This window comes from Meleagris gallopavo, chromosome Z (genome assembly GCF_905368555.1).
Source record: "Meleagris gallopavo chromosome Z, MGAL_WU_HG_1.1, whole genome shotgun sequence".
In the NCBI taxonomy this organism is placed as follows: domain Eukaryota; kingdom Metazoa; phylum Chordata; class Aves; order Galliformes; family Phasianidae; genus Meleagris; species Meleagris gallopavo.
The window spans coordinates 70,737,907-70,853,119 of NC_139435.1; the positions used below are offsets into that span (position 1 = coordinate 70,737,907).

Sequence of the window (115,213 nt, forward strand, 5' to 3'; positions counted from 1 at the left end):
TGGAGCACCTCTCCTATGAGGAAAGGTTGAGGGAAATGGGATTGTTTAGCTTGGAGAAGAGAAGAGCTGGGGAGACTTCATTGTGGTCTTCCAGTACTTGTAGGGAGCATGTAAACAGGAGGGGGAACGGCTGTTTACATGGGCTGATAGTGATAGGACAAGGGGGAATGGTTTTAAACTGAGACAGGGGAGGTTTAGGTTAGATATTAGGAGGAAGTTTTTCACTCAGAGGGTGGTGACGCGCTGGAACAGGTTGCCCAAGGAGGTTGTGGATGCCTCATCCCTGGATGTGGCTCTGGGCAGCCTGGTCTGGTGGTTGGCAACCCTGCACATACCAGGGGGTTGGAACTAGATGAGTACTGTGGTCCTTTTCAACTCAGGTCACTCTAGGATTCTGTGATTCTATGACTCATGGCATGAGCATGGCACAGGAGTGTGCTAGGTGTGGGATGTTAGCACGAGCACTCAAGATCTTTCTCCTGCATTGCTTTTGAGTGCATTTGTACAAGTGTGTCTGATTGAGAAATGAAAAACACCACACTGTACAAGAGTTTCTCTTCTGCTGAATTTAAATAAATATGAACAAGAGAATTGAAATGAAGCCCAGTCCGTCTTTTTGGTACAGACAAGGACACATATTGGTTATGAGATCTCAGACATGCCACCTTAGCTTTCCACGTGTGAATTACAGAGTTGAACAGGGTGTTGAAAACAGTCTGGCAAACATACCCTTTTTGTGAGTTGTTTGGTAAGAGATCACAAATTTACAAAATAATGGGCAGTCCAAATCATATGATGAATATTGGTGTAATAAACGTGCCTGCCAATCATAGAATCATAGAATGGCCTGGGTTGAAAAGGACCCATGAGCACTTCCAGCTTTTTTTGCAATTGTCAGTTATATGTCATATTACCCTACATGCCATGACACACCTTCACTGAATGGCTTCAGCACTCTTACTATGAGCACCTGAAAAAAACTGTGGAGCTCAGAGATACTCAGACAAGGGGTGGCAAGATTGGAGCATGCATCAAGCGTTGCCGTAAGTGCCAGGTGCTGCAGAAATACATATCCTCTGGCTGCTTTAATGGTCAACAGCGTCCCACAGGTATGTGCCTATCTGTATGGGACAGAAAAGACACTTATAAAGTTACGTGGTACCTGAACCCTAAGGAGATGATACAAGAATTGAATGATTCAAGGAACATAGGAAGAACATCTCTCATTTTTCCACCTCACTTACCAAGCAAGAACATGGGGAGCTTCTTTACTTTCTAAGTAAGGTGCAACAGTGCAGTACAGGAAATCCTTCTGCTCAAGCAGCTACATAGGAGCATGTTTGCCACAAAGATGGCAAAGTGGTCCTGCTCTTTGTGGCGTGTCCTAAAAATAATATGTCCAGATAGGAGCAGTGTCCATGGGAGATCCAGCTTTGACCTATGCCACTCCAATGGATTCTTCTTCAGACCCACTATCACACCATGTGTATAGCCATTCTCAGTGGCTCCCTCCTAGCCCCTTAGAGCCACTAAATGTTAAGGACATCTGGCACATAAGAGAAAGCCAGGCAGGGAAGAATCCATGCAGAAACGAAGATGACTGAGCAGAGGTCTTGGAAATCACCAACAAAGTACAAAGATGGCCACTGAGATTCTCAGGATGGGATTTGTCAGCCTCTCCAATCCAGAAGTGCTGCCTTCATGACCTCTAATATTAATAAAAATTTTTTCTTGAGAGTGACGACGGCCATGTTTTTGCTATTGGCATGTTGGGTTGTTAGAGACAGGATGTAACTACAGTGCAAAGGAAAATAATCACTGAAGCCCTTCCTTCTGGTAAGACCATGAGTTACAAGAGAACATGCCCCAGAAAGCCCCGTATGAAAGAAAAGCTGTGTTTATGCTACTGATCTCTTTAGCCCACACAGCCTACTGTTTCCAGCTTCGGTGAACCTTTGAAAAGGATTTACAGCTTTAGCACAAGATAATCAATTCAAATAAGAAAGCACAACTCTGAATCTATCCAAACAGAAAAAAAGCTGACAGTTACAAAGAGAAAACATGTGTTCCAAAGTTGAACTAGACATAGTACTACCAGACACAGAGCTAAAATGTACAGGCAGAAGAGAGTCTACTAATCACATCGAAGAAGGAGATAAAAGTTGGAAGATGGCAGGCTGTTCGGTCACAGTTTCAGTGACTGAAGGCTGGGCAGATGTAACAGACTGATATTTTTATGTTACTTCACATTTGTGTATGAAAAACCTGAAGACCAAGCTAGGATAAAAAAGACAAAAACAACCACCACCAAAAATCAACACCCTTACGTAGCTGGAAATATAATACAGTAGTAGATATTCCTCTTTCTTTACATTTATTGGGTTTTGGTAACACTGTTAGAGCATTTCATACTCAGTTTATGCCAATTTACATAAAACATTCTGAAAAGGATAATCTAAAAATCCACAACGTTTTCTGAGGAGGTTTAATGAAGAAAGTATGCTTTAAAGTTTAATACAGATAAGCTTTTTAGAGCAAGACTTATGATTCCAAATGCCTTCAAAAGGGTCTTTCAGGATTCTAAATGGAAAGTATCCACTAGATACTGGAGTAATTTGACTTCAGTGACAGAATAAAGACCTTCATGTATTAAATACAAAATGTTTTATGAATCTCAAATAAAATATTTTAGATTCATTTACAACTGTCTTTACACTGCTGCAAAGCATTGGCTGCATTTTTATAGTTTGCTGCTCCTGGAGGGCTTCTATTTCTTGAAGGGCATTCTAAACTGTAGTTAAGAAGATAATCTTACCGTTGATAAATTTAAAAAGAAGAGAGTGAAAGCTGTCTTTTAACATAAAAAATGCAAAATACATCAACGGAAATAAATGAATAACCCCTGCTGCTCTGTACAGCAATTAAATCAACTGCAGAAGAAAATGCAGATAGTGAGAGAAGATTCACAATTGCGTTAGGAAGATCGTTGGCAATGTTTAATCAATCAGAACAAGATTTGTTTGAGTATGAAATTTTAAACATACAAAATTAACACCTAGGCTACGGGCTTATATAAAACATAGAATTTAGAGATAAATGCTATCTTGGTCAATGACAGAAGCCCTCAGTTGTTATGGGCTGCAAAATGGCATAAGCAGTACAGACAAAGCATGATGGGGCAATAGATCACAGTAATAACATTTGCAATAAACAATAACAGAACAAAGCAGACATCCATAAAAATCCCATGAGGAATTTGCCTTATCCATAATTTTCCTTTACATTTGAGAAACCATGTCAGGAAAGGCCATTACAGCCAATGGCACCAATTAATTTCTGCAACTTTTAATGACATCTTTCCGGGTAGAAACCTCAGATAATACCCCAAGCACATGATTGAAAGAAGCCTGTGTTTGATTTGTACCAGACTGTTGATTTTTTTAGTATATTTAAAGAGTCCCAGCGCAGCCAATCAAGCTATCAACATGAAATACTCAGATATTCCTTGTAAAGTAGAGGAAAACAGAAAGACAATGGGACTTTCTTAGTAGAGTTGACAGACTGCTGGTGATTTTATTTCAGTAGCTCTCTGAGTGATGGATTACATGAATTTTTATTCCAAAAGAAAATGCTATCTTGAAAGAAATCTGATTTTCATTCCATTCTGGATGTTATTTTATCCTTAAAAGGAGTGTTGAAATGCAGAGGAAATAAAAATAATTGATTCTGAGGGGTGAAACACGTAACGATATACTGACTTGTGTTTGCTTTTCTGGTTGCCAGTTAACCAACAGAATTCAAGCAGATGATAAAAATTCTGTCTGGAATTTCCTCATAGATAAATCTTAGGAAAATTTAGAAGACGCACACACGATTCCTTGTTTCCTTGCAAAAGAGTTCTCTTATTATCTTGGATCAATTGAAGAATTAAACAACACCTGAAAGAAGACATACTAGCTCTTCTTTGATTAGTGAGTTTTCTGTACCCAGCAGAATGAATTTAGTGATTACCATCTCTGTAGTAATTATGACATATGGAACCACAGTGACAATAACATCATTGTGCGTCCCTCCCTGAAGCTGGGCCAAATCTTATACCAGGGGGTTAATCCCACTGTGTGACCGTCCACATGGGAGCTGTGTGCATGCATGTTTCTGCCTCTGTGTCTGTAGGGGTTGTGAGCTGATAGTTGATAGATGGTTAGGTAGTTGGTTAGGCTGCAGTTGGACTTGATGATCTTAAAGGTCTTTTCCAACCTGAGCAATTCAGTGATTCTGCATATCCTTCTAATTGCTGCTGAAAAAATGTGTGCCCTCATGGAAAATACAACACAGCTTAGCATTTTGTATGACCTAACAAGAACTTCTGTTTTCATGAACTTGGATTCCAATTTCTGGGATCTGTGGCTTCCACCTTGATGATTGTTAACAGTATACTAGTAGGAAATAGGACAATGAATCTCATAGACGAATTACCTTGAGGATTTCCAATAACACGGATATACCCAATTTCTTTGGAGTATTTTCTGAATACTGAAGAGCCTTGTAGTATAAGAAGTATATCGTCACAATTTGATCTTCTAACGAGCAGCAAATAACAGTTCATGGTAATGATCCTCCATGCACTGTATGCACATCCAAATTAGTACTGCTGCCTGTGAGGTAAAAGCAGATTTTAGCCCCCTCCAGGTGCTTGTGAAGAACCTGGCCTGTTATTGCAAATGGCAATAAACTGTTTAGCTAAATGTTCTGATCTGGATTGCCAACAAGGACTGTAGCAGCTGATGGGAATGGGCCAATCCCAGCCAGTAGAGTGAATAGTTCAGAACTGTAAAATCTATAAAGCCAATGTATTTCATTCCCTCTAAGTTTTGTCTGTGCAGTATTAGTATTACTCCTATTTCAGAGACCTTTCTGCTGCATGACATTGGATTTAATCATTAGTCCAAAGCTCTTGTGAATGAAAACACCTCTCCTCAAAACCTGATTTGCATTTACTGTCCCAGTGCATTAAAACAAACAAACAAGACACACAACAAAACTTCTCCATAGGTCTACTTTTGTCCTAAAATAAAAGTAAGAGTCATCCCTCTCTTTGCAAACAGGCAAATATTTCCCTTTGAAAAAGAATTTTCCATGAGAGTTTCCATGAGAGTATTCTTCCTTCCAGAAAATCATTGTCATATCAGCCACTCTAACATTGACTCCTATATAATTACCATATACCTATGACTACACCAGAGGTTAAAATTTTATTCTCATAATATATGTTCTGGAAGGATATTTTCACCTCAAGCATTGCCCCTCTTAGTCCCATACTGCCATCTCTTCAAAGATGAATTATCTATCATAGAAAAAGAACTATCTGCTGTGTATATCAGATAAGACAAACACAAGGACTAAAAGTATTAAAAATAATTATGTTTACTTTTATTGGCAGAGCTGCTCAAAGGAATAGCTCAGTAGCTGCAGCACAGATATTAATTATTGTGTAATGATCAGGAAACAGACTGTAAAAATGCTGCCAGATTTTTGTTACAAGCACCCTTTTTCTCTCTCCTGCTACCTTTGTTAACTACTGCAAATACTCAAACTAAAAGGTGAATTGTGTCATGGATGACCAAGTAAGCATGTGCTTGTTTTGCAAAAAGACGGGTGTTTCATCCCAGAGCCTAATTTACTAGATTTATCTGCTACAATTACAGCACTTTGATCACTCCAGAATAGGTGGTGTAATGCGTGGTGTAGCTGTCCTTTTGCAATTCACTCTCCTTATCAGGATACATGTCTGTTGATTTGTGGGAAGCTGGCTGTTTTTCGTTCCTGACAAACTCCAGTGATTAAAATGTAGTGGCTTGCTCTTGTTCCCCTGATAAAGGTGACAGCTGCAGAGTTTCCAGTGTTAGTGGATATGGTCCATGCAGATTGCTTTTTAATGAAAGCAATATATTATCTTACCTAGAGACCCCGCAGCCTTACCTTGTTAATGTATTCTGGCTTGGCACCACATTCATCTATAAATTAGTTGTATTAAACATGCTTCTTACTATTTATCCAGTCTCTAAAGAAGTAGTTTTTTTTTTAAGTTTATTTGTTTTATAACTTCGCTTCACACCTTCTCCAGCAGCAACATGATGTGCAAAGTGAACAATGGTGTGGATTTCTCATAAAAATATCTAGCATTATATAACATAGTCACAGAAACCTCCACACTCAATGACTTGATAATCCTTTCCATTTAGCCATTAAAATACACACTGAGGGATGTGGAGTCAACAGCACTTGATTATACAAGTCATATCTGCAAAGGTTTTCCCTTCCACCGCACTTCTGCTATCGAAATGATGTAAGTTAATAAAATAAAACTAAACCAGGATTAAGTTAAATTGTCCAAGATGTACTTCACTTTTTCATAGCCACGTCGTTTAAATTGTCTGTAACAAAGCAGATTTAAAATTCCAGTTGCACTTGTATCCTTTAACAAAAGTGTGCAGGTCTCTGGAACGCTCAAATGTCAAATTCATTATCACTATGAATGGTCTGTTCTTCAGATATAAGCAGCACACTCACTGTCAATAATTTATATTATTTCTACCAGCCTTCAGAAAAGGACTGAAATATCATTTAGAAGCCAACTTCTGCTCTTCCACCAGAGATATTTTTCAAGCATAAGCTAAATATTTTAACTCAGTGTCTCTCATAAAAAAGACATGAAAAAAATATGAAAGTTTAATTACACACCTATTACTTACTTCTAAACAACAATGCCCAGTATATTAGTATAATTCAAAGGTGGTCATTAAGTGATCGTTAAAGACCTCCCATGTGTAGTGTAGTGAAAAAAAGAAACATTTCAATAATGCAAAAAGGTGCATGTAAGAGCTACTCATCGCTGTGAGGATGCTTTATAAAACTCAGAAATCAAATATGCAGTGGTGGTATGAGGACTTTTTCAGTGTGGGTTATTCTGCATTTTGGACTTGCAATATTGGAATTTAACTCCCTTAGAGCGCCTGCACGTCTCTGCACCAGTTCTATCTTTGTTAACAACACATGTACAGTAGGAGAGATAAGTAAGGGATTAGCAGTGGGTTAAAGGAAAGCCTTTGGTTTATATACACTGCATACATCGCCCCTGCAGTTAATTTTTTGCATTTTTACGTTTTGTCAGAAAGATAACAAAATACCACATTTGCTTATTTCCTCCATCTGAACTAGCACCCTGTACGTCTTCTAATTGCCTTGGAAAAGGCTGTGTCTAGACATACAACTAGAGAAAAGTTGAGAATACTTCTGAATTTCTCTGAACAGCATCTTCAAAGCCAAGGAATTATGTTACTTCATTTCCCATCTTGCTTTTACTTGCTTTATACATTTTAAGCCAACCAGACTTGTGAAGTTTTCTTGTCTCGAGGAAAAAGATTGTCTTCTTTTGGTCAAACACCAACTATCCTGTGGGTCTGTAAGTGCAGAGATAAAGGTAGAGAAAAAACCTTAGAGCTGCAGTCCTGCTCAGGGACTGCACATGGATCTCTTCACCCGGAAATACCAATTCACAGCTTATGTGGGAACTGCACTTTCTCATGCTCCCTTTTCTCTGCAAAGTTTGTTTCTAAAAATAGGTTTGCTTTTTATCCTTGACAAAAACATGAGACACGTTAAAGGAATAAACAATATTGCACTAAATAGGCTGCCATTCAAAGCTCTTTCAAAGGAGCCAGTTGGATTTGATAATCTTTAAGGTCTTTTCCAACCTGAGCAATTCTATGATTCTATGATTCTATAAGCAGACTCCAGCTTCTTGAGTTATTTCAGCGGCATATATTTGCCTCGTTGTACTTTTGCTTTCCCTTTCTTTTCTTTATAGTCACATGAAGTCCTGATTCCATCATGCTGACATCTGCATCATATCTATGGTAAATACCAGAGGTCCAAACTAGAGATTTAGGGCTACAGATGTCAGTTTGATTTTTGCTGTTGCCAGAAACAGGCCTGTGAATTTGGGAGGTACAGAACTGAGCTGCACAGTGTGTGTATGCCTCTGTAGTGGTGTAAGAAGGATGCCAGCATGTACTGTGCACTGTACCACACAAAAGCTGGGGACTGTGCTTGCTTGTCTGGATAGGCAGTAGTCTCAGTAGAATTGGTTCCAACAAAATGGAAATAATTCAACTTGAAGTTGTCTTTGAGTACATGGTATCCTTTTGAGATTGTTCTCTCTACTTTGTGCAATACTGCTGGCACTCTTGTCATGGCATTTTGTGGGGAGCTCTGGGTAAATGATGTGTTTTTTGTTTCATTTCAGTAAGAGCCAACTTTTGATGGTTTTCCAAAATAAAAACATCACTGAAAGAAGAAACATCAGTAGAAGAGCTTGTAAAGGAGTGTACAACAGAATTATAAATCTGAGAGACCTGTAGGAAGAGATCAAATGGAACACCGGCTTTCTTATCTCATTAGAAGGTATTAAGGACCACGATAAACTTGTTTTCTCTACATCTAGCTTTTGTATGCAGACTGCCCTGAGCATCTGGCACATGTGCCGTCTTCTTCTCTTCCACCTTAGACGTCCAAAGCAGCCAAGTCCCAGACAAAGCTCCTCATTACTCCAGCCTGTAGCTGTAGTCTACAAATGGGGAAAGGTGACAACCAAACCAGATCCGTCCCTAGGCTTTGTCCCAGTAAGGCCAGGAAGGTGAATGAAGCAGCAAAGACAGAGGATAGAACTTCACCATCAGGAGAGAGAAAGGAAAGGTACAAAAGCTCAAAAGGGAAAAAAAGCATTTTCATTTTGTGTTCATTAATCATTTAGACAACTGTACAGATACACAAAATTTATGCAAACAAATCCACAGAGTGCTGATTGCAGCATTTGTTCTTTACATATTGCCAACCTTTGCTTCCAAATTGGTTCCTCTGATACATTTCTCCATCAATAATCTGTTTAAAGCACATATTAGATACACTCTATGAGTTGTTCTCTGCTATCTTTTTTTTTAATTTTTGTATATCACTGTTGCACAAATTGTGATTGACAAAAATAGCATGCTGATATAAAATAAACAGAAATTCCACCTCATAAATCACAACAGAAAGAAAAGAGATTATCAAACAACTAAATAATGCAATCTACAGCAAAACATACCGGTAAATCATACAAACCAGGGTAAATTAGATAATGCTGTCCATATACAATTACACTGGTTGGCTCCCATGACAGTCTTTAAATGTGACGTGTTATTTGACATGTATGCAATTAGGGCTTAAAATCAATTTTTTTCTATTCCATTTAAAATAAAAAATGTACTGTTTCCAAACCAAACACTACCTTTTTAGTCAAGATGGACAAGAAGTAGTATCAGGTTAGCAGCTTGTCAGCACTACAGTACAAGCCTGTAAGGAATGGTTTTCTGAGTTAATGTGAAAGATCAGATCTCAGCAAACAGTCATTACTGCACACTGTTCATGCTCAATTATTGCTCCTATATTATTATTTTCATAGGACCTACTGTAAAACCAGGCCCTAGTGAGAAGCAAGAAATCTGATGCACAAAGCTATAGATGATACAGTAAACACCAGGGCAGACATCTCTTTCCAGCACAGCACCTCTTGCACATGGTGCCCTGGGTTTGTGGGGAGGGAGAGCCTCACACTGTGTTGGGAGAAGAGATGCTGCTGGTGCCACGCTTTGGGGAGAGGAGTCACCACTCTGCTGCTGTTCTCTCAGCAAGAAACCAGTATGACAGTACTCCCTCATCTTGCTCAGAGAAGAGCTAGGAGATAGGGCTCCATCAAAAGAGGGCTGGCGAGCAGGGACAGGGAGGTGATTGTCACCATCTACTCTGCCCTCGTGAGGCCCCATCTGCAGTACCATGTCCAGGTCTGGAGCCCCCTGTACAAGAAAGACAGGGAGCTGTTGGAGAGGGTCCAGAGGAGATCCACGGAGGTGATCAGGGGACTGGAGCACCTCCCCTACGAAGACAGGCTGAGGGAGCTGGGCTTGTTCAGCCTGGAGAAAAGAAGGCTGTGGGTGACCTCACTGCGGCCTTTCAGTACCTAAAGGGAGCCTTCAGGGGGGAGGGGAATCAACTCTTTGAAAGGGTAGATAACTGCAGGACAAGGGGAAATGGTTTGAAGTTGAAGGAGGGAAGATTTAGGTTGCCTGTTAGGGGGAAGTTCTTTACAGAGAGAGTGGTGAAGCGCTGGAACAGGCTGCCCAGAGAGGTTGTGGATGCCTTGTCCCTGGAGGTGTTCAAGGCCAGGTTGGATGGGGCCCTGGGCAGCCTGGTCTGGTATTAAATGTGGAGATTGGTGGCCCTGCATGTGGCAGGGGGGTTGGAGATGCATGATCCTTGAGGTACCTTCCAACCTGGGCCATTCTGTGATTGTTTTGGTGAAAACTCTCAGAAGGTCATTTGGTGATAACAGCTTGTTAACAGTCAGGTTGCCAAGCTGCCAGAGGCTCCAGGCACTGATTTCCATACAGCTTGTGTTCCTTATTTTGGGGACCTGCATAGCCTATATCCATGCTATGTGAGGGCAGCAGACTGGTGCTCCAGCTGGGACGAAGCAAGCTCAGCCTGATGGTGCTTTGTGATGCCTTTTCAGAGACAGACCTGCTGCACTGCTGTGGTAGGATGGGCTGCTTTATCTCAAATTCTCTATTTGTCCCACAGTTCTACTCACTTTTCTTCCTGACTATTTAAAAAGGCTGAAAAAAGAGAATGATCTCCTTTAAGCATAAAAACTCTGAACAAGTATTAAGATTGGAATATGTAATCTGGTGCTTTTATCCCCTTTTTCCTCTTGCTGACTATCCTGTTTTCAAGACACTTTTAAAAAAACCTTTACCATTTCTTCAAAAACTAATTTCCAGACCATCATGAAAATTCTTCTCCATTTCACAGAATGACAGAATCACAGAATTGTAGGGGTTGGAAGGGACCTCTAGAGATCATCGAGACCAACCCCCCTGCCAAAGCAGGTTCCCTACACCACGTCGCACAGGCAGGCGTCCAGGCGAGACTTGAATATCTCCAGAGAAGGAGACTCCACAACCTCCCTGGGCAGCCTGTTCCAGTGCTCCGTCACCCTCACCGTGAAGAAGTTCTTACGCACATTCGTGCGAAACTTCCTATGCTGCAGCTGATGTCCGTTTCCCCTCGTCCTGTCTCCACGTACCACTGAAAAGAGACTGGCCTCACCGCTATGGCCGCCACACCTCAGGTATTTATAAACTATTTATAAACCTGGATCAGGTCCCCTCTCAGTCGTCTTTTCTCAAGGCTAAACAGACCCAGTTCACTTAGCCTTTCTTCATAGGGGAGATGCTCCAGGCCCTTCACCATCTTTGTGGCCCTCCGCTGGACTCTTTCCAAGAGATCCCTGTCTTTTTTGTACTGGGGAGCCCAGAACTGGACACAGTACTCCAGATGAGGCCTTACCAGGGCAGAGTAGAGGGGGAGGATCACCTCCCTCGACCTGCTGGACACGCTCTTCTTAATGCACCCCAGAATGCCATTGGCCTTTTTGGCCACGAGGGCACACTGCTGGCTCATGGCCAACCTGTCGTCCACCAGGACCCCCAGGTCCCTCTCTGCAGAGCTCCTCTCCAGCAGCTCATCCCCCAGCCTGTATTGGTGCAGGCAATTATTCCTCCCTAGGTGTAAGACCCTACACTTGCTTTTGTTGAACTCATCTGGTTTCTTACTGCCCAGCTCTCCAGCCTGTCCAGGACTCGCTGAATGGCAGCACAGCCTTCAGGCGTGTCAGCCAATCCTCCCAACTTCGTATCATCAGCAAACTTGCTGAGGGTGGCCACTATCCCCTCATCAAGGTCATTGATGAAGATAATTGAGGAACCAAAGAACGTTTCTATTTCTTCCATAAGATCTCCATGGACAAGCTGTTGAAGTGTGGACTGAGGGAGCAGTGATATGAAAACTGGCTGAGTGGCTGGCCCAGGGCATGGTGATCAGCGACACAAAGTCTGCCTGGAACCAATAAATAATGGGGTCAGTACTGGTTACAGTCCTGTTTAACATCTTCATTAATTACTTGGAAGATGGGTCAGGGTGTCCCCTTAGCAATTTTGCTGATAACATGGAACTGGGAGGAGTGGCTGATACGTCAGAGGGCAATGCTGCCATCCTAAAGGACTGCAGCAGGCTGAAGAAATGGGCTGAAAGGAACCTGGTGAAGATCAACAAGGAGGAGTGCAAAGTCCTGTACCTGGAAAGTAACTCCAGGCACCAGAAAATGCTGAGGAACAAATGCGAATTACACGTGATAACACTTCACTCCTTTTCTTGTAGAGAATACGAAACTTCAGGAAATTAGTAAATAATAAAACAAATCTCTCTGTAGTGATAGCTTCTATTCTGGTTATACTTTTTGAAGACAGGGTCTCACAAACAGGTTCCATCATGTGTGATATTTCATTGTCATCAGTGCTGCGTTGCAGTCACTGGTGTGAAGATATGATGAATTCTGATGAGTGCTACATCAGTTCTTGACAACCTATACTTTAATCTACATGTGATTAAAAAAATGCAGCCTTCTAAGTGAAAACTTTTTTTGTACTTCTTACCAGTTTCATGCAAGACACTTGATAAGGAAAATATGTTGGAAAATTCTCACTGTGCAGGACCAACCTGTATTTCCTTAAAGGAACTGTAAAAATGAGGCATGATGGGGATAAGCGTTTTCTTAGCATCATAGAATCATAAACTGTCTTGGTTTGGAAGGGACCTCAGGGATTATATAGAATCCTAGAATGGCCTGGGTTGGAAAGGACCACAGTACTCATCTAGTTTCAACTCTGCTATGTGCAGGGTTGCCAACCACCAGACCAGGCTGCCCAGAGCCACATCTAGCCTGGCCTTGAATGCCTGCAGGGATGGGGCAAACACAGCCTCCTTGGGCAACCTGTTCCAGTGTGTCACCACCAGGCTGCCTCCAATCTTAATGTCTTTCACAATCATTGCACTGGTGAGCTCCAGTTCCAGTAACTCTTTAACTTTGGTCGACCTGTCCAATATATGAAAGTTATCATCAGTGGACTCAAGGAGTCTCCTGGATCCCTCGCGGCTCGCCGTCTTGTTTTCCCAGCAAGTATTCTGAGGATTGAAATCCCCCATCAGGATGAGAGCCTGTGTATCTGACACTTCTTGCAGCTTCCTGAGGCCTCCGCGTGAAGCTGTAGCCGTGAGCAGTCCCGCAAAGTCCCTTCTGGTCGCGCTCCGCGAGGCACGAGCGCCCTCTGCTGCTTCCTCCGGGAACTGAGAGGCCGCGGGACAGCGGGGCTCCTCGCCGGGGCCGGGGCTGCTGCGGCTTTGGGGAAATTACTGAAGGCCAGCCCCGTCCCTGCGGGAAGGACGTCGAAGGAAAGCTCGGTCTGCCCTCCCTTCGGAGTGGCTTATGTGAGAAGGGGCACCTGTCACCCTTGTGGTTACTGTGGTGGGTCCCTGAAAAGAACAGACAGCAGAAAAGCAAATGTATCTATCCCCAGCAGGGGCCAGTGGATATTCCAAAATAAATCCAGCTCTCGGAATGTGTGCTGAATGCTGCTTCAGAAGCTGCTGTGGGCTCATGTCTGGAAGCAGCGCTGCCCACACAAAGTGTGGGTGTCTGCAAGTCGTGCCACCCAACAGCAAGCACACTTTCACAGTCCTCTCTGCAGGTTTGCTTCTTTTCCTGCAGTTTTGCTTTGCACTTTCTCTTCTAACACTTCTAACTGTTTTGTATTTGTCAGTGCACAAATAGAACTAGGACTGTAAAAATATTCTGCTTGGCAGCCGGGCTTGGCTGTTCCAATCAATTTAGGACCATTAGTCACGATGGGATGGAGAAGACAGCCCAGGCCCGAGGCGTACAAATGTTCTCAGGGACCAAAAATTCCCTTGGCAGCCCCAGGCAATTCAGTCTGCTTAAATTACTCTGTTTTCCAATGTTCCTGTGCTGATATGGTGTGGTTTGCCTCATAAGGGTGAGTGAGACCTCAAGAACACTTTCTGTGACACTGTCAAGGCATGTAGATATCTCAGGACACAAGGATCAGAAAGGCAAGCAGCAAGGCAAGAGTTTTTCACAGTGTTCTGCTGATATCTTCTACCTCTTGAGTAAGTTACAATTACAATAGCCTTCTCGCTGTTTACTTGCATGCTTACCACAGCTTCAGCCACCAGGAAGGAGGTATTGCCAGCAGTTGTCTGTCCACCCACCTCTGGGCAGCATGCATTGCAGCCCTGTGCTGTGTTAGTCCAGCTCACTTGTCACACGGTGTGCAGGGAGAGACCTGTGCTGAAAATAGCTGTGCTGCCTGGCAGCTGTCAGCGCCTTGGTTTCGCTTGGAAGCAGATGCAATGCATGGAACACAGGTTAGGTTTCTCCCAGGTAAGTCACCTGACTAGAGAACAGCTCTACCACCCAGCCTTCAGAAACACCTCAGGGCACAGCGGAACGCACTAGCGATTGAGGCAAGGGCTGAACACCTCAAAGTTGTCAGGCAGCTCAGTGCAGGGTGTAGCACTGAGTGTCACATACACTAGGGCCAATGAGAAAATGAAAGCATCCATTGTCTCAGCTCTGCTTGCATCGCAGCCAACACAGACTGCACTGGGCATGCAGGTCTGCCATGCTACATGTGCATCCTGGGAGCTCGTCCTTGCTCACAGATCTCAAAAACCCATGTTGAGAGAGCTATCTGCTGGAAACAGCATGGCAGATTGGTGCTAGCCTGGATGCTTCACTGATGCTTCACTGAGCTGTTGGCTTAATACCCATCTTGGAGTCAGGTAGGGTTGGGTCTTGGTCTTGGCAGGTTGGCACAGTCACGTCCTGATCCTTGCTTTATTCCTTAGTCTGGTCACGGCAGGAAGGCATTTTCTTTTTTCCTGTACAATCCTAGAGTTTCCATGTTGTAAGAAGACTAAGATCAAAATTTTATCATGGGATCCAGACAAGTGACTCTGGTCACTTGTTGAATTAATCTGAATGGGATCCATCCTCGTGCTTGCTAACTGCAGGCTCCTGTATAAGCATCTTCTGCAGAGATTTGCAACAGATTTATTTGCTGGATCCAGATACTTTCCCAGTTCCGCTTCATGCCAAAAACATGCTTTAAATAAATATTTCTCTGTCTGGCACTGTGAGATCTGTTTGACTTACTCTTTCTTTTTTTCTCATGACAAGGGATTCTATTTTGTGCTCCTGCACTATGAACATTCATGTTCTATTTTAGCTCCTGCTTAAGCTTCACTAAACCCTGGATTGCTTACTTGCCCAACAAATATATGGTCTCATTTACCTTTTCCAGTAACCAAAACTGAAATTATTGATTACCTGTTTCCTCCAGGATAAATTGTTAAACTGCTTCACTTCCAAACCAGAGAAACTGCAGAGCAGAAAATTCCCCTGAAAATGTAAAAGGTCAGTGGTGCATTTGATGACATGAGTGCTTATGAAGCCACATAATTCACCATTTGTTACTACAGAACTTGTTCCTAGGGGGATTAGCATTGCCAATAAATATACCATATGCTGGATTCTGCATGGAGATTTTTTAAGCTACCTTACTAAGTCATTAGGATCTCCCATGACAACTGTGACTAGAATGGGCCAAACCCACCAGGGTTCCCTAGACCAGTGAAGCATGCAGGTTAAAGGATGAAGTCATGTCTCACTCATGTACCAATTCTTCAGTGAGACATATACAACTGGATAGTTTGCCTGTGACTTGTCTTTTGGGAAGAGCTATTGCTCCTCGATGAGGACATGAGCTTAACCCTTCCTTCCCTCCAGAAAGGGAGAAGAGGGGGAAGCATAGAGGAAGGCACAGCAGAGTTTGAGCAGCAATTTGTGACCACAGCAGCTCAGGCTCCAGCAGGAGTCATGGAGGGAGATTATTAACTGTTTCTTATTGCTAACAAAATGGAGCTTAGTTTTTAGATCAAAAGGCTAAATAAATCGAAGAGAACTGATTCTTGGAAGCTGGCCTCTCACAGGAAGAGCTCTTGTGAGCATTTTCGTGCTGCCTGTGGCTTTTCCTCAGCAAAGTTGCTTGAAACTCCAGAGACAGAAAAGCCTTACCAGAGCAGGAAGCTGTGTGACAGACACGCACACACACGGGGCAGACTACACCGACCTGCTGAGAGAATGGTATTGCAGATGATGAGAAAGCATTAAGCTGCTTTAGATCTCAGTTATTTTCCAGACTCACAACCCCAAGCAGCCATGTGCCTCCGTCAGCTCCAGCCAGCTGCCAGCAAACAAAGCTCTGCCAAGCACAGCGCCTGTGTGTGTGTGAGCACGGACCCCAGCTCCTGCAAAAGCAGTGTTTGCCTTGACATAAAAACATGGTATATACACACATTTGATGCTGCAGGGGCTGAGCAAAAGCCTGGAGCACACAACTGGAAACAAACTCTTGGAGGGACCAGGAACACCAAGGGGAGGTCTGCATTGTGTGTGAAGTGTAGGATGTTACTTAATTGTAGAACATGAGGAAAAATTCCCAATATAGGTGAAAACAAAAGACAAAATTCCTGTAGACTTCATTGGAAAGAGTATTTGGCTCATAAGACATGGCACAGATGGCTAAATTTTATCAGGATGGATGCAGCGTAAATTACTGAATAAAGGAGTAAAACAGCAAAGGAGACAATGAATTGAAAGCAATTGTATGTTTCTTAAAGCAATTCTAGAATGGTTGCTCAGAAGAAATATACGTTGGGCTTTTGTCCTCAGAAGCAACGTAATTTGCTGTTTGCACTAACACAGATATTTCCTAAAGCAAATTAAGCTAACTAGCACACAAAAATCCAGCTCACATTACACCAGGATGAAAACATGTACTTTCTGCAAACACTTTACCCACCACGTAAAAACTAGCAGAAACCTAGCAAATCTGAGGGGAAATGGAGGAACAGAAGGCCAGTATGTGCCTTCTTGTCTGTATAAGCTTATTCTTAAATGTGAAATACTTTTGAGAAAGTCAAATCCAAACAATTAACAACGAGGTAATCCTGTTGGCCAGAACGATTCACAAATGGCATTTACTTCAATGCTGAAAAATAAATGGTTCATAAAACTGCCATATGGAGTGGCTTTTTCCAAACTGAAATTAAAACAGTTGCAATAGCCAAAATGAATCAAGACCAGAGCCATACACATAAGCTCTTTTCTGAACAGAACAGAATTCCTCATTAAATGACTTTAGTTACCTTAGAGAACAATTCCATGTTTTGAAAGCTTTCTCCCTCCCCCTTACCCCCCCCCCCTCCCGCCGATATTTTAAAGATCTTTTTATATCATGGTGTTTGAATAGCTGAAAATGGTACTGTATCTGCTAAAGTGAGTGTTAAGCACTCTATTCCTCCCATAATGTGGATATGTACTTACAAGAAATGACAGATTTCCTGCATGTGTTTTGTATTACAGGGTACTTTGTTGCCCACGTTATGCTGGCCATTAAAGGCTGGTTCTGCTCTGAGATGTATCAGGGTACTCGCACTAAGGGAGAGTGCAGTGAAAAACAGTGTCTGACAGCCCAGCTATTTGCAAATCAATAATTGCCAATTTCTTCTTTCCTTTCAATAAGGTAAGATGGAAACCAGAACAGAGATATTTAACCATGTAGGCAGCTAGCAAATCCTGATTCTAGAAAGCAGAGGGTATTAATTAGCCTTGGTCAGCCAGATAATCTTGATGCTTTTGAGATCTGCAGATCAGTTGCCAGGAGCAATACCGTGTTTCTTATTTGGCAGATTTATTTATTTATTTATTTATTTATTTATTTATTTATTTATTTATTTATTCCCAGAAGTAATTGACACTCTAGATCGCTAAATCATTGTTTTGGTTAATGAAGCAGGGAAGGTTTGAGTTCCTCATCCACAACCTGACCTCACCTCCTGTCAGGTGTTGGGCCCTGGAACCTGGGCAGAGGTGATCTTCCTGTTTGAGAAAAACATTATCTTCCTAATGACAAGAATCATGGTTACTAAAAAAGGATGTGTTTTCCCCTGGTTCTCTGTCCATCAAAATTGACATACTTATTAGTTTAAAAGCATCGAAACAAATAATAATGTAGATGCACCAGTTGTACTATCAGCAGCTTCCTCTCATTCGAGAAAAAGTCTCTGACATCCTCTGAGTTATCTATCAGAAGGCTGCACTCCAACTGTGTGTGTACCTGCAAACTGAGAAGTTTAGTCAAACTGTGTTGTTTATGAAAGTATTGTATTAACACTTTATTAAAAAATAAAAAAAGATGACTCCTGATTCCTGCTTGGGAACTTCCCCTCAGCTGACCTGCAGCTACTCTCATTTCTCCCTCCACTGCCCAGAAGCAAACAGAGATCAGCACCCATCTCCCATCATCTCCCAGAACTCATCTCTCAGCACCCATCTCCCAGCCCCAGTCTCCCATCTCCCAGCCCCAGTCTCCCATCTCCCAGTCCTAGTGATGCTTTAGTACCCATGGCCACCACCTGTGGCTGTGACATTCATCTCCAACCAAGTGGAAGAAAAAGAGGTTATCAGGAGTAGTCATCATGGATTCAACCAGGGAAAATCATGCTCAAGCGGCCTCATAGCCTTCTATGATGTTGTGGCTGACTGGGTAGATGGAAGGAGAGCAGTGGGTGTTGTTTACCATGACTTCAGCAAGGCTTCTGACACTTGCTCCCACGGCTTACTCATAGGCCAGTTAGTAAGTGTAGAATGGATGAATGAACAGTAAGGTGGGTTGAGAACTGGCTGACTGGCAGAGCTCAGAGGGTTGTGATCAGTAGCACAGAGTCTAGCTGGAGGCCTGTAGCTAATGGAGTTCCTTCCAATCTCTACAATTCTTCTGAAGAGCAGATGTAAAGAAGGTCCACCTTCTTGCCCATGACTTTTTGGCATCTCAGTCCCTGCAGTAGTAGTTTGTCAACCATTTACTGAAATAGGCTCCTATCATTCTTTCCTGCAAGAAGCTGGGCCACACTGCAAAGCTGTACTTTAAAGGCTGGAGCTGGCTGCTGACCTGAAGCTAATACTATAGGGATAGTTGCAGATGGGTCATACTATTGACATGACTTTGCAGTTACAGGGTTCCAAATAAAGCTTAAATCCACACAGTTTGAATCTAACTTTTAAAAAGAGTTTTTCTTTCCAAATTTGTATTGATTCAAATTTTAATTATATCATTAGGAAAATTTTGGATCCTAAGAAAACTGTTTCCTGAGATATCTCTTATGCAGCTCACTAGCGTCTTGCCCTGCATACTTTCACACTCTGAAGCTACAATTTTTCTGAATGTGCAGTGTATGATTGTCTACACAATTTGCTACAGAAATGCATACAAAGAGCACAGTATACCAGACAACACCTGCTAGTTTAATAGGCTGTATCTTTTACCTGTGCAGCATCTTAAATTCTTTTTATATAGAAGAATGCCTACCTACTGGTAGAGGTGTAAAAATCAGCCTCTGTTAGAAGTGGAGTTCCATTGTTTCTGGATACCTGTGCTCTCACCACTCTCAAAATAAATTCATTCAGTTCCCATGTCTGACTTCCCTCATCACCCAGGAGTTGGTGACCTTTGACAGCTTTAAAACATGCTGTTACAGGACGAACATGTCGCTTGAGTATCATGCACTGGAAAACTCCAAGTGATTTACCTATTTTTGTTTTAATCAACACCAAACTCTGTTCTTCTCAGCTGCCATTGGATATGGCCTAGGCCTATTTAAACACTGTTCTGAGCAAATAACATATCTGTTAAACAAACATATCTTCTGCCCTAGAAGTCTTATGTTGAAGTAGAAATCACGCTCCTATTGAAAAGGGCAGGAAAGGGATGAACAACACCTTGTTAAAGATGACAATATTTTTTTCTCTAAGATGGAGCAAAGGTCTGTACCCCCCAAATTAAAAAAAATTGGAGATCAATAGCATTACTAATTTTCTACTAATGAACTTTTATAAATAAATCTCCAAATTACACTGGAACACATAAACACTGATCCCCATATGGATGTTTTGTCTATTTAATGCTGCCAGAAACATGCAGTTTTTACAGTTGTTTTAAAAGTATAATAAAATGCAAAGAGGGACAGTGCTTGTATTTTATTGCTACAGCATGAAAATGGTTTTCCTCCTGTTTCTTTTACTGTGGCTTCTTGCTGTGCTTACTTATCTTTGTTCATGGAAACACAGTGTAAATTTCCAGAATAAAATCCAGTGTTGATACCTAAGCTGGAATTTGTGAATTTCTTTGTATGTGGTGTCTTTTAACACCTTAATGTATGTTTTAACTATCTGCATTCAGTACTGTTACGTATGTAAGAATATAATAGAGTTCCACAGAAAAATGGTGAAAACAATTTCCAGTGCTGCCACTGGACACTGGATGTCACTGGAAGGCAATTTTCTTTCGCAGAATTAGAATTAGAATTGCCCTTAAATACACTGGTTTGTCTCCTATCTGTCTCATAGTAGAGAGGGAAAATGGCTTCAGAGAAGAAGCTGCAAAGAGGATGCCAAGGAACAAGCTAGTCAGATGCATTCAAGAGAGCAAGACTTCCAAGTGTCTTTAGTTGAAAACAGTCCTCACTGAAAATGCTTTCTCATGAATTTTTCACCTGAAAAATTATAGGCAAAGTATTGAGAGGAGATTTCTTCCTACTGTTAAGATGTTATGTATTTCAAGTACAATTATGAGCTGTAGCATCATATAAAACAGTGGGCTAAAGGTATTCTCATTATCAAGCACCTGAAGAAGTAATGCATTGAACCACAGCTGCCACAAGCTTTGTGCTGGGGTGCAGCTCTTTTCTCTCAGATGTAGCTCATTGCCTCTCATAGGGAATGGCCAGCTTCACCCTCCAGAAGACAGAGCAATGTCCCTGGTCTGCTTGGTGCTGCCCAGGTACATACAGGACCTGGAGGTAGCCAGCAACCTTTTGCACAATGCCACACGTGGTCTGCCTGAGCAATATCAGCAAGCCAGGCCCCAACTCCAATAGCAGACAGAGAAGTGCAGCTCACACCATCAGACAAGGTCGCAAGAGCACTGGCATAGCAGACTTACCCAATTGCTTTCTACAAACTCTTCCCTTGAAAAATCAGGAGCACTAACAGCTTCTTTGACGCACACGCTTCCACAATGCAGCTCTTGCTTTGTGCACTGGCTGTGTTCCCACCTCCAGAAAAGCAGGCAGCTGGCAAGAAACCAGCCTAACAAGGGCACGATGCTGCTTGTTGCTGCCTTGTGGATGTTCAGGCAGTGTTGCAGAGGCAAAGGCAGGAATGCCTTGGGAAGCACCTGTTGTTGATGCAATTCAGTGGTCCTCTTCTCCCGGAAGCTAAAGCAAGTCTGGCTTGCAAGAGTCCTTTGCCAATGCACCCCTTTCCACGCCAAGAACTCAACCTTTCCCCATGCTGCTGAGAGTAGTAGTATTTATTTAATTGATATTTGTGTCTTGATTCTTTATGTAAACCTCCAGCAAAGGAAATATAGAATCCTCATTTCAGCAACAAGGATAAGAAATGAGGGAAATGGGCTAGATACAGGACCAGGATCACCACCAGGTCTGGCACTCTGCCATCCCACATTTGCTCCTGTTGCCAGTGGCAGCTCTTCTTCATCAAAATGGGCAACTTCAGGTGCTGCTGGAGGCACTTCCTTATCACTCAGTTTGCACCACTCTCAGTGAGTGATCACTCTCTTCATTTCTCCTGCTCTACTACCATGTGTACAGTGAAAACAGGATCCTGGACAAAAACATTCTCTTATGGCTTACAAGGCTGGCATCCGGTGAAAACTGGCCTTGCCCTTAGGAAAAGGAACCTACCTGTTTTTTGTTGTTGTTGTTTTGTTTTGTTTTTTTTTTTTGTTTTGTTTTTTGCTTTTTTTTGATAGTCCAGAAACCTGTTTTAGAAGCTGTCATAATTCAGGCAGACATTTTCAAGGAAAGCTAAATTTATAACACTATTAGATTTCTTAGCAAACCCATATGTGGGCATTATTTGATCAGTGTTCTCAGATAATAAATGCCATATCATAAACCTCTGGCAGAATACTGGTTCTCTTGACAGTGTTACAAAAGGCATGAATTGCAAAGACTCAATGGTTTTCTCCTCTCTTATGCTGATTCTACCACTGTTTAATCACAGACCCATTAAAAGAGAGCAGCCTGAGAGGGATCTCAGGAGGTCAGCTGAGTTCATCTGCCTGCCCCATGACATTTCTCATGGCTGTCTCTGGCATGTCACTTATGACAGTTGTTTCTCCCACCTGTTCTTCAGGTCCTCCAATTACAACTCTCCCACATCTTCCCCCTCAGGCTATTGATTCTGGTGCTATCATTACTTGCAGAAAGTTTTGCTAACACGTAACCTCCATCCCCTTTGTTCTATATTCACTGCTGCTTGTTTTACACATGGTAGACAATGCATAGAGCAACACAGAAAGGCAATTTACTCCCAGCTTACTATTTAGTTGTACACTGGGAGGAATTTATTTATGTTAGTTTATTTCCTCCAGTAAATAACTTGTTTTCATTATATCCTTATGTTTTAACATGTGCAGTTTTGTGCTTCTTTGTTAAATATATCCCTCAAAGTTTGCTGTCTGTACCCACAGATTAAAAGTAAAATACAAAGATCATCTTATTCTACTCATAGTACTTTGAAATAGCTGTCTAATCTCTTTGCATGCGTGCACAGACACATAAGCATGGTACAGACAGTTTTCTGCATTGCCAAACACGTGATATAGCTCCTACTCTGCAGGTTTTTGAGGTTTAACAGCAATCTCTATGCATCTACATGTAAAGTTGTATTCTCAACTGTATGTTCAGGCCTCTTCCCTTTCAGACCCATATGATTTTATTTTGTCTTATCTTGGAGCAGTATTACTGACTGACGAGAGTTACTTAAAAGCTAGCTCAGTGTTCTAATGGCCTCTGGATTTCTTATCTGCTTCCCAAATATACCCAGAATAAATCTTTTCCTTCCTGCTGCATGCTGTTTGGTGGTAAGCATATTACCAGAACACCTAGTATTTAGAGTGGGAAAGGAAGTGGCTGCACAGATGTCAAAGACAAAGAGCAACCTTCTACTCAGGAAACAGATGTCTTGAGCTGGTATTTATAGGAGTCCATATATGTTACACAAAAAGAGCACAAGTTACAAAAGCTGGGGTATCTGGGAAGATGGAAATGCATTATTAAATGTATACAAGGGAGATAGATGGTGGATGCTGCATATGTCTCATGTTATTTTTATTTGGAAGAGGTTATGTGGCACATTAAGAACCTGTGCTATTTGTCCTGACTGCAGTCTCTGATACCTGGGTCAAAGTTATGCATTTACTGATCAATATAATGAAGAAATAATGGGTAAAGGAAGGCAATATGTTTGGTATATGCAAGAAAATGATATGACAGTGATACATATCTGTGACACAGAGGCAGAGGATGAACTGTAGGTCAGCCAATGCTGTGACTCTTTTTACTTTTGCAATTAATACTCAATAAATTTTTATGTTTGACAGTCATTTTGGTCAGAGGGCATGTGCTATTTGTGTTATTTCTCATGCACAGTTACCTACTTACTTAAGACTTAGTCTTTGAACCCCAAAATGCACTTATGAAATGAAAAAGGATTATACAAAAGCTAGTATGTAAGAGGGTATACTTGGGCTGACGTACAGTTAGAAAGATATTTCTGATGTTTCAATAGGAAATGTCCTATAATTTGAGAAAATGTTTTATCATTGAGGAACCACTTCATGACAGACAATTAAACCTGACACTTCGATGCTATGAATGCAGAAACTACATTTTTCATATCCTTTCTGTCTAATTTTCATCAAGTAGGCTTTTAAAAGGTAAAAAATAATTTCTGTGGTACGAGCTGAATCCTACTCTACCAGCAGAGAAAAGTTGTCCCACCACAAGATCCATCCACCAATCTGTAATTCCTGCCTGCCACAGGATATATTCTGACATTGCTGTAATAGCAGGTGATAAAACACTCAATGAATTACCTCTCAGCAGAATCTGAGACAGTTACCATTTTGTTATAAGTAAGAGGATTTGGGATGTGTTTTTGTTTTTGTTTTTCTGCTGTCATTTATATTTTGTTATGCCATTAATCTTGTGTCAGTCTGATGTTACAAGATTTCTGAATGATTGTTTCATTCATTCACTAAATCTGATCTTTCCTATCTTGTTTCTACCTTGTCCATATACCAGCTACATCACATGTAGTTATTTTATTCATCTGCAATCTAGTACACTGGTGCATTTGCCCCTGGAGACTGGAGGGCAAATGAGATATTACTAAAATGCTACTTTAGTAAAGCAGAACAAAGCACAGTCCAGTGCTCCACTGATGAAATAAAGTGCCATGCTTGCAGTCATCATACTGTATCCAGATGCTGTCCGTCCCGAACACCTGCAACAAACAAACCAATCAGCCTATCACAAAAACAAGGCTCTTAGCAAATGATTTTCATTCATTTTGGATAATGATTTCATTCTTCAGAAACATTGAGAGCCGTGCAGTGTGAAACTGAAATTAACTACTGCTCTCATATACTGCTCTCAGTTGCTCAGGGACATGATTTAGCAGAGGGTTGCTAGTTAGGGTAGTATGGTTAGGTTGTAGTTGGACTCGATGATCTTTAACGTCTTTTCCAACCTGAGTGATTCTATGATTCTATGATATGCCCTATTCATCGTCTACAGGATTTACACACAGAGGTCTTGTTCTGCAATCGCTGTGGGTGAGTGAATATGAAGACCAGCCCTTGCTGCCCACAAATACAGCATTACTGTGATGCACAGTGGTCACTTGCAAGTGACTTCACTGTCTCCTTTTGACTGGAAATTTCCCAAGGGGCAGGGGAAAGCCTTTTTGACAAGGAATGTAATCAAACAGGCTTTGTGCTGCTGTTGAAAGCTGTGGTGAACTGATTATTTTTTGAAGATGTTTGCTGAAAAACCCCTGATCAACTCTGTAAATGTTAATGCTCTGTTGATAGAAGCCTGACTTCAACTGACTTCAACTGCTATGGGATCTGCCTGGAGGTTTATAGACCAAACAGGAGTCACGGCACCTGGATTCTATAGCTACTCAGGATACAAATATAAAAACAGCACACACTTTAGCCAGCTGAAGATCACAGAATCAGCATTTCTCTGATAGGAATGACATCACAGTGTACCACGTGTAGGCTTTGAGGCCTTAGATAGGAGACAATCTACAAATTAGGAACAGTAAAAAGAGCAGTTTATACATGAGTTCTCCTTCTCCTGGGATAATACATTGCAGGCACTGTTTTTCACGCTGCATCAAGTCAGCAACAGCTTTGCAGCCAAGTGCGCTCAGAGCAGAGGGGAGGAAGGAAAGCAGCATGTGAAGCTCTCACTCCAAACACCCAAGCCCTTCCAGCTGTACTGAGCTATCTGGGACTCAGCAGTGGCTACCTTACAGATATTTCTAACCAGGAACACTCAGTGTCTTTTGGCGCCTTGATCCTATCTCATTTACAATTCTTCTGTTGACCTACAGTACTGGTGTAACTTAATTCACTGCCTGCTGTATATCAGGACCCTCCATAGAAAGAAGCCCAGCAGTGTAGGTGAATCTTAAACTCCCACTGGTCACATCCAGCCAATTCTTTCTTCCAGGATTTGACAGCATTGATGGTATTTACACCTTAGTCTGTTTCAAATCCTTTCACAGTTCAGATTTATCCCCTGCTACAACTAGACATTAAATAGCTACAGTGGCCTTTACTGATCTCCAGTGGCTCAAGATCACTAACCATGCTTTTACATTTCATTCAGCACAGAGTTCTTTAGGATTGAAAACTGTCCTTGAAGCCTTTGCCCACTGCTGGACAAAAAGATTCAGGTGATTAATTTTAAAGACGATTGCTAAGGTTTAAGACCTTTCAAACATGTGGTGTGCTTGCTTTTTTAAGATGCATGTTTCTCCCTCAGAAATCGTTGTTTAACCCACACTTCTGCCATTGCATCACCACAGTCAGTGCTCATCACATTCTCAAAGGCACAGATTACCAACCTGTCCTGAGCTCATCCACCAGATATAGGATTTCTTTCCCTTAAGCTCTCTTTCAGCACACAGGCAATTGCAGCATATGTCTCTTCTCACTGCATATAGATTTCTTATACACACACAGATGATGGGAGGCCTGGTTACAGGCATTGCTGTTCCCGGCTGACAGATATTTTTGGAGGTTTGGTTATTTCTTTAAACAACACAGTTCAGGTCAGCTGGAGTGCTAGGTTTATTACTTTAGCTCAAAAACCAAAGTGCTGCCAAGTCACAGATAAGAACTGTGGAAAGAAACTTGGAATTTCATTTTGTAAGGGGATGCTCTTGTTATTTCAAGTCGTATTTTTTTCTGATCTCTCAGTTCTGTCCAATAGTAGTCTGTGCTTGTCCAAAAGCTGAAAGTAATGTGTTTGGGGCATTTGGTCATCTTAGTGTATGGTAGCTGCATTGCCAACCATGACATCACTCTGAAGAGTGACTAAAGAGAGACCTGCCTATCATTTAACTACAGGTATCCAACCTCTAAGTAACTCTTCCAATAGCTCTGCTAACTCCACTTCCCCTGCAATAGGAAGGATAGGACTGGCAAACCTATAAATGAGGTATCTAAAATAGGTGGGATGAATCACACTCAGGAAGCCTCTATGTATTCTCATCAACTAGAAAGGAAACCTAAAGTTAAAAGCGCAGTGAAAAACAGACAGAAGAAATTGCAAAGAAGTAACTCCGTTGTTCTTCATAAAAATCCTCTTAGCTGTCCATATTAGTTACCTAATAGCTATGTAATTGCAGGAATTTAATTGGCATTATTTCAGCACGTGGTACATCTTTTTTCATGAAAAGACTTTATTTGGCAGACTTCCTTCAACTTCCCAGCCACGAAAATAAATTCTCAGATATGTAGATCTTCCTCATCAAACCACACTAGTCTTCAAATGGCTCAATATAATCATAATAAAGCAAATGATATATATTAATGCTTCAGCTGAAGGCTGCTTCTTAGCCTGCTTTTGATGTAGCACTGCATTTGACACAACCACAGGATGTACTGATAACTTACAAGAAACAAAATGAATTCAATAAGATGTTGAATAGTTACTTTCTCCAAAAGGTTCCAAGTGAATTCAATAAAAGGATTGTGACAGCTTTGAAAGAGCGTGGTCATGGTCATTTGGTGAGCCAAGCATATTGCCAGTGTTTGGCAAGCAACAATAAACGGTAATTTAAAATTGCATTTATGCTTTTTTAAATTGCTTTTTTTAAGTCTGAAAGAGGACTACTAAATAAACATTCAGATGAATGCCTGTATTGAAATTCTGATGCTGGATATTGCCTCACTATCAAATGTATCTGGAAAAGACAAATAACACCTGAAGCTTAAAAGAGTGAAGTATAAGAAATATTTAAACTTAGCGTTTTCTATTTAACAGTGTCTTTATTTCCTTTTTACAAAAAGTAGAAATAAAAACAAACAAAACTTACTTGAATCAATGCTTTTGCCTCTGTCTCATTAAAGAGCTGAGCAGGCAGAGTCCTGGCTGAAACTTTGACAGCATATTTCATTGACAAAGGGAACAAAAGATATATGACAACATATCCATGCAAGAGACAAAGTACAAAATGTGTCCTGTGGCTCAACATTTTGGAGGTTGCCTGTGTCACAGCAATTCTCAAATTGTTGCTTTTGCTCACCCATGCCTTTACATAGTACAGTTTACAAACAAGTTACATATACACATATATCATAAAAAAAGTTTTGAATATGGTCTAACTGCTACGAATTAAGGCATCCTAACAGTTGCTGTTTTGCTGGTGAGGGATCTGTCTCGTATTAGTGTTTCAAAAGGATTTATTTCTGGCATTTCAAACAAAGTGAGACATCACAAGATATGGTTTAGAGGAAGAATTCCTGCAGCTCTGTCTCTTCTGAACTCTTCTGACTGTAAGACTTCTGGCTTTTCCAACTGATGTTATCATGCCTGGAGAGAAAAAAGAAGAAAATTACTCATGGTGACACCAACAATATAGAAGGATTTGCCTTGTGCTTGTTTTCCCTATTTTATCTAATTTGCAAATACTGAACTCTAAGTTACTTTTTTTTTTTTTTTTAACTTATTTATCTAGACAGGTACTACACACATTAGTTCTTAATACTATAGATTATTACTGACTTTCATGTAGCTCCTATTCTGCACTCAAAGATGGAAAGCAATAGAAAGATGAGGAGCTTTTTAAGCCAGAACACTAATTAGTATGCTGCCAAATATTCTGGAAATAATGGACAGAATGTCTAAAACCTCTTGTATTTTTCAGGCAGTAGCAATACAGAGACGAAAGGATCCACTGAAACAAACAGAACCTGTGTTGTGTTTGTTCCTTACACTACATGGAAGGAAGTCTACAGAAGGTAGCTCGCTGGAATTACTTTATGTGTCTGCTTCAAGAAGTAGTGAAAACATGCCTCTTTTTAATACTGGGACTACATCACATTTAACAATATAATTAGGTAATAGTTGAAACAATTATGAGTTTTATTACATACACAGAAAATAATTATTTATCTACAATATATCTCATTTCCACCATATGTAACTTTAATTAAAAATAGTTAATTTTAGAATCTATCTATTGTGTACATATTATTATTCCAGTTAAGGCAGGAAAACCAAATGCTGTTTCTTCAGTTCCTTTCCACATGCCTTCTTCCGAGACCCCAGCCTATTCTCCTTCTCTTCAATTAACCTTTCAGATGAAGGATTTTGGACCAAGTGTCCAGCCCAAGGCAACTTTCAATGAAGTTATGTCTCCTTTTCAGAAAATATTGCATTTAAGCTCCTACAATGCAACCATGACAAGCTGGTTAGTGGTTGCAAAGGACAAACCCTGATGGTTAAAAACCTGTACCAAATAGCAAGGTTGTGTACAAAACATTTGTTTTAAACATAGAAATTTGTGAGCCTGATTCTTGCAAACTAGAATATTGCCTTAATTTATTCTAGTCTACAATCACCACTAGAACTGAGTTAAAGGAGGTAGGGCTGAGTTAAGGATGTCAAATAAGAGCACTTAACCTATTGCCATAACAACTTTCAGGCAATTAGCATGCATTGCTCTTGTCAACCATATGTTTAGTATTAAGAATGGAGCCTTATGAAGGGATGATTTCTAGGGCTAAGATAATTTGTACCAATTAACTGTTGCATTAAATGAGGTTTGTAGTGCTGAAAGACTGGCATCAGGCATTCAAGAGACCTCATTTTGCTGTCCTTACAGTTGCACTGTGATCTCAATGAGAGTTTCTTTAAGCTAGTTCTACTGCCTTCAGGCAACCATGATGAACAAATATGCCTTCTACAACTTCACCCGCTGTCCTGAGGGAAATATATTACCAATACTACTAATTACTGACCAAATTTCTAGTACCTTCTGGTGCCTGTAGGAACAGAAATACCCAGCATACTCTCATGCAACAGACACCAGTACACACTCATAATGACTCAGAAAGGAACATCAGTAAATCCTGTGGGCCAAGACTTAAATTATTTTTACAGTGATTTTACACTGTACTAGTCTGAATCACAACTAGTTTTTTTAGATGTAGAGATAAACATCTCTTTCCTAGAACTCACAGTTGGGATGAAGATGGAATTTTTTCAGCACTAGAAGTGGCAGTGAGAAATTTTTAAGGTTAGATCCACTTGCTATTTTAGAGGCATGCCCAGCATACTGTCTGATAGAAACCCAACAGTAGATTCAGCTGATTGATCCTGATGTATGAGGCAATTTTAGCTACTGATAGCTGCAGCTAATAAGAGGCTTTGTATTGATATGGTGAGTTACTGATATGATGCAGATCTTCCAGTAGTTTAAGAGTGAGAAAAAAACAGTTTATTGGCATACATGAAAGATGGAAAAAACTACAAGCATTTGCTTGGCATCGTAATATATAAGCAACCAGCCATTCCTTCTGAAAGGGGAAAATATGTCATAAGATGTTTCATACATCTCAAATTTACTCTAGAACCTTAAGAAAAATAGAGTGTCTGAATTTTCAAAAGGACTCTAGAAAATCTGATATTATTCCCTCCTATTTATTGTAACCAACTTGAATAAAATAAGCTACACAGCCTGGATGTACCTGGGTACATCCTGAAACAATAAAACAAATTAAATAACAGAAGCTGAAGAAAAAGAACCTGATAATAGGTGGACAAGAACATCATTTGATTCTAGGCAGATTTTGCACAACAATTTCAGATTTCAGAAGATACTAATAAAATCCCAAACACAAGTGTTAAAACAATTTCAGGACTGTGTCCAGTAATAAAGCCCCTGAATATAACTATCTGCACAGGTTTTAAACACCAAAAACTGCACTGTTTTCCAGAATGGTTGTTTTTAAAAAAACATTTCTAAAATGGCAATTATACAGACTTCCCAACACACCCTAGGACTGGCACTACACCTGAGGGTGATGATTTTTCAGTACTTAAGTTTCACTGGGTAGAGGGCAGCATGCAGCAGCCTAAAGAAGAGTACCACAAAGGCTGGCTCGGAAATTCTGAGAGGCCTGCATTCTGATTTATGAGAAGAGCAAAAGGTTCTTACATGAACTTTAGAAATCTTGTGCCACTTAATCTGGCACACAATCTACCCGTTTCTGTCCTAATCTCTGGGTACAATAACTGCACCTTGAAGCTGAGTTCTAAGTGCACACTCCTTGTTTCCTACTCTGATTTTCCATAGCTCCATTGCCATGGGAGCATAGAGAAGTAGAGCAGCTCCAGGGCAAGGTGTGTGGATCAGAGTGCCTTGTGGATGGCAACACGTGGGGGGCCAGCTGCAGCCAATCTGTACTCTCTCTTACTGCGCTAGGGGAATTGGCACTCTGCTCACATAAGAGTTTACATAAAGCAACAGCAAATTACAGCAGCTGGCAAAATCTATGGGATGGCTCCAACAAAAGGACAAGATTATGGCTGTGTATGGGCCTGGACACACTGTGGGTACTGGAGGCTGTTCACTGATGCTACCTCAAACTGCTGCTCTGCAGGCAGCTTTCTAAGCTGGAATTTGTTTTCACAGCACAATTAAAGTTCTAGGAAACTTAACAGTTCTGCTTCTGGATTCACATAAATTTTGCTGCTGATTTCAGAACTTCCCTTCCTTTGCTTTATGGAAATTAAGTTTTTAAATGTGGGAAGCTCTTGAGAGTAGGACAAAGAAGTGAACAAAAAAAATGTATTAGATCTTTAGAAAAAAAGTGTGGAATTGAGGAATTGTGAGGAATTTAAGCTTCTGAACTGCAGCATGATTAGCTTTTAATCTTCTCAGAAGTTTTTCCAAATGGATAATTTTGGAGAGAAATTTCCAGGTCTAATGAAAGAATTTATATCTCAGCTTAACAACAACAAAAAAAATCATCCAATTAATTTAGAACTGAACAGTTGAAAAATGACGACAGCTTATTTTTACAAATCATTTGCTTATAAAACAAACATATATTTTGTCAAATATTTTCTCCAGCATGTGTTTATGTACCTTGAGGGACTGGTCTCCATCTGCCTGATTAGCCCTCATGGAACACATTAAGGAGTAAAATGCAGTCAAACTTTTCAAAAGCAGATTTAACTTCAAAGTCTGAGGGAGAGTAAGAAAAATCTATAAAAACAGGAGAGCACTGGACTTAAAGTACAGCATCCAGCCTCATGTTCTCTACATTCTCCATTTAGAGAAGAACTGTGGTGTTTCCGTTTGCCTCATGAGAGGAAATTTAGTTTCCATTGTCATCTGGTACTTCACTTCATTCAATAGAGGCTGAACACTAAGCCAAAGTGAGCTATTCTCTAGTGGATTTATGAGTGTGACTATTTTTTATGCCTGCTGGGAATTGAAATCTTCTACCCAGCTCAATGGTGACATCAGCAAAAATCCATCATAAATTTCTGCTCTTCTAGGAATTGAGATGTTCTTCTACTCATCTATTTTCCTTCTTGTGCATCAATCAATTCTGTTATTTCAGTTATGAAGTTAGCAAACACATGCAATCTGAGAAGACAAAGCAACAGAGATGATAAATATCTCCATGCACATACCAAGCATAGTTACACAGATGTTCTTCATTCAGTGTGCTAGAGGAAAGACTGGTGTGGCTGAAGCAAGGCCCCTAAAGAAGTACAATATCAGATCAGTTAGAAACATGCATTGAGCTTCCCACATGCATAACTAGGAAATGTATCAAAACATGCAATCATATGGCCACAGCAGCATGTTAACGGATTTCTTTTTAAGTTAGTTAATCAGGCTGAATCTGTTACTTCTTGGAGGTAAATGCTGTGGTCCTTTAGGTAGGTATGAAATTGTATTCCTTCTATAATTCTGATGTTCATAACAACAACATGCAAACACAGAGTTTTCACAAGTGATATGCATTTCACAGTGCAAGTGACAATACAGTTAGAATTATCTCACTTAACTCTTTTAACTTGTTTGGGATCTATGAAAAACACCCATGAGATTGCACTCCATCAGAATGCTTTTGAAGAGAGACTCTTTATCACCACAAAATTGGAACCATCCTTTTGAAAAATAAATTGCCGCTGGGTTAAGAAAAGACTTCTATGGCAATTCAGTTGACTGGTATGTAAATTAGCAGTTCATATCACAACTTCAAGTGAACTTTAATAAATACACTTCCACTTCAATTTAGCCTATTAGACCTCCTCTGAAATTTTCAATTCATTTCACATTCTGATATCATGTGCTTTTAGTAGTACCCATTAATATGGATTTGTTACTATTTCCGAGTTGTCTTTTTCAGATGTCCCTTTTCCATACTCATGTCCCTTACTCTGTGCCTAAGATTTTCTTATGTTTTTCTCCCATTACCTCATCATACTTTTTGCAGTATAAAATTCACTATTCCTCTTCCTACATCTAGTCTGCCTTACATTCTTTTTTTTTTTTCATCTTGAATTTATTCTCTTGCCTCATGTCTTTCCATTCACCCCCCCTTCCACATAGTCTTTCAGAGAGGATTAAAGTATCTGCCATTCCCTTTCACTCATTTCCTTATTAGATTTCCAGATACCTGAACTTCTCTCTGCTCCACAAACACACTGTGCTCACAGTATTTCCTACCTCCAACTCTCTCATTCAGTAACTTTTCCTTTATTTTGAAAGATACATTTATTCAAGTTATTTTCTCCCTTCTTTTGAATAGGAGAGCTAGACTTATAACTGGAGACATCCCTCATTCTGATCCCCAAAAGCACACTGCCCACTGCAGAGAGGGGACTCAGTCCATTTTGCTATAGACCAACCATACACTCTGCTAAGGGAAGGTGGTGTGTTCTGGGGAGGGTATTGCAAAGGAGGTTGGGTACTGACAGCTTAGATACTCAGGGGATGACTATAGCTTGCATAGAAGCAGGGAGAACCTCTTCTGCTGTTTTTACTTTCAGCCACTAATTTTCATCCTGGTGGCTTCATTATGTGTATAGGGCATGGTTGGTCTAGTCCTTCAGGCATTTTTTCTGATTTGCAGAAAATCCCATGCATTTGAACATGGCATTCTGTTTTTATGACCTGTCACTCAGAGCAACATCTAATATCATTTCCAGATGAATCATGTATGTGTGGAGAGCTTTCAATACAGAATATGTGCACCATGTGCAATGAAAGTATGAACTATGTACTTTGGTACTGTACCAAAGCCTGCTACTCCTCAAAAAAGCCTTCTAAAATTAAAACAGTGGATTGGTTTTCTATTTCTCAAATACAGTAAATTACTTGTGTATATTCTTTTGCTATAGAAAGGTAGGAAGAAGAAGCTGTCAAGCATTCATTACTTAAAAAGAAGAAAAAAAAAGGCCCTTCCTCTTTTCAGTGCACTCACTGGCTTGTTTCTTCCTTTTGTCAGAGCTGCTGGGTTTCCCTTGCTGTCTGCTGTCTTTCTTCCTAATGATGAAAAAGGCAGTGTCGATGAGGTTTTGATCAGGTTTGCCATTTGACAGTTGTTGTTGTTATTTTGGTTACCACTCAGTGTCTCCATTATGGATCTAAAGGTTCCAAAAGGCCTTTTTAGCTGGTCCCCCAATGGTTCCCCAGTGCTGGGTGGAGCCCGCGAAAGTGCTTTGCCCCGTTCTTTATCCTTTTCCTCATTTAGCTCTGCCTCAGCTAGCTCCACCTGCACCACAGGCTCCTCGAAAGTCACTCTGAGTTTCAAATTTTGTGAGGTTCTGCGTTTTGAAGATGGAGACTTAAGTGCACTCTTAGGGCTTGTGGCAACCTTTTGAGCAGAGGCACTGTCTGTGCTGGAAGGAGAGCTGTCTCCACAAAACTGGCTCTGAGGTACAGTACCAGATTGATACTGGGCCTCGTTATCTGGATCACTGCTCTCTGAAGTAGGGGAAGGACTGTGGCCATCCACTGACTTAGAAGCTCTGGTACCAAAAGGGAAGCGGCGCCCTGCTGCTGAAGTGTGCTTCTTAATCATCAGGTGCAAACTCTCTGTGCTCTCAACACTTTCCACTATGGGTTGAGGCCTTAGTTTGTCAGTTCTTTTCACAGGGGTGTTCTTATGGTCCTCAGAATTAGCTGAGTCTGTGTCAGACTCACTGAGAGACCTCTGCATAAGCTGCCTCAGTCTGGCTAACTTCAGCTCCCTTTTCTCTGGCAAAATCTTCTTCACGTTCTTGGAGGATGCATGAGCATCCTGAAATTCCAAGGTCAGCTTTTCCTGCATACAGACATTTTCAGAGATTTCCTTTCCCAGCAACTGGCGCAAGATTTTATCCGAGTCCTCATCTTTTATCTTGGCTCGAGTGCGACTAGAAGTTCCCAAGCTGCCAAGAATCTGAATCCCATCTTGGGCGTTCAATTTACTTTTCGGTGGAGACAATTCATCTGCTTCAGATGGTTTCCACTGGGGTTTGCCAGAGGCAGGGGATGATGGTGAGCTTAAAGAAAAGAAGAGGAGGAAATACCACAGCCAAATTAATGCACATATAAAAAGCAAAACTGTCATTTCCCGTTTACAAGTCTGTCTCAGCTTATTGTTACTTATCCCCTTTCTCACTACTCACGTGGAATTCATTACTATGATGCTACAGTGAAGATTACAGAGAGAAGGATGTAACCCTGCTTCCATTCATAATTAGAACTTAAGTCTCTTCACTTTCTTTTACGAAGGAAAATCTTAAAAGAAAAATAAAGAATGATGTCAATGCCAAGGATTTGTTTATCAGAGAAACTTCTGTAAAACTACCATCGCCTTTTTGTGGAAATGACATAGATTAGAAGATGAAAAAAAAAGACAAAAGGGCAAATGCCTACTATTCAAGTCACCCCACAAAATCAAAGTGACTTATTTTAAATACTGCTAAGTATCAGCTCTATATAGAGCAATGATTTCATAAATATAAGCTTCATCTGGCAACAGCCAAATAAAACTTCATAAAAATTCATGTATGTTCACACTCAAACCTTTTCAGACATGAAATACTGAAAAGCAGGTGAATAGTGACATTAATTTATTTCAGTATTATTAGATCAATAAATTAAATTTAGCACTGCAAATATATATAGTAAGGAAGTGAAAATGGAAATAGAAATAGAAATTACACAGAAATTACATTTCTTTTCCCATGATACATACCAGAATTTTGATGCTCCACATTCTTATTTTAAGCCAATTTTTATTTAAACAAGGGTAAGTGGAAAAATTAAGGTTGATGTGAAGCAGTGAATCCATAAATCTCTTTTTTTTTTCTTTTTTTTTCTTTTTTTTTTCTCTTATCTGTTTTTCTTCCCTGCCAAGTCCATAAACTGTGTACAAAATTCACATGAATATAGTATCCACTTCACCTTCAGCCCATTTTGAGTTATCCTTGTGGGAAAATGGGCAAACCAAAATAAATACTCAAGAATTTACATGCATATAAAATAGATAATCTCATCAGGTTGGTTAGATTCTCGTAATTAGTTTCTGTCTATGATGTCTATAAGATGACAATATCCAAAAGTCAGTTCTAAGTAGAAGAAAAAGTAGTAGCGAGCCATGAAAACAAATTTAAAATAATAGGTTGCCATTTTCAAACTCACTTACTTAACTACAATCATGTTGAAACCTGTTCTCTTACAGAAAAAATGAATGATGCTCTTATTTGTGTTGTCTGATACTGAAAATGAAACAGTCTTGGTGCTCACAAATACTCGCATGAAAGACCACTTGGAAGGTCCAGTCAGCAAAAATCACAGAAACCAAATGAGCTGGAACACAGTGTTTGGTCCCATTGTCCCTGCTAGGCTGGCAGACATGAAGACCATGAATCTATTAAGAAAAAGGACAAAAAGACTCTTCCCAGTGTGGTTTTCTGCTTCAGCAGGAATTTGGATTTTTAATCCCTTTTGTAGCCAAAGTTCCTTTAAAAAAGTGCACTGCCAATCCCTATGTTTTTATTACCTATTTTGTAACTACTTGCACTTGTCTGAAATACTGACAGATGAACTTCAGAGTCATGATGTACTTGTTCAAAGCAATGCATAAGATTCTGTAAGATTGAACAGAAAACAGTCACTGCTCCTACAAGTTCACACATGACATCCCAGAGTTCAGGCCACCAATGTCAGTGGAAGAAGTTTTAATTAAGCTGGATTTCTATTTTTAACATATATTTAACTTCTTCGCAATTCTGTGAAACAAGGGAAAACACTGTGTGTACCTTCTGTAGAGGAAACTGAATTAGAAGATAATGATAAACTAAGCCCTATTTGCACCTGAATTACTTTATTTCTTTCAGTGTCATCTTGAGAGAGAAGTTGTGTACTTACTTGATTCCCATGCACCACACTGGAAATCTATGGCAGAAGTTAAGAGATAGATCATGAGACCCTAAGCTATGTGTCTGCTGGAAGAGTCTCTTTCTTCCTCTTTAAGGTTGTGTCTACTTCTGGGACTTGCGTGGACAGAGAATAAATAATATGTAAAATTTCTAGAGTTTTGGTCTTTTGTAAGAGCTACTGCAGGCAAAAGATTTAATGAGGTTAAGGATCTTATTACTCTGACAGCATGTTTTGATTGTAACTGGCTTTACGAGTAACAGCTGGCAGCATGGTATGGTGAACCAGCACAAAGTTAGACTTTTGTATTATGTTTGTAGGGGCTTCTAGGATTCTCTGCTATTAATCTAATACAAGATACAATCTATTCCACTGTAAATCTGATTTTAACTCTGGGGAAAAACTGAAACTATTAATTCCATAATCAATATGTCCAATATTTATATAACATTACACACTTTCAAATTCTCAGCTTCAAGCCCACAGGGTAAAAGAAGCACATTTACTTTGACAGAACATATCTACTATTTAGACAGATCACAACTTCTCATGATAACTGTGCAAAACCATGCTACAGTGAAATTCCAGTCACATTACCTTGTGGATGTGGGCAGAGACTTGCCCTCTGATCGCTGGGCTTCTAAAAGCTGTTGGAGTTGGTTCTGCAATGTCACACGTTCTACTGTCTGCCTGCAAGACAATTTGAGACTCTTTATCTTGAATTTTGTAACTGGCAGTGTTAGTAATCTACAGGATAAATTGTTCAACACTGCATTTCAAAGAGAAGCCTTCTTCACCGACAAGTAAGATTAGTGGATAAAGACACGAGTTTATAAATAATAGCATGAGCAGAGTTTCTGTACTTCAGCAAGTCACCTCTAAAATCCTGAAGGCATTTTGTGATCACTGTACAATACCAATATAGAGATGCTTGTTTGAGATTACTTATTATACTTTGTACAAGGAAAATGTGGGATCATAAATAGCTCACGGGAACTAAGTAGCTCACATGAAAATAAAATTCCAGAAATGAACGTATTTCAGAGCAACATCAAGGCCACTTGGCTCTTGACTGATCTTGAAAAGGAAGAACAAAGGGACAGATTAAGAAATTACTGCCTTTATTTGGTGGATAGCTTTTATTTAGCTAAACAGTGGTTTAAACAACCGCTCTCTCCTTTTCTCCCTCCAAATATACTGAGAAAGGAGTCTTAGCCTACTGGAAAGGGCTTGTACAACCTTCCTCAACTACACAACAGAGCTCACTATTCCAGAAGAGTAGGAAAAAACACATCTGCTTACTGCCCAACCTTACTGAAGGTCCTGCCTATGCTCTGCATCCACATTATAAGTAGTATTATATATCCTTTAGTCTATAGCTTTCAGTGATTTGCAAATAATCTTAGAGGCCAATGTTGTAGAAATTACAGTAGTAGATATAATTTAGTAATAATATGAAAGTGACATCCATATCAGAAATTCAATTCACCACAGAACTGTAAGAACATTACTTATTAAGAACAATAATTACAACAAATTCTTATGTAACAACAAATTCTTATGCAAGAACAATACTTATTTCTATAGCACTCAATCTAGTAAATTAATCTGCAAATCTTCAAGTAGTTCTATGAAAATGAAGGAACAGATCAGTTTATCACAGAAGTTCTTATTATCCCCAACCCTTCCCAATTTTTATCTTTTGTTCTAAAATCAAAACATCCCTTTAGCTTGTTAACCACAAGACAACATTCAGTCTTGCTTGGTAATGTAAGTTTCAGTGCCCCTAAATACCACAGAGATAGACAGAATTATTGGGAAACTACTAGAAAACAGTAATTTTCATTTCAGCTTTTCATTTGTGCATATAAACTGTCTTTCACTTGAGATGTAATTTGTACCTTTGGTTTAATTACCTGATCATGATCCGAAAAATAAGAACCCAGCAGGCAAATATGACCTTGTCTGTTTCATCCATGTTCTACCTTCTACCTTTGTTGTTGTAGAACTAATATGTTTTTAGTACTTTTGTTCACATTAGACCTACATATTCAGTATTGTTCTCCAACACTGATTTGGGTTCTCTCTCAGTTCACATACCATCAGTAGCAGATCTAACTATGTTTCAAATGCAGTCTTAATAACTGGCAATGTCAAAGCCAGAAAGAATACAGATGGCTGTACTTTTAAGGCTGACAAAACTGTTTTACTTCTAATGTATCAGTTACAAGTAAAGTGTGGATCTGAGAAGTGCTAGAGAAATAAAGGTGGGATCTTGACATACTGCCTTGCCATCACTTTTTACAACACGATCATGTTTTATGTAGATATTTACTTTAATTTTCTGTCTTCCTTTCTCTTGCCTACACATTTCCTTTTACTGTTTTAAAATCACTCCTATCATCTGTCAACATTGGCTTACACTGCAACTCCCCAGACACTGTCACTTGAGAGCCAAGGAAATTTTCCTTGAGATCAGACTGTGATACGGTTTATCTGTTTGACTTTCTTTTTATGTGTTCTTCTATTTCTAAGTATCTAAATCTCAAACATTTAGCTTCAATGGAAATGCATGACACCTCTTCTACAGTGTTAACATCCTCTTTGCAGTTAAACATTTTATTGTGCTAAAAGAATTAACATTTCCTTCATTTTCACAGTTCAACTTGTTAATGAACACCCCACAGTACCAAAAGACACACATCCTGCCAGACATTTCTCCAGAGAAGTGTAACATACATACCTATGATAACATTGAAAATGAGGGATCTCAACTCCTTGGAACAGCAATATTACTAAGTGTTAAAATGAGTCTGATTCAGGAGACAAGATCACTACAGAATTACAAGAGAGTCTTTAGGGTATTCAGTATCAAATTCATAGGGTTGTATTTTAGGCAGTGTTCCCACTAGGTGCTATGTGAGGAAGCTGATACCTCTCCTTAAAGAACTCTGAATCTCTAAATGAAATCAGAGTGTTTAGTTACTGAATAGGGAATGTAGTGAGGCATTATCTAATGAAGTATCATCATTCATGGTATGTTGCCTTATTAAGAGCAAACCAAGGAACCTTATATGTTTTGTCCTCTAGACCCTTCATCATTTCTGTAGCTCTCTTTTGGATGTTCTCTAATATTTTCATGTCCTTCCATGCCAAGCCTGCATGCAGTACTCAAAGTGAGCCCACACGAGGTGGAGCAGAGTGGGACAATCCCTTCCATGCCTGCTGGCAGTGCTGTACCTGATACACTCTACAGCATGCTGCTGGATCATTCAACTTGTCATCAGCCAGAGCTTCAGATCCTTTCTACATGGCAGATATTAAAATGTGAGACAGTATGATCATAAGGCCTATAGAGTTGTGTGAAAGCAGAACGACAGCAAGTATTTTGTATAGGACCTGTGAAAAAATTTTGTGACTATACTGGGTTCTCTAAGAAAATTGTTCAGAAAATTATATTGGTTTGACCAAAGTTCTATAATTAGCAAAAGATGAAAACCAAAGATTTATTTTGAAGTTAGTAACAGATTTAATTTTATTTTATTTGTTTTTATTTTTATTTTATCTTTCCTTTTTAGCTATAGAAAGATTTTTTTGTTCCTTCCTTTTCTCAGGACAATCTCAGTTAATCCTCCTATGAAGATTTGATGGAAGATTTCTAATTAGAAATAGTTTCTTTCTTTCATAAAATCTTTTTTCTCTAAATGGAGAAAGATTGAACTCAAAAGTTATTGTTGCAGTTTTTCATCTTTAAAATGAACTGCTTTGGATCAAAGATCTGCAAGATGTGAAGACTTTATGATTTTATTGTTTTGCTTTTGTGACTTCTTTTCAGAAATGACTCCACAGAGTGTGATGGATAAGGGTGATTTCTCAATAGAACTGTTTTGTGTTGTCTGAAGAGCTCATAAGAGAATGAAAGATATTACTCTCTTCTTTGGTTTCAGACCATTGAAGAAAGATCTTGTAAGGTGTTGGTTTAAGACAGTTTCTGTACTCTGTTCTTTCACAGTATCAGCCATTTAAGTCTTCTCGTGGCTGGGGACATACACTGCTCAAAGAGAATTTCTTATGCCTGGTTGATAAGGAGCCCAGAAAATTAAGCAGTGTGTACGATCAATTTATATTTACAGCAGCTGAGAAAAAGTAGGGAAGCAGACAAAGGCTTAGTGTGTTGATAGTACTACCCTGAACAGTCAAGTAATCCATTATGATCTGAATATGACTAGAACAATGTCCATGAACACCAGTAGGTGGAGTAAATACAGCAAAACAAGCTCAGCTGCTCAAGTGGGACCTTTTTCCTACGTAAGAACAGTTTAAAGTGTCTTAGACTGTAAACTGGACTTTGTTCAGATGCTGTTGGAATCTTCAGAGGTGCTGCAGCCAATAAACTCTCCTACATTACTGGAGGTGAGGCTCCTTGAGAAATTACCCCAGGCATGCACTTCATGCTATACTTGGATTTTTATGCAGACCTGTAAGGACAGAGAACTAATGCTATCCACTCTATCCTAAAAATATTACAAAACAGGTACATAATTATAATAAAATGGTACTATTTGATTATTTTTAACTTACATTTCATTATGGTAATAAAAACTGAATTGCTGTTATGAGTTGGCTGTGGCTGGCAGCCAAGCAGCCACACAACCACCTCCATAGGATGGTGGCAAAAATTAGGAAGAATAGAAGTGTGTTGAGATAACCACAGGCACATCACTTATCAGCTACCATTAGAGGCAAAACAGATTTGGCAAATTTAATTTATAGCCAATTAGCATGAATTTTTATTGATTGACTAATGTATTGGGAAACAAAAATAGAAAAACATATAAAATACCTATCCTCCCCTTTTCCAGGCTTTTACCACTTTCATCTGTGCTACAAGCACCTCTCCTGCCTCACTGTCTGGCTTCACTCCAGGCAACTCTTCTATCCCCTTGTTATCACTGCAGGTTACATTCACTTTTTTCTGAATGCAGTGAATGACATAGGTCTGAACCTTGATGCTTCTGTTACCTCAATCCCTCTTTGTTCCCTCCTCCCTGAAATATTCTGCCCTTTTTCAAGTACATTCCCTCAGAGACATCAGCAGCTTGGATGATACACTCAACTGAGTCCTTCAATTGGTCTTTTATTGGAGATAGCTGAAATTCACCTTTGCATGATGAAGGATAGCTCCCTGTACTCTTGTCACAGAGGCCATCTGTTTTCAACCACATGCAAATAAAACCATGGAGTTTATACTCAGTATAATTGTTCACATTGTTTGCATAACATATGGTTATGCAAACAATGATACAGTTTCATTATATATATTGTTTTCAAAAGGTATTTTCACTGCCTGTGGTAGGTGAAAAGCTCCTAACATCAAAAACCAATATTACAACTGTGAAGAGCCACCAACTGTATATAAAAGGAAACATGCTATATGAACAAAAATTGTGATCAGCAATGACATCATCTCAAGGCACTCAATGGGAAAAATAATTGGATTGCTTATATATATATTTATACTTTATATATTCCCCTTTTCACTGCCACTCCCTTCATGTCAGTCCACAAAAAGATGCCGGAAACAGAACAGCTGACAAACTAAATGTGAAGGAGTAAGAAAGCATGGCAAAATAAGGGAGGAATATGACTCATATGAGAATCAGAAAGTGGACACTACTAACAAACTGAAAACAAAAAATGGTATTAAGAATAAACTCTCTGCTAAGAACTGAACACTTACTCTTTTAGTTGCTTTGTTAGCTTCACAACCTGAGAGGCCAATGACATACAGGTCTCCACTACCACTAGGTACCGGGAACACATGGTGTGCCCATGTCGCTCAGCACTTTGTGAGGGTTTCTCTCCCATGTGGTTTTGCATGGTGACATTTGCTCCATATTCAACTAATGTCTGTGAAGTCAAGAAAGGAAACATTGACATCCATTAGCATGAATCTCTGCTATGAGTTCTGGCCAACAGGAAGAACTTCTGGCCACAAAACACACCTAAATGAAATGTTTGAAGAATCTTAAAAATAATTTTGTCAATTTTGTATGTAGCTTGAACTCAAAACACACGTGACTAAAATCTATTATACGGAAGCAAGAGTAACACAGCAGAGTGTTTCTGTGGTTCAAAGGGACTGTAAAAAGTTTTCATTTTTCCTTTTTCTTTTGCAATTCTATTAAGTTTTCTGCTTGTTTCTGTGAGATAACATAACTTCTAGCATTCATACTGTGAGTGAAAAATGTGAAAACCAGCAAATGAAAATAGAATACTTACATAAGCAACTAATAATTCACCTCTGAGACAATAAACTGTTCCAGATGTCTGTGCTTTGCTGAACGTTGTGCTAACTTTGAGCATCGCAGACATAGATAAGGAGACACGGGCAACTGCAACTGAGAGGCATCCATCCTAGAACCTTTGTGTCTGAACTTATAGAGGATAGCGATGAGCTGTAATAGTTGGGTTTCAAACACTCAGTGCAAGTCTCAGTGTCTTTAGAGAAGCTATTAGAGAATTAATGCTTGGATAGAAAAGATGCTGTAGAGTCTTCCCAAAAACCGCATTGGTTCTGATGGGCACAACATTAATCAGTTTGCAGAAAGAAATCTATTCGAAGAGTTTTTCAAACTGTTTTCTTTCGTTGATGTTGGAAAACATCACATTGCTTTCCAGCTGCTGGGTTACCCTCTACTGTCTTCCTAAAGGATACTGAAGTAGTTGTCAGCTTCTAGTCTTTAGGCCAAAAAACAGCTCATATTCTGATGCTTATCCCTGTGTTAAACACAGAAGTAAAACTCCAGCTTGTTGCTAGGAAACTGTCCAGGTAATGAACACAGCCTCTGAGTTCTGGAATTTGAATCCAAAACATTTTAAAGACAAAGTTCTGTCAAGCTGACTTCAAGACTTGCAAGAACTAAAAACAAACCCTCACTCTTTCCTCTAGTTTGTGATAATCAGTGTTCCAAATTTTGCACGTACGGAATGAGAGTTAGGTGCATGCAACAGTTTTTAGTCAGGTTTTTTTTAGAGCACTCTAGAAAAAAAATGCTGAACCAAACCATAATATATCCCAAAACAGCATCATTAGCTATAGGGGTGTGGGTGGTTGAGCTCCACCTAGGGTGACTGAATTATTCAGGAGCAGATGAGACCAGCTAGGGTTTAGAGTGACCTTGATGACTCAGAACAGCAGGCACAGAGACCTTCACATCTGCTGACCAAGAAGAGGAACGGAAACTTATGAACACTCCTGAACTGTATCCAACATAAACAAAAACTGAGATTAACTTGCCAATGGAGAAAAACAAGCAGGAGTTACAAATCTGCAAATAGCACTCATGTGGTTTGTAACATGATGATCTACTCTTCAAGGTGCTCTCCAATAGCTGATTTGTTTCTCAAATGTCATTTTTTTAGTTGCCTGAATTAATTTTATTACTATTTCTTCTCCAAACAGCTTTCATTCAAAGTGATCCCAACACTAAATACTAGAATGTACTCCTGTGACTAATGGTTCTGTTGACTCTGATGGACAAAGGGTACATCTGTGTTCTTGATTCAAGACAAAGTGAAGATGGTGAGTTTTTTTTCCAAGCGCCATTCAGTTCAACCGTACAGCTTTTTTTGTTTGTCTACATTGAACACTGGTACTGTAGAGAGATATCCACACTGGTTTATTCAGATCTGGCTCTCAGAAGCACTGTAGCCATACAAGCCTTCTCTCAACAGGTCGATTCCCTTTAAAGCAGCTCTATATAACAAAACTATATTGCTCTTTGTGGTAAATACAATTTGCTTAAGCAATCACTATCACACTACTATGTTTAGCATAGATACACTAAAAGATTGCAACTCTGGAAAGGATTATTTGCTCAAGATAGAAATCCTTACATACAGAACAAATTGTATCTGTTAGACTTCGCTAAGAAAAGCTACAACATTTCATTGGAAAAAGAAACAGAAGGAAAACATCAAAATCAGTAAGAAGATCATATCTATACTGGCTGCCCTTTTTTAACAGAGCAACACATATATATTAACTGCTTGTGCCTATACTAAATGATCATGTTTTCTTCTGGCAACATGTTTACTTTAGGTTCAAAATAGCATAATTAAGAATAAAATTTTAAAAAAGAACTTTCTGGAGTTCTAGTCTGAGTTCTACCTGTTTATTCCAGTATATCTTAAGGTATTAATAACTAGTTCTATTCAACGTGTGAAGTTTCCTGTAAACATTTTAATAGTTCAATAGCTCCTAATTCAAAATTTATTTGATTTAAACTACATTTTTGATATAAATAATACTCTACCTGTATACATCCTAGATAGCCATGTTGAGCAGCTATGTGAACAGCAGTATTTCCATCCTGATCAACTTCATCCAGTGAAATCCCTTGTTCTTGCATAAACTGAAGAAGCCATAGAAGGATTTTCTCCTAAGAGAAGGGGTGAAAGGGATGCCACAAAAGATAAGGAATAACAAAAATGGACAAGTACTAGAGGAATGCTGGTACTGTCATCTGGTACTAGCACTGTCATCTGGTACTAGGACTTAGTCTATAAGAAGCCTGCCTTTAGGTGCTTTTTATTTATTTATTTTTTTCCCAAAGCAATACACCACAGTATTGTATTTATTCTATAAGAAGATACTGCATTACAATAACACATTTTCACAAATTGTACATGGAAAAGCATGCACACCTACATCCTAGAAAGGACACCTGACATAGCACAGCTAGCTTGCCAACCTGAAAAACTTGTTTTGACACTTGGTGGAACTTCATAAACATCTTTGGAAAACTAAAACAGGAGTATACACAGATCACTGAGCTGAGCACACTTGTCATTGTGCCCCAGCTTTTGACTACCTGTGAAAGAAGAGAAGCAGCTGAACTAAAATCAGGAAGTCTGCCACCCTGAGCTCTCTGTCAGTGCACTGTCTTGTTAGGGGAAAGATGGAGCCTCTGACTTTTTAGGTGTCTTTGAAGCAACTCCATCCATTCAAACACCTGAATTTCTGCTTTCTGCTTCAGAGGGCTACAGTGTCTAGAACTCAACTTCTTTGTATTTCATTTTAACAGCAATTTCTTTTTAATACAGGGTGAAGGAATAGATACTTACATTTCTGAATGCCAGCTAATATAGCTGGCAAATATAGTTGATAGCCAACACAGAGAGATGACTTGAGATCACATATCCCTTTAAAAATACTTCTGAGCAATTTCTGGAGCTGCCTGTGGTGTTGGCGAGCAGTACAGGAGAATTATGCTAGTCAAGTGAACTGCGCTTATGTATCAATAATGAAAAGAATAATATTTTAGAGAAATTCCTCTGCCTAGAAATTATGTATTTTTTCAGAATACATTTCTTCCGTAATCAAAATATTGAGCATGGTCTGTAATTTTACAATCCCAATCAGCATGAAGCAAATTATGCTTTTTAGTAATTTATTTTATCAACATAGAAATCAAGTACTAGGATAGGTAACTAAGTGACATCATCTCTACTTAGAGAAATTAGAACTAACCACAAGCACAACATTAGAGGCCTGCTGAAATAGTTTGTGTTCCCTCCAGATGATTCTGTATTTTAACACATGTATCTTTGACATCAGAAACAATTTTTTTTCTTCTTTTCATTCTTATAGAAGAATGAAAAATCATGTATTAAAGTATTTTTCACTTTAGTAACACTTACATATTTGGAAGAAGAGGGCACTTAGAAATAAGCTTAACATCATTGACTCGATTTACTCAGACAAAATGAAGAATAACAACATTTGTTTGTAAGATTTTGATAAGGTAAAATAATCACACACTTGTTGTGTAGCAGGACCTGATAAATAGTGTCAAATTATTCACCATATCTGATAATTTTCAGACTTTCAGCAGTCTTATTTTGTAGCAATGGTTAATGTCACGCTGGATTTTTCAGACCTAACAGTAATTTAAACTTCCCTATAAAAATAAAATCTGGGAAAATATCATAAAACGTATTTTCAGTTTTGGGACAAGCTGCAGACTTTGGCTCCATCAGCTGGCTTTTGAAATAGGAAGAACAGTTAACAACAACTGTCCAAATTGTTAAATGGACTACAAATGGAAGGCTTAGCATGGTTAGTACTAACTCTACAGCTAATCTTTGCCCATTACTTGATATTGATTAATTAATAAATTCCCAGTAAATACTAAGTTTTTGAATTGAAAACTGTGAGATGTGTGAAAAGACATATGACCATATGGTCACCAACAGGTGAAGGGAAACATCCTGAAGTGCATAAATGTGTATTTGTGTGTCTGTGCTACATACTCTCCCCAATACATTGTGATTTCCAGCAGTACACCGCTGCCAAGAGGCACACAAAAACCTTTCAGTCATACTGCAGCTCTGGTTTCCTGAAGCCCCTCCTGATTCTCTTGCACCGGAATGTGACAAACACTTAGCATTCCCCCACACTATGTCTCTTCCCTACGTAGTCCATGTTGGAAAGAAACTATAGCTCTTTGAAGCCAGGACTAAATACACGTGCCTGTGGCAGAATCAGATTTTATGTAGTGTGTCATGCACCAACAACCTGTTATGGGAAGCCGTGTCAACCACGGTTGCTTTTTGCAAGACCTCATGCTTCAAGAAACCCTTGGCAGGAGGTATGCAGATCAGGCTACAGGTTGGTTACAAGCTCTTCTTCCATTAGCTGAATATATGTGGTTCCTCTCTCATTGGACAAAATACAGCACTGTTGAGATGCTTTTAGAATCTGGCCATGGCTGTGGTTTGATGATCTTTAACATAGAAGCTTTGCTATGAACTCACTTTTGCTGCCCGTTCTAAACAATAGTTATTCAAGAAAAATACGGTGTGCATTCCTAATGCCTGGGGAAACAATGGATGGGCTGACTCATAGAAAATGATTCTTTAACAGGTCTTCCTTGTAAAAATATTACTCTTGTAATTCTGCCAAGACCAGTGTTCACATGGATTATCTCTCATGTAAGTAATGGTAAAAGAAATTAAAACTTTGAGGATAGTGCCAACTACACATTTGAATATCTAAACTTCTTTCTTCTTAACACAGTTGGGCAAGATAATCTGGCTTCTCTTCAGCCTCAACATTCCTTCATGTTTGCAAGACATTTATAGATTATTAAAAAAAAAAAAAAAATCGCTGACGTTACATGTGAACTTTCTTTGGCATTCAACTAACTAAAAAAATTTGGCAGCACTTTTTATATCACCTTCCTACATTTCATGCATGGTTAACTGTAGCTGGCGTTTCTTAACTGGTGGAGTTTCCATTCTGCTCCAAAAAGCATAGCTGAGTTAAGCCTGCCAGATCTATTCCTGACAGTAGACAGGATAACTCACTGAAAAAAAACCACAACATCAAAGTTCAATGGATTTAGTTTCTATAAACATATTTAGAGATGAGGAAAAATTAAGTCAGTGAAACGAAGACACGAACCTAAACTCTTCCAAACTTTCTTTCTAGTAACAAACAACCTTTACTCAAATCCAGTTCCAATGGGGCTCCCAGCCTCCTTATATTCAGTGGAAGTTTTATAAGCTGAACTTGTTACAGAGAGCAGGACACAATTAATCAGTATGTCCAGCAGATTGCTAGTTTGCACTAGTGACATGTACATAGCAGGTGAGCAAAGAGATACAGAGGACTTAGCACAGCATGGGAACAAAGATGTCTGTGTTGGCTCAGGATGCAGCAAGATAAAGAATGGACTTCCAGATTCACAGCCTTCCAGATATGGTCTTCTTTTTCCATCCCTGTCTGCAAACCAATGCTTGGAAAAAATCAATTAACAGCAGGAAAATGCCACGATATTTTTATGGCATAGAATGAGACAACCATGCTTGTACAAGAAAAAGAAAGCTAGTTTCTTTGGATCAACAAAAGCAGTAGCACAACAATAACATATTTTCTGTATTTCTCCTTTATGTCTTTTGAAGAAAATGGATGATATGACTGGCTTATCTTCCAAAAAAATTAGAGAAGAATAACCAATTACTATTCCTTGTATAGTATATTCTAGAGAAGGTCTTTTGAACAGGGGTTATTGTAAAGTCTATTTTGAAAAAACAGACTGTAAGAGGAGAATGTGGTGCAGTCAAGTGGTATATATTTCCTCAGACATTAGCCAAATACCAAATTGTGTACTTCTGTACTTTCACATCATTAGATTTAAGTGTAAGCAAGGTGTGGAACAGGATTGGTTTGCAACATATTTTTATATATAATTCTCAATAAAACCAGAGTTGTACAGACGATGTTCAGGTTTCGCCACACTTCACTTCACTGCCAGTATAATGAATTCCTAGATTGTCACAATATGCTGATTTTCTTTCTTCCTTTTTTTTTTTTTTTTTTTTTTTTTGAAGATTAATCTCTTCTGGAAAAGGAATCTGAAATATCCAAAAAGTTTGATGATTTTCTGATGTGTCCTAGGAGCACCCTAAGGGATCATGATGCTAAATTCGCCTGATAGTCATGGGACTGATAGGCTGGCATAGTAATCCAGCTAACTTCCCCCAAACCATTACTTAAAAAAAAAAAATAGGACTTAAGAAGAAGAGTAATGAAAAAAAATACAGAGATAAAGTGGGAAATGTTCTTTCAACATTAGAACTGATTACAAACATCTGTGTTTAAGAACCACAAAATAATAAAGATTCTTTAAATTGAAATTCCTATATGAATAACTCAATCATCTTTTTGAAAAAGTGAAAATCATACCTGACCATAGCAGCCGGCATAATGAATAAGGCTTGGGTGATCTTTCGAGCAACTTAATTCTGCAATAGCTTCTGTTTCGCTCACCATCCACCGAACGCACTCCAGCTGACCATTCTAAACAAAGAAAAAAAATTAAAAATCTTATCTGTTTCAATCCAAACACGTCTATTTAACAGGAAAAAGCTTGTGAGAATTATTAGCATGTTATGAAATTTCAGTTTCTTTGAAAGTTCATCTGTTATCTGTTCTCAAGTATTACATTTGTTTATCTTGCTGTCATGGATCAAATATAATTTGATTATTTACAATATGCCATCAGCTTACACTTGCCCTGGGATTTCCATCTTCTCATTCCTAAAAGTACAGCTGAGTAAAACTAGAGTACAGAATATTTGCTGAATGGCACTACAGCATACATCAGTTTAAGAGGCAGTGAAATAATATTACACATACTCTTAGATCATAAACAACAAAACTGTAGCTATGCTTCTACAACCCATACAGCAAAACTCATTGTCTGGAGCCAAGGTTCGTTTGCCAAAGTACACTGAACAATGTATTTCCCTATAAGGTCTAGTTTTCATTGATCAATAATGAAGCGCATGAAAGATTAAGCTATTATTATATGTAAGTCATTTTGAAAGCAATGTGTCCTATTTGTTTCAATGGAAGCTACAACAGTTACAAAGAGCACAATGACACTGTTTAATAGAGCAAATTCTCAGCTACAAAATACTGTTTTTCAACACAGTCACCACCATTAGCTCTGCATTTTCATCAGTGCTGAACAAGAGCCTGCATGCAAAGCTCACAAAAATCTGTCCCGTAGGAGGTAACCATCGTTGCTGTCACCACTGTTGAAATGTACCACCCATCATGTCACTGTGCTCACATTCACTGTTCAGTTTCCATAAATGTTCAGCAAATATCAATGAATGTCAATCAGGGCCATCCTTTTTCCCATGGAGGAATTCAGTTACACGGTTTGGCTTCTAATGCACTTCCATGTCTAACATCATTTTGCCAGACTGCCCCTCTGTTGCCATCTGTCGCATGGCAAGAAAATGTATTAGAATATTGGTTGGAAGGTTCAACCTCTACTGCCATATCACCAACATCTGCCTAGGACATTGTCAGCCAACATAATTAAAAAAAGGGAGGCATTACTTTTGGAGCAGTAATACTTTTCGGAGCATATACTTTTTGGAGCATATGTTGTATCTGAACACTTAATCCTTATGGATTAAGACCTGTGATCATAGAATGGTAGAATGGCTTGGAAGGGACCTCAAGGATCCATTCCCTCATGCCACAGGTAAGGCTGCCAGATGCTAGACTAAGGCTGTATAAGGCTACCCAGGGCCCCATCCAACCTGGTCTTAAAGACCTGCAGGAATGGGGTATCCACAACCTCTCTGGACCAGCTGTTCCAGCACCTTACCACCCTCACAGAAAAAAACTTCCCACTGACATCTAATCTCAATCTCCTTCAGTTTGAAAGCACTCTCTCCTGTACTGTCACTATATACTTGTGTAAAGAGTTGATTTCTCTCATGTTTATAAGCTCTTTTTAAATACTGCAAGGACGTAATGAAGTCCCCCTGCAGCCTTCTCTTGTCCAGACTGAACAAGCCCAGCTCCTTCAGCCTGTCATCACAGGAGAAGTGCTCCAATCTTCTTATCATCTTCATGGTCCTCATCTATGTTAAAGATGTTAAAGAGTACTGGTCCAAAGATGGATTGCTGAGGGACACTGCTTGGTGTCCTCTACCTCCAACTGAAAATATAGCCAATGACCATAACCCTCTGGCTGTGACCTTCCAGCCAATTCCTTATTCACTAAATAGTCCACCCTTCAAATCCACGTATCTCTAATTTAGATTAGGATGTGACAGAGGACCATTTCAAAGGCCTTATAGAAGTCCAGGTAGATGACATCTGTTGCCTTCCCTTTGTCCACCAATGCCATCACTCCATCATAGAAGACCACCAGATTGTTCAAGTACGATATTCCCTTGGTGAACTCGTGTGAGCTGTCTCAGATCACCTGCTCATCCATGTAGCTCCACAGGTCCTCCATCCTCCATTGCTTATAAACAAGAATGATGTCTCCATTTTTCCAGTCCCTAGGGAGTTCCCGACAGTCATGACTTTTCAAATGTGATGGAGATTGGCTCAGCAACCACCTCAGCCAGCTCCCTTGGGACACAGGAATGCATGCTGTCTTTGCCAATAGACTTGTACAAATTCAGCCTCATGAGCCAATCTCAGACGTGCTCTGCCCTTACAGTGGGGGGGGCATTTTCATCCCCCAGTTTCCCACCTGTCTCTTCAGACCAATGGACCTATAGAATCCCTTCTTATTGTTACTAACATTCCTCACCAAGTTCAGCTCCATCTGTGTCCTGGCTTTCCTTACCCCATCTCTGCAAGTCCAGACAGCATCCTTGTATTCTTCCCAGGTGACATGTCCTTGCTTCCACTGCCTGTATTTGCCTTTCTTTTCCCTCAATTTGATCAGCAAGTCCTTGTGGAACCATGGTGGTTTCCTGTTTTCCCTGCTGTTTTTCATGTACAGAGAACAGAGAGCTCTTGCACTCTCAGAAAGGCATCCTTAAAGAGTAGTCAGCTTTGTTCCAGTCCTTTGTCTCTGAGGACATCTTCCCAAGAAATCATAGAATCTTAGAATGGTTTGAGTTGGAAAGGACCTTTAAGATCCAACCCCCTGCTACAGGCAGGGACATCGCCCATTACACCAGGCTGCTCACAGCCCCATCCAGCCTGCTGTTGAATGCTTCCAGCGAGGGGGCATCCACAACCTCTCTGGGCAACCTGAACCAGTGTCTCACCACCCTCACAGTAAAGAATTTCTTCGTAATATCTAGTCTAAATCTACCCTCTTCCAATTAAAGCCATTTCCCCTCTTCCTGTCACTACCTGTCCTTATAAAGCTTGTCCCCAGCATGTCCCCATCTTTCCTGCAGACCCCCTTCAGATACTGGCAGGCCACTATACAGTCGCCCTGGAGCCTTTTCTTCTCCAGGCTGGAGAACCCCAACTCTCTCAGCCTGTCCCCATAGGGGAGACACTCCAGCCCTCTGATCATCTTCATGGCCCTCCTCGGACTCACTCCAACAGCTCCATGCCCTTCTTGTGCTGGTGGCCCCAGAACTGGAGATTTCAGGTAGGGTCTCACAAGAGCAGAGAAGAGGGGCAGAATCAACTCCCTTGACCTGATGGTCACACTTCTGTTGATGTAACCTAGGACACTGTTGGCTGCCTGATCTGCAAGCATACATTGCCGACTCGTGCTGAATCTTTCATCAGTTGACACCCCCAAATCCTTCTCCTTAGGGCTGCTCTCAAGCCATTCTCCGCGCAACCTGTATTTGTGCTTGAGATGGCCCTAATCCAGAAGCAGGACTGTGCATTTGGTCTTGTTGAACTTCATGAGATTGGCATAGGCCCACCTCACAAGCCTGTCCAGGTCCTTCTGTATGGCAACCGTTCCCTTTAGTGTGTTAACTGCACCACTCAATTTTGTGTCATCTCCAAACATGCTGAGGGTGCACTCGATCCCAATGTCCGTGTCACCTACAAAGATACTAATGAGCACCAGTCTAACACTGATCCTCAAAGATCTCACTGGTCTCCAAAAATTCCTTAAACAACCTGAAGATTGGCCTCCTAGAGTTCAAGGTTCTGACTTCACTCTTTGCCAGGCCCATTTTTCTTGAGTTCATGAACTCAACAAAGGCATGGTCTCTGCAGCCCAGGCTACCTCCAATCTTAATGTCTTTAATGATGTCTTCCACACTAGTGGGATCAGGTTCACCTCTGGTGGATCTATCCAATATTTCAATCTGCAAGTTGTCATCAATGGACGCTGGGAGTATCCTGATCACTTGCACCTCACCAAATTGTTTTCCCAGCAGAAATCTGGGTGGTTGAAATTCCCCAGCAGGATAAGAGTCTGTGAGTGCGACGATTCTTTCAGCTGAAGCAGGAAAGCCTCATCAGTAGGCTTGTCATAGATCCCAACCACCAGCTGCCCTTTAGTGGTCCCATCTCTAATCTTAACCCACAGGCTCTCAACGTGTTCATAACTGTTACAGAGCAGGAGCTCCTCACAGTCTACCCACTTTTTAATATAGAGGGCAACTCCTCTTTTACTCCTTCTGCCCGGATCCCGGTCTCCAACTGAGGACTGAGGAGAACACTACCCATGCTCTCGGTCCCCTCAACACCTTCCCAAGGGATGCAAAGCCTTTTTTGATGTTTTTCAATTTCCTGATTACAGCCTTGTGTGAGCCAGTTTGAAAGACCAGGAAGGGATAATAGTCATCTGGCATTACCATACCTGATATCCTCTTCTTGAGGCAGCAAACCTCTTTAGAGAAGTTATGTGGGAGGCAGATGGATGTTGCAGTGCCACTCAGCAAAGAGTTTCCAATTACTAAGACCCTTTGTCTTTTCTTAGTGGCACCAGTTGTGATCAAACACAAACAAGGAGTTGGTTCTTGTTTTGAACACTTTTTACATCCCACTTTCAAGAGCCCTTAACTACTATCCACACTCTTACAGCAAATTTCTATGAAGTAGGATGTAGGTGCTGCAAGAATTGATATATTTTCTTCAAAGCTTACTTGTGGGTTGGTGTAAAGGCAGGAGGTTTTAGCAACTTCTTTTGCTGCAGTTTCCCCTTTCAACAATGATACCTCAGCAGATGCAGTTTATCACAACACACGCTCTGATATTTTCATGAAGGTTATTATATTCTTTATAGCTGCAAATTTATATTTCAAGCACTCAGTCAAAATCAAGCCAGCAGAGAGAACATAGAAAGCTTTCCGAATGCATAAAAAGGAAAAAGTTTTTGTGCAAAGGAAAGAAATATCAATTTCAAGTTCCAGATTTCATTGTACAAAAACATCTTAGGATGTAAAAAGTATTAACGCATTTCAAATTACTTGGAAGACAGAAAAAACCAGAATCAATTTTATATTTCATATAAAAGCATCTAAAAACATACATTATATATATAAGCATGTATATACACATTTAGTTGCATATTGTTTTACTTCACCTACTTTCTTCTATTTCTCTGAATATCAGTAAGCACTTAGTAATGAAATTACTTGTATTCTTTTCATCATGTTAGAAAAGCTCCATCACCAAATCTGTATTCAAATATTAGTAAGCATGCCTAAATGATAAATGTGTTTTACTTTCCTTTGTATCATAATAATGTAAAATTTTTGTACATTTAAAATTAATATAATGAATTAATGACATGAAGTACCTGTATGTACATGTATGTAACATATTTTTTTTCAAATTCATGGAGAGTTTCTACAGTTATGAAAAATAAGCCATCAACATGACTAAGATGCTGGCCACAATATACCATTATATTTCACTGTGTAGCTTCTAGCTCAATGTCAGAAAGAAGTCCTGAATCAAAATAACTTGCTGTAATAACTCATTGTTTACTGGCAAATGCTATTTGCCACCACTGAACTGTCTGCTGAAACTACCTTTCATGGAAATGTATGTTCCTGCATGCAAGCTTTCCTTCATTCTGATAATCGTTATTCTTGTGGAACACAGATGCGTGTCCCACACAGTATATCATTATCTGAGTTCCAGTACAAGCAAGAAGAATAAAGTCCACTCTATTCGGTTTCAGAGTATTTTGGGAGAAAGGATTAAGAGCTGTATAGTTCAGTTATGCCAGATCACTTTAAGGCTCTTGCACATGACCAGCACAGCCATTGTGCAGGTCTTCACTAGAAACACTTGGGCCTGAGCACTCTCATTTACATAAATAATTCCATTATGTTTACATATTTTTCTAGAAATGCCAAAGCATGCTCAGGTGTTACAGAACTTTTACAGGAACTGATTATTTAACAGCAATCGTTCTGGAGAAAAAGTCAAGCATAAGTATATCATAAATGTGTTATCTACTATGTTTAAATAACAAGAAAGAAAACTATTTCCAAGTAAATCTGTAAGACTTCAAATTGGCAGACTGTAATTATTCAGGTTGGACATGGGCCAGGGTATTGAAGCTAAATATATGACTTCTATAACAGCAATTCATTAGTGTAGCTAACTATCTGTTTAACTTTATTCTCATTAAATTGAATAAAACCCTTGAGACTGGCATGAGGTCACCACGCCATTGGAATGACCTCTCCAAGATACAAACCTGCAGACTGGAATCTACCAGTTGTCTGCCAGTTCCTCAAGTTTCCCAAGAAGCAAACAATTAAAAAAAAATGAAAAATCAGAAACAGTCGTCACCACTTCCATTTTTTCTTCTTAAGGTATTCTGTGACTAAAAGGAATGGAAGGAATGGTCTTTGACCACCCAACCTTACTTATGAAAGGGTAAGTTTGGCCCAATTATCAGCCTTCAGTACACAGCAGGTTTTACTTTAGCCAAGAAACCCCATTCAGTTCCATACTTCGCTATACAGTAGGTTTTCCAGCAAGCTTTCACACTAATTTTTGGAGTTTCTTATGGATTACTCTGTAAAAATGCAGTTATTAACTTTGATGCAACTGTTCCAGACAGCCAGGAAGTTTCAAGTCCAGATGTGGATCAGTTTTTTCATGCTTTGTAAGCACGGTCTCACATCTCTCTCACAGTTGAGCATGAATTATATGAATGTTTCTATGAACACTGCAATTTTTTAGTCAGTTAGTTAATTAAAATATGATATTCAATGACAGCAACATACAAAACATCAGTGTTATTTGTATAGCTGACATAGTATCCCACATCGTAACAGATTTATTGACTTGGTACTGTTCTTTTTCCATTTAACAAGAAGCTTGAAAAATAACATCCTGCTGGATCTATTGGCTACTCAAATCACAGAAAGAAGCTAAATTCCCCTTATATCACATTACAGTAGAGACAGAGCTTGAGTTACCTTTATTGCTAAACCAGCTGGAGTTAACTGCTCCATGTTTCTTTCATTCAAACAGTCTTCACCCATCAAAGAAGTGAGATGCTGCAGGCATTCTGCATGTCCCTTTGATGCTGCTACATGCAACAGATTGTTGTCACATTCATCATGAATCTTATCCAGATTATCTGCTGCTAAATGTGGCTGTTAAAGAAGGTGTTATGTTAGTTATAACTAAGGATAAAAAGATACTGTGAAGTTTAAGCTTTAGAACCCAAGATACAAGACAAAGACATTTTCCCAGGCATGTTCTTTTATATCTCAAAATCAGAAGCTTTTCATTTGTACAGCAGCTGGCTACCATTAGCAAAAGGACAGAAGCAGGGTGCTCATTGACTAGATTCACTGCTTAGATTTTTTCCTGGTGCAAATGACATATATAAATGGCAAGATCTTCAGTAACTTTAGCTTCTTGTCCAACAAAGAACTGGTAAAAACATCTGCATTTGCCTATTTACAGTTGTTTTCTCTATCTCTTCTTTTTTGGCATTATAATAATGAGTCATCAAACAGGAAACATCCATGACTGATTTCTAAAATGTAGCTCTTTAGTTTTGCTCATCACAAAAGTGTCATCTTGTATTTAGCATCATCTGAAACGCAGCTAAAACACGAGAAGTCTTTTATTTGGCTTGTTTCCATTACAAAAATTATTTGTTGGAATATTTACCCAAAGTCACAACCGTGACTTAATACACTACTCCTGTCCAAGTGTAATTTTCAGACAAAACAATTGGATTGATAAACTCCAGTAACAGTGGTAAATTCCTAGAGCTGTGCAGACTTGCCAGACCACTTGCTGATGAGTACACTTGACTCAGAAGTTTTGAATTGTTTGGAAAAAAAATTGTGTTTTCTCCCACCTACCTACCTACTATGCCCTTATTTTTTGCTTGGATACTTTTTTTTTACCAGTTACCAACATTTCGTAATTTGGAGCAAATTTTCTCTACTCTTATTTCTTGCAAGCATTCTGATGTACTCTCCTGTCCCTGCCTAGTCTTTGAATGTCTGTCTTTGTTTTTGCTGCTATGCTAGCAGCATGCCTTTGTGCTTGAGCTAGACCAATAAACAGAGAAGCTAAACAAAAATCTAACAAAAACAGTTTTATGGATGCTGGACCTCCTCCAGCCATTCTGAGTGGGGATCATGTGTTCACTTGCATCTTGTTACTCCGGGAAACATCACTGACAGTGTCTGATCACATAGCTGGAATTACTGAAAACTTCATACGGGTCAGAGGCCAATGGGATGTTAAAGAAAACTCCTGCTTGAGAATGCTGCTGCAACAAGTCAGCATAAACGCTCTTGAATAATAATCAGAATACAACACAAGGTCCTCTGTTCCCACTGTCAGCTCCTAAATGACAGCTGAGATAAACCACCAATAATTGAACAAAGCAACCCATAAATGTTTTGAAAAGCAAAACCAGTTAAGATTTAAATTTGATATACAAACGAACTCCACAGTTACAACACCTATCTTGTACAAGACTTCAGGTTACTACATAAGCTAGAAATCTTGTATCTCATCTTTGCTACACACTTGATTTAAAGATGAAAACTTTCCCTTTGGAAGATCATTGACCCAATTTCTAAGGAGCATATAAGATAAAAAGAGTGGTGACGCAAAATGCACACTTTATAAGCTTTGCCAGCAAAACAAACTACAGCACAGAATTCCTCTAGTTTATGTGGCTTACAAACAAAGATGATACTTACCAGTAATGATATTTGCCCCTCCTTTACAATGTTTAAGATGCTCTTAGATTTTTTCACCTCTTCATTCCTCTCTTCTGGCCCTCCTGCCCTGCTCCAGCTCATATTTAGTTCCTCAAGCTGCTTGCTCTCTGCCACTGCTGTCTGCAGGTGAAAAGTCCTTAGATGGCAGTTTGGCATAGTCTTCTCAGTTTTGTGAGCCTGAGGACCAACAAATGTCCTACAGAGAAACCCTTTGCCCTGGGCTTCAGATTCATGGACTGAGCTACACTTCGCTAAAGGCTGGGAAAGCTCTAATTCTTCTGTTAAATGCTTGTGCTGATCAACAACAATAGGCTGTGTTTTTCTCAACTGAGAGCCTTTCACAGGAGAGAGAACACAGAACTGTGTCACTCCAGCAGGCTCTGTACTCTCTGTAGAGCAGGTCTTGCCACTAACACCATTCACTGTTGAACATACACCAAAATTTTTTTTCTCAGGGGCTACCTTTGTGAAAGGAACAAGTTGTTGATTTGATTTAATGTAAGGCACATCCAAAATTTCATCCATATCCAGGTCATAGTGCTCCAGCTCCCCAAGCAGAACAGTAGGCTCAATGTTTTTACTTTTAAGGTTTTCTCCTTCTCCTGGGTTCTGGTCATCATTTGGAGGTGCAGGCTGAGCGTCGCTGCCTTTCTGGTATTCACCCTTCTGGTTCTTTTGGTCATCACTTTCATTGTTCTCAGAGCTCTCTGGCTGATGCTTTAATGGGGAAACCCTCTTCACTGGTCTGAATTTATTGCACGCATCTGCAATTCCTGTTGGTTTCTGTGCATTTCCGATAAGAGTTGAGCCACCACAGTTCCAGCTGCTGCTGGAAACTAGAGAAATAGATGAATATGACTTAGAACTGCTTATCATTACCAGATGAGTGGCATGATATAATATGCTTCAAAGGTAGACCTGGCTAAGCACCAGAAACCTGAATAACACAATACTGTATTTCATTCATACCATAGCAGATTTAATTGCAACTCTATGAAAAGAGCTGAAGAATTTGACACTCTAGAACTTCAGTCTTCAAACAGGACACACACTGTAAGCTTTTGTAATCTAAAGCAGGTCGAGAGAAGTGCCACAAAGATTATCTGAGGGCTGAGCACCTTTCCTACGGTGTAAGGCTAAGGGAGCTGGGCTTGTTCAGCCTGGAGAAAAGAAGGATCCAGGGAGACCTCATTATGGCCTTCCAGTACCTGAGGGGAGCTTATCAACAGATGAGAAGCCAAGGTTTTATATTGTCTGATAATGACATAACAAGAGAGAATGGCTTTGAAATAAAGGAGTGGAGACTTAGGCTATATGTTAGGTGGGAAATTGTTACTCAGAGAGTGGTGAGGCTCTGGCACTGCTGCCCAGAGACATTGTGGGTGCCCTGTCCCTGGAAGCATTCAAGGCCAGGTTGGGTGGGCCCTGTGCAGCCCAATTTGCTAAGTGGCATCCCTACCCACGGCACAGGGGCTGGAGCTCAGTGACCCTTATGGTCCTTCAAACTTAGGCCATAGTGTGATTTCATGATTCTATGATCATTTATAAATAAAGCAGTTTGAATCAAGTAATGGACATTAGTAAAAAGCCTAGTGGCGTTCACAGTGGCTTTGCCCAGCTATTTTTGGTTGCACTGCTTTTTGCAAATATCAAATTGCACAGAGATGCTGCAGAGCAATAAGATGCCTTTCCTTAGAGACCAACAAAAGGGGTGATAAAAAAAAAAATTCTATTTCAGCAACAGCAACAAAATGTATTTTGAGGGCTAATATTTCTGGAAGACTCATATCGTTTTCATATGAGAATGAGAAATCCTGTTTTCATCAAAACAGAAAGTCAAGAGAGGTGAACCTTCCTCTCCGCTCAGCCTCAGCAGGACCACACCTTAGTAGCTGGGTGCACTTCTGGGCTCCCCAGTGCAAGAATAATACAGATTTCTTAGAGTAAGTCAGGCTCAGAGACATGAAGGTGGTTCTGAGACTGGAATCTTTCATCTGAAGAGAGGCTAAAGGAGCTGGGACTATTCAATCTGGAGAAGGCTCAGGAGAATCTTCTCCATGTGTATAAATAAATGATGGGAAGTGCTGAAGAACAAGGAGCCAAGGCTTTTCTCAGTTCACAGAATCACAGAATCTCAGAATTGTAGGGGTTGGAAGGGACCTCTAGAGATCATCGAGACCAACCCCCCTGCCAAAGCAGGTTCCCTACATCACGTCGCACAGGCAGGCGTCCAGGCGAGACTTGAATATCTCCAGAGAAGGAGACTCCACAACCTCCCTGGGCAGCCTGTTCCAGTGCTCCGTCACCCTCACCGTGAAGAAGTTCTTACGCACATTCGTGCGAAACTTCCTATGCTGCAGCTGATGTCCGTTTCCCCTCATCCTGTCTCCACGTACCACTGAAAAGAGACTGGCCTCACCGCTATGGCCGCCACACCTCAGGTATTTATAAACCTGGATCAGGTCCCCTCTCAGTCGTCTTTTCTCAAGGCTAAACAGACCCAGTTCACTTAGCCTTTCTTCATAGGGGAGATGCTCCAGGCCCTTCACCATCTTTGTGGCCCGCCGCTGGACTCTTTCCAAGAGATCCTTGTCTTTTTTGTACCGGGGAGCCCAGAACTGGACACAGTACTCCAGATGAGGCCTTACCAGGGCAGAGTAGAGGGGGAGGATCACCTCCCTCGACCTGCTGGACACGCTCTTCTTAATGCACCCCAGAATGCCATTGGCCTTTTTGGCCACGAGGGCACACTGCTGGCTCATGGCCAACCTGTCGTCCACCAGGACGCCCAGGTCCCTCTCTGCAGAGCTCCTCTCCAGCAGCTCATCCCCCAGCCTGTATTGGTGCATGCAATTATTCCTCCCTAGGTGTAAGACCCTACCCTAGGTGTAAGACCCTACAGTTGTGCTCACTGACCAGACAAGAGATACGTGCTCAGATTTGCTGCCATCTGCACATGTGAGATGGAAAGCAGCAGCTGTGTGCCCTTACTTAGAAGAAAACACTTTTTGTTGCTGCGACATTGGTTCTGCAACCAGTTGCCCAGTCTCAGTCTGTGGAGCTACTTAAAATTCCAGTAGACATGGTCCTGGGCAGCTTATTCTAGCTGACCTTGACTAAGCAGAGAGGTTGGACTTTGTGATTTCAGAGATCCTTGCCAACATAAACTATTCTATGATTGTGTGATTTGAAAATTAACACCTACTTATTCAGGTGTAATGTTTCTTTTTCCATTTCACATACACACACACACACACACACACATCCCTATAGCTCCTAAAACCTTCCAGAGTTTTATTTCAGTACATTGGAATTTGATCAGTGAATCTAACTAGCAGAGAAGAAAGAGAGCTCAAGGCACCTGAACTCTTAACCCTGTCAGGCCTGCACTCTTCCTTACAGTTCCAGTTGGTGATATTTATGGTCTCTTCAATTAGTTGAACTCTGATAAGGAGTTTTCTTTATTTTGTCATTTTCAGCAGAGGGGCAGCACTAAATTCACTAAAACCTCTAGGCATTTTCTCCTTTCTATGCTCCACTTACTGTACACTAAGAGTTAATGCCCTCTCAAAGTCAAGAATGAAGCTTAAACATAGCTGATTTATTACAAACGCTCACTGCATATCAGTGGGATCTAATCTGTGGTCAAAATACACAATTTGCCATGAACACCTTCCTAAGGAAACAGATATATACACTTTCAGTGCAGCGTTAATGTTTGAAGTGAAAGATTAGCACAGCTTAGTAGTTACGGATGTCTGAAAATTACCTTAATACTTTTGGAAGTGCTTAAGAATACATTTCCGAAAAAGAAATAAAAATAATGATAATCAGAAGGCATGTAACTTTGTGGGCCAATACAAAGAACGCACTGTACTGACTTATTTATGTATTGTATAAGATTCTAGGTTCAAAGGCCTACACTTTTATGTTGGTTTTATTTACATGTGAAATTTTTTCCAAGTGATACAGGCAAATGGATACCACATGTTTCCCAGCTGTTTTGTTCTGACAGGAACTATTAAGCACTCAGTATGGAAATGAATTCTGTCTGAGTTTTAAGAAAACACTGTTTTCAGCACAGGGGTCTAGACAGAGGGAAAGGCATCAACATTTTGTTTGTCGTCACTTTCTATAAGCTTACATTTGTTTTGCTGCTTCACTTTTTCCACTTTCTAACCTTAGTAACAAGCATTTACAGAAACCACCGTTGATAAAACTGTAAAATCAGACACCACAAAGAAGCTGTGACCTTTGTAACAAATCTACCCCCGACCATTGCACAGTCATATATTTCTTTTTTATTCCATCACAACTAGAGTGGAGTAAAGTCACTGCATTTCTTCATTGTTTTTCTTCCCAGCATACTGGAGGAGCACCTCTTTACAAATGCTATCTCCAGAAGAACAAACTGGGACACCAAGAACAGTTATCAATATTTCTACTGGCTTATGAAGGTGTTCCATGCTTAATCGGGATGATGAATTTACACTGCACTTAATAAAGGATTAGAATATGGCACCCAACCACATAAGCAGTAGGGAGGAAATCACTTGGATACTGTATGTTCTGCTTTACTGTTTAGGCACTTACAGCATGGTTTCTCACTACCAAATACTGAGAACATTGGCCAGAGTGGAGCAGGGCTTTGCTAGACACTCCTCCATCCTGTTTTCAGTTGTTTGCTCTTGGAGAAACAAAAGCAATCTCTGTGTCTTCCAAAACACGGGTATGGCAAGACTGACATGCGTCGTCTTCAACAGCTGCTCGAGGAAAAGCCTCTCATTCATTTCTCCACACTTACTTATGAACTCGGACAAGGGCACTGAATGTCTGGGTCAAATAAATACTGTTTGATTCTTTTATAAACAGCAATAAAAGATGTCTTGAGCTAAAAGCAGTGAACCAGAAAGTGGAACAGCTAATGTGACTGCAGAATGTGACAAATAGTTCTGGTATATTCTTGGATAAGCCCTATCTCTTCTATGCACCAATATTTCAAATGTAAAATGTTGACGACAAAATGTATTTTTTCCAATAGTGTTGTCATTTTTTTTTCCTTAACTTTTAATCTCTAACATGAGAGACTTGGATGATCCCTCTGTTGTGCTAGTGTAGTAGACAAGGAGAGGAACAGAAAAACTGGGAAGACTTTTCATTGTCATCAGTATAGAAGTGTAGGTCTGATAGACCTGAGGTACTGAAGATTTTCCTCAGCATGGAAGGAAACAGAATCTGAGGAAAATCTGGAAGGGTAAAATTTGTGAAAGTAGTTCTTCACCATATATTACGCTCTGTGCTTGCCTTGAAGAAGAGAAAACACAAGATTTGAATAAAGAGGCCTGAAGGCATATTTACAGTTTCATTCACTTAGAGTCACCCTAGAACTGTAGAGAGCAAACAATTAGAAAAGGGGTGATATAAAAGGAACTTCTCTGGCAATTCAATCACGTTGTCATATTTGATTTTAGGAATTAGCTCAGAGAGATCCTTATAACAAGTTTCCAGTTGGAAGCATCTGTTGACTTAAGAGGATTTTTCAATGTTATTTAAGTATTGAGGGTGTGAAGAGCTATGATGGAGAGTTTTATCTGATATACGAGCATCTGTGGAAAAACAAGAGTAATGATATGCCTTTTGTCCAACCATTAAGACTAGCCAGTACACAGATAAGTTTGGATGGGCAATTAAGAGGTTAGAGCTGGGATACATGCAACCTGCAGCCAGACATTAGAATACCTTTTCATTGTCTTGACTCTAATGAAAATAACGAAGAGCAAATCTTTTACTTCAGGTCTCTATGGAAACTCATTTCTGAAGTTCACAGAAGAGCCTGTCTCCCTGGCATAAGGGCTCAGTAACATTCTTTAACTACTTATGGGTTCCTGATGTTTACAGCACTTTTAACACAAGGAGGTGACAAAGAGTTGTATGCCAAACAGGACATGTCCAAATGAAACTGACCATAATGCAGAGTGTTGTTTGTAGATGATCCACGCAAGATTTTCATGGATCCACCCAACAGAGAACCCAGAACAGTTCACCTTTGCAGGACACTGTATGGCTGTGGATCTGATGAAATGATCAAACCTCTGAAAGTGTTTTTCTGCCACCATCACCATGGTCTCATTTAGATGAATGCTTTGACTAACGGTCTGCAGTCACAACTGCTACTAATAAACAGCTGGGATATAAAGTGGGCAGTGGTACAGGCAAGCAGGAAATGGCTGTAAAGATAAGGGTCAATTTTTACATCATTTTGCATTGAATCCATGTTGTTCTACTAGATCATTAGACAGATAGACCTCTGTTTAATACAACTGAAAAGGTGTATTAAATCATTCCTCTTCTTCTATGGGTGATCCTCATTATGATCTTATATCACCATGAAGCCCTTTTAGCTGGCTATCACTTCTCAGGATAGACAGCAGGAACTTATGGTCATCTGTGTTGAACCACCGTCCAGCAGAAGAACTGCTTGACTTCCTTTTATCCAAATAGTTACCAGTAATCAATGACACTAATGCTATGTTTTCCCAGTGACCTGAGACAGACTGTAGTAACTCTAAATTTTCTGTACTTCAACCTTCATTTTTTTTTTATAAAATCCATATCTACGCAGTCAGACAATTGAAGGAAAATTGAGAGTAAGGAGAACAGTATCTTGCTTGAGCTCTGAATTTGATAGTCCTACAATATGGTGAGGCTATCTCCTGATTTAATCATATCTAGTTGGCCTTTCAAAGGTCTATGAAATTCTAAAGTTGAATACGGTTATTACTATGATTGCTTCCCTAATAACACTTTCTCAAAGTATCCTGGTTGCAAAGTTCTTTATTGTAGGAGTCATCTGGAAAATAAATCCTTGAGCAAGCTGTTGTAACTGGACCTACTCTGAGCAGGAAGTTGGACAAAATATCCTTTAGATTTGCCTTCTAACTTAGTTGTTCTTAGTAAAGAAAGATGTAACGACTCTGAAAGAACAATTCCTTTTTGCAAGTAGTAGCAAGACTGGAAATAACTTGTAAAACTGACAGAAGACAAAAGAAGAGACAGCTTTTGCCACAAGAACTTTTCAGTAAGTATTTGAAAATACAGGGAGATACTCCCTGCCCTTGTTGAGAATACAACAAAGAGCTTCTTTAACATTTAGGCTATGATTGTTTATAAGAGCAAACTTTGCTAAGGTTGGCTCTGTTGCCACCAAAGGATGAATGCATTCAAATGACCTTATTTGAAATACTTCCTACTTTACAAGGACAACTTGGAGTTTACTCTACTTTCAGTCATTATCATTAAGGAAGTCTCAGATTACCACTGAAAACTGCCCATATCTATTTTTTAATAGCACTGCATCACTTGATAATTATTTGGGGTATATAAAAAAAAAGTTCATATTGGGAATTTTACTGTCGTCTGAAATAAATACCTGACCATCTTCCTTGCAATATGACTTAAATAGAGCATCTTGAATCAATTAAGTCTTGTATTCATTCCAGATCCATTTAGAGCACTGAGTTTCTGATCTCATATACAGACAGCAAGGTGTTGTCCACATGAGGAAAATTTTTAGAAAATTTCTCACACTTTTTTTTTTCATTTATCTCCAACACTAGCAGCAATATGGAGGCTCCAAGAGGTAAAGGAACGGATGCCCCTTGCATATCAATATACAATAAAAGCTAGTTCTGCATAACTACCTATTATGATTTCATTAATATAACCGAAATAATATTTAACAATTTTAACAGAAGGTGGCACTGTTTTACAGTTTTAATATATTAATAACCTTCAGGAGTGTATTTCAGACTTCCTTAAAGTAAGCTCTAGGCAGGAGAGTCTGAATTAAAGAATAACCCTATGTTGATAAAATGAATGTGGAATTGTTCCCATTTAAGTGGGATAAAAAGAAAGAAAGGCTCTAGAAATGTCAGAAACAACGATAAATAATAATTTATCCTTTTAAATAACAGTACATATTTTCCAGATCATCAAAACGTTAGTAAGAGTCTCAATGAATAAATACTTTGCCTCACAATAAAATTGTACTTTTAATTTTTAGTTATAGTTAACTACCAAGAGCTTGAGATAGAAATTGTCTGCCGTATTATGTTCCTTAGCATTTTATACTAATTTCATTTTGTTAAATAGAAAACCTATCTTTTGAACTCTTTTGTGAATTTGTAATGATGGTTTTGGGCTCTGCAGTAAGATAACTGTTGGACACTAAAGATGAATTTGCTTTTATCTACAAGCAAGAAAAGATAAGTGAAATATTGTTCTTATTTGAGATATACATTTAAGGACAATCAAAAGTCATTGTAGCTGACAGAATATTCTTTGGCACAATGATATGGTTCATGGAAGTCTGCTGAAAAACAGATGTTAGACTTGATGATCCTCCCTGAGGATTGCTTCAAACTCAGGATATTCTATGATTCCATTTGCACAAGTGGCTGTAGAAAATCTGCTCAGAGAGAAAGCAAGCAATTTCATGCTTAATAACAGAAGCATAAAGGACTGATTTCTGCTGCCAGAAATCAATGAGCAGGCCAGCTAACACTTCATTTCAGAAATAAATAAATGAATAAATAAATAAATAAATAAGCTGGATTGATATTTATATTATACTCTTCAATTCTCTGTTTCTGAAGAACAATGTCCTTCTTAGTGGTTATTATTCTAGCTATGGTGATCATTCTCTTTAAGCATAATGAAAGAAAAGCTGATTATCCTTAATCTCACTTTGCTGTAGATGAAACAAGATTTGGCCTACAAATCCTACACCTACACCTCTGGCCTACAGCTTCTCTCCCATCCTGAAAACCTTTTACCTTGTAATCTGGGAGCACTGGCAGACATACTACGGTTTCATGAGTCCCCTGGAATCCTCCTGAGTCAGAAATCCCTCACTCTGAGGAAGGACACAAAGAACTCATGCTGAGATTGTATTGCACAGCTTCCACACGCATCTTGCACAGAGCATCCTCCCGTGTTCACAGCCAGCCAGTAGGAAAGGGAGGGGAGAAGGCAGAGTGAGTGTGGGGAGGAAGGACTACATGGAGGAAAGTAATCTCTCTGACTTTCTAACCTCATCCTTGTCCTCATCCAGAAGAACAAGAAATTTGACCAAATGTGAGAGACAGTTAAAAAAAAATGATGAAAATTTTACAGGAGAAGGATGAGCAAGAATATTGACTGGTAGACACCAGTATGTTTTCCTAAGATTGAAAGTGTTTAGAGCAATTTGGAAAACGTAATCAAACACTTCATGTATTACTAACATGTTACTCAAGGTTTAGTTCAAACGGGGAAATAAAAAATGGTATTTATAGGGCTATTTTCTAAACTTACCTGAGAACAGGGAATAGTTATACCTCCATATAATCAGCCGTATGATTAAAAAAGTGTAATTCCAGAAAGAGAAACTGTCTTTTAATTTTGTTAAATCAATCTTGTGATGAAAATGATTGTCTTCATATTTATGTATACATTAAAGTTGAAACTTATTTTATCTACACTTCCTGCTTAAATGATTTAGTGCACCAAATATTTTTTCCTGAGCTAAGGCTGAAATAGGCCACTGTTTTTTTAGGGTTTTAGGGTCCTGGCATGTCTAGTCTGACAGCTAACACATCATACTTAAATTCAACAAATAATCCTTGTAGAGTTCTACTTCCACAATTGTCTCTGTTTTAGAGAAAAAAGTCTAAGCTCTAACTATACAGGTGTCCAAATAAGGCAAGAAGATGGACAAGTTTTTCTCTATATAATTACTTAAATTGCCACTGAATACAAACACAAAATAGCAGAACATTATGCACACTAATATAATATAGTTCATCCTCATCAAAAATTGTGAACACTAGCAACTATTTGTGGAACTTTCTTAATGGCCCATGAATGCAGGAGGCTGCATCAGAAGTAATATGAAAAATTAACAGATTGAGCCTAACACAATGCTTACTGATGCAGTTCCACTGGTATTTCAATGAAATCTGTGCAGAGATGTAAAACAGTATCTTCCTGTACAACACTTTGTCTGTGTATGCAGTGATTAAGAAAAAAATAAATAGACTTTAGTACTATTTCCAATCCATAAACTCACAAGTGATAAGTGGAGTGAGAAAAACAGACTTCATTTCAGTTTCCAGTTTGCCAATATTGTTATCAGTGCTAAAGACCTATTTTTTGACTCCAGAATTCTATACAAAGCTCTGAATTAACTTCCACTGGCAGACTCCCCAGCACTGCTACTGTCTTCCAGCAATGTCTGAGTTTACTTCTGCCCGCTCCTTTTCAAGGCAATGGATGAGTGGAGATGTAATTAAAATCATCATTGAAAAATGTCTGACTGCAGAGGCAATCATGAAACAACAGAACTACACAATAACTGTCAGTATCCTGTGGTTTTAAGGAAGAGCTCACAACCAATGCTTCATCCTGCTATCCGTCAACATTTTAGTCTAAAAAGAAGATACTTTTCTTCCTGAGGGCAGATAGAGATGCTGCCTCTCTGGCTGAGCAGTACTCATGAACAGAACAAGGAGCACTCAGGGGCTATTCTTGCTTTCTTTATCTTGTTCACCTTGCTCTTGAAGTGGCTGAGTGCATGAATGACTTTAACTCTTTGTGAAAAGATGATATAATGTCATGCCACCAAATGATCAGCTGTTAATACTGAAAATGCTAACACACGGTGAGAGAAAATGAAGGGGGAAATCATGTGCACTGAGAATGGAATAAAGGAAGCAAGAAGGAGAATGCTGACCATTAGGGAGGAGAATGGTGGGGACGATGGTGAGGAGTATGGGAAAAAGAGGGATCTAGACATAATGTAGATGGAATATTGGGAAAGACTTGGTGGGATGAATGAGGGGACAATGCAAGGAGGAGTGGGAGGAAATGTGAGTTACAAGAGGAAAAAATAGGGAAAGAGGTTGGGGAAAGGAAGAGAAAAGGGAAGGAAAGAGATGGGAGTGTAGGATGAGAAAAGGAGAGAGAGAGAACTGCAGGGAAACTGAGAACAGGAAGGGACAACAGCAGAGACAACTTTTGGGGAGAAGGATGTAGGGCAGAGGATGTACAGAGTGTGAGAACAGGAGGGAGGATGGTGGCAAGGACATGGGAGAGGGACAACAAGGACGTGGGATGTAAGTGGGGAGGGCAAGGGAGGAGAGAGGAAAGATGGGGTATGGATGGGACAAAGAAAAAAGTGCTGGTGAGAAGACTGAGGGTCTTCTCAGTTAATCCTCACATCTCTGCTTGCAAGCGGTAACTTTGGGAGCACAGTCACCACTGTCCTCAGGTGTGGGCAAAAACACTGCAAGAATTTCTGGGGAGGAAAACTGCCCTTTGCTACCTGAAGCAGTGGCACAGGGTTATGAAGACCAGGCTTTTATGACTCTGGCAGAGGAGATAGCTCATGTACAGATTCAGCTTAGTAATGTCCCTGGAAATCTACAGTACTCAGAAAGGAAATCAAGAAATGAAATTTGCCAAAGTATAGCACAGCTCCCAAAGTCTTTCATCATCCCACAAATTCCAAGTCTGCCCTTTCTGTTATAAAAATCTTTTGATTCAACAACATCAATGAATATTCAATTAAAACATCAAATGAAAGCACAATAAACTTTTCGTAGCTCAACAAAAATGCTCTCTCTCCAATTCATTTCTCCTCCATCGGGAAGAGAAAAACAAAAGGAGATTAATCTGATTAACAGAGTGAAAAATAGCACTGAATGCACTTTTTATCAAGGGGAGGGCAGGAGGATGGAAGGTCCCCAGCTGGTTCTCATATATACGCCATGATTCTTCATTTAGTTTACACTATTAAATTCAAAAGCTCTGCTTTAATCTTAACTATTACAGCATGCCTTAGAGTAGATTCTATCGTGTAGCATCCTTGATACAGTTTCAGACTCTAGCAAAACATCATCCCTCAACTGGTCACGGCCATATGGGTAGTAAATGTATCCAACATTTTTTCATTGGCGCCTACATTATTACATCTTGTCACCAATGGTTTCTCAGGTTTTCAAGTAAATTGTTGCATATACTGTGGTTTGGAGCTGCTGAGAGGAAGCCCTAAACTTATCTGTATGCAGCCAAATCTTTTTTTGGAACTTTTTTTCCTTCTAATGAACTAACATCTGTTGAAATAAAAAAAGTCATGTTTCCAGAAAGCTGTACAAAAATGAGAGAAAACAAAACAATAGAGTACTGCCAAGAAGAAACCGTTGCCAAGTTGTAAGTGGACAGAAGTGAGGATCATACCTGATCTGTCTTCATTTTGTGAATCACACCTTCTACATAATTCTGGGATAGTCTTGAGAGAAGTTATAGAGTACTGTAAAAAAGGGAAAAAAAAATACATAAAGTAAATAATTTAAGATAAAAGGGGAGGCTTTCCAACAGGTTGTGATACCATTGGTAGTGGCTAGATCTACCAGGTTAAGGGTACTTCAGGCAGTCTGATGGTGCCCCCAGATAGCACAAGAAAGTGTCAGCTTTTGTGTCCCACAAACAGATTTCACAGACACAGGAAAGTTTTATCTCTCCACCACAGCAAAGCCTTTTGCTGTACATCACATTGTTCACGTCACAAATATATTTTATATATTCTTTCCATGGTGTGTATAGGTATATATTTAATATATATATATTATATATATAATATATATATAATATTAAGACAGAGCTGCCATGCGACTCCCACCCACATTAAACAAGGGGGTAATTATAGGGCTATGACTGTACCCGATTTTATACATTCTTTCCATGGTGTGTATAGATACATCAAGTAAGAGAATAAATTTAGACCTCATAGTAAATTTAGACTTCACTCTGCCCACCAAGACTTGTATTGTGACATTTATATTGCAAGATACTTCATGATTAACAATTAGAATTCAAATTTTCAAAAGGCAGTATGTAAAATTAATGAAGAATACTTGCACCTTCAAGATCTGTTTTCAGAGAGAGGTACATATGCATTCGTATATCAGACCACAAGGCTTATGTCTGGAATTCAGACTTTATTAAGGTAACCTGCATTCTTACTTTGACATGACAGGATACACCTGACTGTGTTCAGTATGTTCTCTCACTGCAGCATTAAAAGGGAGAGAACCAAGGATAATGCATGCATATGCATTACATATGTATTACAATATTGCATATGCATGCATATGCATTACAATAAACAGAAATCTTCCTCTTTGCTTTATAAACTTGAAGAAAGCCCTCAGTGGTATACATAACTCAGAGTTATACAGCTACAGATTCTGACATACAAGAATTAAGTTACTTCATACAAAACCTTCCTTAACCAAATGCTTAAATGTTACAGGAATCTTTGCTTAAAGAAATGAATGTCACCATGCCTGTGAAAGATCAATGACTTTGTCCATTAAAACAAAACAAAATCTTATTAAAAACTTTCTTGAAACTAAGAAAAAAAAAAACACAATTAGCAGAACCAAAAATTTTTAAGGAACTTAGAAACACCATGTGTTTTCAAAGAAACAGATACTTTCAGTTGGTGTGTGCATAACAACTACACCCTCATTAGCCTTCCACGCAAGACTTAAGCAGTCAAACATGGTTCTAGCTTTAGCTGACAGTCTGTCATTCAGAGTTTGATTTGCTCTGCATATACAGTTGGCAATCTACTTCAAAATAATCAAAAGCCAACCTTCTGATCAGCTGCAGAAGTTATTTACTTTTCTGGTGCAAGTTCAGGTAAGTCTGCTGCTCAGTTGACTGCAGTTACGTTATAGAGCACAAAGCTCTCAAGCCTCAGTTTTTCCCATGATAGCCTGATCAGAGATGAATTGATAAACTTTATCTACAGCAAGTACTCCCAGGAAGAACACAACTTACTAATTAAAACATTTAAGACAGAGCTACCATGTGACTCCCATCCACATTAAACAAGGGGGTAAGTATAGGGCTATGACTGCACTCGATCTGACAACTTGAAGCAAAAACAGCAGAGAAACTGACACAGGGAGAAAGAAAGATGCTGCTACAATACAAATTAATATAAGTTAAACACACAAAGCACAAACACCATGTGCTTTACTTCACTGTAGTTATTGTTTAACAAAGATCAAGTTGTTAAGCTATACATCTTGCTATTTCAGCACAAAGACTCTGAAGGCAACGCTGAACTGGCCTAGTAAGATTCTTAAAAGAATCCAAGAACATGTCTCCAAGGAATATGGTAGCTTCATAAGACCAGCTGGTGCAGTTTAAATTATTACACAGTTTGTAATTCAATTAGAACAAGGCCTTTTGTCTTCCACTGCTATGTGCTTTGTCAGGCATCTCAAAAGCAGGAAGACTTTTCTCTTTCTGTCCTTTTTCCAGTTCTTCCTGGAAGAACAAATTTTCTTTCAGCTTCAACTCTAAACCAAAACGTATCCAACCTCCACAACCCTCCCTAATAACAAAAAAAGTTCAGTGTTATGAATTTATTTATACATTTTAATGTATCAGTCATATTAGTTTGATATCTTTAACAGGTTTCCTCCCACTCATCTCTGCCCTCAAAGAGACGTCTGCACACTTTCATTTCTGCCATATGTCTTTTCTGGTCAAGAAGTGGAGAACTCACTGAAACTACTCTTTTAAAAGGGAACTTTCCCAACCCTAAGTACAATGCATTGTCAGCTCTTCCCTATACAACAATTTTTTTCTTATACTCATTTCTCATTCATCAGTTAGCTTTGTTAGCTTTTCTTCAACAGAGAGCTTCAAGGCTACTAGAGGTAATAGCAAAAGAGGCTAACACTGCAGCTTTTCCCTAGAACATCATTCAGATTTACTGCTATTCAATTTTGAGCTCATTATTTCCCACTTTTCTTTCTATAGTCTTAAGTTGTTTTGCGCAGAAAATCTAACCCTCTTCTCCCAGTTTCCCAGAAGAGCAATCAACTAAAGCAAGAGCCAAGGCCCATGACCATGGACATGACTATCAGCGAAAGATAAGGAGATCAGTGTGTTTTGTTAGTCAGTGTATGCGCTTTTTGCTAATTAACAAGTGTGTGTTGTTGCTGACAGAGAAATTCAGTAATGGGCATCTTCCTAGGACAAGGTATGTAATGGCCTCTTTGATTGCTGATTGACAGTTGGTGCCTTTTTTTCCTTGGCTTTTATGGCGTGCCAATGGCCAATCTGTCTTAGATTATTTCAGCACATCCTTAAGGACTTTGTAAAATGGAAGAACAGTATTAAAAGCAAACAAAAGACAAGAGGCAGGCACAACTACTCCATGTGAATACAAGATATTGCCAATTTTCCAATTCAGGGGAAAACAGAATCTCCCTTAACAGTTTATCTCACAAACACTTGCAAGTCAAGTACAACTGGACTACAGAATTTGAATGAATGCAAAAGTCAACATTTTGAATTTCAGCTGGTTTGCAAATTCTAACTCAAAGAATTTTAAACAAAATATAAGAGAAATAAAATTTCAACCTCTGTTGAGACTGCAACTTCTCTGCCTTTTGCAGACTCACAGATCTGAGAAACATCAGAGAGAAGAAATACTGTATTACGAGGTGTAGCAATGTATGAAAGGCCAAAAAAAAAAAACAAAGTGAAAATGACATTTTAAGTTTGCATTGTAGAAAATACTCTTCATGTCTCCTGAAATTGAGTAAAATGGCGAAGTTGGACACATAGTGTGATTCTCCAACCATGTCATCAGAACTTGATATCCTCAAAACACTCAGGATCATGTCCTGCTCCTGCAGAAACTGATACCAAACTCATCCAGTTCATGGATACTGGATCAAGACCTGACTGATTGTGTCCTGATCTGAAATTTGCAGATCACTGTTTTTATTTAGACAGAGAAAGCAGACATCTCCCTTCATTACAATATGTTTGTTTAGAATTGTTATTGCTGTAAGCCAAACAACAGTCTCATTTCATTTTATTTGCTATATTGGAAGATATACCACTTAATTACTATTCAAATCCCCTTAAATCAAAACTTTTATATTTACATTTTATGTAAATTTTATGTTACATTTACAGAAAGGGTTGTTAAGGAACTGGAATAGGCTCCCCAGGGAAGTGGTTGAGTCACCATCCCTGAATGTGTTTAAAATCCGTTTGGATGTGGTGTTCAGGGACATGATTTAGTGGAGAGTTGTTACAGTTAGGGTAGCACGGTTAGGCTGTGGTTGGACTCAACGACCTTTAAGATCATTTCCAACCTGAGTGATTCTATGATTCTATGATTTGTAATATCACCCTTTTTCCTAGACACATGAGAACAAGTAAGCAACAGTGCTTGGCCTAAGGAAAATTTTTCTCAATAATTTCTAGAAGAAAAATGGGAAAAAGAAAGAAAATAAGGATTAGCCTAGAACTGTGTTTGTGGGAAATAACCCTCCTTGGAAAATCTTGCTTAATGGATATGATCAGCATCGTCAGAGTACCAATTAGGTTATTTGTGCTGTGTATTGTTTTCCTGTATGCCCCCCCAAAAGTAATTCCTCCTATTTATCTTAATGGAAACTACAACACATACAAAGAATACCATAACTCCATTTAATAGATCAAACTCTCAGCTACAAAACACTATTTTTCAACACAGTCACCACCACTAGCCAGGCATTTTCACCAGCTATGAACAAGAGCCTGCGCACTGTGCTCGTAAAGATCTGCACCAGCTGTGTATGGCAGTCTGAAACATGGCTTGTCTTTCAAAGAATCACAAAATGTCCTGGGTTGAAAAGGACCACAACCATCATCTAATTTCAACCTCCTGCTATGTGCAGGGTTGCCAACCACCAGACCAGGCTGCCCAGAGCCACATCCAGCCTGGCCTTGACTGCCTCCAGGGATGGGGCATCCACAACCTCTTTGGGCAACCTGTTCCAGTGTGTCACCATCCTCTATGTGAAAAACTTCCTCCTAATATCTAACCTAAACCTCCCCTTTCTCAGTTTAAAACCATTCCCCCTTGCCCTATCACACCTCTGTTGTCTGCAACTGGAATCGAATTCACATTGAATTCACACTACCAACTGTGAATTCAGTTCCACACCTTTGCTTTATCTGCACTTCTGCATCAGGTGCATTTTGTCAGACTGCTCTCTGTCACTGAGCAACAGAATACAACAGAGTCTTGGTGGGAAGGTTCAACCCCACCTGCCATTCCACCACTGTTCACCTCTGATGCCATTGGCCAACATCATAAAATAGGAGAAATTACTTTTGGAGTGGCTCTCATACAATTTTACATATATATTTCATGTTACTCTTCTAATTTTAAAGCAAACATTGATACGACTGCTATGGAAGGCCTGAATCTAATACGTTATATATATATTTCTGCTTCTATCTTGGGCTATGCTAAGCAAGTATGGACAGAAAGAAGCTTTTCGAGGTGTGTCAACATACCTGGCAAGTTGACAGCTTCTTAGTCACCTTCTCATTTATAGATAAAATGAAGAGAAGAGGCAAAAGGGAAAGTCTGAGACATAATTTTACTTACAGAGTTATCTGTTGTTTTAATGAAACTTAAACATGTTAATGTCTGTTATTTCATCTTTTTTGTGTGAATTTTTATTCAAGAATAACAAAAAATATTCAGATTGGTTGCTTCATGTTACTAAAGAAATAATGCTCTTTTTGCTTAATGTAAGCAAGAGTCCCTTAAGTCCATTCTGCTATCTAAACTACACTTATATGCTGTGATATAAGCATAGATATGCTGTATCATACATATCTGATACTATGCATCCTAGAAAACATCCTAGTTTTCAGAATAAATATCTTATTTCAGAGATACGTGCTGTTCCATTATGTAAAAACAACAGTGTTCAGCAAAAAAGAAGCCAAGACCACTTACATATCTAGGCATCTTTAAAGCAAATCCTAGGCTATCTTTGATACCTATTATATTTTAATCATTTTTGGTGAAGGGGTCTCTACAAGGAACTGTGACAGCACAGTGCTTTCTAGTTCAGGTACTTTTACCTGAGCTTCACTCTAGCAGTCTTCTTGCTGCCATTATTTTTGGCTTTTCTGCACTAGATTAAAACCAGAATGCAAAAGGGAACAATTTAAATTGTCACCATCAGCGCTGTGCAGCTGCTCCTACCACAGCAGGTTGGTGGTAAAGTGTGCAGGCTGAGTATCTCTGAATGGTACGTGGTAAGAAGTGACAAGAGCACCAGAATAACCAGGAATTCTCTTATTAATCTGGTTCCTGGCTACAAATCCTTCATTCTCTTACTTGTGAAAGTAGAACTAAAAGCACCACCTCCACAATTGGTGCTGGTTTTTAATTCAAGGCTCAGCATCCAATAAGAGAGTAGCACATTACAGCAGGCAGCCTAAGCCACTCAGTGGAAAAACAAGTAACCTAACCCACCAGTATGCAGCAACAGCCACAACGGGAGAGACACAGAGAGGTTATATCCCTTATGTTTTACAGTGCTGCAAAACTGAGCGTAGAAACAGACACCAGGACATGATCGACTATAGAATAGTAATAAAAAGAAAGTTGCCCCAAATAAGGTATTCTTCCAAGACTGGCTTGTGTCCTGTTATATTTTGGGCATTTGTCATATTCTTCTTTAATAAAAAATCAGTGTTACAATAAGTAAAAGCACAATCCTGTTCAATAGAACCTGTCTGTGAATACAGCACTCGGAATGTTTTAAAATGAATTAAGAGTCCCAAAAGCTCAAGGAAAAGACAGGTCCTTTGTTAAACGAGCAAACAAGCAAAAGCAAGACAAAGCAAAACAAGAAACCCAAACCAAAATAAAGAAAAACAAACAAACAAAAAAAAACAAATAAAAAACATTGCCACCACCCCCACCACAGTTAGGAAGAATGTTGAAGGAAATGGGACTTGAAAATTGAATTCATAAATACTTATACTGTAGTCCCTCGTTTATTAGGTATCCAACATATTAGCAACTATTCCACAAAACGCAGAAACATTAGCAGGAGGAGCACTGCTACGAATAATGGATCAGAATTTGTCAGTGCTTCCAATAATACAATTTATACAGTTTATAAGAACAGCCTTTTTGCTCTCATTTACAGTCAGAGCTATTTTAGGTGTGACATGAAGGAGCAGCACTCTGAGTCCCCAGAGGTCTGTTTGCCTCTTGCTGCACTCTACTGCACCACAATTAGCACAACTGTACATAACATCTTGCTAGCTTCTGTCAGAAGAGGCAGAGCTTACATGGAGAAAGAGCAGTCCAGACAGGAGAGACGCAAGAGGGTTTTTTACAGTGGAAGTAAATTTGATTAAAACAGTAAAAAAACAAGAAATGTGAGCTGTCACTTCGGTGTCTAAAGCCAGCCCAAAAGAATGTGTAACTCATTCAAGACAACTGTAACACATAAGCAACCCAGAAATTAAACCAATATATTAATTTGACTTACAGGCCCTTTTTACTGAAGGTAGAAGGCTTTAGCTGAATAGTCTTCCCTTACAAAATACTAAATTTAATCATAGATTCAACATTTTAAACATTTCCATGGGTGAGGTAGGTAGGTTCTTTTTAGAAGTGTGGCTTGCATCTTTTTTGTTGTTGTTTTGTTTGTTATATCAAGACTAAGATATCTAAAATTGTCTTAATTCATATAAATAAAATAAGACAAACACTTACCGATATATCATCACTAAAGTCTATCTCATCCAAATCAAGGTATTCAGGGGCTTCCATTATTCTTCTATGGACATTTTTGGTGATTCAGCATAGTAGTAAAGACCTAAATAAGAAAAGAAAAATAGGCAACCTAATGAAGTCAAAACCACATAGAAATAGATTAATATAGTTACTTGATCATTGAAAGCACGTGAAGTACATAAGCAGGTCTTCAGGAGATCAATTCTCAAAGCAAAAAACAGTTTTTCTCCTGTATTCTGCATATCATGGAATATCTTAAGGATGCTACTTCTTTGCTGCCCAGAACACAGCTCGTTACTCCTGTTTTCCTCTGCTCAGGAAGGCATACAAGAAATGAGAAGCACGTGATGCACAGAAACCAAAATCCTATCACCACTCTATCTCCACTCCTCTGTACGAGCAACAACACAACACAGATGGTTGTTTGCAGGTGGTGATTTATCTGTCCTCATTCTCTATCTGCTCTTCTTCCCAGCAATAACCAAAGCAAAAACAGACGTGTATCTATCTATGTCCACTGATTCTCAGAGATCTTCAATACATCCTCACAGCAAGGGGAAAAAGAAGATAAAATTCTCTTTGCAAAGCAAGAAATTTGGCTATGAAATTCAGTATGTACTTCTGAATCAAGTGGAGCTTAAACAATCAGATCAAAGACAGCAAAACACAACTTTCCAGATCTTAACTAGAGTGAATGCATATGTTATGACTAAAGACATATACAACAGAAGTGAAAGAGGATGCTATTTTAAAAGCTGGTAAAAAAGTGATAATTGTTTTTACAAGATGTGAATAGCTATGTGAGTATTAGGTATTATGAAGGGAGCAAAACCAAACCTTGGTAGTACTTGTACATAACACCTGGAAATGCCTGAAGGAAAGTCCAGTTTACCCATATGACAACTGCCAAGAAATGCATTTGTGAAGAATGACGTGTCATCTGTACAATCCAAATAAAACAATTGCATGAGTGATTTACATGTGGTTAAGACTGTTATAGGATAAGAGTTTTGAAAAAAATCTGTTTCTGCAGGTGTGACACTCATTGGCAGACAAAACTGCAATCACAGATCTCAGCAACACCCCATACAAGTTCATAGTTGATTCTAAGACAGCTGTTGTTGGAAACTAATTGAAAGAACCAAGAATCACATTTGCTGTTTCAAGCTAGAAAAGCTGGAAAATCAAATTTTTCTATCTCACCAAGTTACTGAAACTATTTTTCATTACAGTTTCTTTTTGAAATGGAAATAAACAAAAATACCCCCATGAAAAATCCATAACTGCCTTCTTTACTATATTAGGATATTTCTTCTCCTTTCAGTGTAAGGAAAGAAGTCCTGGAGAGGAAAAAGCAGGGAGGAAGGCAGCATGAAAGAACAACTTCAGCTATTTATTTTTGACTCTCACTGTTGCTACTAGGTAAAGTGGTAGAAAGGAGATAGCTACAAAAATGTAAGAACAGAGGTGACACATTCAAGTCTATGAATTCTTCTCCTTGTAACTGATTTTGCTTTCTTGACATAGATTTTCAATAATTTTTTTAAGGTTTGTGCTTTAGCACAACCTTTTTAGTTTGCATATGAACAACATTACAGTTTGTTTCTAGCATCATCATGACAACCAAGTTCCTTTTGCAAGCATAAGACCACAGGAAAAAAACATTTCTGCACTGTTTGTGTACACTCATAAACAGATAGCAATCACTGTTGCACAGACACAACTTACGCTTGGCCAAATGATACAAAATCCCCACTGTCAACCATTTCACAGTGAACAACTTAAGAGCTGAAGCAATTTCCATGGAGCTCCTAGAATCTCCTCTATGTTGTAGCAGAGCAGAATAAGACAAAGAAATGGGACAAAACAATTAGTATGGATTCCTGTTATAGTAATATGCCCAATGGCATGTATGAAGCATAGAAAAGAATTTGAAGTTTTCCCTGGAATTAGATTTAAAAAAAATCCAGCATGTTTAACCTAAGCAATTAATATTTTTTATAATAATTGATATTAATTATTATAATATATATTTTTTAAATTAGAACTTTTATTCAGGAAAAACAAACAACAAACACCAGCACCACCTTCCCATGCTCAAAAACATAAAATCAAACGCAACTTTGAGAAAAGATCTATATTCCTGACTGCCATATACATCAAGATTCCCAAATGAAAAGATCTCAATTTTTGAACTTTTTTAACCATAATTTCAAGAATCATAGGAGCAAAATATCCAAACAACCGTTTAAAACTGTGCTAATGTAAAGATTGCATTTCACTCAGAAACATACAAGATTCACTATTCCTATCTGCACTCCTGAAACGTTATTTCCACAAAATGTTATCTTCTGTCTTCCTCAAAAGACAAAGACTATGAAGCACAGAAAGGCTGAAGAGAAAGTCAGTAACCAAAACAAAGATACTTTCTCAACGGAAAGCTTCTCTTTCCAGTGATGATGCTCAGTTATGTGTAAAGAAAGGGTAAGAGAGGCACACACTGAGGATTTTCTCCATGTACTGAAACCAGACTTCAGTTTAGAGAAATAAGATTTCCCATGACTATACTTGTTGTCTTATTCAAAAGGTGCACTTTCTGAAACAGAGTAGAGCTACAGTACGTATAATGCAAACCATATGGTAGGGATAGCACTCAGGTTGTGACTATTTTAAGATCTTTGCAATAGCTGAATTTAGCATTCTGCAGAGGTATAAACAAACCAAATGCTATTCACAAGGAGATAATAGGCAATCCGGTCAAATGCAAGGTAAAAATAAATGCAACCAAATTTGCAAATGCTAGCAACAGATGATAAGAGACAAAACACCATCCACAAATACTAAAGAAAGGTGTTTTCATGGTTTCACGAGACGCTGCCATCAAGAGAAGTCATACAGCTAAAAACCACACAGAAATGTGGCAGTAGTAATACTGGCATAATAATATCTTGCATTGCAACAGATACTAAGCGGTGATTATGCTGCAAAATAAAGCAAAACAGAAAAACCACCATCCTTCTCCTTTTCAAACAGCAGCAATTGTCACCGATTTTCCAAATTAGACGATTTCCCCTACTATTGTTCTAAGCTAAGCCTGTTTGTCTGAACCCTTTTCCCATTTCTGAAAAACACTCAATATGAATAGGTAAATGGGGGAAAATGACAAAGAAAGCAAACAGAAAAATTTAAACACACAAAAAAAGCAATTAAATACTAGATCATGGGAACAAATCTGATAATTTCTGCAAGAACTAAAACTCACTCTAGGCTAATGGCATGCATTGCCTGCTGGTGAAATGATGAATGCAGATAAGACTTCATCACTCTCCACAAGTACCTGCAATAAGGTTGCAGTGAGGAGGCTGTTGGTCCTTTTATTGGGTGACAAGTGATAGGACATAAAGAGACAGTCACAAGTTACACCTTAGAGGTTTAGGCTGGCTATTAGAAAGAATTTCTTCATGAAGAGGGTTATCAAGCCGTCCTGCGGGTTGCTTAGGGAAATGGTGAAGTGTCCATCCCTGGAGGTATTTAAGAAACATGTGGATGTGGCATTGAGGGACTCTGTTCAGTGGTGGGACTTAGTATGTCAGGTTGATGGTTGGACTTGGTAATTTTGAAGGACTTTTCCAAGGTAGATGATCCTGTGACTGTAATTTTGAATTTTCTTCTCTCAGTAACGTTTTAAGGCAATAGACCTGCAAAATGTGTATGTCTGTGTAATTGCCTGTTTAGTCTGGTATTTGTACTGTCATTCACATAGGCTTTACTCTGATACTGTAATTCTTCTCCAAAAACAGACAAACAAACAAACAAAAACCCTGATGTTGACATAAAGGATATTTATATTGTGCATTAATTTGAATCACTGATTAGAAGAGTCTGACACATTTCTGTGTTCTTTCATTGCCCAACATTCATGAGAGTTGCAACTAACTTGTGAGTAGCAAGAGTATACTTGGAGGACATATTTTTTAAACAGTAAGGCACCTAAGACCACATTTGTGAATAGTAACTACATCCTGAATTGACACTGTGATGCAGAACTCTCTTTCAGACTACACAGCTATGATAAACAAATCAGTCTATGAACACCTGAACCCCATAAGGTTCTCAAATTCTACAGTACTCCACAATGAAAATTACGGGTTGAAAACACATTCATTGTTATAGGAACCAGAAAATCCTATTTTTTCCCTGTTTATTAGATACAGTGTCCCTTTAACTTATAACAGGTGAATGGAAGAAACTGTAGCAGTCGTGAGATGAATAATCTCTTAAAAAAGTTGCAACTGGCACTAATTTCTTCTGAACTGCGGCCTTTTCCTGAAGCTGGGACAAATCCTACCAGCAGTATGGCTGCTTATTTCAGTGTATATGTACATGGGAAAATAAGGTAGAAGGATATATACCTTTTTGTTGGAATACTGAAATATCAGTCTCACAACACTGCCTAGCCAATTGCATTTATTTCCAGAAAAGTGACTACACTTGTAGTTTGGTTGCATGCCAAGGCTGACAATGTGCTTTATAGATGCAGAAAATTATGTTAATAAAATAGAAATTGTAGTGCTACTATCCACAAGCACAGACTTTTCTATGACTGTATTGTTTACTTAAAAGTAAACATTATAACATTAATGCTAAATTGCTTGCCCAGATTTTAAAGTAAACCTAACCAATCAGTGTTTCTGCTTACTTGACAGTTGCAGATAACTAAATATTTGCTTGCAAAGCCAAGCTGCAGGTCTGCCAAATGCTCTCATTTAGTGTTTTTTTTCCCCTCAGTAAATAGATGCATTCTTAGTTTCTCAATTTATTCTCTGACAACCTCCTAGATCTAGAAGCAGAAATGTCGCCTGTTATAATTTTTTTTGTGAAAACAACAGCACTAACAACAGCAAGAACAACCAAAAAACCACAGAAATTGTGCTATTTGGTCTCAGACACTTCCAATAATTAACATATTTTTGTGATTCTGTGTTTCTGTGATTTTACTAAACATAGCAGCCACTCTTGGTAGGTCCATTAGCCTTTTGCTACAGAAGGGCTCAAGAGTGAAGTGCAGGTTGTCCAAGTGGAGATGGAGGAATTGGGAAAATGGAAATGAAGAAGACCATTCAGTGGTGAGAGATCACCATTTCTTTGCATGATGAGCACACAGTTTATTTATCTTAAATTACAGTGTCTTTCAGAGGTCCTCCTGAGTGATATGGTTGCAGAATTTCACTTCTGAAGGCTGGTAACTAGGAGTCAGAATTGGAAACTAGTTATGAGCAGGTTAGAGTTTTCCTTCTGGCTTCCTTTATTGCTGCACTGAACAGAAATGTAGTTGGTGTGGAGCAAAAACGAAGCTACCGGTGAGTAAAACACTTACTACATATCAATCAATACTGATCATTGTTCCATTCTGTTTTTATCACTAAAACCTCTGCTCATCTCTATTAAACTCCCTACTTCTCACTGTCTACCTTCACTATGCAGCTTGATGAACGCTCCGCTCCTTGTTCAGCGAAGTTTGAGTATATAAAACTAAAGTAAAATGGTTCTGAAAGAACCATTCTTGTTAATTTGAAACTCTAGCATAATTGTCCCTACTTTTCATCCACTTGAGGCTGATTTTTGAGTCATGCAGCTTCTTCATAAGCTTGAACAAAAGTCTCTTGACTGTTTTCAGCAGCAAACATTTCCTTATCTAGCTCTGATTTTTGTCACCCTTGTCCATGAATGCTTTTGATTTTTCCAGACAACAAGGCTGTTTTTGGCTCCTTCACTTCTTTCCTATGTGTCCTTAATTAACAGTGACACCAACTAAAGGAGTCAAAGTCCTTTAGGCAGAGCACTTAAAATCCCGGGCTTTAAGAGAGTCACATGTAATGAAGCAGGGGAATCTGAATAGCTGCCTGGAGAGTAGAATCCTGGATGGAAAGTAACAGAAGCACAAATGAAAAGGAGTTTTTCTATTTGTTTAAATAATTTATAGCATGGAGTCAAATCCAAGAGATAGATTTTAAATTTAGCAGTAGGATGTCTGTGATCTGGTTTCCAACTGTAGTAGCAAGTCATTGTGGGCAAATGACATCCAAAAAGTTAAAAATACTGTTGCAATATTTTGCTTGTGGTAAAGGAAAGCACGCTGGTTTAAAAACTAGTCTTACCATCTGTGGCATGGAGGACACTGGTTATAAATTTCTGTAAGGTCATTAAAGCTCTGATTTTTTTTCTGCAATTTCTGCAGTTGCTCCCACTAACAGAGAGTAAAACACTGGTAAATCAGCACAAATGCACTTTGTATCCATGAACAAATGTAGTAAATTTCACCAAACAGAAGTGTTCTCCTTCTCTCCCAGTTCACCATCTATATTATTTTTTAAAATAGGCACTTGCTGTGGACAATACTGATCACAGAGCTCTGCAGGAAGACTAATTGCTGGGTGTGCACTTTGCTATATGAAAGGGCATCTTTTTTAAAGCTGTTTTCTGTATATCATTTTTCTCCAGTTGCATTCAGAATGTTTCTGTGTCTCATGTGATCTGATTTGCTTTCTTTAACTGAAGTCTTGCTTGATGTGAGAAGATGAAGACTCAGAAAAGAAGCTGCAAAGAAAGAACAGCTGAGAGAATCACACTGTCCATTTTAGATTATAAAGAGTGATCTGCATTGCTCAAATGGTGAAGTTTTTAATAATTTTCATCAACATTAGTGTTCCCACTCCAGAAATGTCCCAATCTTATATGCCCCTGATTGAACTGAGTGAAGATTAGCTTTGGAGCTGTGTTGACCTGTTGGTGTTCTTTTTGACCTATCAGTCAACAGTAATAAAAAAAGTAAGATCAATTTCAAAACCTCTTATAACCAAATAAAAAATAACAACCATACTGACTTCTCTAGTAGTTGTCCTGGACGAATGACAGTAATTTAACGACATCAACAGAATGAAACACAATTACCAATCTGTGATGGGAATAATGCAGTTGCAGCATAGGGCCTGGATGTGAACTCTCAGCCTTTTTCACAGGCTTATGGAAGTACAGAATAGCACAGAAAATAAAAACTGCATAATACCTGTAGGAAAACATAGATATTTCAGAGGAAATGCAAGGACTTCCGTGTTAAACAAGCAAGTTCCTTAAAAGGACATGAAATATAATCTGTTGTACATATGTTCGAGATTTTGTAGAAGAGACTTTGTGAGAAATATTTTCAGAGCCTGCTGGGATATAGTCAAGATTATGGCAATTTCCCATAAGAACATGTGTTTACCAGCTCCAGCTTCCTTTTGAAACTTTTGAAACACTGTAAAGAATTGCTTTCATGAATTTTTTTTTCTTTTTTTTTGTTTTTGAACAAGCAGAACAAACAGGATAACTTGGTCATGAGCAGCACAATGCAAGGAGAAGTACATGCAGCTTGTTCATATAATGGTTATGCCCACAATTATTCAGATGGGTATTCCTGTTTCTGTACATTCTAAAAAGTGTTTAATCACTATTGTCTCTTTTTTTGTTCTTCTGTTGAATATTTCTATCCATAAGAGGGATAGTAAAATGGCAAGTACTGAAAACATGACAATCTTTAAAGAAATGTATATGGAGTTCTAAATCAGTGTTTATCTCTGGCTTGGTTTTAGTTGTCAGTGATGGATACCTGACATTAATAGCATTATGACAGCCAGTGTCTGAAATATGAGGGCTGCTCTGAAAGTAATGCCTCCTATATTATTATGTTGGTATATTGGTCCACAATGTCAGAGGCAGATGTTGAGTTTATGACAGTAGAGTTGAACTTTCCCACCAGTGTCCCATTATATATGTTGGCTGTGAGCACAGTAAGGCAGTGAGTAGAGCACTTCAGCAGTGGTGACAATGACACTGGTCACCTCTGCTGCTACAGAGTTGTATGAGCGTGGCATGCAGGCTCTCCTGCATTGCTGGCAAAAAGGCATTGCTACTGGTAGTGACTATGTTGAAAAACAGCGTTTTGTAGCTGAGAATTTGCTCTATCAAGTTATGTTATCCTGGTTTCTGTATCTATAGCATTAGCATTTTTCAAGGAAATTAATTCAGGAGGCATTGCTTTTGGAGCAACCTACTTCCTTTTATTTCATTTCACACAAATTTACAGGCTAGCAAAATAACAGAAAATAAAGAAGTAATGAAGAAGTAACTGTTAGCAACATCCAGCTGTACTAGTCTGTGTATCTCTTTAGAGATATATTTGGAAGAATCCCATGAATTATGAACCTGAAGAGAAATGGAGTCTAAGACTACTGGTCAGTACACAAGGACTACCTCTAAGTTCAAGTAAAGTCCACTTCAAGTAAGAGTTCAGGCAAAAGTGGCAGGAGACTTAAACTGTGCATGAAGCTCCAGAGTGAACTCTGGATACAAGGTGGAAGCAGGGACAAGTGACCCAGCAGAGCTACAGTCTGATATTGCAGGGTTAGGAAAGCCACAATCAACCTGGAGTTAAATCTCACAGGGATGTGAAAGAGAACAAGAAAGGCTTTCAAAATACATTAACAGCAAAAAGAAATACAGGGAAAATGTGAGGCAGCTGCTGAATGTAGTAAAGTGGTGACAAGTGGCGTGAAAAATGCCACGGCATTGAGTGACTTACTTGTCTCAGTCTTCTCCATTGCAGGAATCCCAGACTAATAAAACCAGAGTAAAATTCTGGAGCAAGGGAGACTTCCCTTTTTGGAGCAGAAATAGGTTAGGAACGAATTAAACACACTGGAAGCACATAAGCCTATGGTGTCTGCTGTTTTGTGCATATTAGTGTTGCATCTCAGTGAATGATCTCAGAGTGAGGCTACTCTCTATTATCTTTAAAAGTTTGCTGCAACTGTGAGAGGTTCCTGAAGATGCGAGGAAAGCAAATGTCATCCATCTTCAGGAAGGGCAAGAAGGAAAATCTCACCAACTACACACGTCAGGTTCACCTCTAGAAATTTGTTGAAGAAAATCATCCTGTTAAGCACTTGCAAAGACATGAAGACCAAGTAAGGGATCGAGAGCAATGAACATGGACTTATGAAGCTACAATATGGAGACTAGCTTGGTGGATGATGGGAGAGCAGTGGATGTTGTTTACTGAGGCTTGATTCTGTCTCACATAACAGAGAATCATGGAATCATAGAGTCGTAGAGTGGCTTGGGTTGGTAGGACCTCAAAGATTAAGTTCCAACCCTCCTGCAAAAGGCAGGACTGCCAGCCACTTAGATCAAGTACTCAATCAGCTCAGGGCCTCATCTAACCTGGCCTTAAACACTTCCAGGGACGGGGCATCCACAATCTCTCTGACAACCTGCTTGAGCACCTCACCACCCTTACAGAGAAAAACTTCCCCTTGACATCCAATCTAAATCTCCCCTCCTTTAGTTTAAAACCATTCCTCCTTGTCCTATCACAATCAACCTATGTAAAAAATTGACTTCCTTCATGTTTATAAACTCCCTTTATACATTGGAAGGCCACAGAGAGGTCTCCCTGCAGCCTTCTTTTCTGACTGAACAAGCTCAGTTCCTTCAGCCTATCTCTGTAGGAGAGGTGCTCTAGCAATCTGATCGTCCTCCTGGCCCTCTTCTGAACCCTCTCCAAAAGCTCCACATCTTTTCTGTGTTGCAGGCCCCAGGCTTGACTGCAGTGTTACAGATGGAGCCTCACATACTCAAAGAAAGCTGATTAAAGGTGAGGACATGAAGGTGGATTCAAAGCTGGCTGGATATCTTGGCCCAGAGTGTTATGGTCAATAGTGCAATCAGTGTGTAGTTGAGGGCAAGTCAGTACTTGCGTATCCCCAGGGCCAGTTAAGCAGATCTGAACAATGGAAGAGAGTGCACTCTAAATTTGCAGATGATAAAATACTGGAAGGAATGGAGGGCACACCAGATGAATGTGCTGTCACTCAAAGGTGCTTGGGCAAACTTGAAGACTGGGCAGGTAAGGAGAGCCCTGAAGTTCACCAAAGGGAAATACAAAGTCTTGAATCTGGGGAGCTATAACCCCATGCGCCAGTGTGCACTGGAAGCTGACTAGCAAACAAACTCTTCAGGGAAGGATCTGAGTCCTTCTGGCCATGAGCTAGAATCACAGAATCACAGAATTGTAGGGGTTGGAAGGGACCTCCAGAGATCATCGAGTCCAACCCCCCTGCCAAAGCAGCCTCCCTACACCAAATCACACAAGTAGGTGTCCAGGCAGGTCTTGAATATCTTCAGAGAAGGAGACTCCACAACCCCCCTGGGTAGCCTGCTCCATTACCCTCACCGTAAAGAAGTTCTTGCGCACATTTATGCAGAACTTCCTATGCTGCACTTTCTGGCCGTTTCCTCTTGTCCTGTTTCCACACACTGCTGAAAAAAGTCTGGCGTCATCATTCTGCCCCCCACACCTCAGATATTTATAGACCTGGATCAGGTCCCCTCTCAGTCTTCTTTTCTCAAGGCTGAACAGTTCACTTAGCCTTTCTTCATAGGGGAAATGCTCCAGGCCCTTCACCATCTTTGTGGTCCTCCTCTGGACTCTTTCCAAGAGATCCCTGTCTTTTTTGTATGGGGAGCCCAGAACTGGACACAGTACTCCAGCTGAGGCCTTACCAGGGCAGAGTAGAGGGGGAGGATCACCTCCCTCGACCTGTTGGCCATGCTCTTTTTAATGCGCCCCAGAATGCCATTGGCCTTTTTGGCCACAAGGCACTGCTGGCTCATGGCCAACTTGTCATCCACCAGGACACCCAGTTCCCTCTCTACAGAGCTCCTCTCCAGCAGGTCATCCCCCAACCTGTACCAGTGCATGCAATTATTCCTCCCTAGATGCAAGACTCCACACTTGGTTTTGTTAAACCTCATCTTGTTTCTTACTGCCCAGCTCTCCAGCCTGTCCAGGTTTTGCTAAATGGTAGCACAGCCTTCAGGTGTGTCAGCCAATCCTCCCAACTTCATATCATCAGCAAACTTGCTGAGGGTGGCCACTATCCCCTCATCAAGGTCATTGATGAAGATATTGAACAAGACCAGACCCAGAACCGACCCCTGAGGAAAACCGCTAGTTAGCAATGTGCCCTTATAGTAAAGAATGCCAGAATTTTAAATTTACAAGATATTTTAAATCAGATTAGTATTTCTCCCATACTAGTACTCTCTACATTGAGCAGAAATGCTTCAGCATTATAGATCCCTCCTCCACAGTTTAAATGTGGAGGGTGGATCAAATGCAAATCATAACTAAAGATAACATGAAGTTAAATATACATTCATAGAACAGTTTAAAGGAAGAAGCAAGAGATTAGTGCCATTTAAAGACCCTTTTTGAACAAGTGAAGGAAATAGCTATCATGCCCAAATACGGTCAGGAGTAATATTCTGCAGCTTAGGTAAACGGAATTAAACTACCAGTGTAAATAAGTTAAGTAGAACTACATGATAATTTCTACACTTGAACAGTTTAATGCCCTTTGATAAAAAAAAAAAAAAATCCAAGATGAATGACCAGCACATTATCTTCTCTCAGGAGTAAGAGTTCTTTTTCTTATGTGGAAAATTACTAAGTAAGGAACATATAAAAATTTTTAGTTAAATGCTTATGGTTCTTGTGTGTGAAGCTTTTAACAACATGTAACAGGGAAAGATGAAAGTATTATCAAAACCATAGCCCTGTGTTTGGCACCTCTGTGAGACCACTGCTTTTCTAACTAGCATGAGCTGGTTGGTGGATAAGTGGCAGAACCAGATCCAGTTCAACTTCTAATACAAAAGTTTGTTAGAAGCTGAAGTAAATGGCACCACCTGCATTTCTTACCATTTGGCTTTGAATTGTATCAAAAGCAGCACCTGCATGTTTTGCTGTAAGGGTGCAGTCTTCAGTACAGCTACTATCCTACTATGTTTTTTCTAGATCACTGCAAACAGTGGCATTATGGAAGTTACAGTAACGGATGTAGTACAGTATAGCATGCAATACTGCTGTGTGTTGTCGTGTGTTTGCTGACTAGTCTTTCCCTCTATCTCTACATGCATGTGCACCTGTCATTTACAGAGGTGAGTTGTTTGATCTGGTTTTGTTCTGCATGTTTGTGAACCTTAAAGACCACAGAAAAAGTTAGCTGGTGGGAAATATATGAAACTACTGCCATATGAGCTTCTTATGATGAAATAAGAATGCTAATATTGCTGTAGGGTATATCATATTAAGAGCTAATAAGTGTACAGCAGTTCAAAGGGAAAAAAAAATAAGCAAATATAGCCAATCAAGCATCTCATTTTTGACAGATCAGTCAACCTTTTATTTATTTTGATCTTTTCATTAGCAATAAGCAGACAGCACATTAGCTTTTCTTCTAGCTTGAGTCACATATCACACAGAATCAGGGTTGGAAGGGACCTCAAGGATCATGAATCTCCAACCCCCATATGCTGTTTCAGTTTTAAAATAACAAATATTGATTTCCAACTCCAGAGGTTTCCCCTTCAAGGTTGATTGAAACAAACATACTCATTTTTCTAGGCCTCATTCCAGAAAGCTCCATTGTGTGCATTCCGGTTTAATGCCGAGAGTCCAGTTTTCTTGCTGCTTCACTCTTGAAAGAAATATAAAACTACAAGGAGGAAAAGACTGTTTTATTATGAGAAATCTGGAGTGATTCTCATTGAACAAATGCCTTTCAAGTTGTGCTCATTACTAACAATTCCTCAGTCAGATCACTAAATAACCTGAATATTGATCACATTGTTGCTAAATTGCTGTTTTCTTTTGGGAATGAGGAAGTGGACTTGCTGTCTTTTAGTATTAAATGTGATGGTTGTTTATTAAAGCACTAAGTGCAGACGTATTTAGAAAAGTAAGAGGGAAGTAATTACCAACAATCAAGTAGATACTCCTTGCCCCAAGTTGGATAAAGTCCTAGTCACACAGCTATTAATGAAAAAGTGGAGTGCAATATTACCAACCTTAGCATGACGTCTTTAAAATAAACTCCCCTAAGACTGCACTGGATGCAAGGCTGGATGACTGTGTGATCTTGAGATCTAGGTAAAAGAGTCTCTTTAAATTGGACCGAAAAAAATACATTTGTTCTCATCTAAAAATCTGCACTGAATATGCACTGTCTTCATTAGGAACAGAGCTGAGCTCAGTATTTGTACCTCTGTAGGACTGCAGGTGGACTGTTCTTGCACATCTGGAATGCAAGGATTTCTAAATCTTAATCTTAAAATTTGTATATTTTAGGGGTTTTTTTTGAAAATCATTGTGCTTTGCTGCATTCCTTCTTCCCGTCCTATCAGTGTAGCTTGAGCAACAATGATAATTGTGCTGATTAAAAGCATGCTTTTACTTCGACTTGCTTTAGAAGTGCCATACTGTTTATAAATCGCTGCTGTGAACTTTTAAACTCAGGAAAACTTCTGAATAAATGTGATAAGGGATAAAGCAGTCCCAGTCTCAGAATTTATTCTTTCACTGAAATAAATTACACCATTTTTCAGCCTCACTGTTAACTTCTCATTTTTTTCTTACAACAAGTTGTTATTTTAAATTCAGCTTTACTCTTTAAAATCTCTTGCTCCTGTTGAGCTTTCCCCTTTATATTTTTATATTTTAAAGTTGACTGGACAGATAATTTCCTTTGCATGATATATTTTTCTTGGCTTACACTGAAGGAAGGAAAGTAAATAGAACAAACTCATACAATAGAGGTTCAGTCAGTGAGAGACAAACCAGACACTGAGCAGGACAAGTAATAGAAAAAAATGTTATTACACATAATTAGAAAAAAAAACTTTGGGAGCCCTAAAAGGTAAGAAAAATTGGTTAATGCTTCAGACTGCATTGTAGTATCACAAATCCTTCTATGACTTAGTAGTGTTAAACATACACTAACCATGTTAGCATGTCATTTTATTTGAATGCATAAAACTGAAGTGATATTTTTCAGAAAACCCTTCATTTGTGATGCAGTATCTCCCTTTACGTTGCTGTCTGTTTGAATATTTACTGATCATATTCAAGTGGCTTTCCCCGTAGAGTTAATGAAGAGAAAGTAAATATGAATGAGAAGCTGGCATGTAAGTTTGCAGATGACACCAAGATGGAAGGGAGTGTTGATCTCCAGAGGGGAGAAGGGCACTAAGGGGGACCTGAACAGACTGGATTGATGTGCCAAGGTTAACTGTATGAGCTTCAGTAAAGCAAAGTGTTAGGTCCTGCATTTTGGTCACAGCAACCCTAGGCAATCCTACAGGCTTGGGGAAGAGTGGCTGGAAAGCTGCCTGATAGAAGGGGACCTGATGGATAGTTGGCTGAACATGAGCCAGCAGTGTGCCCAGGTGGCCAAGAAGGCCAATGGCATCCTGGCCTGTATCAGGAATGGAGTGGTGAGCAAGACTAGGGAAGTCATCCTGCCCCTATATTCAGCGTTAGTGAGGCCTCACCTTCAGTACTGTGTTCAGTTTTGGGCACCTCAGTACAGAAAGGACATGGAGGTGCTGGAGCAGGTCCAAAGGAGGGCAGCAAGGCTGGTGAAGGACTTGGATAATATGCCCTATGAGGAGAGACTGAAGGAACTGGGGCTGTTCAGTCTGAGGAAAAGGAGGCTGTGGGGAGACCTTACTGCTCTCTTCCAATACCTGAAAGGTGCTTACAGTGAGAGTGGGGTTGGTTTCTTCTCACTGGTGACAGGACGAGGGGCAATGGCCTCAAGTTGCACCAGGGTAAGTTTACATTGGATATCAAGAAACACTTCTTTATAGAAAGGGTTGTTAAGCACTGGGATAGGCTTCCCAGGGAGGTGGTTGAGTCACCATCCCTGGATGTGTTTAAAATCTGTTTGGATGCGGTGCTCAGGGACATGATTTAGTGGAAGGCTGTTAGTTAGGGTAGTACGGTTAGGATGTGGTTGGACTCTATGATCTTTAAGGTCTTTTCCAACCTGAGCAATTCTATGATTCAATGATTCTATAACTGGATTATGCTTATGCTGAGCAGCTCTGCCAATTGACCAGGGACAGAAACAGACACAAAGAGATAGACGCTATACCTTTCCAAAAGAACAGTAAGAGACAACATGCAGCTAGACAACATGGAACATATGCAGCAATAAGACAGGTGTGATGGCTGCACAGGCAGTGGTCTTAGCCAAGACAAGATGTGCTAGGACCCTGCTCTGTGCTTGAGCCAGAAAGCCCAACTTTTCTTTATTTCATTCCATAATGCAATTAATCTATTCCCTGATTATGGCAGTGTTCTTAAATGTGCTACAGAGCTTTCCTTAGGTTATGTAAAACAGTAAACATAGTACAAAGATAAATTGATTTCTGGTAGAAGTTCACCATTACAGTGAAATATGAAAATGGCAGAACTAATTTCAGCATTCAGAGAATTTCCTACTGCTGACAAATAATGTGCCTTCCTGAACAGCAGGTTTTAACTCAGTGATAGGCTTTTCACTGCTATGTATTTAACATAATGCAAAATTACACTGTTCTATTTGTTGGATAGAAAAAAAAAAAGAAAAAAAGAAAACCTGCTTTGATACTCTTTGTATTTCTTAATGTCACGGAAAAAAAATCAGATGTTTACCAGATTTCAAGCATTAATTGAAATATATTATCTGCTTATTTCAAATATATAAAGCCTCTCCTTTCCACCAGTGAAGCTTGTTCATCTTGGGTTACTATAGCATCTGATTCTTAGGGAAGGTTAATGTGTTTCTTTCTTTATCTCAAACCTGCAACTATAAAATGTAATATTATCACCCAATGAAAAAGTAACAGTGATGACATTCTGAGTATTGGAGTTTAAGCCTTTAATATTAACTATGGTTAAGGAAACAGTTTTTGCCAACCACTACAGAAGTATTCATATCTGATTTATTTTACATTTGATTGAAAGTTCAAGTAAATCCTCAAATATTTTCATTTAATAATTACAGAATGTAGAAAATAAAATTCCATGTGGCTTTTAGCAGGATTTCTGATTTACAGCTGAAGTAACCATTTAATTGACAGTGAATCATAGAATCATCAAGACTGTAAACGCTCTTCAAGATCACCAAGTCCAGCCATCAACCTGAAGTGGCGCCACGTACCTACCTATCAGATGGGTTTTACAGTCTCTTACAACCCCAGCCTTTCTGCGATTCTCAAGCAGATTCACAGTCTTGTCTAACTTGGTATCATCTGAGAACTTAATGAGGGCACGCACAATGGTCACTGGTCACCCAGGTCACTGATCACAATGTTAAGCATAACTGACCCCAGGACTGAGCCCTGACGAACACCACCGGTGACCAGCTGCCTACTGGACAGGACTCCATTCGTGGTTGCTCTTTGAGCCCAGCCATCCAGACACTTCTTCGAGGGAGGTGATCCTCCCCCTCTACTCTGCCCTGGTAAGGCCTCATCTGGAGTACTGTGTCCAGTTCTGGGCTCCCCAGTACAAAAAAGACAGGGATCTCTTGGAAAGAGTCCAGCGGAGGGCCACAAAGATGGTGAAGGGCCTGGAGCATCTCCCCTATGAAGAAAGGCTAAGTAAACTGGGTCTGTTTAGCCTTGAGAAAAGAAGACTGAGAGGGGACCTGATCCAGGTTTATAAATATCTGAGGTGTGGCGGCCATAGTGGTGAGGCCAGTCTCTTTTCAGTGGTACGTGGAGACAGGACGAGGGGAAACGGACATCAGCTGCAGCATAGGAAGTTTCGCACGAATGTGCGTAAGAACTTCTTCACGGTGAGGGTGACGGAGCACTGGAACAGGCTGCCCAGGGAGGTTGTGGAGTCTCCTTCTCTGGAGATATTCAAGTCTCGCCTGGACGCCTACCTGTGCGACCTGGTGTAGGGAACCTGCTTTGGCAGGGGGGTTGGTCTCGATGATCTCTAGAGGTCCCTTCCAACCCCTACAATTCTGTGATTCTGTGATTCTTCACCCAGTGAACTGCAAACCTACCCAAGCCTTGAGCATCTAGTTTTTCCAGAACACTGCAGAAACACTATCAAAGCTTTGCTGAAGCCCAAATGAAAAGTATTCAGTCTTTCTCTCAAATAGTAGTGGGTTCTCTTTCATAGAAGGAGATCAGGTTAGTCAGGCAGGACCTGCCTTTCATGAACCCATGCTGCCTTCAACTGTTCAACCAACTGTCTTCTATGCGCTCTGTGATCATGCTCAAGATGACCTGCTCTATACCCTTCCCCAGTACCAAGGTCAGAGAGGCAGGTCTATAGGTTGTTCAGCTTTTCAAACTCCCAAACACTAAACGCTATCAGAAGCACAGATGAGACTGAATTCTGCAGCATGAACTTCCACTGCAGATTTGCAGAGATACATGCTGAGCCATGGGAATTGCTGAATTTTCAGATAAAGAAAATACTAAGCTTATAACTTATGGTATTGTTTCAGTAAGAGATCAGTCCTATAAAGCTGTAACTATTAAATCAATAATCCTCTAGTGGACAGATTCAAATGGTGGCAGAGCCCATCACCAAAAATACCCCTTTTTTTTTTTTTTTTTTTTTCAAATAACTTGATTTCCTGCTTATCCACAAGTTAGTTAAAGCTTGTACAAATTCTCTAAAAATGTAGCAGGACCTTTTAAGCAGTTATTTCCACTTTGAGGAAACTAAAGATCCACTTTGAGGATCTAAAGAAGATCTACGTGGTCTTTCAGAATCAGATGGCAGGCCCCATAGGACAGGAAATACATGTTTTTGTATATATACAGAGAACAAAAGTGCACACAACAAGCAATCTTATAGAATATCGTACACTGTCTAATATACTACCAAGCCTAGAATTCAGACTTAAACTGAACGGATTTGCTGCTAAAGCTATTGAGATTTTGCCAGCCTGCAAAACAATACTACCAAATCAAGCAGGTTCAGAAATTGAACTCAGAAGAGGGGAACTGAGACCCTAGAAGTTATGACATACATTCACTTTTTCTGTTCAGAACTTTGAAAAGCTCTCTATAAGAAAGAGGAGGCGCTGCCTATAGTCATGGTTTTACCAGTGACGGACACAACAGTTCTGGCACTGGCTGCATTGGCTTCACATCACCATCTCCTCATAGACAGGGCACCTTATAGGATTCCAAAGGGTGTGAATGTGGGATGCAATGAAGAAGAAGATTATCACTTCCTTAATGTACACTAAATTTAATTTTCAAAGCAAGAAAGAAAATAACATCTCTCTGCAGAATTACGGTGTTACGTACACAATACTGGCAATTTTTTCACTTTCTCAGTGAAAGCAGTTTCCTTCAAAGCCAGTGTGTTATGCTGCCATCCAAGAGAAAAAAAAATGTGATCTACAAATATTTTTAAAAGATTTTGTAAGTATACTAATTTTTCAAGCATACTGCTTGGTTTTGCCATTTAGGGGAAAGGAATTTTTGTGGCTGTTGGTCCTGGTGAAACTTGCATTTTTCATGCTGCAGTTGGAAATCTAAAATACACATAGGGAACACTGCAATACACCATACTTGTGGTTCAAACATCACTTTCTTCCCTGTCACAGTAATCAATCCTAATATATTTTTAAAATCTAAGAAGAAGAAAAACAGTTGTTATTTGTTCATTTTCTCTTGGATCACAAACTCATGTTTCAAGAGCCAAAAGTATAGTAATGGGTTGATAGTGCACTATTTTCTTCTGCAGGTTCTCATAAGGTTGAATTTATGATTAATAACACTGCACAGCCCTTGTAAGCAAAAAAAAAAAAACAACCCTCTGAAACTGTAGGATCTCACTAATAAGTTCTGTTAATGATTCTTTTTTCCTTTGCTTATTGCAATAGTGAAAAAACAATAATGTATAAAGCTAATGGACTAAAACTAAAAAATACAGCCAAACCAAGGGAAAAATTAATGACTTTTCACACCAAGATATGAATAAGAATAAATTATACCAGAAGCACAATCTGGCTTAATTGGTAATAAAACAGAATGTGTGGAATGATGGGAAATCTGCCACTGATGGGTTCTGGAGCCCTGGATGTACAACAACTCGCACTGTAATTGGACAAGTGGTAACACGTTCATTGAATTCTTCTGTGCTTTGAAAACAAGAAATCTTCAAAGAAGTCTTCCAATATGTTCGCTTTGAAAGTCAGTAATTTAATACTAACACTGAGTGTGAGTTAAACTAATGCACACAGATTAGAAGACTTTGTATGGTGAAGCTCTCCCTGGAAAATTATCATTGAGCAGAAATGTTGGGAATTAGCATTTCTCAGTCACTTCAGAAACGTGAAATTTGTCAGAAAAAAAAATCTTAACAAAGCAAGCTTAAAAGATAATCCATCTTTTTTCCTGTACTTCCTGAAGAAAAAAAATTAGGAAAGAAAAAAAGACACTTTCTCCTCCTAACTGTGACTCCTCTGAGAAAAAGACCACATATCTGTGATTACAAGAAAGCCCTGCTGAAAAAGGAATTTGTGACAAGTGGAAATACAGTTGCCGAACTAAGAAAATCAGGTTGAGTGATGATCTGGTGTTGTTTTCCTTGTTGTTTTGTCAGTTAGTTAGTTACTTTTCCATAATTGTCTCTTAAATCAGTAAATTCTGCGGCACAAAGAGATTTTATTTCATGTTACCTATCTGTTCTACTTTAAATATCAGTGGTAATGCAGGAAGTTCATAAATGTGAATACTCAAGAGGTTTACACGCATCACTGAGAACAGTAAAATGAATGACAGTAAAATGAATGGTTACACATCTGCAGTCTGAACTTTGAGATGAATACAAGCAAATCGTGAATGTGCATTTTTCAATTGATTGTGCTCATTATTTTCCATTGACTCATGACTGTTGGCAGAAATGAATAATACATTTTAATATAGCATAGAGGTTCAACAATCAAATCCAAAGATTATGCATGGGTATATATCCATCTTCTGTGCATACATAATGTTAAAGCTATAGGTTGTCATCTGTTTTTAATACTAAAACACCAAATAATTTATAATGCAGAACTGTAAAATATATATAGAACACTGCATCAATCATGTACAAGTACTAGTGCTGTTCAACATTTCTGTAAATCCTCCATTAAACTTAGATTTGAGACTGAACCAAAGACTTATATGCATCAAGTCATGATTGCTTGGAACACTGAAAGAGACATAAAATGCTGCTCTATTTCAGGTCAAGATTACTTGCAGTTCACATCGTTATTTCAAAGAAAACTAGTGACTGAAATACAGCACACTCCACATTAAAGACAGTGCTTATTTCTTCTCCTTAATGCAGGATGCAAACTACTAAATGGCAACTGGGATATCGGCTGACTGGACTCCTAAATTATTTGATGCCATCAGTATTCTCCTAACGTAAGCAAAGAAGCAGCAAAGCCTTACTCAGCCATTTAGTAACACTGTCACATAAGAAGGAATAAATATCTGAATACTAACAGTCTTGCTTTCATTTATGCATTCAGTATCAAGTCCACAATGGACCGTAAACCATTAGTCAAGACAGTGACCTCTTCTATATGTAAAACACACAGAAAAATTAAACTTCAACTATTATATCTTCAGTGGCTGCAAGGAGTGCACAATTCACGTATCACCGAAGATGATTCCATAATAATATAATATCTTACCAGCATAAAGAAGAACTACATTGGAACTTCTGTAGTGTGCTTGTATTTACTTGAGCAAAGCTTTCAAAAATGTTGATTTTTGGGAAAATTAAACATAACACTGAGAAAAGTAGTGGTGACACATTCATTCCCAATCAACTTGAGAAGAAGGGGATCCATGCAAATATGCACAACAAATTGCTCTAACAACAGTTTACTTCAGGTACAATTCTAAAACTACTCTGCCATAGGAATGTTCACAACTTCTGAAGTATTTTGGCAAAAGTATTAAGTATTCAACATCTGTAGAGCTGTTGCAAGTTCCTGAGTTATACAAATAATAAAAAGATGCCTTCTTTTTGGTAGCCTAGTTCTCATGTAAAAATCCTAGTAATAGCATCCACAGGGAACCAGAAACTTGGCCCTAAAGTAAGATGGAGCAGCAAAAGGCTTATTTCAAGCACCACTGCTAACGTAGGCTCCAACTCTTGTGTTAGGATGAAATCAAGCATAGCAGAGCTCACTCTTTCCAAACCATGTGTTGGCTTGGGGGGAGGTGGGGAATTCTCTGTCAACAGTTTTAATGGAGCAGATGTGACTCACTGCACATTCATTTAAAAATCAGAAACTCAGGTCTCTCTTTTTTCCATTGAATCAGTTGCAGCAGCACTGGGGGCAGTAGCACGGGAGCAGCAGTCCTTCAGAAGATGTTTCTGCTGTTAGTAAAATCAGTTAGATTAAATCACACAATCTGACACTGCAGTTTCACAACGTGGAACTCAAACCTTGGCTTTTGTTTGTCTCTCTCGTGCCATGCAACATCCTTACTTGACTCGTCTTCCACAGCTCATATCTTCTGTGATTCATGGATCACAGAAAAAAGTCTGAAATTAACTTAATCAGTACACTATCCCTATAAATGTTCCTATTTTTTTTTCTTTTTGTCACTGAAGAACACACTTCATTTGTAAGTGTTGCCTCAACAAACCAAATAATCTGAGATATCTTTGATCAACATATTTTGAATGCTGACAACATCCGTTAGACCACGTTTGGGTTTTTTGCTTGTTATCTATTGTAAAGATCAGGAAAAGATATTTTTCATTTTCTTATATCTTTCATTTTCTCATTTAAATTCTTTAGCCCAATTCAATAATCATCCATTAGAATTTCAACACCATGTAGTCCTATTGTGGCCCATTCAATTAATTTCAAAAATATCTTGGGAAAATACTAGTGCCAAATGGTACCCTCTTAAGTTTTCAACATTCAAATGCTATATTAAAAATCGTAACTTAGAACTTGCCTCATTGACATTTGCCTGCCAAAATATATATCCTGCATTTAGTCCCATGGTGATTTTTTTTTTTTTTCCCTTCATGTTAGCTTTAATTATAAATTCAAGGGAAAGCTCCTATGCAAGTAACATTCCATTCCAGGGTGACAATGTACAGAGCGTATTCTGCAATGCTGGAATGTATGCGGGGACCTGATGAGCAACCAGCACTACTCACTCTCCCATCTGGCAAATTGGTCAGCCTTGGGCAGGGCACATGGTGCAAAGCATTGCATGTAAGGAGACTGTAGCGACAGGCAGCCCCAAGCTAAGCAATGCAGTCAATACACTGGAAGGAAGGGAAGCCATCCAGAGGACCTGGACAGGCTGGAGAAGTGGGACCATGAAAACCTAATGAAGTTCAACAAGGCCACGTGCAGGGCGCTGTACTTGGATCAGGGAAATCGCAGGTGTTTATACAAGCTGGGGGAAGATCTCCTTGAGAGCAGCCCTGTGGAGAAGGACACAGGGGTTCTGGTGGACGAGAAGCTGGACATGAGCCAGCAGTGTGCGCTTGCAGCCCAGAAGGCTAGCTGTGTTCTGGGCTGCATTAAAAAAGAGGTGGCCAGCAGGGGAGGGAGGTGCTGTCCCCCTCTGCTCAGCTCAAAGGAAAGGTTGAGGGAACTGGGCTCGTTTAGCTTGGAGAATAGAAGACTCGGGGAGACCTCATTGTGGCCTTCCAGTACTTGAAGGGAGCATATAAACAGGAGGGGGAACGGCTGTTTACAACGGTGGATAGTGATAGGACAACAGGGAATGGTTTTAAACTGAGACAGGAGAGATTTAGGTTGGATATTAGGAGGAAGTTTTCACCCAGAGGGTGGTGACGCACTGGAACAGGCTGCCCAAAGAGGCTGTAGATGCCTCATCCCTGGAGACATTCAAGGCCAGGCTGGATGTGGCTCTGGGCAGCCTGGTCTGGTGGCTGGCAACCCTGCACATAGCAGGGGGTTTGAAACTAGATGATCGCTGTGGTCCTTCTCAACCCAAGCCATTCTAGGATTCTATGATGAAAGGAGCAGACTCTGAAGGAAAAAAGCTTTTTCCCCCGAAATTCACTCTCCTCGTTACTTAGAACAATACTTTTTCATTTGAGATTACTCAGTTAACTTCATTAATTTAGTTGCATGTGTGTAATACTATGGGTAAGTGCTTTTAAAGTAAACGAATACTATTAGATAAAATGTAAGCATTTTACTGCAAATAGAGATATCAATTTATGCCACAACTAGCATCAGCATTATTGACATATTTGCAAGTATCTTTATTTTTATTTAAAAAACTGACAAAGGACAAAACCATGATGATTCCAACATTTTACTCCCTAGACAGAGCTTATAATTCTGCTTGCTAAAATTATGAGTTAAATGGCGTGAGCTAATGCAAACTTAAATGTTGTCAAATACAAATTTTGATTTCTAGAAGTTTCAGGGAAATTTCAAAATTCAGAGAAGAACAATCAAATTATTCTTGAGAGCTATCTATGACCCTGAGATCAGAAAGTTTTAAAACTGTCATTCATTTTCAGTTAAATGATCAGAAATAGATGACAGTAGCAGATATATCATTGAAACACAACAGAGCTGTAACAAAAGTAACTCCTAACTACAGAAGCACCGCTGTTATTTTAAGCTCTAATTTTGCAGTGTTGCCTCTAACAGATTCTAAAAATTCTCTGAAAATTAAATTTCAGTTTTGAAATAAAGAAATGTGTCACTGCATCAAAAATTAACATCTTATAAAATGTGTGCTTTTGGGGCATTCCTTTACATATATTTACTACGACACAGAATCTGATAGAATGGTTCCACTTCAGTATTTTCCAAAAAGATGTTTTCTTCATAGAGGGCATAATCAAGGCTACTCAGAAAATCAGGCAATTATTATCATTTCTTCTCCCTCCATTCCTCCTCCAGCATTTTACCAGCCTAAATCTTATTGCATCAATCTGTCCAAGCCCTATACACTCACATCTTCACAGTGGTTTCAAGGATGCTCAGCAGTATTGTTGTACTGTCTTACAGTCATTCAGAATCTCTATTAAAAATGAGAAAGCATTATTAATCACATTTAGAAACTAGATAAGAGACAAAGGGATGCATGGCAAGGCACAGAATAGCATAGCAGAAGGGCTAGGATCAGAAATAGCACATGGGAGTATCTCTGTGTATGTTCCTATCTTCAGACCATATTGATTGCTGCCAGAAATTGGGAGCAGTTCTCACTGCAGTACATTTCTTCTACACAGCGAAAGAAAGAAAGAGATTTAATTTGGGAACCAAATGCTCAAACTTGCAGCCTTTGTGGCCAGTTGCCTCACAATGAATTAGTTTCTTGCTTAGCAACATACAAGACCCCATTACAGAGGCAGGGACATGAGCTGATCAATGTTGCCTTGCCCATATTAATTACAATGACATCTCTTTTTCTTCTGTGCTTCTTACCCCATTATCTATGTGCTTTCCAGATCCATTAGCAAATGAGTTGAGATATCTGTTAAGCATCCTGGCCACCACATAACCTGCCAAAAAGGGGAAGAGTAAGGAAAGCACAAAGTGGCTCTACCCCTTCTTTTTCTAATTTGTGAGCACCTGACTTTGTAATCATCACAACATCTTTGAGCTCTTTAGGTAATGTCCAACAACGGCTGTTTTTTTCCTTAGGAGCACAGAGCCAGCTTTGTGTGCAGAACCCATTCCTGCAGGAGGACTTCTGCAACATCATGCAGGATATCTAAGGTGAGTGAAGAAGGCAAAGTACATCAAGAGCGATGCACTTAAACTCTAGCACCTTCAAACTATGTGTGGGTGCTGTTCAGGAAAGGGCTATATCTTCTTTATAATGCTAGATGATATTAGAAAAAGGTACTGCTATTAACAATTCTGCTAGTCCAGTTTCTTAATATATTTTCTCCTCATTTTATAGTCTGGTAAGTGAAAAAAAATGTTAGAAAACTCGTGTTAATGCTCATGTTATTCTGCCCCATCCAGCATAGCAGTACTGTGCTTCTCTCTCAGGAGAGCATCCAGGACAGCCATAAGACATACTTCCTTTCTTTTTTTGCTTAAGAAAAAATGAAGAATATTGTATTTTACTTCAGTTCAATCATTTAACTGCACAGAAAACAGTTTCTTGGCAGATAAGTAAGCTGTAACATTCTACCAGGTTGAGAAGCTCAGCTTCACCTTATTCTTCTCCAGCATGCCTCATGTCATGGGAACACAGGCCATGTTAAAGTCTATTATGTACTGCTCTTTGTTTGGCACTATTTGCTTTCATGTGAAATATTTTTATGGCACCAAAAAATTTGCATGAAATCATCTTTTTAAGTTCTATCTTCAATTTCCAAGTCAGCTTTTTCTCCTTACTGTACAAAAATTATACAGTAAAAGAAATTGATACTCAGCACAGCTTTTCAGCCTGTATCCCCAGATGCAGATTAGTTTCACTGTTTTCTGACTTTTGTTGGTTGGCTGGTCAGAAGAGAAAGTACATTTGTGAATGAAAACATTAAAATCTAATGTGGAAGTATATTTGTTGCTGGTAAGCTTTGCTTGTATAGCACAGCATCTTAACTGGAAGCACACTTCATTGAGAAGTCTGTGGGGTAACTTAATATGAAATCTGACAAAGCCTAAAGATAACCTTCATTACATGCATTAAATAAATAAAAAAAAATCAGAAACAACTTATCTTAAAAATGCAATGAAGTCAGACAGTTTTCTATACATAGTAACAAATGTGTAGTAGTTGTGTTAGTGTCATCACTGATGTTTTTCCAAGATTTTTCTTTCTGATTTGAAAGAGACTAACAGGAATTTTGCAGTGGAAAATTGCTAGAACTGTCTCCCAACTTCTGATACCCCCTCTATAATTCCATGCAGGGGGAAATTAAATTCCAAAATAAACAACTAAGCACGGTGGAGAAGAAAACTAAACAGTATCAGTACAAAGGGACACATATCTAGATGCAGTGCAGTCACAGATAAGATAGTAGAGAAGCAATGGGCATGAAGTCATGAAGGGATTTCAGCATGTGTAGGAGTATTCTTGGCAGTGTTAATATAGACAGCACAATTAAAAAGAGCAGCTAAGACAGATGAAAGCAGTCTTCAGCATGGCATGACAACCTATCCAGAATGTTTGGATAGTGTACCCTTAAGTCCAGGTTGACAAGTTTTCATATCACTTACAGATTAAAGGTATCACTGACTCACATACATTGGAAAAGTCCTTCAAGATCATTAACTCCAGCTATCATCTTTGGCCTCCTGAATGCCATCACCAAGCCATGTCCATATTCCATCTCTGGAGTACCACCAGAGATGGGAACTCTATCACTGCCCTGGGCCTGTTCCAAGGCTTGATAACCTTCTTGAAGAAACACTCCAAATGTCCAAACTAAGTCTCCCGTGATGCAACTTGAGACCATTTTATCCCTTTTTTCCTTTTTAGCTTTTTATTATTATTTTTTTTTTTTTTTAAGATCTCTTGTAGTCAGTGTCTGGTTTGCTATCATAGAATCAGAGACTCACAGAATGGTCAGGGTTGGAAGGGACCTCAAGGATCATGAATCTCCAATTCTCCTGCCCCCACCACAGGCAGGGCCACCATTTAATACCAGCCCAGGCTGCCCAGGGCCCCATTCAATCTTGCCCTGAACACCTCCAGGGATGGATAGGAAATCCACAGCCTCTCTGGGCAGCCTGTTCCAGCACCTCACCACTCTGATAGTAAAGAACTTCCCCCTGACATCCAAACCTAAATCTTCCCTCCTTCAACTTAAAACCATTTCCCCTTGTCCTGCTGTTATCTACCTTTTCAAAAAGGTTCAGTACAGATGTTAGTGTCTGTAGTACAGATGTGTCCACATGAGCTACATTCATGCTACTCAACTTCAGTGTAGACAAATCTAGAAGAAAAAAAAAAAAAAGCCACTACAGACACGTTCATCTAAAAACTGTGTCTGCAAAAAGAAAAGTTTGAAAGCACAGTGTAAAGCATATGGGACCTGATGAGGAACACATGCTTGAGGGAGCGTCCATTTTACTAAGCTGGATCAGGAGAGCTCACTTCTCTCCCCACACAAACTGCTTTTCCTGAACTCCTGGAGGACACAACATGAAGTTGTAGGTTGACCTTTCCTGTGGGGACTGGCAGATTTAGGCCAGACTAATCGGAAAGTTCAGGTACAACTACTCACCCAGTTTCACTGTGTAACGAAGCAATACAGTTACACTCTACAGGCAGCTGGAGGCAACAGTGTTATGTGTAAATGGCACTCATTCATCTTCATAAAGCACTAATGCCAGAAGGCTAAATCCTAATCTAAGCAGGCACTTTAGTTATCCACTGTTTCAAGGCCAGTTATTTCAGAAGAGCATCAAGACATCAATAACATCTTCATCCACAACTGCTGTTAACAGGAGCAGACTGTAGCACAGCAACCCAGTAGTTGGTCAAGACCTTTACTGTCAGCTCCTCATCCCCTCAAATAGTGGTTTGCTGCACAGGGAGCAAAGATTTGCTATACAAGCACAAAGTGGAGAGGCCTCTCAAGGATGGCTTACAACAGCTTGTCCAGCAAGTGACCAGAAGGTTTTACACACATTCCTAACCTGTATTCTGAATAATGCACTCCAGGGAGATGTTCCATGCATTTTGCTAAATCACAGCCAGCACACAGGTTCAGAACCAAGGCAGCTCTTCAGCATGTTCAGCTGCCTTGAGAGAATAAAGACAAATAAGCTAATTCTGCCTCAGACAATTGCAGTTCTAGCTGGAATCAAAACGGTGAAGCAGGGATTGCATCTGGGCTAATTTACCAAGGGAAGAAGAGAGTGACTGAAGAACAGACAGTTCTGAGCAGAAGGGTAAGAATCCTGTGCTGCTGTCTCTCTGTGGAAACCCTACAGACATCCTCTCCTGTGCTCCCCATGGCAGCTCAGACCTGGGTTCATGAGCCCAACTGAAACTCCAGGCGCTCAGGCAGCACTTCTCACGACATTTCATCTAAGAAATTTTTCTTGAGGTGCTTTAACAGAAAGCATACAGAGACAATACATTATCTCATCTGCAGTGGGAGCATCACAGAAAAGAGCAGGACTGCAGTGTCCATTGCATTGTTTGCTAACATATTTCATCTGCAACATCAAGAGCAACTGTGAGGAGGTGGAAAGAGTTCCACTTCTATCTCTTTTCAGTCTTGGAGTCTGACATCCAAAGTCATGGCATGGAGAAACCTACTCAACAGATATACCTTACCAAAGCTTTTCAAACTGCTGGGCAGCTAAGTCCCTGCTGCATGTACCAGCAGGAAGCTCACAGTGATGAGCAATAACTCCTCTTGTGACTAACCGCTTTGCCACCATCCTTCCTAAGATCTGGACTATTCCATCCAAATAACAGCTACTATTTTATCATAATTAGACCGTAGGTGGTGGTTCTCCTTCTCCTAAGGATATCCCAACATGCCATACACAAATAACTAGTACAAGCACAAATATACAGAGCAATAAAAAACAAACTCAATCTTCTAAAAATTGTGCTATCAAATTGCTGTAATGAAATAGGAGATGAAGATTTTGCAGTATGTATCATATTCAAAAGGGCAGTGAGCAAGTGAATCTTCCTATGTCTGACACACTGCTGTTCCATTAGCAGGCTGCCTCTCTATACATCTGCCACAAGAATGCCCTTTAACATTCTACAGATATGAAGTAAAAACCTTTGATACTGTTGAAGATTGTGGTATTTGAATGATAATATCCCAGTATTTAATATAATTAGTGCACTTACCTTAAGTCTGTCTGAAAGTATAAAAAGAGAGAAAGTCAAATGAGTACTAAGAGGAATAGAGATGTGGGTCAAAGAGAGTGGCATGATCCTTCTGCTGTTCTGGCACTCTCCTTCTACTTAGTGTGCTATATTTCCAATTTTGTTTTGCCTTTTTAAAGTTATTGTTATTTTCAAAATGTTGGACACAGCAATTACAAATATTCAGATGAATCTCTCACCATACTGACAACCATAGCATCACAAACCTGGAGCCAAATCCAAAGCTGTTCTTAGGCGTTTTAAAATGTATGACTGTGACTACAGCCAGATCTAAGAGTGTAGCGTGCAAAAGGCAGAATATTTACAGTTGTACATTACTGAACATGAGATATGAATATGCACGTGTAAATATGCCAGTGGTTACATGTTGTCAGACTGGATTTCCCATTTCTTAAGAAAAATCGCAGTCTCTATGGCCAGATCCTGCAGAAGCACTCACGGATGAACAAGCAGAGCAGTATGACTTCAGATTACAGCTGTAAGCAGAGAGTACACGCAAGGAAGCTATGCAGCATAGGCTGGTTTTTGCTCACAGATGTAAGCACAGATTGCTAAAATGGGGGAGCTGAAGGGAAGTGTAAAGTTCCTGATTATAGCTGCATTTTCAAGGACAAGTTCCAGATTAATATAGTAATAATAAATGCGGAAGAGAGGAAGGAGACGTCATCCAATGCTTAGTATTGAGTTTAAAGGTAAATGAGACAATGTCTTTTTCTCCAATACAAACAAGGGAAAACAATGCCAACATTTCAACTACAAACTGAAAAGGAAATGCTTAGAGCAAACATTACAGAGCTAATATGATGCTTCACTAGCAAAATGTATTTCCACGTTTGACTTGATAATTATTTATAAAGTGCAAGCCAACCACATCCATATTCAGAACAAATTTTTGTAAATGCTTCTTGACTCACATGAAAACAAACCCAATGAAGGATTTTCCCAGCCACCAAATGGTGACAGCTGAATGGCTTTCCTTCTCTTAAATAGCTGCAGGATCTCCATACTTCTGGAACTTGATTTTAGAAGTGGAAATTACAATTCCATCTCAGGCAGGTAAGCAGCAAGTGATATTTCTGCTACAATAATTAATTATTTTTTTTTTCCCATCAGTTAAAAAGTCTCTTGAGATCTTAAATCAATAAGGCATCCTGATGTATACGTTCTATTCTCTTGTTTTCAATGGTTCCATGGTGCACATAATTCCACTGCACAACCACATTTGCATTTAAAGATGAATTCCCTGGTGTTTGCTGAGCACCTGCTCCATGTAAGCCTATCTCCTCTGCCTCCTCTGAGGAGCATATACATCTGCCAGGAAAAAAGCAAGCCCAGACACAATCTTCCCTCATATCCTCCTGCAAACTCTCTGAGGATTGTTCCCTGCAGTTTGGCCATGGCCCTGTTCTGACCATTTTTGAGAAGAAAATCCCTGTGCCCTTCCAAAATCTATTACTTTCCAACATGTTTTTAACAATTTTTTTCCCCCCACATGGCAGCAAAAATATACACTGACAGTATATTTAAAAAAAAAAAAAAAATCACTGTATTTTCTAGGTAATTTACAGGACAGTATTGGTAAACCGGCTCCTTGCAAATACTTGAATCTGAAAATTGGGAAGTTTTCTTTTCCTTACTTGATAATAATTGAGATGGCTTTATAATGTCCCTTCTGCCATGCCACTTTTAAGTGTAGCCAGAAACAGACATAGCTTTACTCTCAACAAATGCATCAAGATTTATTTATTTTAAACAAATTTAAAATCAAACTGTAAATAAAGCTGGAATCAAAATGGAAAGTGTTCCCCTTCTGCCCCCTCCTCCCTCCTGCAGAGCCACAGATGTCTGCTGAAGCTCCTGGCAGCAAGAGAGGCAGACAGCATGGAAACAGCTCTGCTGCACGCCGCCCCATCCTCAGCCAGAGCAGTCAGACAGAGGGGAGGGGAGGCAGCATGCTGCATTCATTGCTCAGCAGCTGCTGGGACTGCTGGTCTTTATGCATGTGCCCATACAGCGTCACTCTGCACCCCATGATGCCACAACCACAACTGCCAGCATCCCTGCCCCACTGCCAGCACGTCACATCTGTGCTGCTCTGTGACAGCTGCACATCCCACGCAGGACTGCTCTCATGTTGGCACCCCAGCACAACATCAGGACAGTGTGATTTGCTCATCTTCATTTCAGAGAGCAGGCAGTAAGGCAGCTGCAGCAGGGCTGCCATGCTTCCCCCTTCCTGGTTCTTCCTGCTATCCACACAGGATGCAGACAGTGCAGGGATGTACTGTGTGAGAAGGTGATCTGTGAGAGGCAACCTCAAGAATGCACAGGAAGAGGAGATAACCCCATCATGCTGCATCCACTGTATGCTACTAGCTCCACATGGGACAAGTGGTAAGGCCAGACAGCGGAAAGGCAGAAGGGCAACGGGACAGGCTGAGTTGCTCTGTTAATACATGCCAAGAGTGATGAGATATTTACAGAACCACAGAATATCCTGAAGTGGAAGGGACCCATAAGGACTACACCGAGTCCCACACCCAGCCCCATACAACAACACCCAGACCCACACTGTGTGTCTGAGTGGTGTCCCAGTGCTCCCTGAGCTGTGGCAGCTTGGGGCTGTGCCCACTGTCCCATTAGGCTGTGCCATACCCACAGCCTTGCCCTCACCTCATGTGCCCTCCCTGACACATTCTCTGAGAGACCAATCAGTCTGGCCTTGCAGTACTTTACTAAGGATAGTAATTGTGAAAAAACACTGCTGCCTTGTAGGATGATAGCTAAATGTGTGTACGTAGGTACTCGGGATGCTGGTTCACAGAATCACAGAATGGCCTAGGTTGGAAGGGACATCAAGGATCATGAAGCGCCAACCCCCCACCACAGGCAAAGCCAGCGACCTCCACATTTAATACTAGACCAGGTTGCCCAGGGCTCCATTCAACCTGGCCGTGAACACCTCCAGGGGTGGAACCTCCATTGGTTCCTCAATAATGAAAAAAATACACAAAAACTTGCCTATCACTTCATCCACAGTATTGGGAGAACTGTTTGCACCTGCAGAAGTGTCACTCAGCCACCCAGTGCAGCTGGTCTGCCTTCCACATGTCTTTGTCAACGCAGAACTGAGTCCCAAAGAATTCAGGTCAAATTTACTCGCTTACCACATCATTTTCTGTCCTTCAAGAAAAAAAAAAAAAGAATGCTGCTGAGGAGAGGAGCTTTTTCTGTCTAATATAATTCACTGTCTTCTCCAAGACCTCCTCACCTGAAAGTCTGCTTATCTCAACAAGCTGCTCTGGCAGGCCAGTCCCTCAGAGCCTCCCCAGATACGGAGGTGGATCTTCACTACCCCTCCTCTGAAAGAAATGTTCCCATTCCACCAGTCTTCTCTACAAGACACAAGTCACATTTCTGTTTGAGCCAACAACACAGATCAAAAACCACAAAGGTCTGGAGACGGACAGATCTGGTTTATGATAATGTTAATGAAATGGTGTGCAGTTTCTGACAGAGCATGCAGACAAAACACTACCTTGTGAAGGATGCTGAAAATGATTATTTTTCACATTAGGTGTGTGGGTGCTATATGCAAAAATTACTGTATAACTTGTGAACTCTCACTGGAACGGTGATACAAGTTGCTTCTTGACAACAGGTCAGGCCAAATTCCAATTGTACTCACATTCAGCCTTTCTCATCAGTTCCCACTGAGGGTCCTTTCAAATCTGCTCTCAACAGCAGGGCTCTTGTTCAGATGCAAAAGCCTCAGGTGTGGCTACAGCATGCCATACCCAAAGCCTCAGCAGCACAAGAAGCCCAGTGGCTTCCTATGCTCACCAAGCAGCATATGAGCTGCCTGCAGCAAATCGTGGACTAAAGATGCCCACGCTGACCAGCAAGGCAATGGGCCTGAATACTCATAGCTCGTTAAAGGCACGTGCAGTACAAGATGTAGCAAGACGACTTGCCTCCATGGTTTCTACAGAGCCACTAGCAGGCTTCAGTTAAGTTTTCTGTTTCTTTGCTTTGTTTCATTTTTTGTCGAGAAGTGGTGCTAACTGATCAATGCGTCTTTAAGCATGTGGCTTCGAGCCAGCAACTGAAATGCTATGAGGTAGCAACACCGACAGCGAAGCCCCCGTCTGTCTGGGAGCTGACTTGTGTGCCGTCCTTCCCGTTTGCTCATAAAACAGCTCGAACAGTCTGCTACAAGAAAGAGGTTTGATCCCGGCTTCGCGCCCTCGGACCGCGGTTGACCCAAGGTGCTGTTTTTCTACCGGAGAACTCTCTACGCGCTTCCTCGCAGCTACAAACGCGTACCTTTTGCTCGGTTTCCCACCCGATTCCGACGCCGGGGCTGCTGCCCGGAGGAAACGCCGGGGCTCGCAGCGCTCGGGCTGCGGAGGCTGCACCGGGAGGCGCCCGCGGTCGAACCCCCGCCCGGGCTGCACGGCGCGGGGCTCCCCGCTGTCTTCCCCGCTTCTCCGCAGCCCCCGTTCCGCACCCCTCCCGCCCGCAGGCCCACAAAGCCGCTCACCTCGCCTCACCCCGCGCCACGCTCCGCTCCGCCGTTCAGCGGCCGCCGCCGGCTGATGGAGCCGGGGAAGGACCCAGGTGCCGCCTCCTCGCGCCGGTGCGGGCTCGGGCCCCGCCCTCGGCCGCTTCCCTTCCTCCGGGGGTGGCCCCGCCGCGGCCCGGCGCTCTCCGCGCTCGCAGCGCCGTTGCGGACAGTCCCGCTGCTGCGTCACAATGCGGTCGCGCCGCGCTCCGCGGGCTCGGCCCCGATGCGAGCGGCGGGGCGGCGATGGTGCGGAATAGCGCCCGGGGGTCTCTCCTTCAACCTACCCCCCACCCTTCCCTTTATTTTCCGCCCCTTCCCCCGTTTTCCCTCCTTTCTCCGCCCTTTTCCCCTCCCATTTCCCTCTTGCTCCCCCCTTTTCTCCCCTTTTTCCCCTTTCCCTTTCCATTTTTGCCCATTTCTTTCCTTTTTACATTATTTTCATTTTTTTCTCTTTTTCTTCTCTTCCCCCGTTCTTCCTCCCTTTTCCCGTTTCCCTTTTTTTTTTCCATTCCATTCCATTTTTCCTTTTTTTCTTTTTTTTTCCCTTTTTTCCATTCTATTTTTTCCCCATTTTCTCTTTTTCTTCCTTTTTCCTTCCTTTCCTCCCTTTTTTTTCTTTAATTTTCCACACTTTTCCCCTTCCTTTCTTCCATCTGTTCCATCTTCCATCTCCCACCGCCCCTCCATTCCCAGCCCCTTTTTCCTTCCTCTCCCCTGCCTCCCCCCTGCCCCTTATCCCCGCTGCCGCTCCGCCCGATGCCGCAGGTGCCGTTTGCCCGCGGCGCTGAAGGGATCTCCGCGGCCGCTCGCTGCCGTTACCCCTAGCCCCACTCCCCGCACATCCTCCTCTCGCACTGCGTTTTTGCAGCGTGTGGGAGAGAAGCCTGAATGAGGTCTGCTATGAATTAACCCGCGTTCTCCAGGCAGGGGCCGCGGGGCAATCTCAGCCCCCCACAGACACCCGTGCTGGCTGATGGCGAGGGGGAAGGGTTTGTTTTGGAGACGTCCCTCACTGCTCCGTCATTTGCTTTTGTGGATGGGCACACATGGACGTGGCACGTTCCACGCTTGCACGTCCATGGAGGTGAAGTAACCATTTGGGGCAGTTGTAATGCATTTGACGAGCTGGTTTGGTACAGGAATGCCGGTCAGCTCTGTGCGATTAAGTGGTTTGGAAGGAATGCAGGTCAGCTGCAGAATATCAAATCCTGCAGCAGTGTGGCCTGCGAGGCGGGGGTGAATGGAAAACCAGAAGGGCCTTATTGTAATTTGGAGGCCATAAATGCCATCCATATGCAAATGCAGCTTTTAGCTAAAGCCTTGCCAAGTACCTTTGTGTGTGTTACATATGAGAGCATCTCAATTAGAGATGATTCTCCTTCTTATCACAGAACCACAGAATTGTGGGGGTTGGAAGGGACCTCTAGACATTGTCATGTCCAACCCCCAGCTAAAGCAGGTTTCCTGCAGCAAGTTGCACAGGTAAGCATCCAGGCAGTTCTTGATTAGCAGAGGCTCTACAACCTCGCTGGGCAGCTTGTTCCTGTACTCTGTAACAGCAATGAAGGAGGTCTTTATGTATCTACTTCTGAGCTCATTGCTGAAAATACCGTTTAAATAAGAAGTACTTATTAGGCTGCATAGCTGTATAAGGATAAATTATAATATACAACTTCAGCTCCTGTATAAGGGTAAATTATAGTATACAACTTCAGCTCCTGTATAAGGGTAAATTATAGTATACAACTTCAGCTCCTGTGAAAAATCAAGATGGATTTTTACTGGCATTTTTGTGGTGCCGTCCTTTCCTTTTTTGAAATGTTTAAAATAAAATGTTCTCTTTATTCTTACTGTCCATGCAAACAGATAGAATCACTGAATTATTTGGGTTGGAAAAGATCTCTAAGATATCTAGTCCAACTGTCCACCTACCACCAGTACTCACCACTAAACCATACCTCTGAGTGCCACATTCATCCTTTTCTTGAACACCTCGAAGGACAGTGACTCCACCACCTCTCTGAGCAGCCCATTCCAGTGGCTGACTGCTCTTTTGGAGAAGAAATTTTTCCTAATATGCAAGCTGAACCTCCCACAATACAACTTCAGAACATAACCTCTCATCCTATTGCTGTTACCTTGGAGCAGAGGACAACCCCCACCTCACTACAGCCTGCTTTCAGGGAGTTGTAGAGAGTGATAAGGTCTCCATTGGCCAGGATGCCATTGGCCTTTTTGGCACACTGCTGGCTCATGTATAACTATGCATCAACCAACATCCCCCAGGTTCATTTCTTCCACACACTCTTCCAGCCACTCTGTTGCAAGCTACAAAATTTTGCTGAAAAAGAAAATTCTTCTCATTGGTTATTCTATTCCCTGAGGGGTAAGATGGATTGGAAATGTGTTGCACACTGTTTTTCCAGCAAGTTTCTACAGGACCATGTCATTGTTTGCTGAACGTTTTTGTATTCCCATATGGTGAAATGAGGCTGGTGTTTGAGCTTATCACATGGGCAAACAGTGATAGAACAAGAGGGAATGTTTTTGAAGTGAAAGAGAGTAGGTTTTGATTACAGATAAGGAAGAAACTCTCCGGTCAGAAGGCAGAGCAACAGCTGTCCAGAGCTGTGGGTGCCCCATCCCTGGAGATGCCCCAGTCTATGGATGGACCCTGTGCAGCCTGAGCTGAAGGGGAGCAGGCAACCCATGGCAGGGGTAGGGCTGGGTGTGCTGTGAGATCCCTTCCAACCCAACCAAGCTGTGATTCAGTGATGATCCTGTGATTCCTTAACTACAAGAGAAAAACATCGGTTTTGAAACTCCTAGAAGTGGTGACATTGAGACAGATGTAGAAGCGTGCTGTTAATAGTGCTACTCATGAAGACAACAATTATTCATCCAAGGCATGGAGCATATAGAGATGTATCCTGCAAAAGCTTGGCTGCTCCAGCACAGGGCCAGGAGACCTGTATGTGTTCAAGGAAAGGTGCAGCAGTCCTGAGATAGGAGTAGACAGGAGGCAGCAGAAGCCTGAGAGGTGAGTCCAGGAATGTGCTCTGCATTGCTGCAACACTAGCTAGAAATCAGTGTTCTGCTGTACAGATAATTTAAACAGTTGGTAATGTGCAAGGGTGTTAGGAGTAGTTCATAGTGAAGGCAGCCTACAGACTTCCAGATGGTGACTCCATCAAGGAACATCACCAATAGTATCATATTGAGTGAAAACTAGCAATTACAGAGTCAGTGTATCTCCTGAAATAGCAAATAGCATTATGTTGGTCAAATGATGACCCAAGATGAGTCACAGCCATTCAAAGCAGTTGCTGTGGCACTTAAATGTTCCCTTAAAAATGAAAAATTCAAATTCAGCATGGAGGTTTAGCAAGAACGAGTACCACTTCTAGAGGAGTTTATCTACTCATCTCAAAAAAAGCGAGCCCAAACCAGATGCTGTTCCTGCCTTCAGATTCTGAGTGGAGAGGTATGGGAATCCAACCACAACAACCCCGCCTCTGGCATTCTAAAATCGCTCTCAGGTTTCCCACTTTCATTTTGTCTTACTCCATTTGAGAAAATGTTTTCAGTCTGAAAACCATGTAAAGACAGAGCAAATAAATGTATGGGACTAATTCTCTTTGAGAGAGTCATGAAAATGTTTCACAAGCCATTAGAAGCTATTGTTTAGCCTGCACTACAACAAACAGAACTACCTATAATATCTCTGACTTGTGAAATCTCCACATCTGAAGAAATCACAAGATGCTGTGCCTGGAATTGCCATTTTTTCTCTCTCTCTCTCTTTTTTTCTTTTTTCTTTTTGCTCTAT

At 40.0% G+C, this 115,213-nt stretch overlaps 1 protein-coding gene across 2 annotated transcripts; it reads right to left on the reverse strand.

Moving 5' to 3' along the window:
- Positions 1-27,492: 27,492 nt before the first annotated feature.
- SNCAIP (synuclein alpha interacting protein) lies at positions 27,493-111,693 on the reverse strand. 2 transcript variants are annotated; one of them, XM_085213455.1, is made up of 12 exons: positions 111,361-111,693; positions 78,051-78,153; positions 70,673-70,745; positions 58,376-59,232; positions 56,618-56,797; positions 49,674-49,787; positions 45,238-45,363; positions 42,660-42,829; positions 37,517-37,609; positions 33,975-35,037; positions 32,173-32,243; positions 27,493-28,056 (listed from the first exon to the last, which is right to left on the reverse strand). In XM_085213455.1, the coding sequence occupies exons 2-12, from the start codon at positions 78,105-78,107 to the stop codon at positions 27,972-27,974; spliced, it is 2,889 nt and encodes a 962-aa protein (XP_085069581.1). In that variant the 5' UTR covers positions 78,108-78,153; positions 111,361-111,693; the 3' UTR covers positions 27,493-27,971. The 2 variants fall into 2 exon arrangements, with proteins under 2 accessions (XP_085069581.1, XP_085069582.1); XM_085213456.1 differs by lacking the exon at positions 32,173-32,243.
- Between the last annotated feature and the right edge of the window lie 3,520 nt (positions 111,694-115,213).

Bases quoted from the DNA above. Each gene is read 5' to 3' on its own strand.
- SNCAIP (XM_085213455.1), bottom strand. From the start codon at position 78,107: ATGGAAGCCCCTGAATACCTTGATTTGGATGAGATAGACTTTAGTGAT. The intron at 56,798-58,375 runs GTAAGTATCATC...CTTCTTTAACAG, and splicing joins AGGGGCAAATATCATTACTG to CCACATTTAGCAGCAGATAA. The intron at 49,788-56,617 runs GTAACTCAAGCT...TTCTTTGTTTAG, and splicing joins CAGCTGGTTTAGCAATAAAG to AATGGTCAGCTGGAGTGCGT.